This window comes from Diplotaxodon limnothrissa, linkage group LG13 (assembly GCF_057381915.1).
Source record: "Diplotaxodon limnothrissa isolate DT_005_m linkage group LG13, D_limnothrissa_male_GT1.1, whole genome shotgun sequence".
NCBI classification, from domain to species: domain Eukaryota; kingdom Metazoa; phylum Chordata; class Actinopteri; order Cichliformes; family Cichlidae; genus Diplotaxodon; species Diplotaxodon limnothrissa.
In genome coordinates, this window is record NC_140608.1 from 21,005,175 (window position 1) to 21,148,249 (window position 143,075).

Genomic DNA, 143,075 nt, shown 5'->3' on the forward strand with positions numbered 1-143,075 from the left:
TTTGGTTATAACAAGTATTTGTGTGCATGTCAGCTTGAAGCAGTCTGAACATTCGTCTCTGACATCAACAAGGCATTTTTACCCAGAGAATTGCTTCTCGCTGAAGAATTTCTCATTTTTGGATCGTTCTCTATAAATCCTAGAGATGGTTTCATGGGAAAATGCAGTAGACGAGCAGTTTTGTCAAATACTCAGCCAAGCGTGTCTGGCATATCATGTTCAAAAACTCACATGAAACATGTTTCTTCTTCATTCTGATGCCGTTTGAACTTCAGCAGGTCGTCTTGACCATGTATACATGCCTAAATCCACCGAGTTACTGCCATGTGACTGGTTGATTAGATATTCGGGTTAACGTCCAGCTGAGCAGGTGAACCCAACAAAGTGGCTGGTGAATGTATTGTATACATTTTAGAATACCACATGGTGAGAAATGGAATCCATCTAAGTATAAAAACCTATTTATAAATTGTTTCCTCTCCGGGTTTGCATTCATGTCATATTGCACTTATACGAGTAGCTTATTGTGACTGACTTCTTCTGGGAGGCCTGTGTGTTCACATTTAAGGTGAGAAGTTTTCTATTTCACCGGAATCGAATCACTCTTCTGGTGTCAACCCTTCATCATTCAGCACAGTAACCAAACATCAACTACACCATTCTTTAGGAAACACTTGTACACAGCATGGGACAATCTGTAGTTACAAATATTGTAAACAAATAAAACAAACGTCAAAATGATTTTTTTAAAATGGCATTACACACATCTTTGAATAAATAGTTTATAACAAGAAGAATTTCAGTAAGTCAAACAGTATAACTCTTAAGTATTAATGCATCCCTTGTGCAGCGCATACATTTGAAAACTTCAGTGTGGCCTCATTCAGTCAGAGAGGGATATTATTATGGATGAAGGATTGCAGTGTCACATGCCACAGAGGAGATGTGTATTTTTTGAGTGATATTTACATAAATCTACAAACAAATTGGCACTGCGAGGTATGGTTGAGTGCTGTAAGCAGAAATGAAGACCATTTTCCAACAGTCCGAGTCACTTCTGATTCTTGTTTTCTTTTACAGCATTAGATTAGTGACAAAACTAAAGAAAAACTCCATAAAGACAAAAATGAAATATAGGAAACGCCACCAGGCTATATACAGTATGTGTACCGTACATCAAATAACAGTTAAGTACTCATTTAACCAAAAGCTGTGCTCTTTTTCAAAAGTCAGTCATAATAAGTTAACAGTGTAAAAGACATTAAGAGAATGAATGAGAACATTCAAGGTGCATATCTCACACCCCCAGGAATTTCATCATAATCGGAGGTTTGGCAATTCTGGGTCTAAACCAGAGGAAGGCCAAATACAATCAGAAGGAGAGGTGAGAAACAAATGAATTAATCAAGCCTGACATGCTTATATATCAGATTTTCCTTTGAATTTAATGTGAGGTGACAGCTTACAAACACTATATGGTGCGTTTAGAGGTCATGGGGCCTCCCAGTGACGACTGGGAGAAAACTGAAACAAGAAGCTACTATACAAATTTAACATACCTGAAATCATCCATGCAGGAGTGACAGAAAAGAGCTAAAAGAAAAGAAAAAAAGGAAAAGTAGTTCAATTCTTTAAACAAGTAATAATCAAATCAAAATCAAATCAAATCACTTTTTATTGTCACATCACATGTGCAGGCACACTGGCACAGCACATGCGAGTGAAATTCTTGTGTGCGAGCCCCACAAGCAACAGAGATGTGCAAACACAACAACACAAACGAGCAAAATAGTAATGGACCTTGCAGAGAACTTCATTTTCTCTAATTCATCCAAGAAAAAGAAGCAATGAACCCACTGTGTGAAGGTACGGTATGTGTGAGAAACATTGTGATGGTAAAACTATAACAAAGGTTTGCCAAAGCACATGATAAGTATAAAAGTAAGTCATCAGCATATTGTAAAAGTTCGTAATCCTAACCCTTTCATACAATGATTCATACTATAACAAGTCTGAAACAAGGCTATCATGGCTGATAGAAGTATTTTCCTGTCGGTCATTGCTTTGTTGCCGTTATCATTGCATCATAATGAGCTTCTGCTTTTGCAGCTGCACTTCACTGCCAGATCCACTTTGTTAGCTTCAACTGAGGTTTTCTCAATATGTGTGAAACCCTTTCTTTAGGAGACACTGGTAAAGCACCAAGAGTGTCTAAAGAAGCAGAGAGAAGCAGTCAAATATAGGCTGAGGAAACTCGCGGCACGACAGTCAGAAATCACAGTGAGTTTCGTTCCGTTCACAGAACAGAGAGGTGAAATAATTACTCGTGACAGGGCTGCAATTAACTTCTAAATATTTATGCCCGACTCAGAAAAAGTCCTCAGTGATAAGGAAGAGTATCATTCGGAAATATCAAGAAATCCAAGCTGTCCTGGATGAGGACCTGAGGATTACCCTGTCCCACCTGGAGATGGAAGAGCGGGCTGCTGTCTCTGCCTTGGATGAGCTCATGGAGAGGAACTGTTCTCTGATCCAGGAGATAGAGCAGGACCTGGCTAGACTCACTCTGGCACTGGACCAAACGGACACAGAGCCTGATACAATGGTGAAAAAGTTGACAATAGCCAGATATAACTGGAAATGTTATGTGTTTCCTGTCTTAACAAAAATATAAATCTGATAAAATAAAAATAATCGAGATTATTTTTTACTTTTTTCCCCAGTCGTTCTTTTCATACCCTGAACAGGAAGACATGGAAACAGCAGACAGGTAGGGAAATTAATTATAATCTATCATAGAAATAAGCTTCATTATTGTATGTACCAACTTACTTACTTACTGTGTGCCTCCACTAGAGTGATTGATCTGCTAAACCAAACAGACCCAAGCAGTGTGAGCCTGGATGAAGCTAAAGCTGAGCAGATCATCAGCCTCACCAATAACATGCTCCTGCTTGTCTGCTCCCAGACCCCGATGATCAAGAAACTCATCAAGAGCTGTCAGTTTACATATTTTTATATTATTTATGATTACAATCAAACATTCAATTAAAACATTGTTAAATTCCAAAATGTAAAATATCTCCAGATTCCAGCGAGGTGTGCCTGGATCCGGAAACCGCCCACCCAAAGCTGATCATCTCTCCCCAAGGCGATAGTGCCACATATACGGACACCTGGCAGCAACTTCCTGACTTACCTGGACGCTTTGACACTACCCTCAATGTCATCAGTTTGCAGGGCTTCAGCTTTGGTCGCCATTACTGGGAAATCGATGTAACTGGGAAGACTTACTGGGAGCTCGGTGTCACCTACCCCAACATTCCTCGGAAGGGCACAACTGAGGACTGCTGGCTCGGCCGCGGGCCTGAGTCCTGGTGTGTGGAGTTTTTTGATGGCGAGTATACGGCCTGGCATGGAGGCGTTCCGCATCAGCTGCCTTTCACGAAGCGTTTCTGCCAGATTGGTGTTTTGTGTAGTTTTCCTGCAGGGCTGGTGATGTTTCTCGAGGCGGACAAAATGACACCACTGTTTGCCTTCTGCACGGGGACCTTCTCAGACTGCCTCTACTTAGCTGTCTGCCCTGGTCATGACCACAATGGCAACAATGCAAAACCTATTGTTATCTGTAACCCTTCATCTGCCAACAGGGATCTCCGGTTTACTTCACAGAAGAGCTGTTGAACAGTTACTTTTTAAGCTGCTACTCCACAATAAGGCAAAAATATTAAAGCTGTAACTAACGACTTTTTAAAATAAAGAGATTATGAAGTTTGAAACGACTCTGTGAGCTTGTGCAACATTCTGACAGTGTTAATGCTCAGGCTGTGTAATGCTTTCTGTGCTCACAATAATATTTCAGTGTGATGCTGTTACGGTTGTTACAGTTAAGGCTGTGGGAATCATGCATGTCCATCACTTAGACCTTGAGACTTTCAAATTAAAACCAGGGTGTTACTAAAGCAAGAGCATCATTCTTTGTGAAAGTCTAAGAAAATATATCAGGTACTAATCTGTTTAGTAACTGTTTGGGTATCGCATGAGGTTTTCATGTAGCAGGGGAAAGTCCTCAGCATTGCTAACACATTATGGATCAGCTGGATTTGCCAGCTATTTCAGCGAATTATGATTTTAGTAAAAGCACACTGGTATTTATCCTGATATGAACCTATGTGTGGATCCAAAGTCTACATTCAAACAAACAGTCAGTCCTAAGCAAACATGCTCTCTGCACCTGGGTATGCTTGGCAGATTATCTTTTATTTCACTTAACATTTTTTGATGTGAGGAATTTGTTCAGGCTGGCAGACACAGTTATTATGCTCCATTAGACTAAAAAAAAGATTTTTTGCCCTTAATAAACATTAAGACATTTTTTTAATGCAGCTGAAATGTATAAATTTTAAATGTTCATTTATTTAAACAATTAATCATTAAGAAAAATATGCTTGGTATAAACATGAATGTATACCAATCAAGTAAATTTATTTGACCACATTTCCTGAAATGTAATGTTTTACACTGTAATTATGTAACCAAAACTACATGGAAAACATTCATGTAGATATAGTAACTTGAAGTCAGCATTTGGGGGAAGATATCTTTTGATTTTAAATGTGTTTTTCACAAGCGATTGGTAAACTCAGCTGAATTTTTCCTATTATGTAGGACCATAAAGGTAACTATCTAAGAGCTCAGTTATAATCAATACAACTGACTCAGCAACGTGGATGGATGCCAGACAAAAAAAACAAAAAAAGAAAAAAAAAAGACAGAAAGAAAGGGCTAACTCAAAGGTTAGTGTACTTACCAAATGTTTGGAAAAGTGCGAGGGCTCCCCCAGTCAGCTCACTCTCATGTTACTCTCCTACATGTCTTCTGGTCAACTGCCATCATGAACCTGAAACTCCTCTTCCTTTGTCTCTTCTTAGCGGTGCTCTTCATACCTGCTGAAGTATGTATTAACTGAATTTAATAATCACATGCATTGTATGTTATTTACATTGTGGCATTTTCTGTCAAAAAACACAATAGATCATGTTTCTGTTTAAAAAGGTTAAGTCAATAGCTTTAGCCACATATATAGCTAGATAGACAGATAGACATGAATATATAGCGTGATAGAGATAGTTATTTGGATGTGTACGTGCTCTTATGTTATGCTGTCATCTGCAATTCCTTAAAAAATGTAGTTGAAACATAAACACGACAAACATCGGGACTCTTCGCATCCTGGAAGACATGGCAGACATCCAGAGTCTTCAAGTCCTGAAAGACAAGACAGACATCGGGACTCTGCACAGCCTGAAAGACATGGGAAACATGAGAAAAAGAGACCAAAAGGAAGGTTTAAAGATATAATTGAGGGTTAGTACTCCTTTATGTTGCTTTTGTAACATATATAGAAAATGGTTTGAAATGTAGTATTTAAAAAATTAAAACTGTAAATCTAAAGGAAAGTATTGTTCTAGATCTCTTCTTTAAGGTCGTGGATGAGGATGATGAGGATGATGAAAATGGTCATTCAGACTGGCTTAATAAGTTTCTGGACCTAGACGGTAAGATACTAACAAACGTCTCGTGCAAATCTGTGGCATGTTTTCTTCTAATGCTACAGAGGAAAGGTTTAATTTTGACATTACGGTGTGTTGTCATTTTTTATTTCTCAGGCCAGTGCACCCCAAATCCTTGCCTTAACAATGGTGTGTGTAAGGAGAAAGGCGGGAGAAAGTTCAAATGTGACTGTCCCAAACCTTACCAGGGAAAAAAATGCGAGAGAGGTGTGAAGAAAAAAATCCCTTCTCTCCATTCTTTTGTCAAATTGCATATATATGTATGCAAAGTGTAAAAAAACAAACTGAATTAATGTTATTAAAAATATCCTAATGGTGTTATTCTCTAAGGTCCAAGAATTTGTAAAAGAGGTCAATGCGGGTATGGCGAATGTGTACTGACTTCAACTCCTCCGCACTATGAGTGCAAATGCAAGCGACCCTTTCAGCCTCCAGACTGCAAAACTAGTATGTTGATATATTTATATATATATTTTAAAAAGCCCAAATTCCTGTTTGGTGAGGATTTTAGCAGTTACTGAACAACAGCCTAAATTTTGTTTTATTGTTCTCCAAAGTTTCAGTTTGTAATCCTAATCCATGTAAAAATGGTGGCACATGCGTCAGAGATGAAAATGACTTTGACTGCCATTGCCCCGAAGGGTTCGGAGGACATTTCTGCCATGTTGGTAAATAATTCATTCTACAGTTTTTCTTCATATATATTTATCATAATTCATTTACTCACTGAGTAATTTACATTTCTCAGGTCCAAACGACTGCTATGTGGACGATGGAGAGTCATATCGTGGCAATGTGAGCGAGACGGATGATGGTGATGAGTGCCTCTACTGGAACTCCCACTTCATCCTGGCATCGGGTGTTAATCCCTTCACCTCCTTTGAGGACAAAGACGGCCTTGGCCCTCACAACTTCTGCAGGTCAGAAGTAACTCCATTTATACAATGTGCAGAAAACACCTATAAGAGGTCTGTCTCAGTGACGTTTTCTGATTCAGGAACCCTGACGGAGAGCCAAAGCCCTGGTGCTTTTTCAGAAGAGGCCACAGGTTATTGTGGGACTACTGTGATGTGCCAAAATGTCCTGTATCGACACGTGAGTTTTAAAGTGATGGGCAACATTTTGATCTTGAGTGTTGCCAGCAAAACATCTGTGCCATCTTCTTGGATCTGTGTTTTCAGATGGGCCGCCGACTGAGGTTGCTCCTACACAGCCTAAACCACCGCAGCCAGAACCGACACAGCCTAAACCGACACAGCCTAAACCGACACAGCCTAAACCACCGCAGCCAGAACCAACACAGCCTAAACCACCGCAGCCAGAACCGACACAGCCTGAACCACCGCAGCCAGAACCAACACAGCCTAAACCACCGCAGCCAGAACCGACACAGCCTAAACCACCGCAGCCAGAACCGACACAGCCTGAACCACCGCAGCCAGAACCTACTGGTAAGCTGCCAGCAACTGCCATACCATCAACTGGGAAGCCCATCCGCCCTTCTGCGACACCTCTCCCTCCGACTACTGGACCAAAACAGTTTGCCACCTGTGGCATACCTCAGCCAAAAAAGGCTCTTACCCGAATCTTTGGGGGTCTGAAAGTCAGTCCAGGAGCTATACCCTGGCAGGTTTCTGTGCAAGTGAAGCCAACGGGCTCCGCTCAGCCATTCAGACACGTCTGTGGAGGAATTCTCATCGCAAGTTGCTGGGTGCTGACAGCTGCACACTGCATGTAAGGCTGCAAGGTTGAAGAACCAGTTTATGGTAGATTACAAGTAAGACAATGAAATATTGACTGAACCCTTTTGTTTTTTATTTGCACAGTGAACCAAACAAGGACATGCAGGTGCTGGCTGGAAGTCTCTCAGTGAGTAAGCCAGACCCCGGAACTCAGACCATACCTGTCAAAAGGACTATTAAAAATCCAAACTACAGGGAGACCAATGAAGCTGTTTACAATGATATAGGTGATACTTGTCTCAAATGTCTCTGTCATTTTGTTCAGATGTTCTTTCTTTGAGTTTGTTGTGACATTTATATCTCACATGTATTCCTAAAGGCTTGTTGAAGCTGAGTGGGACTCCTGGTTTTTGTGCCAATGAGACCCAGTTTGTGAAAACAGCCTGTCTACCAAATGCGCCACTGCCTGATGGGACGGAGTGCAAAATCTCTGGATGGGGTGCTACTGAGCAATGTATGTAAGGTTACAAAAAGGTTGCCATTTTTCATGTACATAATTTGGCTTATTTGATAAACACTTGACATTTTCTATTTTAAATGAAGCTTGAACTCTTTTCCAACATTTGATGACCTCTCCTTAATGACAAGTTTTGACACCTCAATATATCAATGCAGATGTGGTCAGACGACCATTACAACGGGTTCTGGGTTTTTCCAGTGGTATCCGAAGCTAGCTTTACAGGCAGAGATCACCTTCAGTAACTTTTGATGAACATTCACTCATTTTGTTCTGGAAGTGGGCATGAAATATGAAAAAAAGAAACAAGGGTTACCCCCTAATATATTTCTGCATTATCTTTGCAGCTAATTATGGTTCCAGCCACCTGCTGGAGGCCAATGTCCTGCTGATCAACCAGGAAAAGTGCTCTGATCGTTCTGTTTATGGGAACATTCTGGACAATTCCATGTTCTGTGCTGGCTACCTGGAGGGAGGGGTGGATTCCTGCCAGGTTAGGACATTTGATGGTTTGATGCTGTTATAACGTGTATATTACTAACGCATCTACAGAAAGTTATTACATTAGTTCCAGTAGTAGCATATAGTCAGCTGTACAATTTTGTTTCAGGGGGACTCTGGAGGACCATTGACGTGCATGCAGAACAACGCTAATGTTGTTTATGGAGTGGTGAGTTGGGGAGACCAGTGTGGGAAGAAGAACAAGCCTGGGGTCTACACACGGGTCACTCATTTCCTGGACTGGATCAAGGCAAATACTGAAGGAGCAATTCCTTGAGCAACCTTTGTTTCTCACTAATATGCCCGCCAGATCTCCAACCACTACACACTGTACGCTTTTCCTAAAATGTAATCAAATTATATGATTATTCAAACTATTCATAAATGTACTGGATATTAGCTGGATTGTCTTATCAGTTACACATAAAAGATGGAAAAATCTGAAATCCGCTGTTATAACATAAATGATGCATGCATGGAAAAAACCCAAAGGCTTGAATTACTTTTTTAATTAAGCACAGTGTGTTTGAGTGGCTGTATATGTGTGAAACAAAGAATGGAAAAAGAAAATCTCACAATATAAGTAGCTATACCATGTTTCCTCTGGAAAATGGGGCAAGTTGCATCACTGAACTGAAAATGTCCTAAAGTTGTGGCAGAATTATTACATGATGCAAATAAATGCTTCTTCTTTCTGATGTGCTGTGTTGTTCCTGTATGTCCTCACCAAGCCCTAGGGTGGCTGAACTTTCAAAACCCTGTGATGGGTGCATAATGTTACTGTTTACAAAAAAAGAGAGAGTTATATTTTCTAATTGTGTTGAATGTGAACTTTCAGACTTCTTCTTCTTCTGCAGAAAGGTATTTATTTATTTACAATGAGCAAAAGCGTGATGCACAAAGAATTGTGTAAATCAGATTGTTAAGTGTCTTAATCTTTTCTAGACATATAGCGTTACTGTTCGTGTTATTTGACCTCAGTGTATTGTCTGCTGCAGGGCAACAACTCTGTAGGGCCATTGACATGTGAGACTAAAGGCATGCATGTCCTCCATGGTCTGATGAGCAGTTTACACACGGGTCATTTACTTTATGAACTGCATCAAGGCACACATGAGAGCTGCTAAGCTGCAGAAAGAGATCGACTTTGCCACAGAGCAAATGCACTGTTTGAACCTGATACCACTTAATGAAATATTTAGCGTACATGTCAACTGCAGAAACGGCAATGCTGCAATGATTACATAACTTTAGTTTTGACATTATAAAGTCACGGATATGTCTGCAGATGTGTCTTCTCATATATTATTATATAACCTAATTTTAGCAAGACGTTAGAGGTAGGTATATTCGTTAAAAGCCGTTGTAGCTTTACCAGAGTCAAAGCCAATCACGGAAACTTGGTGGTAGTCAATATTTTTGACAACCTAGATTTGTACAGCACGCTGGACATTTTCACAATGTAATTTTATGTGAGCACAAATGGAAAATTACACTTAAAATAATTATTTGATCAGTGACTCTGCATCCCACAGAGGCAGTTAAATGGTTCCTGTGAGTTCACTTTTCTCCTCACGTGTATGCCAATCCCAGGGGTCCTTTATCCAAAACAAGGTAAGAGGCTGTGTGTTGACTCCGTTCATATCAATGCATGGGTTAAAAATGGGATAGAGAGGTTCTGTGCACTGCACACAGAAGGAGTGAAGCAGCCTCATAGCGTCGGCATCATAGAATGACAGCTCCCCCTTCTGGAGGTTTGCAAGTATGCCTAGCTTTCTGACTCTCTTTCCAACTGACAGCTGCTTTTCCTGAGTATCATGGCACGCCAGGTACTGTCCGTCTCCATGGTAGATGCACCAAGATGTGTTATTTACACCCAGACTGGAAGAACTCTGGCTTAAACTGGCTTTTTTATCGACTGACCCCGTGGTCACACCTATCATCCAGAAGGGCTTGTCTTGGACAATGACTTCCCAGTAATGCTGGCCACCTGTAAAACTCTCCTGAGCAAGGACGCTATACTGTGAGTCATATGGCTGAGGGCTCTGTCCTTCACCGAAAGGTTGGCGTCTCCAGTACACTTGTTTTCTGTCTTGGGATAACTCCAGCTTTGGATGAGCTGTTTTGAAGTCTAGAAGAGGAGAACTTAAGTCTGCAAATACAAATATTTACTTAGTACACAGTTATAATGATAATGAGAGTTGGATTTAGAATGTCAAAGGAAAAAAGCTTTACTAACATGACCACATTCGTGGAAAATGTTGGGACAAAGCGACCGAGAGTTCATCCACCAGCCTCTCTACTGTTCTCAGCTTCTCAGGGTCACAGAGGTCTCTGTTTACTTCTCGGATTGGAGCAAATTCCAAGGGATCACTGCAAATAAAAATAAAAATCATACCACAGGAAGGCTCAGTGAATAATTATATGGAGCAGCGTAAAGCATGGGCAATTTCAGGTTACAAACTGGACTCAGCAATATACTCACCAAAGATTCTGTGATGTGATTTGCTGTTTGAAAACAACAGGAAACATTTGAGCTATATTTGTGCTACACTTCTGGTCACGGTAAGTGATCATGTAAACCCTACCTGCAGAAACCGCAGATCATTGGTTTCCTGGAGAAGTGATTTGCTGGAGGCTCTGAATGCATCTATCTCTTTGATCTGAGCCTCTACAATGCTCCTCTGGGCCTCCAGCCACTCTGTCATGCATGTCTCCTCTGCGTCTATAATCTGCATCATTAGACGCTCATCGCCATTCAGCACGACGTGGATTCTGCTGTACTTGTCTGAGATTCTCTCTCTAAACTCTGCAGCAGAGGTCTATGAGATAAATGCATTGTTAGACAAACAAGAATGGCTTCCATCAATTTAAAAAGTTAAGCAATTTAAGAGTGTGATTTCTGTATTGGTTGTACCACTGTTTGTGTATACAGTGACTCCAGGTCTTTGATGGCATGTTCAGCTTCACTTCTCCTCTTTAGTAGCTGGTTCATTGTGGTCTCAAGCATACTCTAGAGACAGAAATACAACATGCCTCTGGTAAAACAACCAACCAACCAAACAAAAAACAACAGGAAGAAAATAGATAAATATTCCTCACAAGTAATGAAAAGAGATTATAATAATCACCTTAAAGTCTGCTTTGGCTTCATGCAGTTGAGAGGCTTTGTGATGTTTGTGCGTGCCAACCAGGACACACAAACAGCACACAGGTACCTTTTCCTCCATACAGAAGAGCTTAAGCTCATCGCGGTGCTCCCTGCACTTCAGAGACAGTGGATCGCTGGTCACCTCCACCACTGTGTGCTCCCTTAGAGCAGACCTCTGTTGGTGGAGCAGGGCGTGAGCCTGGCACAGCGAGGCATCGCAAGTCAGGCATGTTCTTATGGCTACTGATGGCATCTCTATGCAGTGGTCACAGCAAATAGTTGATGATGATTTAGTTTCACTAGTTGAAGCTGCTGCTTGTCGCTCTGCTGCTGACAGCGTCTTAGTGGTGAAGTCCTTTACTTTGGTCTGAAGGTCTGCATTTATCTTCAGAGTGAGGTCAGAGGGGAGAAATATCTGACACTCCGGGCAGAAGAAAGGCCCCTCATCAGACACATCGGTTTCCCAGACAGCCTGTATACAGGTGAGGCAGAAGTCATGCCCGCACTGCAGCGTCACAGGATCAATGAAGAAATCCTGGCACACAGGACACTTCAAAGTTTCCTCCATGGTCCCCATAGCTCTGTGTACAGGTGTTATGGTGGCTCAGTGTGCACTGTGCTTCTGACTGTCCTGCTCATTAATGTTTCACAGGTCTGTCCTGGCATGCACAAACGCCACTCACGTGGCTTTAGTGTCACATTACTGAAGACTGTTTGTTTTGGTTTTTTGCTTCACTAGCAGGTTCAAATGGTTGACACACAAATTAATGGCACAGTTTCAAAGAAATTGATTAAAATACAAGTCAACAGTCCAAAATGCAGGGTCATTTAATAAAAAAATGACAGGAAAAGGGAATCAATTTAGTGTGAAATTTCTTTCGTTTGAGCACAGGTGTGTGATAAAGTAATCTCAACTTGAGATCTCATAGGACGCTTGCTCTTCCGGGTGTAAAAAGAGCCAGGAAGTCACGTGAGTACTTAAGCGAAGCTTGTTTTATTTTGTAAAGATATAATTTCGAAAACTTGAAAAAAGCGATATTAGTTGTTTACAGTCACGCTTGTTGTTGTCAGAATTACATTACAAAATATTTCCCTTTAAAAAAATATGTTATTGCGATGTTATATTGCCCCTAGAAGAAACGACATTACTTTTTAAAATATGCCTATCACTTGTAATTATAAATAACAATAATAGCATAATACATATTGCAAAAGTCTGCATTCTCTGTGATATAGACGGTGCATGCTGATAAAACTGTTCTGCACTATTTGCACAACCCAATCTTCGTTTCAGCGTTAAGTGTGTAGTACTGTCACTCGACGTCTCTGTACTTGTGCAACCCGTGCTCACTCACAAAAAAATAAAATAAAATTCATGCGTACGTTAAAACTTTCTTGCGTAAGCCAACGTCTTATGTCGTCGTCCCCCCCCCCCCCCCACGATATTTTATGTGCACGTCGTTCGTGAATAGCATTACGGCACTTCCCGCACAACGTGGGCTGTGGATGTGGCAGTGAAGCGCTGCGATTCTCACTGAATACGTGTCTTCATTTCGCCGTTCACTTACAAGTGTAGCTGTGGTTGGCTTTCCAGGTCTCCATCTCGCTGGGTAAGGAGTCTTTTATAAAAAATCTCTTCCGCCTGTTCTGTCGAAAACCGAGGCAAGTTAGGCAGCTCACAACAGCTAAAGCTAGCTAACGTTAGCTAACCTAGGTATGTTTTGACAGAAGTACTCGACACGTAGCTGCTATAGTCTGATAAACTACCATGCAAACTGCAGTTCGTTCATATGTATTACAGGTTAAACAAGTGAAAAGCGCCCAGTCTATTGCCCTGCCTATTATTGCTGGTATTTTTCTAAGCTAACTTGGTGCAAAACAATCTTTAATGGGTCAGTGTGTCAAGTCCAAATATCGCATAACACTGATAAGAAGAAGACACATGATGCAGAGCTTTCAAGCGACAGCAAAACTCCACATATCTATTTAAAACGTTGGCGTCAAGCCTGTTTGTTTTACCCAGAAGCTGCTTATTTAATTTGATGCTATTCCATTGTTAAACTAACCATGCATTGCTTTCTGTGCTCATCACAGTGGTCCTGAATTTTCAGTGCCATGTTTGCCAGGTTGGCTTCCTGCTCTCCTCTGCCATTCAGAACACGGCAATCAAATGTGTGCCCAGTCTACATCAGAGCCTTTTCCCAGGCTAAATGTAAGTGATCAGCCAAGTGCTTCATCATACTAGGCTTGTACACAAATCTCAGGATCACTTCGATATGTGTTGGTTCTTCCTCGGCTGCCTATGCCTGTTAAAATGTGATTGTTTTCTTTATTCCCCGCAGTCGTTCTCCCTCGACCCCATGGGAAGTCCTTTGCACACCGCAGTGAGCTGAAGCAAGCCAAACGCATTGTAGTGAAGCTTGGGAGCGCTGTGGTGACGCGTGGAGATGAATGTGGTCTGGCACTGGGACGACTGGCTTCAATAGTAGAGCAGGTAATAATGTTGATACAAAGTGTCTTTTATAGAGGAATGACTGCTCCAAAGAAAAGAGATCTTAAATGTTATTGTTTCTGTGTTCCATCAGGTGGCCATGCTACAGAATCAAGGCAGGGAGATGATGATTGTTACGAGTGGTGCTGTGGCATTTGGGAAACAGCGACTGAGACATGAGATACTGCTGTCTCAGAGTGTCAGACAAGCTCTGCATTCTGGGCAGAACCAACTGAAAGACATGGTGAGTAAGCTTTAACAGAAGGAACTTGGACCCTCTATTTTGTAAATGTAGACTGTATAACAGTGTGCTGATTTCTTTCTTTCGAAATCTTGTTAACTTTGTTTAAATCTCACTGTCTTTCAGACAGTCCCAGTTTTGGAAGCAAGAGCCTGTGCAGCTGCTGGGCAGAGCGGTCTGATGGCGCTGTACGAAGCTATGTTCACCCAATACAGCATCTGCACTGCACAAGTATGTGCTCTACGTTTGGCATAGAATAAAATACCTACAGCATCTGACTAAAATGTCACATACTTCTTCACATTTCTTTCCACCTCCTTAGATTCTGGTCACCAATCTGGACTTTCACGATGAACAGAAGCGCCGGAACCTGAACAGCACGCTACATGAACTGCTGCGTATGAATATCGTTCCGATAATTAACACGAACGATGCTGTTGTTCCACCCCCTGTTCCCAACAGTGACCTACAGGGTGTAAATGTGGGTACACCTGTTTTTGCATGCAATGTTTCCTTTGCACCTGAGTGAGAGAGGGAAGCTTTTAAAATGTAGTAGCAACTGAACTTGTTACTGACCTGCGCGGTGTTTTTTGCTTAATGAAAAATCGGTTTGTGTTTCAGGTAATAAGCATCAAAGATAACGACAGCTTGGCTGCACGGCTGGCTGTTGAAATGAAAGTAGACCTACTTATTGCCCTGTCTGATGTCCAAGGTACAGATATGACTATTTAAATAATATTTTCTTTAATTTGCATTTAAGAATCACAGTAATGGCCAGTATGTTATTTGTGTAGATTATGTTTATGTTTGTATGTATAATAAATGTGAACCATTATTATGCATAGTATTACAGCAACTGCCATATATGTTATTGATGCTTTGCTTTTATTCATTAATGATTGCCAGGTAGTCATACATTAATAGAAGACTTTTTTGTTTTTTTTTTTCGCGTTTTTGTTAAATCAGAAGATATCTATGTATGTGTGATTTTATTTTTCTTATTTTTTCCTCAGGCTTATACGACAGTCCGCCAGGAACAGATGATGCCAAGCTCATTGATATATTCTATCCCGGAGACCAACAATCTATCACATATGGGACTAAATCCAGAGTTGGTATCGGCGGCATGGAAGCAAAGGTCAGTGTGACAGATAATAGTTCATCTCACTATATGAAGAGGCAGAGTTCTTTCAGTAATGAAAATGTTGCATTACACTAAATCATGTTGTGTGGCTCAGGTGAAAGCAGCCCTCTGGGCACTGCAGGGTGGCACCTCAGTAATCATTGCCAATGGCACAGATCCAAAAGTCACCGGTCACGTCATCACAGACATTGTGGAAGGGAAGAAAGTTGGCACCTTTTTCTCTGAAGTGAAACCTGCAGGTACTGGGTAAAACCACTCAGACAGAGCATTTGAATCTTTTTGTTGTGGTTTGAGGATTTATGCTTGATGTTGGTGTTATTGACACCACCAGGCCCAACTGTGGAGCAGCAGACAGAGATGGCACGACATGCAGGCAGAACCCTGGCCTCCCTGCTCCCTGAACAGGTAAAGGGGGAAAAAATTATCCTAATTAGTTGCACAGGGTCACAAAATTAAATAAGTTCTACGTCGTAGTGACAGCAGTGTCAATTAATTTTGAATTGTGTTGATCACATCTATGTGTTTGTTTTTTCAGAGAGGGGAGGTCATCTGCTGTCTTGCTGAGCTCCTTACAGAAAAGAAAGAAGAAATTCTTAATGCAAACAGGAAAGACATGGAGCTAGCAACAACATTAGGTACAGAGGCAGAGAGCTGGCACATGGATTAGCGTAATCCATACCTGAATGTAGATCTGTGACTCAGATACCATTGTAGTCTGTTTTGGTAGGAGTCATTGGGTGTGGCATCGCGTAGCAGAGCATTTACTCCTGCTTGGCAACACGTTTCTCTTTATTGATTGATGCGCCAGCATTTTTATTCATACTTTACTCTTACAGGTCGTCTGTCCCAGCCTCTGATCAGTCGCCTGAGTCTGTCAACAGCCAAGCTGAACAGTCTTGCCATTGGCCTGCGTCAGCTCGCCGTTTCCTCCAGGGACAGCGTCGGCCGGGTGCTGAGGAGGACTAGAGTGGCCAACAACCTAGAACTAGAACAGATCACGGTCCCCATCGGTGTCCTGCTGGTCATCTTTGAGTCTCGCCCTGATTGTCTGCCACAGGTCAGACCATGTCTACGCAGTCTGGAATACTTTTTTAAAGTCTTTGGTTTTATATGTGTTCAAGAAGAGTGACATTTTAAATGCTATACTTCAGGTGTCAGCACTAGCAATTGCAAGCGGAAATGCTTTGCTCCTGAAAGGTGGCAAAGAAGCTTCCAACACCAACAAAATTCTACATCAACTCACTCAAGAGGCCCTTTCCATTCATGGTGTAGCAGATGCCATTCAACTGGTAAGACTAAAAATCATTATAGAAATATAATTTTAGTTTCCTGGTAGTATTTTATTTGTTGCGATACACTAAAAGAATTTGTGCTGTAGGTGAGCACACGTGAGGAAGTTGAGGATCTGTGCAGACTGGACAAGATGATTGACCTAATCATTCCAAGGGGCTCATCTCAGCTGGTCCGGGAAATCCAGAGGGCAGCCAAGGGCATTCCTGTTTTGGGCCACAGTGAGGGCATCTGTCACGTCTACGTCGACAGTGATGCCAGCATTGACAAAGCTCTTGATGTTGGTAGGTTTTTAATTGCATTTAATTGCATTTGTCACTAATGCAAACTGACTGGTTTTGAATGATTGTACAAACTGTGTTTCTTTCCAGTCAAAGACTCTAAATGTGACTACCCTGCTGCCTGCAATGCCATGGAGACTCTTCTTATTCACAGAGATTTGCTGCGTACTCCTGTGTTTGACCAGATCATTGACTTGCTGAGAACAGAGCAAGTAAGAAACAGGATTATTTGGGTGTATGCTTTGAATGAGATTCAGAAATAGGAAAAACAGCAAGAGAATTTAACACTTTACCAACGTCCATAAATACAGTAAATTACATTTGTTTGTTTTTTATTCTTTAACAAACTATTGGTTATTGCTTTCTTACAGGTAAAGATTCATGCTGGTCCTCGCTTCGCATCCTATTTAACTTTTAGCCCATCTGAGGTCAAGTCTCTGAGGACAGAGTATGGGGACCTGGAATGCTGCATTGAGGTGGTTGACAGCATGCAGGAAGCTGTGGACCACATCCACAAATACGGCAGCTCCCACACTGATGTCATTGTTACTGAGAATGAAGAAACAGCCGAACAGTTTCTGCAACAGGTGGACAGCGCCTGTGTATTCTGGAACGCCAGCTCTCGCTTTGCTGATGGCTACCGCTTTGGCCTTGGTGTGTATTTACCTTCAAGTGAACCTAAACTACCACTATGTTGAAAATAAAACAAGGTATTTAATTTTACTTTGTTTATTTTGCAGGAGCTGAGGTTGGTATCAGTACAGCACGGATACATGCCAGAGGACCTGTAGGTTTGGAGGGACTTTTGACCACCAAGTGGGTCCTTCGAGGGGAGGGACACACAGTGGCTGACTTCTCTGAGCAAGGCAGCATGAAATACCTTCACGAAAACATCCCTGTGCCGCAGGGGAGTTTCAATTAGAAACCACTGAACAACATAAAGTCACGTGTTTATTTAGAGGTTTGTGTCTGCCTGTAGCATTTCAACTCACAAGCTGCTTTCACAATCCTGTTTAGGTCTATTTTGTTGTGTGGTTGGAAGAATGGAGGCAACTTTTATCAGACAACCAATATCCTGGTTTTGTGAACCTATGAATCCATGTGAAACCCAAGAAAATTGACTGGTGGCTAAATGAGAGAAAACTGTAAAAGTAAAACAGAACTTAGGACTGGACAAAGCGCTTTTCACTCCAACGCCATTTTTGTAATTGCATAAAACTAAATCATTGTTCCAGCAGTGATTTTCTAAGTTATTTTTCTACATGCAAACTCTCCCTTGGTCTTGTTTATGCAGGATCTTGTTTTGGATTTACTTTGCTGTCTTTCCTCTTTGCACAGATAATTTAATAAATATGGTGTACAGTTCTTTAATTATAACTTGTGGAATTTTATGTGTCACAAAGCTTTTGGTGAGAAATCTGCCCATTTTCCCCCCAACGAAGGTCTTTATTTTTGTAATTTTTTGTTTTAGTTTACTTAATCCATACTATGTTTAATTTAAGAGTGGGGAAGCAGCTGTTGGTATATAGCCTTATTTCGGTTATTACTCTATTTAATTGATAGAACTGAGTTTTTAAATAATCTTCTTTTGATTACTAATGTTAGGACTCACCACAACTGATCATCTGCCTCCCTCTCATCCTGTCCCGTGCATCCTTTTCTGTCACACCAACTCTCTGCATGTCTTGCTTCACTACATCCATGAACCTAGTCTGTGGGCTTCCTCATTATCTGTTACCTAGCTGCTGCATCTTCAGCATCTTTTGTCCAGTATGTCCACTACCCCTCCTCTGCACATGTTCAAACCATCTTAACCTTCTTCTCCAAACTTTATCTCTAAAGTTCTCAGCCTGAACTGTCACTGATAGACAGATTTACAATCCTGTCTATCTTTGTCAGTGAAAGTGAGCATTTTCATCTGCCACCTCCAGCTTCACCCCTTGTCTTTATGCCAGTGCCACTGTCTCCAAACCGTACATTCAGAACATGTTCAGGCCTCTGAACATGCCTTCATCCTCTCCCCTGCCTCTGTCTTCTTAAATATGAAGTTATAAAGTCATTTCTACAGAATGCGCTGCAATGCATTGTTTATTTTGATCCAAAAAACAAAAGCTGTTTCATTATTTGAGTGTTACTTGTAACACTTAAACACTTTTATCAGAACTCCCTTTGTTTTACGCACAACTGATGACGTATTTGCTGTGGGCGTGGTTACATGTCGAGCAAGGCTTGCCCGGTCACCTGTCTCAGCTGTCAGCTGTGCTAGATCTTAAAGATGGCAGGAAATAAGTCTTACACTATAGTAGAATATTTCGGGGGAGAAGATGGCTACCGCTGTGGTTACTGTAAAAGCCAAACGGGAAACTTCTCTCGTGGTAAGCTGGGGATGAAGTGTGTGTATATGTGTGTCTGTGTGGAGGATAGCCGGGGTTCTCTGAACTGGCTTGTGCTAATGACCTAGCTCCGTCTACTTTCTGGCATAATAGCCGGCTAGCTGTTTTTTTGCACTGCACCTATCCCTAATGTCAGTGTATTTGAGTATGTTACATAGACTGTACGCACACTGCGAGTGTAACTATTATTTAGCGTTAGCCCGACATCATTTAGATAGGTTTAAGGTTATTGACCTAGCTCAGGTTTTAGCCGTTAGCTTCTAGCCTAGCTTTTGCTTTCTGGGAAACGGAAGAAGGCTTGTAGAATAAATCAGTTAAGGTTATTGTTGAATGTTTTTTCTGTAGGACAACAATGTTTAACTTGGGGTGTAACAATGCAATTGTAGCATGTTAGCAGTAGATTTGCAGTAGCACCAAGCTAATAGGTAGTCTCTTAAACAGCAGGACGGAGAAGCAAGGCTGCTGCTCTTAGAAAGTGCAGCTTTCTCTTTTTTTATTTGTGATGTGACGCCGTTTAGGAAATCCAGGATATTTTATATTTTACGTGGTTTAAAAGTCGTATAATATCCAATAGGTGACAACGAGCGACGCATGTGTTATAGTACTTTCTCACACTTTGTTTTGGTGTAACAGGTAATGTAGATTGTACTTGGCATTACTTTTTCTTGCGAACTCTGTTCTCTAGCTGTGAGTGACAGAGGGATAACAGTGTACTAGTTGAACAGCCTAATTATAAATGCTGACACGTGGCTATATTTTGGAATATTTAGTAAAAATGAACCTCGATGATGCAGCGATTCATTTTACTCTTACTTTTTAAAAGATCTCACTTTCACATAAAAATGAAAACTGTGAGAAGGTAAGAGGACACACTGGTGTCATTGATTTGATCTGAGCAGGGCTGAGACAGGTTGACTATAATTAGGGAGGTCCCAGTGTAGTCAATGAGCAACTGGGCACATCGCCTGCAGACGAGATCTGATGTCTAATCTAAGATAAGAGTGTTAATCTGTTCCTGTTACATCATATGGGTACGACAGCTTGCAGTGAAGAAGGGAGACTTTACTACCTGTGTAATTCTTGTAACTATGTAACAGTGCTACAGGGTGGAAGTGGATGCAGGTCAAGCGTTATCTCATGTTATATTCTCACTGGCATCATTTTATTTTCCTGGAAAGATAAGATAAGATAAGATAGAACTTTATTAATCCCTCGGGTGGGTTCCTCTGGGAAATTCGATTTCCAAAAAAGCATCTTATGCTGTAGATGCATGGATTATGTATATTATATACATACAGTATATATGTAAGTCTACAGTAAAGACGCACTGCTACTATATACAGTATATAGTAGCAGTGCGTCTTTACTGTAGACTTTTCTGAACAGGTGCGTCATATGATGTTTTCCCTTGGTGTGATTGGTGCAGTGATATTATCAACAGTGTTGTCAGATACAAATCAAACGCAACTCCTCACAACAAGAGCACAACATCTGCTCTCATCTGTGTTATTGTGTCTGTCATGCCTGAGTGAAGGCTGAAGAAGGGATCTGGTGTGAGTGGTGAAAACACACTCCAGGTGTGCTGTGAGCCACTGTACTCTTATCCCGCCTGCACATGGAATCTATTCTTTGTATTTTAGACTCATGATTCCTGCCTAACAAATTAGCAGGGCTTTTTGATGACATGTATTATGTTCAAATAAAAGGAGTTAATTAATCAGCATAATTTAAAGCCTTTTAAGTTCATTTTATATGCTCATTATTGGTTTTAATGCACATGTATATGAGAATGGGACATTTCTGCAATTTCAGAGGGTGTGATCATTTTACAGTCATAGGCCAGAAATATCCGAGAGACTAAATGTGTAGGCCCTAAACTTTTTGTATTTAAGCATAACTTCTCTGGGGTTTTAAACAGAGTGAATTTCAGTGCTCTTTATTTTACCACTGACAGATAAGATAACTGAAGATCTATGTAACGGGGGGGGGGGAATGATTTGAATAATGCAACATAAGAAAAAACAGATTTTGACATACTGTTTACACGTTTATTTATGATGGTGATTCGGTTGTATAGACATACAGTCTAGAAAGTTTTCACAGGAACTTCATACAGACCTGTGAAAAACTAAGGTCACGTCATGATTCATTTGTAGAATCATCATATTGTAGCAGCAGTAACTTGAAGGAATCATTTTCCATAAGAAAAATGATATGATTTTGTCTCAGTCTTTTCACGTTGTTTTGGAGGAATTCTTTGCAACGTTGCTTCAGTTCACTGAAGTTTGCAGTCATTAGTTTATACCCAGGCCCCTGTAATGTCCCACCACACCGTTTGAATTTGGAGGTCTGGACTGTAACTGGGTCACTGCAGTGCCTTTGTTTTTTTTCTTTCTTTGTCAGCCATTCTGCTGCTTATCGCTTTGCATGACTCAATTGCTACCAACTTTTAGCTGGTATGTAGATGGCTTCACATTTGCCTCTTGAATACTTGAGTATACAGAGGAGTTTATAATCAGCTCAGTGACTGGAAAGTAACCAGGTACAGTGGCTGCAAAAAACCAAACACCACTGCAAAACATCCCCTCCATCACTGTGCTTGACAGCTGGTATGAGCTGTTTACGCTAATATGTTTATGCTAATATTATGCATTATGGTAGATATTTCCACTTTGGCCTCATCATTCCAAAGGACACTGGTCCAGAAGTGTTGTGGTTTGGCCAGATGCAACTTTCAGACATAAGCTGTGCTGCAACATTCTCTTGAGAGAAAAAAGACTTCCTCCTAGTAATAATAATAATAATAATGATGGATTGGATTTATATAGCGCTTTTCAAGGCACCCAAAGCGCTTTACAATACCACTATTCATGCACTCTCACATTCACACACTGGTGGAGACAAGCTACAGTTGTAGCCACAGCTGCCCTGGGGCAGACTGACAGAAGCGAGGCTGCCTAGTGATCTTTCCAGAGAAGTTGTACATGTTCAGTGGTTTTCTATCTGTACTGTATTGAACTTTAACATTTAACACATTAACTGAGGGCTGCAGACTCTGAGATGTATCTCTTGGTTGTTTGCCTTTTCTTCGACTTTGGGATGAATTTGTTGAGACTTCCACTTTTGAGACAATTAACACACACCTGAACACTCCAGACAAGCAAACTGCCCAAATCTCTGCTTTGGTAGCCTTGGTCACACTTCCTGATGATCATTTAATCAAGTGATTTGTATAGCAGCACCTGACTGCTACTTCTCACCCTAGATCAGTGGTTCTTAACCTTGTTGGAGGTACTGAACCCCACCAGTTTCATATGCGAATTCACTGAACCCCTCTTTAGTGAAAAATAAAATATGATTTTTTTCAAATTCAAGACGTAGATATGTTTTTTACTGGTGCACAAAATGAGCCGTGCATGTCACGGCGGAGGCTCTGCCCAAACCCCTGAGACTGACTAACCGAACCCCTAGGGTTCGATCAAACCCAGGTTAAGAACCACTGCTCTAGATCCTATGGAAACAATAAAGGTGCACTTAGTTTTTCACAGTACTACAGAGAGTCCTGTGAAAAGTTGTGATGTGTGTCAGACATAAAGAAAGCCTGCAGTCTTGCCGCTGTGTCTGTTGGAGACTCATCTGTCATTTTGTGGTTCACTAGTGGAGTTTGCTTGGACTCTAAGCATCATTTTTTTGAAACATAGGAAATTATACTCGACTGAGAGGTTGGTGTGTGTTGTGTGAACTTTTTAACAGTTAATTACCTCGGCTGTTTTAGATTTAAATGGATTGTTTTCTTGCAATAGAAGCTTACGTTTTGGTTTGTTTATGCAGGCTCCAAGAGTGATAGGAAAGTTGAAAGTTGAAAGGAAGAGCTCAGACCTCGGCTCTGGGAAGAGGGATCTGGTCTGGCTACAAATGATAAATTTGTATATTTCCATTGGGGCCTTAAAGTACTGTGGGAATGACCCTTTGGAGACAGTATTTTAAACTGGAACAAAAATGTGGACCTACCACAAGTCTCTCAACTTCTTGACAGACTATGCCTTGTTTGTATACATACCTCGTATCACAGCTGTTTTAGTTTTACTCACTTGTGAAGAGCCTGACTCGTTCTCCTTGTTTCCGGTTCAGTTTTATCATCAATTTAAACACAGAAGTATTATCTCATTAACAGTTTCTTCCTCGTCCCATTCGCTTTTTGTGAATAAAAGAAAAGGCGTGACCACTTTTATAACCTTAAGCCTGATTGGGCTTAAGGTGAAGAGACTTTTCATACATAACACTGCTTAGGCTTGTTGCCATATTTTCAACGATTGCCATTATGTATAAAATTGTATTTAAATCAATTATACATTTTAAGGAAACAATTTGATTAATTATTTGTTTTGTTTTGATTGTAGGGATGTGGTCCCACACCATGACAGTACAAGACTACCAAGACCTCATAGATCGAGGATGGAGAAGGTGAGTAGCTACTTAGTATCCTGGTTTCAGCCAGTGGTTTCCTACTTCCATTTGAAACCTTTTCTCCTGAATTCAGTTTTAAAAAGGGAGTTGTGACTACTTCAAATAAAAAATAATAATTTATTGCCTTTATTTTTTTTTTCTCCCACAAATCTTGTCCATGTTTTCATTTTCAGAAGTGGGAAGTATGTTTACAAACCCATAATGCAGAAGACATGCTGTCCACAGTATACCATCAGGTAATTTTATTAACTTGCTTACCAAAATTTCCTTTTATGAGTCATGCTTTAAGTAACTTAAGATCTGATAAGACCAAAAAACCTAGAATACACAAGGGTTGTTTGATCTATGTTGAAAAAATACGTTAATTAAATGTTTGCTTTAACAACCAATAACCTTTACCTTGTATCCTCTCTCAAGATGCCACGCTCTGAAATTCCAGCCTTCCAAATCCCACAAGAAAATCCTGAAGAAGATGAACAGATTTATATCCAAAGGGGAGCTGCAAAAGGGGCAGGAAGATTGTGCAGGTATGTATAATATATGAGGTATAAACACATCCATTCATAGTCTCTATTGGTGTACAGTTCGTGGAAAAAATGGCAATACTCTTTAAGCAGTTAGTGCTCTGCGACTGCATATGTGTTGTAGTTTGTAGTGTGAAGCACTACACAGGCTTGACTTGAGTTTGAAACTTAATAAATGTGTGAAAATGACTTGAGTCTGTAATGTATTCATGGACCACAGGTTTTGATATAAATGATGCCATGAACAGCAGGCAGATTGAGATTTATGGGTTTACACAGGAGTATGGCTGTTCCTCTCTATCAGCTCATAAGAGCTCCATCAGTTGCAAAGCTCACAAACTGTGCACATAACATTTCATCAGAGACCCCTTCACAGCAAGGCTTTTTAACTGCAGGATGTCACAGAGAGCAGTCCTGGTGCATGACTGCAGATCAGTAATGTCATATTCTGATGTCAATGATCAGGCGTAAGTGAGCACCCTGGTTTAAAGTGCAGTTAGCATTGGGTGCTAATTCAAAAACGAATTCAATTCAAAACAGAAGAGAAGGGTAATTTACAGTGTGCTGTCTGGTGTAAGCAATATTGATTTCCTGCATTATAGGTGAGCCAATGGACTCGGTGTGTGAAGAGGCAGGACCACAGGAACTGAGGAAAGTACATTTAAAGTACACCGCTCTCACAGGCATTCAGAAGGATGCTACAGAGTTTCCATCTACCACAGAAGTTCAGAAGGAGGCAGCAGATGCCACACCTACAGGCTCGCAAACATCACAAAATGATCCAGTGTCTGTACTGGCTGGGACCACAACATCCGCAGCTCCCAAACCAGGTAGGAGTCATCTAAACTAGTGCTGTACTTGCCGTTGCTCGGGGGGAGAAAAAAGTTAGTACTATAATTAGTTAGATCACATAGAATAGAATGAGCTATCAATCTAAACCTGGAGCGGCAGTGATCATAAAAAAATTAAACTAACTAAAGTTTTAAAACAATGACATAAATCCTTATATGAACGGCTCAAGCAGCTGTACTATGAAGCCTCAGCAATAAGTAGTGCGGGGTTTTTACCTCTCTTTGCTCTCGGCTTTGTTGTGTGTGCACCTTCTCACACATAAACGGGCTGAAGGTGATATTAATCGAGTTGACGGGGTGTTATTATTTATTACCACCAGTGCAATGAAGCTTCCCAGTAAGTGTGAAACCGAAGCGGATAATTTCACGTTGACCTTATTCTTCGTTTTAATAACCCACTAACTGGAAAGGCCGGTTTCTGGGTTATGTGCTTTCAGTCTTGGAGCTCTTCTCAGAAAGCCGCGTTGTTGTTAGGTTACAAAAATGCGTGAAACATTTTTGTGTCTTCATCTGTACCGAGTGCTCCGAGTCTCCACAGTCTACTCCAGGAAGGACCTAAGAACGGGATTAGATCAGTCTGGGATTCCAAACAGTTTGATTGTCAGTGACCGCTATGGATTGACACTTTGTCAGGGACAAAGAGGGAAGTAATGCTCTTTAACTGAAAATGCTGTCAGCACAGCAGGGGAGAAAAAGCTGTAAGCAAAGCGTTGTTTTTTTTCACTGTAGATGCTGAGCTGTCAACACTGAACTTCAGACACAGAAAGCAGATCCTGCCACCAGAAAACAATGGAAACAGACCTTAAAAATGCACTGATCATACAGAGTATTAATGTAGCATTTATGTGGTGAATTTTTATCCTGGCTTGCTATATAAGTAGTTTCCCTTTAGTGTTTTTGGAATTTCTTTGCAGCAATTAAACTTAATTTGGATGTTTTTTTTTAAACATTGCAGCTAAGACAATTTGAATACATGATTACTTATTAATTTGTTTAAATGTAGTCAACTACAACTAAGCTAATAATAAGCCACCTGTGTCTAATCGAGGAATCCTTAGCTGTTTGTACTTAATACTTAATGGCTTCTTTGGTTTTCTGCTTAAATTTATGCTGTCTCTACTGTATCCAATGTGGCCTCATGCTGTGCTCTGCACTAACTGAAGTATCAGATCTTGCCAGAAGGTGTCACTGTTCACCTTGTAAACCAGGCTTCACACTGCAGCATGTTGGTGAATGAGGGCACTGTTTGTTCACTGTTTCGTAGGAGTGTGTGTCTGGTTTGGAATTATCTGTCTATGTTCTCCTCCTTATTTTCCAGCACAGGATATCCCCTCAATAATGAATTAATAACACTTATAGGGAAGAGATAATAAACTCCCATTAGACAGAGGAAGTGGCGTTTTTAACAACCTTTAATGTTTCAGGCTTCAGCTGCTTTTTTTCCTTTCCAACTCTGATGAGAACGCCATCCAGCATCATTAATTAAAAGGCAAGAGAGGATGTTAGAGAAATATTATTGTTCAAATTTTTTGTAAATCATGCAATGATTATGAGAAAGGCACTTAACTCAAGGGGTGAACCAGTCTGGCTTTTACACAAGATCAACAACTTCGTAATGAAAACGCATAATTTGTTCCCATTTTTTGGTGAATCTATGACAAATGTCAAAGATAATATAGCTTGACAAGAATAAAATAGGATTTTTAGACCAACAAGGTGAGCATTTTACCACATTTACCAAAAACCTGAGAAAACTAGGGGGGGAAAAGAGAAAGTGGCAGGCCTAAAAAAAAAAAAAACTACAGCAGGAGAGCAGTACACACTGAACTTCCTTAAGAAATGGGGGGGGGAAATCCAACAAACACCTGACACAGGACCTGAGAGATGCATTAGGGCCTTCAGTTGTTCACTGCTGTTCACCAAAGCCTTATTAGAAATGGTCTCCGTGGAGGCGGGGGTATTGTGAAGCCATTTTTTTAAAGGAAACCTGGAGAAAAGGCTGAGGTATGCCAAATTACTCAAGAATTGGACCGAAAATCGGTGAACAAAAGTCACGTGGAGTGATGAATCCAAATTTGGGATTTTTGGTTCAAATCATCGTCAGTATGTACAGAAGTAGGTCAAGAATGAGATGGAAAAGTGAGTGTCTACAGCTATTTGTGGAGGCTGTGTCATGGTTTGGGGCTATGAACACAGAAAAGTATCACCAGATTTTGATCCAGCGTCTGATTGGAACAGCTTCATTTTCCAGCAGGAAAATGATGTCAAGCACGATACTAACGCTGTAAACACCACTCACTGGAACACTATCAGTCATGGATTGGCCTCCCCGGAGCCCAGATTTCAACATTATTGAAGCCGTGTGCGATCATGTTTTTCACCGTTAGCAGAAAACAGCTGGACCTCTCTTCCCTCTACTTTTATGACTAGTGCACTTTATAACTTTGGGGAGTTTCCAGTTACCAAAAACTTAAGCGGAACCAGTTTTAATTACAGCAGAGAGTTTAAGTTGGTAGTTTCTCAAGGGTTATACATTGCAATAAATGCCACTGCACACGCAGAACAGAGACGACAGTATCCTCCAACCACTGTAAATCAATACTGACTTGTGTGCTGCATGTTTACATATAGGAAAGCAGTATTTCACATTTCTAGACAGCTTACACTGAGTGTATCTTCTGAAAGCCATATGTGTGCTCGGGGAAGCATGGATAGAGAATGTCATAGATTTTATGAAGCGCTAACTGCTGGAGAAAGTGCATCTGTCTTCCACAGGAACTGGTCTGTCAGACTTTATCTTCACCACAGCTGCATATCCTGTCCTTGGGAGTACCTGTTTTTTTTTTTTTTTTTTGTGTTTGTGAGGCTAAGAGAGAAAGTGTGTGTCGATGCTGAGAGTGTAATTACTGGGAGAGAGAGGCGCATGGACAGAGTAATCATGGATAAGGGTTGCTGTGTTTGTGGTTGAGTCAGTGTGATGAACTCGGTCCAGGCTGTAGTTCCCGTTGTCTGCGTGACCACTCTTCCTTGACATTGGTTTGTTTATTCTGAAAGAGGTAAACTATGTGACCACGCTATCACAGCCACAACTCTGTTTATACCAGAGGTGATTTCTTGCAAGTGCAAACTTCCTTTCTCACCGCTTTTCATTTCCAATAAAACGCTAATGTGGCAATCTTGAGATTAAATATTACGCTGTTAATTTTCTTAGTCACTACATTTATGTGCTCCTATCGCCCCCGATGACTCGACAACAAATCATTTAGAAGAAGAACACAGTAAGCGATAAATAAAAAAATACAAAAATATTTTTTTTAGTTTTAGTTTATGCACTGCAAATGTCATTTCATGTTTTTAGCATATTTTATAGCATAGCTTCAGTTCTGTATTTACTGTTCACAGGGTGCAATCTGCCATACAGACACAGGACCTTGAGACAGCTAAAGCTGAATGCCGTGAGTGATTCTTGGCCAGGATCTGTTTCTCTCTCCTCTGTCAGGATCAGGCATCGGGATCTCTCGCTCACTCTCTCTTCCTTGTGACCTCACCGGAGGGGGAGTTGGTGAATGAGCTGATGGTGGCAGCTGGCAATATGACAAGCAGGAAACGGCTCTCGTTTCCTTATTGCTCCAAACAGGATGTGGGCGTGTAAACTGTTGACATGGGATGCCCGGAGAGCTGAAGGGCTTGGCAAGAGCCCAGGAGGTTGTGGTGGTAGAGGAGGAGATGAAGGAGGAGGAGGGGCAGCAGGATGAGAAGAAGGGACAGGCAGAGATTTAGTAATTTCAGGAACTGTTTCTGTCAGTCTTGCTGATAGAAGGAAAAAAATGCGTGTGTTGTTTTCTCTTTGCGATGTACGATGAGCTGGTCCACTCATTTATTTTCCCACACCAGCAGACCTGATTGTTTTTATTATTAGGTTGGTTTTTTTTGTTATCGCCAAAAAAACCCCAACTATGCTTGCTTCAGTGAAAAATCAAAGAGGACTGAGGTAATCACCATCCTTACCTCAGTAGTCTTTACATTAAATCATTGCTTTGGCAGCCATGAAACAATATTCTATGTGCTACTGGAGTCAAAGTGACGGGCAGCTATTGCATATGTTTTTTGAAAGTTACAGCGGCTCAAAGTTAAAGCCTTTGTTACTTTTGGTTTATTCTTACCGAAAAAGCAGTCTGAAGCTGAAAATGATCATTCTCCCCGAGTTCAGTTTTTAAACTGGGTCTTTTACGTCCGTGGCATATTCTCACCATGTCTTTGCATAAAATTAAAGCGATAATGCACATTCAGGAAACCTTTGACATTTCTCCTTCTGTCTTGCAGGGAATGGAGCCGATCCTAGCCGCCCGCCGTGTAGGAAGGCCAAAGAGTTGAGGAAAGAGCGGCGTCTTCAGAAAGAACAAATGAGGCAAAATGGCGACGGCGTTTCCTCCACTGTCTCTCCTACCCAACCCACTCCTAGTCAAAACAACCAATCAAAAACATTGGAAGAATTCATCAGCGAATCATTGCCTGAAAACTCTGCTCATTGCCTTGAGGTGAACAAAAATATTGTGGAGCAAACTTTTGTTCCTCTTTTTTTTTCTGTAACTTTAAATAATCATTAACCTATTTTGATGATTCTGTCATTAAGAAATAGTGTTCTTAGTCTAGCTTTCAGGCTTTGTAATGTTTGGACTTAGCTAGCTCGAACATTTGGTCTCACAGAGCTCTTCCCCAGCTCCAGTGACTTCACATGTGTTTATGTGTACGGATAGGATAGCTAGCCAAAGCGGAGTGGAAAAACCACCTCTTCCTACTTCGAATTCAACCAAATGACAGGCACACCACACAAAATGGGTTGCATTACTCTGCTGATGACATTAAAACCACAGCACCCAGCTCAGCCAGTATGAGAAGACATGGAAATGAAGTTTTGGCAGGCAGGAGAACAATGTAGAAGAGAGATCCCTGGCTAAGCCTCCATCTGAGGTTGGTAGAGTAACGTCATTCCTGGTCTTGACCAAGATTTAAGCCAGATGCAGTGATGAACCAGGCAGTGTCTGCCTTTTGTCTATGTACCCCGTGAGACTAGAGAGCTCTTTTCAGTTGGATTCATTTGTTTGCTAGGAATTATAATTGAATTCTCTTTAGAGGCCACGCACACAATGTTATCCGATGCAAATGGAGGTTAATTATATGTTTTACAAGTCATACAATTTGGAGAGGCTTCTACTTGACCCATTTAGCTCTTTATTATAGAACATAGAGCAGGGCTGCAACAGATTTCTGGCTAAGGAACATTTTGAATCATTAGCAGTTTAGCAAATCGTTCTGATGTTGTCAGTTGGACGTGTCTTGTGTTGATCCTTAAGTGTTGTCACACCAGTACCAGATGATTATTGTGTTTACACTAGAGCAATTAAGTGTAGTCAAGCTCAGTTTCTTCATAAACACATCTGTTTAAGATGTCACACTCGAGAATACACTGCAGGATACATAAAAAAAACCCTGCCGGGTCCATATAAAACGTGGAAATGGAAATTTGGTGATTAAGCATCTTCACTTTGGCTTTGCTATAAGATCACCGTCGCTTTCTGCAAAGCTTCATTGTTTATAATACTCTTTTGCTACGATTGATTCTGTGTCCTTGGACGAGCTCACTACTTTTGCAGATCAGAGAGATGAGTCATAGGGACAGGGAAGACGAGTTTAGATGACCATGCAGTGCAGCCGGGGTTCTGCATGCCGCCACTTGGGGTCAGTGTGACAACATGATACAAATCCCCTCAGGCACCTCTGGAAAGTATGGAACTGCTCTTCCCCTTAAGAGTGCCTGTGTACAGCCTCTGCAGTTTTTTCATATTTCCATAGATGTTCTTTTATCCCATTACTTAATATGCAGTGGTTTGGCAGTCAGTTTTCTCGTCTGTCCTTTTACTTATAACAGTGCAAAGAAAGGTCTTGAGGGTTCATGACAAAATATCATTAAGATACAACACTTTTCTTTAATAAATTTTAATTAGCTAAACAAAGTGCAGTTGTGTTGTTTGGCTTTATTTGAACATTCTTAAGCAATTTAAGTTGGTTTTGAATTTAAAGTCTGTTTTGAGAACTGGAAATTTCATTTCCATGCTGTCTGCTAGTGGTGCGAGTTTCCCCCAATTTTTATTTTTTTTTTGAACTTATCAAAAATATATATCTCCAGATTAAGAACAATATTAAGACGAGCAAACTTGAGACGTTCAGCATCTCTGTTTGACTAAAGGATGCTGATGCCAAATGTTCATATGAGAGACCTAAGAGTTAAGTTCCAAGCCAAACAAACCCCAAGTTCGATTCATCTGTCGTGTCCTTCCAGGGGATTTATATGGCACAGCCTCTGTGGCCAACAAAAACTTCAAAATGAGGAGACAGTTAATTAAATGGGGCTGGATGATGAGAGAAGGATCCTTTCATTTTTTTAATATTAGCAGCATTGGTCAGTTTTTCTTTCCCCGTCTTTCTATCAAAGACTTTTCCTGATCTTCTCTGTTGAAGTTTGAGCTTATCATATATGCCTTGTTGGATTCACTGCTGCATAAGTACACATGTGATGGATGCATCATAATTTTTCTATGCACCTGTAATTATTGTATGTAAAAATTAACCTATTATAACTTATTAGGCCACTTAGGTTGCCTAATTGTGTTCTTATACTAGGTTACCTGAACTTGGACTGTGGTTTTAATGTTTGTCATGCTTTTGATGACATGGCAGAGCTGAAGAAATGCTCCGCCATTTATCCCCATTTATCCCAAAAAGCACATTAGCAAATATGTTAATGATTATATTTAGAGCAACTTGTTTGTAATATTCTTGTGTCACAAGAAAGACGGACATAACACACCCACTTTCATGAAGCCACATCTTACACAAACATCTATTAAAAACTAAAGATATTTGTGTGTGTGATTAGATTAGCTAGATTATATTTTATAAAATGAGATTTTTCTCCAAAGGATTCACTACAACTTGAGCTTAAGGTCTCGTACAGCTGTCGTAGGTGAAAAGAAGCCTTTGATTAAAATGAAATGATATCTTAGGAATTGTAAGTGCTGTGATTTATTTGCAAAAGATGGTTTTAAGAGGGTGTGCTTATGTCAGTCTTTCTTCCCTTTTGTGGTCTTTTTTTGTTTTGTTAGTTAAATTTTTAGTTTAGTTTTTTTTTTCTTAATTGGGCATTTTCAATAACCACTTACACTTTTCTCATTGCTTCTTACATTTTATTGTTAACTCTTGTTTGCCCATATTCTTTTTGAAGGTGAGGCTAGTGCGCTCCAATCCCCCTAGCCCGCAGTTCAAAGCTTCTTTCGACGCCTCCTACCAGGTGTACAAACTCTACCAGATGGGCATTCACAAGGACCCTCCTGACAAACCCACCGAGAGCCAGGTCAGAGGGTGGGAGGCATAGGTCAACCTTTTCTAGGGGTACCCAGGGAGGGAGGGAGAGGGTCGACAAATGTGGGGACCTAGAAAGGAAATAAAAGGCTTTGATGTATTCCATTTTTGTACTTATTCATACAGGAATATCATTCAATTCAATCATTTAAGCATCATTGCATTTGTATAACTGGGTTCGGTCGCTGCGAAGTTTTAAAATTAGACTTGAATGGATAAATAATTTGTGTTGGAACTTTGAAACAAGAATTAAGTTAAATAGTCTTAAGCATCTGCTTGAATGAGGGGGAAAGTGAATTAACATGCTAGTATTAAAGAGAGGGTATGTGTATAAATGCGAAAGTCAAAGGGAGAGGAAATGGAAGGGAAAATGTTTCCATACGCCAGGGTTGAGAGCGGTGTTTCTCCAGGTGTCTGACTTGGCCCTTGGTCGGCCAGCCGGGTCGTTAGTGTTGAGCTGTTTTTAGTTTGGGGGTTGAGGTAGTTTGTCAGCTGACCCCTCCCGACCTTCACACATTTGCCCTGTCTGTGTCTACTGTCACCCTGCCCTCACGATAGTTTCAGTTTCTGAACCAGAGTATGATTTGAATTTGGAACTGGAGCTCGTAGTGTTTGTGTGGTTTTAATTTTCTTGCGTGCACTCAGTTCAACCTTGTTTACCTTTTTGAGGAGAGTCTGCGGTGTTGGACAAGAATCTGTACGCGTCCCGCTTAGATGATCCACTCAGACAGGCTTCTGCTGCTCTGGACCTCGCACGCACTGATGCTGGGTTCAGTCTGATATTACCAGTCCTCTTCAGCCAATCTGTGGTAATAGCTGGGCGGTGCACTAGCCTCATCCTCAGGTTTCTCATTACGTTATTGCTGTGAAAATACACCATCAGTCTCCTAGATGCAGAATGTTTGCTTGCGCTGATATTTGTGTGCCCGGCAATCTGATTTGAATAAACCAGTAACCAAGTACTGTGTTACCAGCTTTTCTCAAGGGCTAGGAGACTGATGCCAACACTATGATATAACGCACTGTTGATTCCAGCACTGTTCACGTCCTCCGCCCTCCCTTTTCTAGCTGCTCACTGTCCTCGTATGCATTGTTTATCGTTGTAAAACCTCCCTTCACCTCCCCTCCCCCAACACCCTGTGCTTGAAGGTGAGGCTAGTGCCAGTGAACTTTGAGGACCCTCAATTCATGGCGTCGTATCAGCAGTCGTCAGCGCTGTACGCCCAATACCAGATGGCCATTCATGGTGATGACCCCAGCGAATGTAGTGAGAGTGAGGTACGGCATGATTATTATTCCACACCTGGTTGGGAGCTGCTGCACACGCTCGTTCAACGTTCTTGCTGCTTTTTGACTTTTTTTTTTTTTCCTCTTTCTTTTACATACAATACAGTACAATTTTATTTATATAACACTTTAAAACCAGGGGTTGTTAGATAAAACGGGCACTTTGAAAATACTGTCTTACAATTAGTAGTAGTAGTAACAGCAATATTCATTTGACTGGACCTTGTAAAAACATAAAAAAATTTGTCTGTGTTATAATTCTTAAATTTATATATTATAAAATTACTGTGAAATATATAAAAGGGCATGAAAAGAGTTTTTCCCTAGGTTTTTTTTGCAGTGAATGAGTAGGAATCATTGTGAATATAAAACCTGACCTAAGCAGTGATAATAATTAATGAAACGCATTAAATTATATGTATACACACCAGGTTTCTCCACGTTCTATATCAATAAACGAAGAAAAAATAAAGTCTAGTCAGGATGCAGAAACTGCTGGACAACCTGAGAGAGCCTTTTGTCCCTCTGGGCTGGAAAAACAGCCTCCTCCTCCTCCCCCTCCTGCCAGCAGGCCACAGTAAATTACTGAATTCTCCAACTTGTAAAAGTAAGGTAATTAATAAATAATAAAAGCTGTCAGATTGGGCAGACTGTGGCAGATTCTTTCCTAGTGCCATAACCTTAGCTCTATCAATAGAGCGCATGTGTTTGTGCACAGTCTTAGCTCAGGGTAATAACTGTAGTGTAGTTTTAAGAATTAGACTAATAATATCTTCAAAATATAAAATGAAAATGTTGTGCTAAAAACGCTGTCTGTTGAGTTTCCAGAAATAAAGTTTTTTATTTTATTGGTTTTCCATGTTGGATAACCACATGTGTAGTGTACAAGCCCAGGGTCGCATAAGATTAGGTAATTACTTTCAAATGCAGCCTCATTAATTGTAATTTACCTTCACATCTGTAGTTTAGAGTGGTAGAGAGAGCCTACGCTTTAGATTGTAACAACACAGTTATTATATGGGCTGTAATTAGTATGAGAGTATGTGTGGAATACACTGCTTTCTGTGCTTCATGGCAAGTCTGTATGGTGGACAAGTCTTGTTCACACCACAAGATGTATGAAATGTGGCTGTGGCACTGGGACCAGAAACATGTTTGTACAAGAAGTTGGAGGGCGGGGGGGGACTTCTTGGATGGGCTGTACCTCACAGCACGCCATATTATAGGTGAGATAATTTCAATAAAAATGCTCCAAAATGCAACAGCATCACAAACATGTTCAAGGGATCTGGCTCAGTGAATCAAATTAGCTACAGTAACACCTAGTCAGCACCCAGCTGTCACTCAAATGCACCACACTCCTAATTATAAGCATGTTATAAAAAAATGCATCTAATAAAGAGAGGGGATTAGATACAGGGTCTAAAACATTAAACAAGTTAATTCCTTCTGGGAGAATGTTTGGGATTGACCAACTGACATGGCTTGAAAAATGATCCCTGTATGGAAGTGGTGTTTCGTCCATTTACTCCAGTGTTCAAGAATTGATAGCGTGACATAAATAGCTCTTTTACCCCTTTCTGAAAACTTGGGACTGAACTTAACTCATCTGATAAAAGTTTATAAAGTCTTAAAGCCAGGGGTGTCGCTGCTTTACCTGGCAATCATTTGGTCATAATGTAACCTGCAGCTGCCAGCTAGTCAACCACTTTTGGTGAGTGAAATGATCCTACTTTTTACTTGGGTAGCAGCTATCCTTGTCTGTGTGATACGTACAGTCTTTGGATCTTGCTAACCAAGCTTCCTAGTTTTTTTTCTTCATGCACCAAAAAGACATGACAATAAAAATAAACACAACATGGCAGCTGCCATTTTACAGTGAGACAAAAGAATACGTGATACTACAGACTTTATCAATTTCTTATAAACAGTCTAGTGCAGTGGTTCTCAAAGTGTGTGGAGCGCCCCACTGGTGGGACGCAAATTGCAGCTAGGCTTTTCTGCCATTATTTTGTTTAAATGGGGCGTGAAAATATTTCTTCCTGCCATGTAGGGAATGATGTAAAAAGTTTGAGAACCACTGGTCTAGAGGATTGACTCAGATTTAGAGCCTGTGTCAAGTGGTCACCGGAGGAACTGCAGTTTTTGTAAAATCCACTTTGGCTTCATTTTTCAACCCCTGAAGTTGCTGCTCGATTAGGACACGTTTTTATCTTCGGCTGAAGTAAAGCTAGTCCAGGGCATGTTTGATTGAACCTGAGCGACTGTGGTTTGACGACTTTTCTTTTCTCTAGTCGCGCTACAGTAATTTTATGTACAGAGCCAGGCCTTAATTGTTCCCACTCAAACAAATTTGCCTTCATTTTCCCCCTAGTTGGAATACTGTGACACCCACTCCCGAGCCCATAACACTACTGATTTTATTGTCTTGCCCGTCAAGCTCCTGGTAAACTCCTCTTATTCCCAGAATCTTAGACCACCCCCCATCTCCCTCCACCTATTGTCCTGAATAAGGGAAATTCGTTGTTGATGGCACATTTTGGTGAAATGCCATTTGCCTGCTGCTGCTGCTACTTAGGAAGTTGATCCATTTAGCATTTGTTTAGGTATTTATTAATCCATTAAAGTATTCCCTCGGGATAGGATCTAGATTGTTGTCAGCCTATGTTTGAACAAAGTGATGGGAGACCTTCTGTGTGCGTGCAAGCTGAACTACCTTGCCAAGATTGTTCAATCATTAGACAGTAAGATGTCCTAGAGGGTAATTGCTTTGTTTATTTTAGGATGTATGCATTTCCTGTCATGCCACAAGTGAAAGGCAGCCAGACGTTTTTCTTTCCACGTCCAGTCATTGTTTCCTGACAGAGTTGAAGCCCGCACTGGCAATTATTTAGATGCATGCACATACAAACACTCTCGCTGGCACTTATTGGTCTTAACTGTTGTGCTGAGCCATGACTCTCAGTTCCTGCACATGTGGCTTTCATTTTCAAGAAAACAAACCCTGTTAAATCTGTATTTACTCTGCTTGATGGCCAGTACTTTTACCAAGACACTTGGAGAAAAATATACGGAAAAAGTTGAGACATGGCAGTAACAGTCATCCGTAAAATGGAAGAAATGATTGAAATTTTGGCACAGACTATGTCAAAGCTATTTGCAACATGGTTATGCATAGCAGCGATATTCAATAACACCATCTAAACCACATTGCCGTTGTCCACCCAGTTCCTCGTATTATCTGGAACTGCTTTGAACGCCTTTGAAATGAACAGGGACACATGTTTGTGAAGGGAAAAAAAGAGTGTTAGACATTTAAAGGGTGAAACTTTGTTGCTCAAATAAGTACAGTACAATTTTAGAGAGTACAGAGCACAATGACGAGAGGTCTAAGTAGCAATTAGGCTTAAGCAGATGCGTGTGTGTGTGTGTGTGTGTGTGTGTGTGTGTTTGAGACGGCTTCTTGCACTCCTAATCGTACACAGATGAGTGTTTGCTGTAAGAAAGGGAGAGTTTGAGAGGAAGTGATGAACTCCATGTGTTCAGTCATTGCTCTGAATAGAGCGTAGTTGATGTGCTGTTGTATTAAGAGATGGAAGCACAGGAGTAGCTGTAGCTGTTTTCATATATATTCATGCCTCAAGTGAGTGCACTCCCACTCGAGTTTGTGTACTTGTGTCAGCCTCACAGAGCTGTTGTTTGTCAAAGAACAAACAGGGGGTCAACCCTGCTGTGCTCCAGGAGAGTGATTTCAGGCAAACACAGCTACACTGCACTGTTGGTTAAAAGAAGAATTAGAAAGAGGGACAGGAGGTATTCAGAAAACACACATATGCAAATTTGCATACATGAGTAAAAGCTCACACGTATATTTTCTATATTTTCCTAATCAAATCAGAATTTCACCACAAGGTCAGTGTGAGATTCTCTCTCACACACACTCAGCTGCACACGTTGTAGCTTGGCCTCTACAGATGATGTCATCTAATAACTGCAGCTGTTGTTTACTTGCTAAACCGTTTAGTTGAGTTTTTTTTGGTGAGTTTTTAACAAAAGTTTCATTTGTGCCCTTCAGCAGTACTGCACAGTGGGAGTCTTTGCTGTTGGTAATTTGTCGACTGGCAGAGCAGTAGTCACCGCAGAGGTAGGAGTGGAAAATTAGATTCTACTGGCATGGCTACACAGGCGAGGGGATTTGACAGGCGGGTTTTTTGCATGGGCGAAGATCATTGTCGACTCAACAGATCTTGTCATTGCACTTCTGTTGGAACATGTTTAAAAGAAACTGTGCAACATACTTTTCTGTTTAGTAGAAGAATTGGGGGAAAATGTGTAGAAATGCATAGTGTTGTCCAAAGATCAACCTAAGCTTATGGGGTTGTGTAGTGGCTTTGAAGAGGAGACTGTAAAGTTCCACTAATATTTGGGAAGTTGCAGGGTGAGAATCATCAGTCCATAGATTTCTGTTCATCCCCACTTCATCTTGGTGTGAGGTTGGGTCCAGGGGAAAGGCATCTTGTTGTAGTATTCAGCACCACAGGGGACAAGGTTTGTGAGAATTTTATAGCCCACATCAACACCCCTCTGCAAGAGCTGTGTGCACCGTTGCAATGCATGAATAGTTTTGTTGTTTTGAGTGCTTTATGCTTAAGTCTTTTCTTTTGTTGCAATCCTTCATTTTAAAGTTTTTGCTTATTTTTACAACTTAAATTTCTTATGGATGTCGTCATTTTTCTGATGAGAGTCCAGTTTAAGTGATGGAGTTTAAAAGATGGTAAATATGGTTGTTGGTGTCAGTCAAAGGTATGGTGGAAATGACGGATGACAGTTCATCATCCTTTCGCTGCGCTCTGCCAAAAACATCTCCCATGCTGGTGACACTGCGGCAGATGCAGGAGGAAACGCACACTCTGTTGGATGAGCTCAGGCTGCTGGCTCGGTTTGCGAGGTGCACTAAAGCCAGCACTGCCCCACCTAGTGAACCATGCCTTGAGCAGTCATTACGATTACTAGCTTTACTGCTGTGCACATACTCAGTCACTTACTCACAAGCAGAGCATGTTGGTGCGCTTCTGGGAAATTCTGGCAACTCCTAGAGAACCTACGTGTTAATAATAAGCAAAGACAGATAATCTGTCTCTAAATGTCCAACACAGCCTTCAGTCAGTCTAGATGCTATAAAAACAAAATAAGTAGTCTCATTTCATTGTCAGCAACTTTGATGGAAATAAAATTGCAAGTGCTAATTTTTATTGGCTTTTGTTTACACTGTTATTCTTCAGGACATAATATAAAGAATTAGATTACTTTGATATATGAGTTAGTCATAATGACAAAATACAATATTTTCAGCACAAATCAGATGGACTGAAAATTAGTATCACCGTTTAACAAGCGTTCAAGCCCTAGCTGGTTGGATAGAATCAGAAGCAACACAAAATAATTATGAATGGAAATGCATTTGCTGGCGGATAAGGGTCATCGTGCAATACAGTGTGTATCGTTGTTTATGGAATCACATCTGGACCCTCACTGTCAGTGTTTACAATACTTTGGTGCTGATATAGATCTATGTTCTGCTCCTCAAACAGTGGACCCCAAGGTAAACATATCTGCAAACGAATGACACAGCTGGATTGTAGCATGTCTTTGTAAAATATGAGCAAGGGTCTGTGTTATGTGCTCATTGAGTAAACTTAAATCTGTCAGTCACCACTTTGGCGTTCTGGTTGTCATTACAAAACGGTTTTGGACCTAAACATGGACACCGCTCTCAACCCCACTGCTAAAAATGAACTCCAGGAAACGGTAGAGAGAATGGAAGAAAAATGACATATTTTCCACCCCCACCCCAGTAATCAATATCTGGTGTGGTGTTTTAAATGAGAGAGAAACTATTTTGACATTGGGAGCACTGCTTATTTTTGCTGTCACGGTGTCCTCCCTGTAGTGCGAGCTGCAGTTGATAGGGTAAATGTTTTCATTTGTATAAATACAGTTTTCCTTTTAATTCCCCGTAGTGAATGGAGGGCTTCATTTGAAATGTGACACCTGAGTAGAAAGAAAACAGGGAGGGATAAGTTATATAGAACAGCAAAGGAGACGTGTATGGTTTTCATTTATGCCTTTTTCAAAAGAGCTGCTGACCCAGAGAGCTAACTGTTTTTCTCTCTGTCCCCCCCCTCTGCTTTCCTCCACAGTTCAAGAGATTTCTCTGTGATTCACCGTTAGAGGTATGTATTTCCTTTGGCCTGTTGACAGTTTAATAACCCCCTGCTTTTAAATGTCTCTGTTCATCCAAATGTGTTACCTGGAATGATTTGCCCCAACCAGTAGAGGGTCTTCCTGAAATTACTGTCATGGAGATTATGATAATGACTTGAAAAACGCCTGGGGTTTCGGTTTTTAGTTCCTCATCACATTCACTCAAAAGAAAGAAAATCTAAACTAGTTGCCCTTTTTCAGCACATACCAACCCTCTACCTTTGGTCTGCCTCTTAGAGAGCCCTCCAGCTGGATTGAGTGGAGCTGAGGGATTTGGAAAGGGGGTTTTGTTTCATATCGGAGGGGTTTTAATTTAGCCCTGTGTTAGTGAAAGGGGGTGCCGAAGGAGGAAAATGGTAAATGTGGTGTCCAGATTGCAACTGTGTTGAACATAAGGTCTTCAGAGCAGTCCTTCCTTCTGGCTTTGACGGGATAGAACATACCACATTTATACCACTGCCCATTACTTTGCGTGGCGTGGTACAAATTACAGGTTGATGAGGAGATTGTGTGGGCCCACTTAACAAGAAGCAATTATTCAGGCACCATTAGAAATTTAATGGCAGCTTCTGGTGCATTAATTAGTGAAATCTTGCTCGTAATCTGTTTACTGTGTAAATTTTTAGATGCTTTAATCTGTATACAGAAGGATCTGGAAGAGCATTGGTGGTTAATCTGGTGGTGTTTGCTGTGAGGTGCAAGTTTGCAGTAAGGCATCACTGAGCACTTGTCAGGCCTGTTGAGCTGCAGGCTTCAGAAATACCACTGGACCTCTTGGGTCAGGACAATTACACCAACAATTAGACCCAGGATGGGTACTTATAACAGCCACTTTAATGGGATTGAGGTCCAGAGCACACGCAGACTGACTGACACAAACGCAGTCACTCTCTTTTGCCCCGTGGGCCCCCTCAGGTCTCCGCTAATGAACATCATTAGTGTTTATAGGAAACAAGCTTTTATCACCTCGTCAAGGCTGGAGGCCAGGCAGCTGAATTACACAGTTCTGCACACATGTGCACACCAAAACTGTGCCACACTACCTCGCATATTTTCCTGCCTTCAGTGTCCCCTCCTCTATGCCAGTTGAGGAGGCCATCTCTTTTCATTCGGCGTCCTCTTGTGCAACTTGTTTTTCTTTCCTTCTTTCATCCTCTCATCTCAGTCTCCCCTGTCTCTCTCCAAACGCTCTCCATTTCAGAATTATTATACATGGATTTCTGCTGTTGCTCTGCGTGTTGGCCTCCATCTGTGTCCAATCAGAGTGCTATTAAAATACACAGACACTCACCACATGGACCAGCAAACTCTGTGGTTCATCAGCTCACATATAAGCCTGCATTTTTAAAAATGTATGAGAAATGCATACTTCCAAATTGTAATTGGGACACAGGTAGTCTAATTGTTTGATTTCACCAAAACTGCAGAGGATTCATGCCGAAACTAAGTGGCAGTTAACAGAATATGCCATAGAGTTTTTCAGATGCTTTTACATACAAATGCAGAAATGTAAACACACTGGTTCTGCCTGTCTCCAAACATGATGAGCACTTCAGTGCAGGAGAAACACAGGGTGTTATGGGTTTTGTGGGATTTGTCTCCTCATTCAGTTTTCCTTTTATGAATAAACAACCTACACAGTAACAGGGGTGCAGGACTGTGGCTTTCAGTCTTTTCTTCTGTAGTTTGGTCATCTCTGTCTTTCCCTTCTTAGCATTTTGTCAGAGAATTATTTTACTATGTAAAGAAATGCAGACTTTTCCAAAAGACTTTGATCACTATGTGGAATATACCAAAAAAAGGATGTGGAAAAATAATTTTAACCTTATTCTTTTTGGTCGTAAATTTTTACAAAGAGGCATTGTCAAATGTTGGAACACAGAAATTGATTGAATTATGAAAAAAAAAAACATGTGATCATAGTGAGTTTTGATGCCAGGAACTCATTTCCAGAAAGGTGGGACTGCTGTGTAATGGTCAAACCAAATCAAAAACAGACAAAAAAAATATGTAAACAAAAGCACAGAGTTTAACTTAACATGACTCAGTAAAAACAGGTTCCAGAGAACTGCTTTAAAATAAGTAAGGTCTTTCTTGAAAAAGATGGCTGGATTGCAGCATCCACTGTATGGACAAAAGTACTGGACCACCTTCACCTAACACCTACAGGAGCTGCTTGGCCTTGGAAAACCACACCATGAAGCTCCCGACAGTTTTTGCGTTGATGTTGCTGTCAGAAGAGGTTTGGAACTCAAGACTTGACTTTTGTGCACTGTTCATCTCAGCACTCGGTGACCCCCACTCTGTAACTTTACATGGTCTGACTCTTGAGTTGCTTCCCAAATGCTTCCACTTACAGTTGATTACAGTTCATTGTGAAATATCTAGAAAGGGAGAGATTTCACAAACAGACCCGTTGGAACAGCGGCCTCCTACTGCAGCACCCTGCTCGAATTTAGCGAACTCTTTGAAACTACAAAGGCAGACTGCCGGACTGAGAAATGCAACAAAAACATCTGAACTGAAAGACTAAGAGGTTCCCTTTTAGAGTGTATTGCCCCATAATCATTACATTATCACTTAGCATTAATGGTGCTTTCACAGGTGTGCAAGTTACCTGTGCTTTGTGCGCCATCACGGATGCTGTCGTATATGTTGCTTTCAAGCGAGGTGGTCCCTAACTGCATGCAGCATCCATGAATTTAGTTCAGTGGGGGTCGTATTTCTGGATCTCGTTGATGTGTTTTGTTTTTTTTTTCTTTGCAAAAATAGAATATTGTGCATTTAGCAACAAACTGTTTCAGTTGTCATTGGAAGTGCTGCTGAGCCAGTGTTGGGATTTCCTCTGCAGTATTGTCTGTTTTTTAATGCACTTTTATCAGTGGATCTTTTCTCTGACCAATTTCTTGGTCGCATCTCAGAATAGTCTGCAAAACGTCTCATTGTAGGTGGTGTTATCATCCAAATTTCTGGAATTTTGCATTGTAAAACACTATTTTTAAATTCCTGAGCTACTTGCCCACGCAGCCTTTTACAGAGTGGTGAAACTCTCCACATCTATACTTCTGAGTGCCTCAGCCTCTCTAGGATACTTTTTTTTGAACACCAAATTTACTTATTAAACTTTTTAGTTGTGATATGTCCCTGTTCTACCACTTGGTTTTACAGTCATAAAACTTTTTCTCTATTTCTTTTAACCTGAACTAACCTTTTAAACGTGTTGCTTATGCTAAATTAAAACATTGCATATATTTATGTTTATCTTTGCACAATTTACAGTGAAATATAAGACAATCATTGTCATATTCATTTCTGTTCACATCATCCGTCTTTATTTTAGGCTTCTTCCTTAAAGCTAACTTAACCATTCAAGTCTGAGATAAAGTGTCTATAAAGGGAATATAAGCTCATTTTTGTCCTTGAAGGGTTCACAAAATCCAATTATTCTAATTCAGCAGAAGTTTAACTAAATGTCTCCCTGAGCAGGTTGAAATAAACACACGGTATACCACCTCATGGCTTTATCAAGCGTGCTACACACATAGCCCTGTATTTAGGCCATATGTGAGTGATTTGGGGCTGCTGGGAAGCTCTGGGGTGGTTAGAAGTGTTCCAGGGAATGTTTAGATTGTTGTCACAGTTGCAAGGACACAACCATTAAGCTGTCGTTTGAGGTGATGCACAGGTCAGTCTGACAAGATCAGGCTTGAGCGCGGTACAAGCTTATAAACAAACACACTCTCATACACACACTCAGGCAGCCATTGCAACTCTTGCATGAGCACTCACATTCATAATAACGCTCAAGTGTGTATGCTGAACGTGCGTTACGAAAAATCATCTTGTGCTCTTTCCTTTTGACAAAGCCTCTGGTGTTTTAGTGATAAATGGCGCTAAAACATCAGACCAACAGTTTCCCCCAGCTATGGATACACACACACTTTTAAATCCGCATCAGGCAGTGCTTTATCGAGTTGTGGTCATTGTTGTCCTCCACCATCGCCAGCTGACCGTTTGCCAAAAATGTTCATTTTTATTCTTAAATCATCTGTCGGTCGCAGCTAAATCTCAATAAAACCTCATAATCTACATCTAACGTCATGTGGCCTCTTTTATGGAGCTGTTAGGAAAGGATAATTAAATTACCTATCCCCACACACACACACACACACACACACACACACACACACACACAAAAATGGCCTCTGGTATTGATTGTGTCAGGCAGTTAATTACACCTGGGTACCCAAAGGCCTGACCTAAAGGGATATAACTTTTATTACCAGTTCTTCTTAAGAAAACTGTCAGTCTGCTGGGGTCACAGAGCTGCAGGGAGGTGTGGGAGTGGGTGAGAGATTCTATTTGGTCAGGTTTAACTTGGTCAGAGCGCAGGCCCAGTGGCGCACTGGATTAGTGATCTAGCTCTCTCAGTGTTGTGATAACTAGCAGCGTCTGTGCTTCTTAACTGCGTCCAGATGAAGGCTGGAGAAGGAGACGGATCCTGTTACTAGTACGCTGAAGAAAGACACATACACAAACATAAACCAATACCCTTGCTTAATATGACTTTTAACCCCAAACCCCAAGCCTCTAGATTTAAGCCTCTGGGATAAAAGAAGTCAGCTGACTTGATTGAAAAACCCAGCATGCAGTAACCCTGTGAGAAACGCAACGTGTTACAAAAACTTAACAGTTTCATTAATGGAGGGAGGCCCGGGCGCATGGGTGCTCACTTACACCCGCATTCTTTCGTGCCGCAGGGGGAGTGCAGACGCAGACATGTATAGGAGGAAAGCTTGGCAACACTCCACTACCGCCTGGTGAAATGGATTTTGCTCGTGCAGGGTCTTTTTATTAAAATCCTCTCCTGGAGTGTTTCTGTGGCCAGTGCCCCCCCCCAACAGCCCAACTCTGCTCCTGCTTTCACTCCACATTTGGGAGCCATTAGCAGGCCGAACGTGAGGCTACTGTACACCCCCACACATAATGCGTGAGGCCTGGCAGGGAGAAGCACGGTCTGTAATACAACATCATACAGGTGTGAGTGTGCAGAAAAGAAAGTGGATCAGTGCAAGAAAGTAAACGAGCGCTATTAAATACCACATTCTCGTTCCTCTGTGATTTATATATTTTTACATGCAAACTATACTGTGCACTAGAGTACTGCTATTGTTCTGACCAGTGACTATTTTCTCTTAAACTTTTCACTCTGTTTGCTTTCCCCCAGGCAGAATATGCTCCAGATGGGCCTGAGGTGGGCTACGGCTCCTTCCACCAGCAGTACTGGCTGGATGGACGTATTGTGGCAGTGGGGGTGATTGATATCCTGCCTACCTGTGTGTCCTCCGTCTACTTGTACTACCATCCCGACTTTAACTCACTGTCTCTGGGCTCCTTCTCTGCTCTCAGGTTTGTTGTCAGCACTCAAACACAATGTGCTTGCTGTTTACGTGAAAAACTGCTGTGAAGATAGAAGTAAGCCACTGGGACATGATGCCAGTGGTGTTTTTAAAGGGCTTGGCGTAATAAAACCTCACCGGTGCGCACATTACTCACGGCAGCACCATAGAGTGCGTTACAGTTGGTCTTAAACGACCACAGCAATGATTACGAAATGCAACATGCAGCTCCTTTTAAGAAAGAAGTTGCTTTGTCTCTTATTCCTTTCATTCTTTCTTCCCTAATGTCTTTGTTCTGTCTTTGATGCTTTCTCACTTTCCTGCCTCTCATGTTTGCCCTCCTCTTAACCTCTCTCTCTCTCCCCCTGACTCTTGGTCTATTTGGTTCCTCCCACATTTTATCTTTAGAACTGTATACTATAAGTGCCACAGTACTCTAGGTCAGGGAAAAATACCTCTTTCTTCACACTTGATTGGTTGAGGCAGTGCTCTGTTTTGCGGTTCAGCTGATGACAGTTCTCTCTCTCCCAGGTTGAAATAAGAGAACTCACGCATACTCTATAGGTGCACATATCTGGCGTTTCCTGTTAAAATGTAACCCAGTAATGCGAGAAAGGCTTTTAAAAATTTCTCTGCACATATGCGAGGGACCGGGTGATCTTCGCTTTAAAGTTGGTGTGCACAGGTGTTAAAATGGGAGTTGTGAGCGTTTATGTGCAGTCGCGCACAGGATCTTTTCTCATATAGAGGGAACACCTCGGTCATCCTAAGCACACAGCCCACCCCTCCATCACTTATTATTGTAAGAGTCTGACTCAAAGAGTAACACAGAGTGCTCGACGTGTGGAGGAGGCCTTGGAGAAGGAAGCCAGCGGGACTGAAATCCTCCCACGTGTTTACAGACACCAGAGAACGGTCTTTGATCAGGTCTTGGACACTCCCTAGTCTGCTTGGACTGGCTGACTCTGTTCAAAACTTGCTGTACAGAATGCATGTGACCCTCTCACCCCCTCTCTGGTATATGCATATATTCATTACATTAGATGGCGTTCCTACAGCAGGCCCAGTTGGATTGGAAACTTAACTTTTCAGCCGCAATCAAGTTCATTCTAGTGTTTAAAAAAAAAAAAAAAAATGTTGGTAATTTTCCTTTCTTTTTCTATTTTTTTTAGTAACAAGAGTTCATGGAAAGTTCTGGAATTTTACACCAATACCTCTTTGGGAGTCCTGATTTGTGTATTTACTCACTTATCATTTTACAAATCACGTGTAGCGTTTAGATAATGTCAGAGCTGAAATAATATACGCCTGGATGTCAGGCAATACAACAATACTAAAACAAGTAAAGCACTGTGCGCGCTATTTAGCTGTGTCAGTATGCTTGTATGTGCGATTCAGCAGGAGAAACAGGAGAGGGAGATGTTGAGAAATTTCTCATAAGAGTGCTGCTCCTTCTTCCACAGGCCCCCGAGGACAGAAGGAAGAGGGGAAGAAAAGAGGCGCATAATGAGGTGCCTGAAGCACTGTGTACAGGGAACACAGCTGGTGTTAAACCTGGATCTCTCTTACGAAGATGTCCTGATTATGTTGTCGTCAATGATCTCAAACCAAAATATACTGTATTTCTTAATCAGGCTTAATCTGATTGAGTGTTTATATTTTTCTGTAAACAGTCTTGTAGTTGAATGCGCACATAGCCTATGAAAAGTAAAAATAAAAAAAAAATAATTCTAGATAAAAATATCCACTTTTAAAATACTTAAACATATGTTTGCAGTATTTTGGAACAAAATTGCAAAAATTGCCATTTGAGTCCAATCAACATGGACTCGAATGGCAAAAATTCCTGCAGTGGCCCCAGTTTTAACCACATATATATTATATAGATTACTCATAAATGCTGACACAATAAAATAAGTATCTGTGTGTTTCCCATCACTAGAAGCTCAACACAGTTCTTGTAAGATTAGGTAACAAAATGTTTCCACGTGCATGCAAAGCTGCAAAAAGCATCTCATAGCATGCATTATTATGAACCGTGTGCTTGCGTATGCACATCAGTATGAGGGAAGCTGTGCAGGAGCAGAGGGCTTGATAATTGGCTTGTGCTGGAGTGTCAGATGGCTGAAGAGGGGATAATGGCGGACTCAAGCTGCTGCCATGGGGGTGGAGGTGGGGGGTGTGAAGGCCTCAAGTGAAGGGGGCCTATGGCTTTTTGTGAATGGGCCCCTCGCCTCTCTTGACCCCCCCTTCTTCCCTGATTCAGGCCTGCCGGGCCCTTTTGTGGTGAGGGGATGGGAACCCAGGAACCTGGCAGCAAGCGGGTGACCTTCTAGCACCTCTCTCTTGCTGCCTCTCTTCTCCGTCCCTTTCTCTTTCTTGACCCTCCTCTTTTATATTCTCCTCCTGTTCCCTCTCTCTCCCCCCACCTCCCTTGCTTGGCTTGCTTTGTCCCATGTCTTATTTTTCAGTGCATCTATTTTATTTTAAGGCCTCTTTCTCTGTCTGTTAAGTCTTGTAAGAATGGGAATTCTCCCACTTCATTTAAGCGGGTGAAACACAGAAGTGGAAGGAAGAGTGAAACAAAAAGGATAGGGGGGGGGGGGAAAGAGGAGCTGGAATTTAGTTATGGAATAGCGAAGGAAACGGCCGAGAGAAAGGAGAAAATAGGCTTTCAGTAAAAGGATGCAATTAAGGAAGAAGCTATTGGGGAAAAATAAAGCAGGCGAGACATTTACTGTATTTGGAGGTGGTGTATAAATCCTCCAAGTTCTAAATCTTTATTTTACACACTCTCTTCCTCCTTTTTCAGCACCGTCTTCTCTGCTTCAGGGCTCAGGGCTGATAGAGAGAAGGCAATTGTTTTTGTGTAATGACATGAAACCAAAAAGAAGGTGAAAAAAAAAAACCTGCCTTTTTGAGTGTGGGTGTTTACTTCCTCAGCTTAGGCACTGCTCTAGACATAGCAGCAAGTGCCATTTATATGCTGCTGATGGACTAACTTGTAAGTGAAAACACATTTTAAGTTAGTTGGTGTATTTTTTGATGTATCAATTTGAATGTTTTATTAATTCCTTTATTGTTGCTTTGTTATTAAAAATTGATACTTTTCTGATGCAGCATCCCTGCATATGCAGTTAAAACTGTGCGAAACTCCGAATCAGCTCATCATCAGGGTTCATATTTTTCAGAAGAGTAAACACTGCAGTAAATAATCTAATTAACCTGACAATAAAATAACTGTGTAAATCGCAACCATGATTTTTCTACATGGGAAATTGAAATTGGTGCCCTGTGGTGCACAAACTCCAGCTATGAGGAAAGTGATGTCGGATCGAGCCATCCTTTTAAGACGCAGTGACACTGTATGCTGCTTGAATACAGTATGTGATGTTTCAAAAAGCATGAAGCCTTTTCCTTACACTTAGCTCTCTGACAAGGTGCATTTGTGTGTTTCCTGCCACAGGGAGATCGCTTTTACCAAGCAGCTGCAGAAACAGTCTCCCAAGCTGTCCTACTACTACCTGGGCTTTTACATTCACTCCTGCCCCAAGATGCGGTATAAGGTACGCATTATCTCACACGTACAGCACATTTATCATGGTTATCACACTTTATATTGACAATATATTTGAATTTCAGCACTGGGGTCCTACGTTGTTGAGGTTTTGTAAACTGGAATTCACATATCAATGACTTTAAGTGTTTTATACTCTGATATAAATGCTTTTATATTTTAACATTTTGGTACAACAGTAAGAGGCCTGTTACGACACTGATATGCTGGAGATTTGCCATCTTGTAATTCAAATGTACCTCTTTGCTCTCCTTTCTTGGGCCTTTTAGATCTCAGATCAGATCTCTGTTCTATACTCTTTCAGTTTTGTCTCTCTTGCCCATCATGTCTCAGGCCAGTGACCAACATGCTGTAATGTCTTTTGTTTGTAAAATACCAATATTAAGTACTAATATAGTTTTTCTTTTGCTGCATAATATTTATAGCTTTATAATATAATCACAAAGGGCCCTGTAGATCTCTTTATATAAAATCCCAGCACCTGCCTTAATTAACATTACAGTCTAAATTACAATTTGGAATTCATTCACCATAAGTTTATCTGGATTAGCAACATTTATCAGTGATGGTTTGAGTATAACACAAGCATGAGTATATACTCAAATGCTCCTGTTAAAATTTATTCATACACAGTCAGTATATTTAATGGAGTGAATAGAGCATGTGAGGGAAACAAAGTGATGGTGAGGACATCCAGGGAAGTAAGAGAGGATGAGGCTGCTGAAGACATTAAAGGTTTAGCGAGAGGTTACACTGGTGACAGCAGCCATAACTCAGCAGTGAGAAGAGTTCAGGACGCTTCCACAGAAATCTGCATATACACTGCAGTTTACCTGCTGTAGAAACTGACACAAATAATAAATGTGGATACACAGAGGAGCCAGGACTCACAAACATAACCTCGGTTCACACCAGAAACCACTGAAATATCTATAGCTTAGGAGGATGATGAAAGAAAGGAGTCTTTCCAAGTGCTTTAGTTTAGCTAAGTTTTTCCCATTCTTTCTCTCTTTTTCTCATTCATCTGCTAATTCCTCTATTTCACTGTCATTTCATTCAGATGTTCCCAGAGCTTGTTCTTGCCCATGGGAGACTGATGTCTTGTTGGGGATTATGGCAACGTGCCACATCTTTTTATCCATTTACATCTTGCTTTGGATAGTGCTTTGTCCAAATTCTCAGTTTGGGACTCTGTATATGGAACACATATGCTGTGTGTGTGTGTGTGTGTGTGTGTGTCTGTGTGTGTGTCTGTGTGTTGAATCTTGATCACAGTGTTTGTCTGTGAACTCTGTTACCACAGCACCTAACTCCTCCTGGCTCTGGTATTTACTACCCCCAGCCCCCCATATCTGCTCTTGTGTGTTTGCCTCTGCAGCGTGTTGTTCACAAACTCCCCACTCGGCCCTATTTTACCCTTGGGGAGGAACACAGAACGAGGGTGAGAAGGTTGCCCGGTTCCCACCTTTGGGCTTTCCCGATCCCACAGGAACACAGACACATTCAAATGTACTCTGAGCACATGCACGCTGTCTTGTGTTGTCTGATTTGCATATGAGCCTCAGTAATTCAATAATGCACAGAGATGCTGTGGAATTGTCACTTAGATGGGGCAGTGCCTACGCTGTTTTTGTGTTGAAGGTAGGGCTGCTCGATTATGGCAAAAATGATAATCGCGATTATTTTCACTGAAACTGAGATCTCGATTATTTGACGATATTTATTTAACAATAACAATGTATTGAATAATGACTTTAAAGATTGTCAAAAATTAATATAAAATAGTGTGCAAATACTGATAACAGTGCAAATGTTTGCAATATAAAAAATAAATGAAAAATGTAAACATCTATGTTTAGTGAACTTTGCAGTGTTGCTCTGTGGTGCAGCTACGACACTGTAGCAAAGTTTACACACTGTGTCTACTTGATCCACGTCTGACTCCGCGAACCCATAATGTTTCCACACCACTGAAGTTTTCTTTACCTCTCTTTTCAACCAACGGCAGTCACTCTCCTCTCCAAATAACTTCTGCTTAGCTTTCCGAGCTTCCCTCGGGTCCTCTTAATTGTTGTGACGCGTGTTCGAAATGCAGAGAGGTGCGCTCGATTTGCCACACGGAGCAGCGCGAGAGTAAAGCACGAGGGAGGGGCTAATAATCGGCTCAGTCATTTTTAATGATCGTTGAAAGCCCAGATCGTAATCGTGATTAAAATTCGATTAATTGAGCAGCCCTAGTTGAAGGTTTACTGGTTTCTGGATCTCAGCGCTGCCTCTCGGCTGCTTTAAAGAAAAACACACCAGCTCCTGAACTGTGCTGGACACCACTCACACCCCATGAACACAACTTCCTCTCTCTATTTTGCACACCTTTCCCTCCCTTCTTTTCATCCTTGCCACTTTTTCTAGAAAGCCTCTGTTCCCATTACTTACTGTGACTTTTCCTTTAGTTTTTCTGCCCCTCCATTTGGGCCTTTGTCATGTTTTATGCTGAGTTGTTGTTTTTCACACTCAGAATCTGAGCTTTTTGAGGTGATATATGATTCATGATCTTAATGTTTGTTTGTTTGTTTGTTTTTACTATGTACCGAATAATCTAAGAGATCTAAGCATCTCCCATTCCCACCTTGAGTACTGTCTGCATGTGGTAATGATGACATAATCAGAGTGTTAGTGCAAGCATAAAAGGCTCTACTAAGGCAGGTCACTGAGACGAGTGTTAAAATATTGTAAAACCAATTTCTTCTGTATTAAATTTCACACTTGTTGACGCCATACTCCCATTTTCCTGAGGAGTAGGACTGTATTGTTTATATTGCACTGTGAGAATTTTATTTATTTATTTTTGCTGTATACTTTTACACAAGGGGCTGGAAACCTCGAATATCAAAAGAGACATTTTTTAAGCAAAAACATCTGTATGGATACTCAAAACATATTTGAGGCTCATATTAGCCCATTGACATTATTAATAGTTGTAAGTAGTTTAAATCTTTTAACACATGTGACTATTTTGCAGGAAGCTATTTATTTAATTGATTCTTTGGTATTGCTATGAAAGTATTGGACTAAAATTAGTTTAAAAATGTTATTTTTACCAAAAAGCTGGAAAAGTTCCACCATTTTTCCTGCTTCAGAATGGGTCTTTGGAGGGTGATTACCCACCTAAGCATGAGTGGGCCACATATAGTTAAGGCAAAGATTTAGTAACAGTAACTCAGTCATCAAGGGTGTTTTTAAGCCACAGGGAGCCACTGAAGGCGGGCAGAAGAGCCCCATGTGGGTCTTTTTTGTGATCTGTTAGCGATACCTGTCTTTTACCCTCATTCTTCATCACTCTAATGGACTTGGCTGTCAGGCTACAAACTTTACTGTTCTGCAGGTTTCAATTTTGCAGGAGAGTTTTTTAACCAGGTCACATCTCTGCAAAGGAAACGCTACATGCGAAATGGTTTGAAAACTCTTAACAGTGCCAGAGACTGGGCATGGTCCTGCAGAGTAGCCTTAAAGGGTCCTTGAAGACTTGGAGTCCAGCCAGGAACAGAGGGTTGCCTGGCCAGTGTCAGACCCTCTCCTTTGTTCTCAAAGCTGGGACTGAGTGTCCCACAGAGTCTTGCTGGTTTGGCTGGTGGGTTCAGGGTTTGACGTGACATCCTGCCCCTGGCTCCTGTCCCTGGTTCTTTGGCCCTGCATGGCCCTGTGATGTCAAGCTGTAGAGAGCAGAAGGTGAAGCTGTTGGAGGCTAAATGAGACCAAAGGTCTTGGCCCTTCTGCCACTGTTCTTCTTTCACAATGCTTCTCGTGTGTTAACGCTAACATTCATTTGAATTATCTTGCTTTCACGGATTCCATCCAGTGTTGTCAGTGTGTCTGATGACAGGAGAGCAAAGTCACATTTGCTAACAAAAAAAACAAAAGACAAACTTGTCACTGGATGCATGCATTTTGCAGATTCTCACAGACAATATACAGCTTTTCCTAAGCACTTGAGTTTGACTGTGACCGTCCAATTATCTGCTAAAACCATAAATAAAATCCTTAATGTGCAAACCAGCTCAGGTTCTTCTTGCAGCGTTTTATTCCTTTCTCTTCAATCCAGCTTCAGCTGCTTGCAAGATTTCATTAACTTTCATTTGATATCTTTTCACTTTTTATTTTCGAGCTTCACCTGAACAAAGAGTCGATCCATTCTGCACTGTAGTGTTTTTTTTCCATTTTTCTTTTCCAGAAGTGCGTATATGCCCGAGCACTTGTCTGTGCAAGTTACTTTTGAGTACTGAATAAGCAGACTTTGATGATAACAAATGAAGCGCTCACCCACTTGGCTTAACCAATCTAGTACCTGGTCTTAACATTTCAAATGCTTTTCAAGTGTGGTGTACATGCTTATATACAGACACACACTCAGCCTTACAGAATACACACCCAGTTATACCCGCTTGGCGAGGGAACGAGAGAGTTGTATGAAGTGCCTCTTATTCTTGTTATTATTGTTCACAGTGAAAGAATGTCTCGCTCTGAGCCCAGGAAGCCATTAAATTTTCCACAGAGAACGAGAAAGAGTGTGAGTGAGTGAAAATAAGTGAAAAGAGGGAGGAAGAGGACAGATGGAGAGAAAGAAAGGAGTGACATAATGTGTGCCAAATGAGAAAAGGAGGCGAGATGAAAAGCGTTATTCGTTTTCACGGCGGTACTTCACCGACTTTTAAAGAGCCCTTTCGCAGCAGCTGCACCTCTGTTTTCCTTTTCAAAGCCAGCTCCTCCTCAAACAAACAACAAACACTGTCAGAGAGACGGTCACTCCTACAGCAGCAGCCAGAAGTTTTTGGGTTTGTTTTTTTTTTGGGAGGGGGGGTTTCACATGACCAAAGCTTTTGAATTCAGTGGACCTGAAATAAATCCATCCAGGTGTCAGCCACTGTGCGCAAGAGTATGTCGGGATACGTGCAATGAACAAATTTGATGTTGGTTTCTGGGTGCAGCGTTTGCCTTAATCAGTGCGTGCCTGCAGGCTTTTCTGTCACCTGCTGCATCAGCTTAGCTTTCAGGACATCAATTAGACATGACAAAGTGACTCCCAGCTCTGGTATCAACACAGGAGCTCACTTTCACCTGCATACGAAAGGTTTGAAAAGCAGTATGCAGTCATCTGTTGTTTGGTTTTCATAGAAATCAAATCATAGAAATAGCTGTCCCCAACAAGTAAAAATGGAATAATCTGTATTAAGTCATTACAGAAGTGTATATTAATGTAAATCTCTCAAACACTCTCATCCCCTCTTCAGGTACGCAGTGGCAGGTTATGACATGCTAAAAGCCTCCAAGCGAGCCGCAGCTATCAGGACTCTGCATGTGTGTTATTTTCACTCAAGGGGCCCAATCAGACACTATGCTATGCGTACGTGTGTGACCTGACATTTTGTGTGTCACTTGTTGAGCGTCTTGGTAGACTAAGAGTGACGGTGAGTGAACTTGAGGCATCTCAGGGTGGGTGTTTCCCTACAGTAGCCCTCATCCCACCCCCCCCACCCCTCCGGTGCGCGCGTGCTACAGTCCACGGCTTCGTTTTAAGGCAGCGTCAGATTTGTTGATGAGGGCTTCGCTTTCTTACGTATTCCTGTTTATTATTGTTGAGCTCCTGGCATAAACATTATCCCGCTTTGGTAGGTTTTGATGAGTAGCATTGAAACGGTTTACAGTGAACAACAGTGTTTATGTTGAACTGTCGTCTAATGCTGTAGGCCCAGAACAGCGCCACGCCCACCCTTTTTCCTCTTTCTTTCATTCTTTTTGTTTCTGTCCTCCTTTCAACATTTCTTAACAAAAAAAGGAGGGGAAACAGCCGCCATGCTGGTCGGGATGAAAGATTGATAGAGAGTAAAGAGATCAGATTGAAGAAACTTTCAGCTGATTCCATTCGGATGAAAACATGGCAACACGTTTTTGCTCTTTTAGTCTAATGTTATTACAGGCAGAAGTGATATCTACTCTCGCAGTGGTGAGGTTCTCATTTCTCAAATTGTCATCTGTGTGCGAATGTGCAGTAAGTCATGATGAGGTGGTATAAACTTACTGTTCGGCGCGGTGCGGCGTGGATTGGTCTTTCTCACGCATTTACTGTAATAGTTTTATGTGTTTAGCTCTCTCTTTCATGTCTGCCTGTGTTCTTTTTCTCAGAAGAAGCAATATTCTCTTGGTTCGTAAAAGCTGTTATTCTACTAAACCAGCAGCATTACCTTCCAGCAATCCTCAAGTTAAAAAACCCTGTGCCCATCAAAATAAGATCAAATCCAACGGGGTCCATTTTCACCCTGTCTGTGAAGTTTATAAGCCAAAGCTTAGCCGTTTTGCTGCCTTCCACTTCTCCCCCTTTTCCCCCGAATTTTTTTTTTCTTTTTTAAATTGGAGCCTTTCTGACAGAAACATTGTTGTTTGATTTAGCTTGACAGGAGACCACCAACAGCGCACCTCTCAGCAGAAACATTCGTTTAAAGTTTTGATAATTTCTCTTCTCTTTTATGCTTCATCCTCTCTCTTCTGTCCTGCCACACTTTGTGTTTTTAACAAATCGTTAACAGGTTAGAGCACGGGCTTGGTCCAGCCACTGCTTGGCACCCTAAGAAACGGTTTACAGTGAAAAACAGTGTTTATGTTGAACCGTCGCTGACAGTCTCTCACCCTGTCAGCGCTGACAGGGTGAGAGACTGAGGGAGCAGAGTTCAGGGAGGTTAGGTTAGAAGATTCAGTGTTACTGCTGGTGGAAGGACAGAGTTGGGAGAGGGCGGGTTGCAGAGAGAGTCTAAGCAAAGGGGAGGTCTGAAGGTCATAAGGGCAAAAATGAGAGTTTGGAGATGGTGTCATGCTGAGCACATCCAGAGCCCTCTAAGCTGCCAACCTGAGGTGTTTGCCTTACCATTAACTTCACCTCACCTCTATTTATTTTCAAAACCTGGTGCAGCTGCGCCGCTTTGTCTGAAAGTCTGTTTTTTGTTTGTTTTTTTTTCTTGGCAAGAGACCACATTCAGATCTTTGATAAGCCCTACTCGACAGAATGGGCTGCTTTCATAAATGCATTTAGAAACACAGACTTATAGTGTGGGCGGAGGCCTTGCAGTTAGAAATCTGAGGTGGGGTTTTAAGACGGAGATTAAGGGCTGCGGATCTGACTGCAAGTCGGTAACCTGTGGTCTGTGTCAGACATTCATAAGAGTTCGCCTGCCCGTAAAGACCCGAGAAGATGAAGAGATAAAAGTGCCCAGTCTGAGAGCTGATGCCCATAAAAGCGCTGCCATTGGTTCTCAGGGTTTGGTCGAAATGTGATCCTGTAAAAATATTTTTTCCTCATTAACCTGTCATCCGTGGAGCCGTGACGCACAAGCCAGGCAAAGGGAGCGCTGGGCCAGAATTGACTTGGGTGGAAGGGATTGGTGGGGGTTGTCCAGGGGCCCACAGGGGAGACTTACCAGCCTGGATGCTTTATTTGAAGGCCGTCCTGTGGTAATGTGTTGAGTAGGGTGAAGAGGCCTCGGCGGGCCCCTGAGTGTTTAAACAGCAGCAGTTGGCGTAAACCTCCCGTAATGCAGCCTCATTTCTCTGGGCCCTCACACACACACACACACACACACACCTCAACAGGCACAAATGCATATGTAGGTCATGTGAAAGTATGATCGCATGGGCCACTATTCTAAAGCACGGCTTGTTTGGACATGTCTTTCAGTGGTGCTGTTCATTCAGCCTGCTTAGTTTTGTATGCTATTTTTCTAGCTGCGTGTGTGTTTCTGTGGGCCGTGCTGTTTATGTGTGTCCGTCAGCAGGTAGAGCTCCCCAGCCATGCTGCCTCCTCCTCTGGGCACAATATATGCATGTCAACAGTCGGAGGACCACAGAGAGGGGTGTATTGTGAGGGCCGCATTTTGAGGGAGAGTAGAGTCGTTGTGGGTTTCAGGACCTCTGTTTATTGGTTTTTGAGTAAAATTGGTTGAGAGTGACCCTGGGTCAGAGTGCTGGCCTCTGCCAGGCTAGGTTAGGTTTGCCTGGCTTTGGGTCACACTGCTTCTTTGTACGTACTCCAAGTTCAGGCTTGTCCTGGGTGACGGCCAGCTGCAAAGAAATGTGACTTCTTGACCATATTTGTCTGCTTGGGTTTAATGCCCATTTCTTTCTGAGAGTGCTTGACCACTATGTAATCCCAGCATAATATCCCATTCACTATTGTGTTCATGCTTGACCTAATATATTATATAAAACAGGGTGCTTTTTGTATTGCATGTTATCTTTGGATAATATATCTCTTGCCAGTGCCAGACAGACTAAAGTCTAACATTAGTGACCTCATCTATTCTATGACCACTCTTACATCACACTTTTGGAGCCGCTCTGTCTCATACTGAGGTAGGTGTTCAGTTAACCAACTGATTACTTTATAACTTGATGTTCTTTCCTGGGTTGGCTGTATCAGTTGTTTTAACAAGAAAAGTCTCTTTGAAACCGCATGCAGACACTGTGCACAGTGTCTGACTCGTGCAAACGCAAACATACAGTGATACCTCAGCAGGGGTAGGGGTGTGTAAAAATTCAGCTGTAGATATGAGCAGGAAATTAGCTGCAGATGTGGGTGTAAAGTAATGCAGATGGAGACAGGGAAACCCTCTTACCATGACACTAAGTCCACCTCCTGTCTTTTGGTCTGGCAAGCCTGAAAGGGGATCGCTTTGAACCATGACACTGCTGTGTGGCTACAAATCACCAAATGATCTCATCCTCAAAACTCTCTTTCTGATGCAACATGTGATCGTATCTTTACGTTTTTGATTCCTCACAAACACATTTCCCTTTTTCTAGCTGCATAAAACTGCCAGAGCCCTATAAAATGTATTTGTAGACACTGAGCTGGTCTCCAATGTTAAAAGGTTAATGAGCTACAATCAGTGCTTCAAATTTGTGTTTAATTGATTAAAGCTGCTTTTACAATTTGTGACACCCTGGCGGGAGAGAAAAGAAGGTGAAGAAAGAAACTCCTGTTTGACGGTCTTTTGTTTGATGAAGGTTGTCTCAGCTCAGCACATACCAAACTCATTTGTCTGATTTCCTAGTCAGACTGGGAGGAGGAAAAGAAGCAGGAGGCAAAAGAGGTGTAGATTTTCATGAGGATTCCTTGGCTGCGGCGAAGCACTCCATTTATGGCTCTGATTAATTGCTTTTCATATAAATCATTGGTACAGGCCTGGGGCATTGCTCTCTACTTCGAGGTGTGTGAGACAGGAGTGTGCACAATTAAGGGAAAGAACAAGGTTAGTGAACTTTATTATGGACTCAGTGACTCTGACAGAAACACACAAATCTGTGTGCATGCAGTTGTGTGGCCTCAAAAGAGTGAGTGATGCTGTATCATTGATGGGCTGGGGATGATAATAGTTCTGCAGAGTATTGTGTAATTGTATGTCAGGCCCTGTGGAGATATGTGTTTATTTAGTTTAGATGATTGAAGCTGCATAATAGTTTACACTGGGGCAGCTTGTTATTCAAATGAGGTTGAGTAATTGTCCTCTCCTGCTTGTTAAAGTTTGGGTTCACTGGGAATGCTGTGCTGTAGTAGATTGCTTTCGTATAAACAGTGACCTCTGCACATTCATTAACAAACACAGTGCAAAACAACAGATTAAAATGACTCAGAGCCTTTTCTCACTTGTACAGTTTACATTTTGTTGAGGTTCTCCCTCGTCGTCGTCACATTATTACTGGACGCACCTCTTAGTTTGTCCACTCATCTCCTTGTTTAGTTTTTGTTTTTCATCTTGATCTACCCATTTATATTTCTTTCCCTGACTTTCTGCTTCTCTCTGGCTTCAGACATTCTCTCTCAGAGCTGGGCCCCTCCATGCTGGCACCCAGACTGCTCCCCCCACCAGCTCCGCTGCAGTCAACGTCTCAAAACATTAAATACCATCCTTTTGCTTCATCTGCACCTAATTTTCTTTCGCCCCTCCCTTTCTCCCTCCTAACGCCTCTCATTTTTCACACCTCAGATTGCAGCCAAGTCTGTCTGCTGAAGTTTCTATGCGTCCCCCCCCCCTTCCTCACTATTTTATTTTCTTTTTTCTCCCTGATCCCTCATCTCTCTGTTTCCAAATGAGCCTTTCAGAGATTGTCAGTCATCTGCATCACCTCCTTTCTGCCTGGACATGCAAGCACGGAAAGGAGTGAAGGATGGAGGGATGGTGACAGATTGGTTTGTGTGGGAAGTTTTAAGCAGCTACAATGGAGGGAGCAGGCTCTGAAAAGAGGGTGACTTAACCTGAAAAGATTTATTTTCGGCTGAAACGTCTTATTCAGGCCTACCTGGCAATATGCCGAGCAAAAGTATATACATATATATATACAGACAAACCTTATCGCATGACTTTCTTGCCATTTACACTATCACTTCCTGTGGCCTCTTTAGGCCACTTAGTGAGCTAAGAGCCACTCAGGAGCATGGATTTGTTGTAGGCCATTTCACTTCCTGTTATTAGATTGGTGGTAACGCTCTCAAGAATCTACATAGCAGGGAGCCATTACTGGATTCTAGTATCTGCTTATAGATAAAGATATGGATAATGTGAGCAAGCTGATGCAAAAGACAGAAAACGAAGGACGAGCCAAGGAAGCTGCAAGGGTATCTATGCATTACATGGCCTTCTAGTCAACCTGGGAAGAGAGAAAATATGAGGGAGGATAATGAAAGTCAGTGGTGAACTCAGTATTCACATTCAGTTCAATTTATTAAAAAAAAGAAGAAAAGAAGCTGACAGATAGAAAAGCAAAGCCCAGTTTGCCATCACCTCGCTTCTTTATTATTTCTCTCCACCGTCCAGACCACTAATAGCTGTGTCCTTTCGTACTCTTCATCGTTTCTCCTTTTCAGGGGAAGAACTGAGGAATTGTCTTTGTGCCATGACCAGGCTCTGCGTCTCATTTTGCTCAGACAGTTCTCTCTTTTTTAAGGTCTACAGCAAAGGCTGGATTTATCATTTACAATTATAAACACAAAAAGTAGACCTGTGTAAATCAAGTTCACTTTATTTCTATTGCAAAGACACACACTGACACACAAAAACAGTTGTTTCTGTTCCTTAAATATGAGCTTCTGGTTTCTGGGTGCAGAAGGCTTAAGTGGGGAAATATGTGCATATCGTTGTGTTTCCGCTGTTAGCCAGGTGTGTGTTCTGCACGTAGAGGTGTGTGTCAATGCGGTGTTGAAGGAGTCTATAGAGGTGTGGCAGAGTGTGAGAGTGTCAAGCTAGCTGTGCTGACAGTTGCAGGAGGCTGTAGGTTGTTGGGATGTGGCCGACGATTGCGTGCATCCACTGCAGCTCCGGATGCAGAGCATTCCACCTTCATCTGTCTGTTAGCAGGAGCACTTGGAGCAGGCTGAAGGCTTTTGCTTCATTGTGAATTCCTTTATTTTTTCCCCTCCTTACAACTTGGTTGACTTTTGGAGTGATTGTATGATTTTTAGAGATACATTTTTGCTATGGGATGGCCATAGACGAGGACCCCGCTTTAGTTGGAAAATACAACTGTCTTTGTATTCCACAGATTCTTCTGTTTTTCATTTTCAAAGCCATAAAACAAACTAGTTCTTTCACATAGCGTCCTATCTTGCATGTGAAAGCAGCCAGTGTATTTTTCATACATGTGCAATGCCAGATGGTTCGTGGTCAGTTTGTATAACAGTATGCTCCAGCGATGCTATTTCCTTTGTCTTACTTATTCCGATGTTTTGATGACAACAGTGTTTTTTAAATCATTTAGAACATTTTGACCTTCTTGTGTTTAAAAATTGCATTCCTGAAATCCTGGACTCTTTGTCCTACGGTTTAATGTCACATAAACTGTAAATATTGGTGTGGGTGTTGAGGCAATGCACCGGGCCTTTTGCAGGCCTTGTTTACAGATCTTTCTCTGCAGTTTGTATTTGTTTGGAGCCATGTGATGGAACACAGTTCCCTGATAATGGCGTCTCTTTCTGTTCATTCAACCCCTCGCTCATTTTTTCCCCCCTCTTTGCTTTGCAGCTGTTTTTGTTAAGCTTAGTTTTCTTTCCATCCAAAATGTTTGGTCAGATACAGACTCGTACCCATTTCACAAGCACACATTACAGTGCTGACGTGTTTACATTTCCTGCTAAACGTGCAGACAGTGTAACACTCATGACATGGAGACACACAGCTCAAACAAAGACCCTTAACAGAGAGGGGTTTGATCCAGGTCTCAACCCTCATCTTGACCCTGGGGTCAGTTTACAACTTGTCAAACCTTTTGATTCTAAAGGGTCACTAACACTAGAGTAGAAAGGCTTTTACCAGGCTTGCAGCATATTTGTAAGTATTTAGTTGATAAATGTTAGAAAATGGTTTTAAACAACAAAGAACCAAACTGATGTCCTCAAGTTAATCATTTACTACATAATGAATATATGGCAATTTAAACAGCAGTTTTAATGTTTTTTCTTTTCTCTTTCTTTTACCAGGGGCAGTACCGGCCTTCTGACCTCCTGTGCCCAGAAACCTATGTCTGGGTATCGATAGAGCGATGCATCCCCCTTCTTGACAACTCCCGCTACGCTCGTTTAAACCAGGATCCTGATTTAGGTACTACTGCACAAAACTACTGCTCGACTGATGGCATCACATGGATTTAATGTATGAAACTACATCATTTTTTTTAAAACATGCAATTCCATAAACACAGCACTGTAGAAAAGTCTTACGCCACCCAACATGACTTTATATCTTGCTTCCAAGTAGTCTTGAGCAATAGTTTTCTTTGGAAAATGGTTACTTTTTTACTCATTTTCAGTCCAGTCCTTGTACTTGACCATTTTATTTATTTATTTATTTTGAACACTGACCTGTGAATCATTTAAGCATAAAACAGGCTCCAGACTCCTCAAACACAATCCTGGTCTTGTGTAGACAAATTGGCAAAGAAGACATTTTAAATTGTCCATTCAGAAACTTTCTCACTAACAGCCTGCTGTAATTTGTTCCCATTTCTTTAATAATAATCTGTAAAAAATTCCTAACATATCATTGTTTGACAGGCTTAAAATAGTATTTTTGCACCAACACTGTGATGACCTGTGTGTCCTTGAAAAATTTGAGGAAACTGGACAAGTTGACACTTTTTTTTTTGGTCTCTAACCTAAGAATGATATAAAGCAGAATCTGACAGTCATGTTCTTATAAAATATGGAAAAAAAATCCAGCAAAGACCTGACGCAGGAGAAACACAGCAGTGTTGGAGATTTTTCTCAAAACTGATGGAATTATGGGCACAAAAAAGTACCAAAAGCCATCTGATTGGTAAGAGATTCAATTTTTTCCAGCATTACAATGATCCTAAACACACTGCCACTGCAGTAAAAGCATACCTGGAAATTAAAACAGAAAATTGAACACAATCATGAATTGGCCTCCCCAGGATTATTGAAAATTACTGAAACAGTAAAAACTGAATTCAATTTAATAGAATTTGTACAAATTAAAGAGGCGTTTGCAGATCCTACGGTTTTCTCATTCCTCATCATCATTTGGTATGGCCAGAGCAGACTTGTATGCAGTGCATATATAAACCTATGTATACGTACCACTGATACACTCACTACATGATTGACTGTTTTGTTTTTCCCCCTCTTCGGTTTAATTTTAAAATGTTGGCATACTTAAAGCAGTTCCAAGAACATGACTGGTTGAAGGTACAGAGAGCCAGCCATGTCCTGTTTACTGTGGCCCATTAATCTGCATCACCAAACAGGCACCAGACAGAAAAGAGCCACCGATCAACAGTAATAGGAGATGTGAGCGGACATGAATTTGATTGTCAGATAGATGGAGACTGATACATGGAGGGGAAAGAGAGTGAGTAATAGAAGAATAGATGGAGGGAGAGATGGGGGACATGTGATAAAAATATTTTTACAACGAAGGCAATTGAAATGATGGTGGCTGTATGCTCGCACCCAGAGAGAGAAAAGTGTAATAAAATGGAAGATGGATTGATAGAGAGTTGGAATGAGAAGGAGCGGTATATGAATGTTAAACAACAGACGTGGGGGTTTGTTGTAGTGACCTCATACTTGGAGAAGAAAACCAACACAATTGATGAAGGAATCTCAGTCCGGATCAGATTGTGTGATGAGGAAAAGTTTCCAAGCAGATAGTTCACACTCTGTAAAGAAAGTTAATCGAAACACATTTCTTAAGGAAATGAGGATTTACTTGCTAGCGTTGGTCGTTCAGTTATATAGTGAAAACAACACGCTCGGGATAAATAAGAGTATTTAAATGTCAATTAAAATGTTAAATGACAATGTCTAGACAGGTCATTTATAACACTGCAATTAACATCTTAGCCAGCGGTTGATCTGACCTTTCGTTTTGTTCCCAGTAGTCCTCGGCCTTGCACAAATTACTGAGGACAAAATCAAGGTCTTGGCATTACCATTATTCACAGTGAGCAGTTTATGTTTGTGTGTCTGTGGTTCTTGTGGTGCCTGGATTCCTGCGTGGACTGTTGATCTTGGACAGGACTGGGCATTATTTCAGGCCTAGCTGTCCAAACACAGTGTCATTACATTTCAGTGCTAGCTGTCTTGCTGGTTCACTCTCAGGTCTGGTGCCAAGCTTTGTGACTGAACTGTAAAAAGCCAGACTAACAGTAGTGTGGAGGGTGCTGTCCGCTTTAGAAATACATCCAAGTGGCGAATAAGTCAGCAGGTCAACCTATTTTGTCATTGTCACTTCAGCAGTATGTCACACAGTTGAGGTTTGTGGCCCAGTTCTTTGGCTAGTTCTTGTTGTGTGATTAGATTTTTGGACACAAATAAAGACATGCTGCAAATAGTTTCTAAGTGTTGGGAAAGTCTTCACTGTTCATTTAGGAATCTGCTGTGGCAATTTATGGCAGCTGCTGGGCCACAAAACTAAAATATTTGTGCGTATGTCAGTGATTGTGACATGTACTCTGCTCTGATTGATTCATCTGCTTTCACACAAAGCAAGACTGATTACCAAACTATGTTTGTCTAGTGTGATGGTTGAGCAGTCAACTGTCAATAACAGGGTTCAGTGCACAGCCTCTTATTTATATACTGGGAATTAGGGCTGGGCCATATTATACCGTTCACGGTAATACCGGTATAATGTTAGGCAACGATAGGAAAATGAAATATCGCGATAGAATGGGAGTAAAACGCGCATGCGCAGTGCCTTTGTTTTCATACGCACATGGCCGATTGTTGAGTGAAACAGATGAACCAGAATTGGTTTGTAAAAATGGTGCAACTTCCGTGATGTGGAACTGGTTTGGTGTTTGTCCGTCAGATACACGACAAAGCACATTTTTTTTGCAGAACATGCAAGCAGCCGTTGTTATTGTCGTATTTGTCGGACTAAGATGCTCTTAAATCTGGGAGTAATCTGGGTCCTAAACTCCGTATGCTTCAGGTCAAACAACACTGCAGCGTCACTTAGAGTTAAAAACTGTCTAAATTCTTTCATCTTTAATAAAACGATCAGCATTGCTGCTTTACCAGGTGTAACTATAAAGTTTAACTTCCAGGCATCCATGAAAACAAAAGTTATTACATTTAACGGAGTTAGAAGTTAGCAGGAAGCTAGCGGAAGTTAGCTCGCTAGTTTCGCTAGTTACCTAAGCATGATATTGCATGTTCTGACTGAGAGATTTCTGAAAAAAATCAAACGTACAGCTCTGCTATCACTTCCAACATAAATGAAGACAGGAAACTAAACAGCAGTGACGTTTGTAGGGTTACTGAAGTTGGGCTAGCTAGTATATAATGATGTGCTACGTGATCGCTAGCGACACAGCTATATTAGCATAACATAAACAGTGAAGCTGGAGGACGAACACTAACACTTTTCCACTTATAAAAGTTAACGTGAAGGTTCTTCATGGTTAGAGACAAATGCAATCGCATGGCAGGATGCTGTAAACGGACCAAACTTCAGTCAGGAGAACAACTGAGATAATCCATCCACAATACGAGGTTAGTCATTAATATACTGCAACAACATGGGAATAGAGCAGCTGCCAGAGAATTCAACATTAATGAAACAATGGCACAGAAGTGGAGGAAGCAAGAAGAATGAGTTTAATAAAGTTTGATTTATCTGACTGCTTTGTTTCGCTTAATGTGCCTTATAATCCCGTGCACCTTATGGTCCGAAAAATGCATACTGCACACTGCAGTTTAATGTTGCAAAGCACCTATTTTTACTTCAGTGGATATTATACATGGTTGTGCTCAGGATATGTCAGCCCATTTCTACTGGAAATGCCTTTTGGTTAAACTTTCAGCAAGGAATTTGCATTTGCACTGTTACATTTTTATAAAGCTTTAATGTACATAAAAACCAGCTTCTTGTTTAAGTGAAAATAAATGGAAGGTTGTCTTTTTGCGCTAGTAATGTTGTGGAGTTGTATTTTGTCTCGCATCAATTATATCGTCGGTTATATCATTATCGCAAATTTTCAAATATATATCGTGATAAATATTTTTGGCCATATCGCCCTGCTCTACTGGGAATACTGAATTTGTCTCCATCAACACTGGTGTCACATTCTGCCAAAAATAAACATGTATAGTAATATAATTACTCTGATCAATTCAAAGAAATTTGACTTTAGCCTATTCACATGGAGATCTGTTTGCCATTACAACTCTCCTTCACTTTATTTACTGTTAGTGTGGTTTAACAATGAGGTCAGTTCCTCTCGATGATGGCAAACTAACACCAACTAAGCACTAACTTGATGTTATTGCCCCAGCCATCTTTATTAAGGATCTGTTATGCTTTTTTTCCAATACCATTATATTATACTCGTTCACTACTATACAGTAATCTTGTCTTTAAAGCAAACCCGCCTATAAGCCGCCTCTCCTGTGGTTGGTTGCTGCTTGGAGACAGAATGTTTGAACTGACATCACACGGAGACTTGAGTAGAAAAAACTAAAACAGAGTACGTGGAGCAATCAGCTCTTTCACCATAGGGACTGTTTGCATCACACATGCTGACCTCATTATTTTAAGCTTAACAGTATAAAGACAGAAATAAGGAAAATCGTAGTAAGTCCACTTTAAGAATGCGGTCAAAACATCCTGTCTGTAAATGGGAAGGTTAGGATAATCATGTATTACATTTACTATTAAACCAATAATAATAGTATTATAATAATAGTATACTATTATTATACTTATGAAGTGCTTTTTTTCTCTAACTGGGCGACCCGCTCTACCTCCTGAGCAACAGCCAACCAATACACAGACGTCCCAGGCATTTACTTTTTTAATTATTTTGATCTTTTTACTTATTTTATTATTACTATCATTATTATTAATACATTTGCTGTCCTATCACCACCACCATACTGCTACCCATAACCATTAGACAAACGACCGAATCCTGAATTATATAAACTGTTAATCAGGTATAGCTCTTTAAATCTTACTGATGAAGTTAAAGAAAGATTTAATTTTCTTTTTTAAATAATTTTTAAACATAGATGAATTAAAATGGAATATTTGTGAAACAAGCATGGCAAATATTAAGATTATTTTCAGAAAAAAAAGTTAGAACAACAGATAGTAAAAATAATGTGTTGCTCGCTTGTTGAGAAGAATGTGCTGGTAGTTGGTTAAAATCATGTTGCTTGATTTATTTCCATACCTTTAAAGAGTCGGTGGAGAAGTCTAAAAATCAAGTCTCACCAAAATAATAATCATACTCAGTGTAACCTCTCTATATAGCTTGAAAGCCAGAACCTTAACCTCCGGCCCCCAGACAAAGGTCACTGTTAGTGTGCTGGATATGTGTTTAGACTGTAAAATGTGACCAGGTTACAGTGCTGTACTAATGAGGTGTGTAAAGACAGCTAATCTAAAGTTTACACAGCTCTCTTCACATCAGACTCACACTGATGCCTGTTGCTGACATCTTGAGGGCCCTGGGACCTGGGGCAGGTTGGCTCTTAAAATGTATGTACACACACACATACACAGAAGCTCACTGTGTGCAGCACATATCTGTGTCTCACACACTCATAATCCGTGTTTGCCTAACAGCGGGAGTAGTAGGGGCATTGGCCGCTAAGCAGTATAAATATTTGCCAAAATACGTGACCCAAGTAGTCACCCCTTGAACTGTAAGTGCGCCTGGCAGCCACTAACCCACATGCACAAAGTTACACATTGCATACACAAACCCAACGTTGTGATAAGTAAAGTGCCAGCTGGTATTTCACAATGTACTGTTCTCTCTCTCTCTCTTTTTGTTTTTTTTTTACCTTTCGTTACATCTCTGACGCACACATTCACAGCTTTGCATCAAACTGATAGTCTCTGTGCTTTCAGTGCAACGAAGTGAAGCTAAAACATTAGCTAGAGGCGTGCATTCTAGCCTGATGGTAGCCAGCCATTACCCCCAAGTCTCTTGTGATTTACATGATATTTCTAGCTTATGCCACACGTTCATATCTTGTCTCACTGTCATGGCCACTTTGCTCTGTTCTTAGGCAGGCTTTCTGCTCCTTAGCCTGACTAATGCACGTTTCCATTCAGGTTAAAGCCTTTTTTTTTCCAGCAATACAGGAATTTCTCTTCCCGGAAGCCCTTCTTTTGGTGCTTTAAAAGAATATTTAAGTCTTTTCATTAGTAATAATAATAATGGTAATATCCTTTATAATGGAAAGATATCCTATTGTCGCTTCGGTTCCTGCGATGGACAAAAATTCATGGTCACCGGCAGGGATGCAGGGTCAGCTGCTAACACAGGGGCTTGAACCCAGGTCTTACAGTCAAAGAGCAGTCTTCTCAGCACACTACAACACCCTTCTGGCCCTTTCCTTTTCAACCTTTAGATCTTCAACATTGGGTCAGAAGACGTGGTCATAACCTGATGGCCTGCCTTTGACCAGCATCCGGTGTTAAGCAAGTGTTTCGAAAGTTTGAGATGGATGGGAAGAGAGAGAAGCGTGGCGGGGTGTCAAGGCCCGTAGCCTCAGCCTTGACCCTCGCACTCCCTTATCCGACCCTCATCACTCCTCTTCCCCCTGACATTTGAACTCCAGCCCGAAGGAGCTGTGACCTCAGAGTGGCGTGTCACTGAACGTCCGGTTGGCCTGACAGGAACAGGGTCTGGAGCCACTCAGAGAGAAGAGACACTGATGCAGCCAGAAGTGAGTGAAGAAGAAAAGGAAAGTTGTTTATGTGAGGAGCGGATGTTTGGATTGCCTTGAGTAAGAGAGAAAGATCTCTGCTCAGTATTACTGTTTCACTTAATAGGCCATCTTCAAGCTTCATGCTTCTCTCCATGTTTTCCTGTTTAATGTAAACTCGTCAGTATCTTCACGAGGCGACACTGTTGGACAAGTGTAACTTTGTAATAACTGCAGTGTAAGTGGACTGTCACCGTGATGAAGAACATGAGGAGGCGGCGTGTCGTGAATGGCCCGAAGGAAGCCGAAGAAGCATCAGATGTTTAAATCTTTTCACTTTGATTCCATTGGGACACAATAATCCTTCACGGCCCAAAATGTTGTTCGTGAGGAAGTTGCATAACATGTTTACATCTTTTTAAAATCAATTTTGCCACCCGCTGTGTTAAAACCTAGAGCTGGTATCCTTTATTTATAAGTTAGTGTCAGCCTTCCTTCAATTATGTGACTCAGCAGTTTCTCGAGAAGGGTGGAAAAGACAGTAGTTGGGGCATTACTGAGCAGGGAAACGAGGCTAATAAATAAAACATGAATCAACTGTGTGGAAAATTCTAGCTGAAGTATGAGAATATCTAAATGGTGAAAAAGCCTCGGGGCTTTATGCTTCTAACAGCTCTCTTCTTTCCCTTGGCTTGTTTTTCAGGTAGTTTGTGTGCAAGTTAGATGCCAAAGTTGTAGATAGATTGACATTTGGATCTCTGTACGCCACCACAATGGACTGAAGTTAGGCAGTTGAACTGAGAGGCACTTCAGTCAAGAAATGGTCCAAAATTCCTCCACATTGTTTTGGACGCTACTCGAGCAACTACAGGAAACATCTGATGGACGTAGTTGCTGTTAAGAGGTTCTACAAAATACAGAAACAATCTGGTAACTTAACATATTCATTTTACATTAATTATAAATAACAGGATTATATTTAATACTTGGATGCAATTCATTTGGTTCAGGTCTAGAAGATGGTCAAATGGACATCACTAAGTAGGCCTTTACTGCAGGTGCCTTCAGTTGATGCTTGTTCGCGCGTCTTACGGCAGGTTTTCTTTCCCCCGATGCCCTGTCCATGCAGCTTTGCATGGACATACCCAGAAACTATTTTAAAGATCGTCAAACATTTTATTCTTATATAATGACGTGTCAAAATTCATTAAGGGTGCTAGGGAGGTCATCAGATGTCATCTTTATGGGTGAAAGAGTTCAGATTCAAAATTCTACAAATGTTCCATTTCTTTGCCTCGCTTTCGATTGATTGATTGAATGTGAGCATATGGTCTTCATGTTTTGTTTTATTTTATTTTTTCCTTAAACATTTTGGTTTTGCTTCTCTGACCAGTAGATTCCTTCCTTTTTTATCTGGAATCCACCAAATGGGTCTGTAGGCCCGTTTTGTTTTTCAGCCCTAATGAAGGCCTCCCTCACTCTACAAGTCATTAGACCACATGTTGAACATTAGCCAGAACAGCCACAGAATGCAAATACAGCACTTAGAAACAACTCTAGACATATTATTACCTTGATTTGACCCGAAAGAAATAACAACAGTCCACACCTGGCCTTGAAACCGCTTATCAATGAATTGTTCGATTACTTACGAGCCTGTATAAACAGACGGAGAATTTAATCAAATGATTTTAATTCCTAAACAGTTAATGTGGTATTTTTTGCTACGTATTTGTGATTTTCACTTATTGTTTATCCATCTGAAGTTATGCGAATATTTAAAATGTCCCACTGGTGAGTCTTTTTGCTTGAATCTTAGACTTTTCCTTTGAATCTGCTCTGCCGATTAAGCCATCATCTGTCTTGGCAGCGGTTTAGGCCTGAAACATTGTAACAGATTACTGCAGCTGAGGTTGACTCGTATTGCTCTCAACAAGTCTATCATGTCTAAACACATCCGAGGTCCAGTTACAGTGCTTTTTGAGTTTCCTTTTTTGTAAATGTAAGATTTCTTTTATAGAAAAGACTCACTTTGCATTTTTTTTCTCCCTGTTGTTTTTCCAGTTGTTGATGTGATCAGGTTGTATTTGGCTGTATTGCAAATATTTTAGAAATTAGTCAGAGATATGTGTGCTCGCATCTTCTTCACCAGCTGCTCAGCTGTGAGCCACATGGATGATGTCAGTGGAGTGATTAATTGTGAAGCCCTTAGTTCTCTTAATACGACATCTACTTAGGCCTTTTTGACTGATGTGCCTGACAGGAGAGTGCGCTTCACTCTGCTACCTGCTCCAGAGTTGTTTTTTCTTTTTCCTTTTTTCTCTAGGTTTCCAGGTCAGGATTGCTTCAAGCAGGACACTTTTAATGGATCAGTTGTTATATGCAGAGTATTTAGGGGAGATATGCATTTCAGAAGACAAAATAAGCATTTTGCAATTGTTTAACTAGTAGACTACATGGTGTGATAATGGACTAAGAAGATAAATAAAAGCATTTAAGAGTCCTACTTGTATGACTGCAACATTTATTGGGTAGTTTCTGACACAAGAGACTTGTAGATGTTCCAGTGCATTTAAAAAAAAAAAAAAAAAGTCATTTTCTGACTGAAATGGGAAGTTTATGAGTGAGGCTGAGGTAGAGTCATACCTCTGTACAGTATATTTGGCTTTGCTTTGCTCAGTATGTACTCCCTGCTGTGCTTGGCTCAGTGTCTCACTCCTGGAGGCGGCAGGTTTAGTGTCAGTGAGGGTCAGTGTATTTCAACCCTTTTTTTCCCACATCTGACTCTCCAGAGAATCATTCTTAGCTTCTGCACACATACACTTTAGAGATTAGTAGTGTTTTACTGGTCCATCAGAGCTGTAAAAACACTGCTGGCAGTGTATGACACAGGACCTAATGAGATGCTGAGTTTGGCAAGCCAGCAGGGAGCAAGGCCCTGTAAACAAGGCCTGCTAACTAGCCTGCTCACGCACCACTTTGACCCCAGGTTTAGGGCACAGAGGAATTAAAACTGAAGGAGGGGGGGGGGGATGTTTTCTGCTCCTCCAACACTTTCTCGGAATAATGGTGAATTTCTGCCAAGACACTCAGAGGTTAACTCAAACGAGCGAGGGAAAATAAGGACATTGTTTATAGTGCTTGATGTGTCTACACTGGTCCTCATTATGTTCTCATATGTGCCTGTTTTCGTCTAGGAGATGCTCGGGTCGTGAGGGATTTGGGCAGAGCTCTGGTGCTATACAGACGGACTGTCATGCCCTATGCAGCCTACTCCCGCAAACGCAAGGGCTCCAGCGACGAGATGGAGGTGCAGCAGTACGCCAGCTTGGTTGGCCAGGACTGTGCTGAAAGGATTTTGCTTTATCGCTCGTAAACACAACACATCATATTACCTTTGAATAAACGTAAATACATACTCCCTCGGCTGTTTCTGTATGTCGCTGTTTATGAAAGTGCTTTCTGACGCCTATCCACGTAGTCTCACCGTGCTTACCCTCCTGTATATGCTGACCATGCAGCAGCCGATGGCAATCTACTGCATGTATGGCCTCATTCACTTATTCATTTATGAGTTCTATTTTTTTTAATCTGTCAACACCACTGTTCTGGGTTCATTCTTTTTTGTGTGCACCATTTTGATTTACTACATGGACAAGTTCATTAAATGGATTTTTTTTGTAGGAAACTATTTGGAATATATTCAGTGTATTTGCAGTACAGCAGAGAACAGAAAAGAATGTGTTTTTCTTTTATTTTCAAAAAACGTTTCCAAAATTTCAACAAAAAAATTCAAAAGTTCCTAATTTGCTGTAACTTTTTTAACAGTTTAATGGTGCATATGGTCAATGAGAAGAAACTCAATTAGAAAATAGCAGGCAGCAGAGTAACTGCAGCTACACTGCTGCCTTTCTCTCTTATGTCACCGTGGGATGCAACCATCTCGATTGATAAAACAAACTCAGTTTAAGCTCAACTTGTAATAAATTTGCTTTACATCTGCTATAGCTGAGGTACAGCAACTGGTGCAATACAAACACACACAAAAAAACAGGTCTAGACATAAACAGATGAGCCAAAGAAAAATTTATAGTGAACAGATTGACTAATGCAATCATATTCATGTACCCTTACGCCCCTATCGCATATCCTCCCTTTGACTTTTTTTCTTTCTTTTTGGCACCTCTCTTAATTGTGTATGCTTCAGTGCTGATCTGAAAGAGTGTTTGACTGCACCCGGGTTCGTATCAACATCGCCACTGACACTCACCAAGCATGCTTTTTTGTTTTTGTTTTTGTTTTTTTGAATGCCTGGTGATTAAAAATTTTTCTTTTATTATTATTGGTATTATTATTTGCATAAACTGCGTCCCAAAAAAATTCACCTCAGCATTGTAAAGATTTTATCACTTGAGTTCATGCTTGAGGTCAAGCAAACAAGACATTGTTTTCAATACTTTTGATTTTAAGTGTTGCTTTTCTTTTCCTTTGAATATTGACTGTTATTTTTGATGAAGTTGAATAAAGGAGTTACAGCCTCCCTGATTGGACTTGATGGCTTTTCTTTGCATGCAAATTATGCAACACAATGCCGATTCCACTGGCTGAGAGATTTTTGGAAACATGTCAGTAACGTGTTGAGTCGTTCAAGTCTCTTTCTAAACTGTGTTAATTTTCACACATACAGTAGTTCATGTGTGAAAGCTTATATCTCCTGAAAAGCACATGCATACCCAGAGATAAGCGCTTCAGTTGGACTTCAATTAGGCAAAGCAACAGGTGTTGGATACATGAGCTGGCAGAACGCAGATGTACATGGCTTCTTACCGCAAAAGGTTTTCGCAGCAGTTTGACTCGTGGCCTGACCTGATAGCAGCCAGGGATCTCGTCTCACAGCAAAGCACGTGTTGTCGTCTGTGCTGTAAACACAGGAATCTTAACTTGATGCCATGGCACGACAGGTTTATGAATCTCACTTAGTTGGCAAGATCTGCTGAATGTAAGGCAGGAAAGTTGTGCAGTAAGAGAATCTGCAGATCTTCCTACAATCTTAATACAAGGCTTTAATGTGAGGATAACCAAGTAGTGTGTGTGCTACCCCCATAATCCAGATAGGTAACTATCCTCCTTGTTCTAGATACTCTCCTAGAGTCACATAATCACTCAAATGAGTGAAACTTGTAACCTTAGCCCGTAAGTGTCAGCTTGACCCTGCCGTGGAGCTGTGTGCACGATGCAGCTCTGCTCTCTGGTGTGGCCCGACACGGCCCACATTCAGCCAGCCCACTTGTCTGCACCCAATCTTGAGAAAACGATGTAGAGAGTCAGTCTCTCCAGTTTAAACTCAGCCTGGGTTTAAGAGCAGCCTGTGTCCTAAGGAATTAAACCAGATTGACAGGCTAATTCTCCAAGAAGGGAACACTGACGCTGGCTAGTTGCCACTTTGGATTCAATGTTTCTCTCCCACATTAGGCATGCTCCCCCCCACCCCCTGACCTTAATGTGTGTGCACACAGGCAGACACACACACACACTCTCTCTTGGCACTGTCATAAGTACTTAGTCTTGGTGGACGCCACACATAAGGACATGTGCCAGTGCTGTGGTGTACCTCTTTCTGTCAAAACAAGTGGCCTAGACCAGTTGGCTGTTTTATAATGAGCCCATAATACACAGTATGGCAGGGTTTGGAGTTTGTGCTAATATATAATTGTGTCACTGTTCATAATTCTTATTAAGCACGAGGTTTGTACTGACCACACTCTGCTGCTGAGAAACTGTTCAGCCAAAGGTCAGCATTCAAAGAATAAGGTCTGGAGAAAACGCTTTACCTTCTTACCAGACCTGAGTCACAGTGATGGGTTAAAAACTCTATGGTTTATTTAAGACGCTGATGGTGCCAAATGGTTTTGGGTTTGTCATGCCGGAAAATACAGAGAGTTCCAAAAAAGTCCCAGAACGGAGAAAATGACCCTGAATTAAAGATAACATTTAAACTGGAAAAGGCCACAAGCCTGAAGAAAATGGAAGTGGATGTAGACTTCAAACATGAAACTGAGCAGAAATGTTGTAAACGGCAATTTCTGATTAATGAACCTACACATCATAAATCGTTTAAGACTTTTAAAGGAATAAAGTTTATTATCATACAGCAGTCTTTCAGCACCCATCACTCCCGTGTTCCAGCAGCAAATTATGACACCCTAATGGAAATTTTTCACATTAGAAGCTTGGCTGATTATGTTAGAACAGCACGACCATGGTCCAGATGACAACAACACAACTGTTGATGGTTGCACCACAGTGGGTTTGAAATTTAAGGCTTTCAGCTTTAATCTAAAGCGTTCAATCAAAGTAAGTTGTTATTGTTTTTATTCATAGTCTCCCATTTTCTCAAATTGAATTGTTCAAGTAACTGACAGGCTGTTTCCCCATTCATTCATGACAGATTAACCAGATTAAAAATAACTGGAGTTGATTCCGAGTGTTGAACTTGTATTTGGTAGCTGTTTACTGAAACTCTCAATATTATGTCCAAAGACATGTCTGTGTAAGTGAGACACATCTTTAACCCGAAGAACCAAATAAACTTAAAAAGAAGGAATGAACTGGTCAGCTCAGCAACCTCAAAAGGTGCGAAAGACCACAGAGGATGACTAAAGTGAACGATCACAGTTTCCATGGTTAACAAAAGCGCTTCATAACATCTTACCAAGTCAAGGAGGTCTCGAGGCGATAGGTGCATCATCGTCACTGGTTACACTCGAAAGACACCTTCATCAGTGAAAGTACAACAAGCTGTACATTCAAGAACAAGAAGACTAGAGCAGACTTCCAGTAAACATCTAAAAGAGCCAGTACAGATGTGAAAAAGGGAGAAAGAATTATCTCGTGCCAGAATGATGGAAAAAGTGTGGAGGAGAAAACTAGATTATAAGCCGAAGCACACCACATCATCTGTCAAACATGGTGCAGGAATTGATACAGCATGTATGGCTGCCAGTGGAACAAAGCTAATAGAGTTTACTAATGATTTGACTGATGATAGACGTAGCATAAGTACCATACTGCAAACCCAATACCTGCAATCAACCCCAAAGAGTAATGACATACAAAGCTGAAAACAGAAAACCCAGCAAACAAGCAGCACTGAAGGTGGCTGCAGTGAAGGCCTAGCAGAGCGTCTCATGGGAGGAAACGGCACTTTGAGATCTCTTTTGGGTGCTAGACTTCACGAGGTCATTGACTGCAAAGAGTTTTCATCCAAGTGCTAGAAACAAACCTTACATGTAAAATTATGTTAGTTTCTCCAGTTATTTTGATCCTTGGAAAATAGGGGTGTACAATTCCTGAACAGTTAATGTTAAATATTTGTTAACGAATTAAAGAGGAAAGAGCACTTCAGTCATATCTTGACTGTTTGATCTGAAATCCAATGAGGCGGTGTGAAGAGGCAAAACTGAAAAAATGGAAAGATTGTGCTGGTTTGTGGATGGAGCGGTCGTCACGGCTGTATGAAACATAGTTTTTCCTGCATTGAAATCTTCTTTTAAAAGGTAGTTAGCACTGTTGCCTCTCTTTTTTTGAGACTTTAGACATTCAAATAGCGAAATGAATCCCTTTGCTATTCATTTGTTTGTTTTTATCTTTTTTTTTTAATGATCGATTGGCCTTTTTAATGTAGAGTATACCAGCTACATGCCAACGTTGATAGTCCATGAACCTTTTAACTTGTGGATCCCTTCATTAATCGTTAATGCCATTTACATGTCTTTCAAAAACGAGTACATTTCAAAGTGACCGCAAACCTTCGAGCAGAAATGCCAAAGATGGAAACAACTGTAGCTGAAGTTGTGGGACCAGAATTAGTTGAAAGCTGTGCACCGTCCTTGCGTTATGAAAGCAGTGGCCATACTTTGTAAGTTTAAGCTCAAGTAAATCAGTATTAATTAGATGTTTTTTTTGGCGTCTTTTCCACAGGAAAACCATCCTACTTTTTTCCACTTGCCGCTATTGGCTGATGGTCCCTGGAGGTATTGTGGTCAGATGAAAGAGGATGTGTCAGCGTGAAATGGTATGGGAAGGAAAAGCAAGTCTGAAAGTGTGGAGAAAAAAAAAAGAGAGAGCCAAAGCCTAACCTTTTCCCTTTTTTCCGAATGTCTATTCCAAAATTGCTTGAGGAATCATGTCAGAGAAAATGGAATAATATCCTTCAGCTGTTTACGTAAATGCCTCTCAGTGTTATTTGCTTTTGAGGTAAATAAGAGGGAAAACGTGTTAAGGAAAAGAACAGATTTGATCTTTTTTAAGTGGCAGTCATAGAAATTGCGCCAGGGGATGGAGCAGGGGTGGATCTAAAAGGTAGGCATGGACTGACCCCCTTGAAATCTGAATTGATGTAAAGTAATTTGATGAGACACGTCCTCAGAATTCTTTACAGTCTAGCAAGTTGTTGTTATTTGGTTTTATTTTGTTGTTAAAAAAAAACAAAGCACTATAAACAATTTGAAGTTGCTATGGTAACTTGCCAGTTACTTGTCAAAATTACATTTCAGCACTTTATACTGACATTACTTTCTGTGGATACATGATCAGCCTTTATTACAGGATGCCAGCTTTTTTGTCTATCTGTATGTTTCATCCAGAGGTTGATCATCTTCTGCCTTTGCAGTGCACTTAATTAAACTGCATCATGCGATTGTAGATCTTTAGGTTATGCATATCTACTCTTTACCTTAATATAATGTTTCTTGTTACACCTTTTTGTATGTACTTTGACATCTAACTGTAACAAGTTGCCTAATGTCCTGACTAAGGCATCATGGAAGTTATCCACCCCCCCGAAAACCCCATTAAAAAAATTGCAGAAACGTTCCAGGGACGGAGATGAAGCATATCCCTCTTCCACCAGCATCTCCTGCATGTATGAGTAAACCAGGACTGTGTGTAGTATCTGAAACAGTTATTACATGACTCTGTCTTCCTGTTTGTAAATTTGAGACTATCTGTAGGCAGCTAGCCGTTTGATCTCTCGCTTTTTTGGTCCCTCGCTCATCTAATCTTTCTGCATTGCATGCAAGCTTTGTTTCGTTGTACCCGGGACAGAATGTAAACACCGCCTCTGCCCACAGTATGTAGCATGTGTGTGTGTGTGTGTGCTGTGTTTACTCCTGATGGTCCTTGTGTGTGTGGGCTGCTTGTTTAGATTGGCTCCCCCATTAGGACAGTGTGAATTTACATGTTACATGTTTTCATAGTCCAATCTGTCCATCATTTCATATGCTGTCTCTGTGTGTCTTTGCCTCTTGTGTTGTTCCACTGTAATGCAATCATGTATTATGAGAGCGTGTTTGTACTGGCACCCACGCTAGGCTCACCAGACCAGCGGAAGCTCCCAGCCCAGAGGAAGTCCAGGGCTTCTTTGTGAATGAGGCCCCCTCCCGGATTAAGCGTATCGCACCCTAAATGCAGGTCTTTTCTCCTGGGGATTATCTAAAGGCCTGGGGGGGCACCCACTCCCACTGGGGCCCTGTCACCCAAATTCAACACACTGTCACCGGACCTCTCCCTAGTCTCTTTGGTAGGATACAGGACATGAGGGGAGACATTGTGCCCCAGGAGACAAAACTAAAGTGATTAGAGTGTGTTATTAAGGGACCATAGAAAATGCATTTTGACATGGTTTGATCCAGGTTGTTGTTGGACATGGCAAAAATATTCACACACATCAGGTTGTTGTGTACATACAGCATGTTTAGGAATTTTGGTGCTGAGAGTAAACTGTTTAAGCTCAGGTGTTTTATTTGCAAACTAGATGAAATTCACTGCATGTGTGAGGCACTCTTGTCGAGGCAATGTGCGCTCTATAATGTTATAAAGGAAAAACATAGACACGTTACAAAAATAGTTGATTGCTGGCCAAAATGGGACCATTTGGTTGGACAAGAACACTAAGCACTAAACCAGATGTTCTCTGTAACTTTAAATGCAAATGCCGTTCTTTTTGGCGGGAATCTACTGTAAGAACATTTTTCAGGTTCAGTGGGGGAAATAATTATTTGATCCCCTGCTGAATTCGTAAGTTTGCTCATTTCCAAAGAAATGAACAGTCTCTAATTTTTATGGTAGTTTTATTTTAATGGTGAGAGAAAAAAACACATTACATAAAAGTTACAAATTGATTTGCCTGTCGTTGCCTAAAAAACATATTTGATCCCCTACAACCCAGCCAGAATTCTGGCTCACACAGATTGGCTGTGTAGCACACAGATTATAATCAATTCATCAATATATTACGTATAGATACTCCTGATCTCTGTTCGCTATGTGTATAAAGCACACATGTCCACAGAATCAATTTCTTCCATTCAGTCTTCTCCATCCACATGGACAAGACCAAAAAACTGCGAAAGGACATCAGTGATAGTTTGTAGATCTGCACGGGGCTGGAGTGGACTACAAGACCATCAGTAAGAAGCTTGCTGAGACAGCTGTTGGTGTGATTTTTCAGAATCACCATCAGTCTCAGGAGCTCCATGCAGGATCTTGCATCATGGATTGAGGATGATCATGAGACTGTCATGTGAGGCTGTGTGCAGGCAGGAATGGTGGACTCAATGTGCCGAACTCAAAACAGCTTTAATGCTGAACTCGAATATAACAAAACTGAAAATACAAAATAAACTTTCACAGGATGTCAGACAGAACACACAACATAGGATGAGGGGAGATCGCAACACAGACAAAGGAAAACACAGGGATACACAGAGGAAGCAATCAGGGAATGGGAGACAGGAGGGAAACAGCTGAGGAAAATCAGGGCTGACGAGACAAAGGAAGCAAAACCAGATATATTAACATGAGACACGGACTTTCAAAGTAAAACAGGAAACATAATACAGAGATGTGGACTTGACAAGGGGATACAGCAGTAAACAGAAGGCAGAACTCTGACAAAGAAACCAAAAGACTAGAAATGATAAATAAAGGCAAAATCAAAGTACAATAATAAGGAAAATTCAAAACTCTGGGTCGACCACCCAGGTCTCCTAACAGAGACAGGTGTTGGATCAGCCCAAAACAACGCAAGAGAAGCTCGCCAATGATCTGAAGGTACCACAGTCACTGGGAACACCACTGGCAACACAATACACCGACTAAAATCTTGCAGCACCCACAAGGTCTCCTTGTACAGGCCCGTCTTAAATTTGCCAGTGTACAGCAAAATGATTCAGAGAACTGATGATCAGTCAAACCTTGAGCTCACACACTAAATTAACAGTTTGAACAGCCACAGTCATGACATGACCTGCTCTCCTTCTCTACATATTTTACACTTTGCAAAGACATCCAAGTTTGCAGGACGTGACCATTTTCAGCCACAGGGGCCTTTTCCTGCAGAATGAGGCTTTTATTTTTTATTTTTTTAAGTACATTTTGCTGTTAATATTTTGAGCACATGCAAATTTGTTTGATAGAACAAAAGATTCATCAAATCATTGTCTAATAACAGTTGATCAGTGTGCACTGGCCTGAGAGAGAGAGACGAGAGAGGCCCTCTGTTCTTAAAGTGCTGCTGTGCAGTCGTGGAGACACAGATAATGACTGCAGGGAAATAAACTGTCATCATATAAAACCCCCCTGATATGTTAGTGTTTTTACTCGACCCCCTGTTTACCCCCCCCCCTCGCTCCCCATCATTGTCTTTTTTTCTTCTTTCTCTGGCACAGCTATGCATCTCTTTCTCTCCGAGAAGCAGTCATACATATTCCCACTGGCATTTGAATACTAATGCGTCATTGTGAATAGAGGAAAACTGTCGGGTGGTGCTAGGATTCGACCCACCTCTCAATATGTGCGCTGTCTCCTGTGGGGAATCTAAATCTTCTTTCCCTTGCTCTCTGCCTGCCGACTCAATCTCATTTAAGTCCACTTGCAGAAACTTCCCTCTCTGTGTCAGCCGCGCTTTATTATTTCTAGAAGTTCAGAGCAGACGGAGCTGAAAGTCCCAACTAACACAACGCCTCTTTTAAACTTTGTTCCCCTACCTTTTCTTGGCTCATGAAAAGCTAGCACAGCCAATATTTGCAGAGCTCTAAATCTTCACCCCTTGAATGCTGCTGTTGTTGTGGAGGGCAGCTCTTGGCATAGTCACGGCAACATGCCGAGTCTGGTGGGTTTCGGGATGGGGGCTATAGAGGAGATCAGAAAATAGAAATGCACATATGTACTTATAGAAGTCTTAGCAGCCCAATTGAATCCTGTAACACGGTTTCTCCTGTTATTGTTATTCCCGATGGAGGTGTGGCAGTAAACTATACATTTCACACTCCACCACTTCCATGCAAGTGGTGCAGAAATTCCATGTTAATATCTGTAATTATTTCAACTCACAAACCAGGTAAGTATTTAAACTGTCAACTTACTTTGCCTGCACAACAAACACCTCATTCCTGGACTTTCCTTACCTATTTAACTTACACCTCATTTCATGCTCTAAATGCAGTTGGCACTCAAATCCAACCAATAAAGAGTACAGCCTTTCCATCGGCCTATAATAAGCCTATAATATCTTTATAAACCATTTTCCACTATTAACAATTGTTTTTATGAGTACGTTTTGACTAACTATGCAAGTACTTAATGTCAAAATGACAAAAATGGGTTTTGTTACAGTACAAGTATAAAAAACAATACACACTTGGATACTTGTGCTCGACCATACCCTTATGTTAATCGTAAAATTCTGCAACAAACACCAACATTTAAATAATGAAATACATTACCAGCATATTATTTGTAGGAACCAAAGTGTTATACACTTATATAACTGCAGGGATCACCTCCCCCTTTCTTTCTCCTCATCTCCTCCAAGTTAAAGAATCCACACATGAGCAGCCATTCCTGATTAGCTACACATTCAAGAAATGTCAGAAATGTTTCATGGGCCTTGTCTAAGCCCAACTGGTGCAGTCAAACATCAGTAAAGAGCTGTTAAAGCTGTATCACGTGCACTGCCAAAGTTTGGTTTGGAGGATGAGCCATCTGCTATCTTCTACTATATATTTTATGCATCCAGGAACCATGTGTAGATGGAGCAAATTGAGTGTTTTACTGAGAAATCACATAACGGAGCTGAAATCAGTCCATCATTAATAGTCCGACCAGCTGAACTCCAGTTGACCGACAGCCCGTGGAAATTTCTGCAAATGTTGACATTTGCAGAAATACTTAACTGAACAAATATTTTTATTTCTGGGTACAGGCTCGCTGTTAAACTTCAGGGCTCAGGGTAATGGTGGCAAAGGGTGCGGTGCCCAGCGGACAGGGAGGAGACACAGGCGCACACAGTGCTGTTCTCAGACTGAGTCTGGAAAAGAATTCAAGCTCAAAGTCAGACTGTAAATCAAAGATGGGTGAAGAAACCATGCTGTCACCCATCTGCGGACTTTTGTTAGAAGCTTCAACGTGAATGTTTCGGCTGGTGCCATCTTACTTCATCTATTTATTTATTTTGAGCCATAAGTTATTTGCAATATTTGGATGAGAGCTGGAATTCTAAGTTATCATCGAAGGGTGGCAGGTGTGGTTAGCGAGCAGCACAAGCAGAGATACCTGCTAATTACATTTAAGAAACATACTAAAAGCAAACAAACAAGCTGAGAGGCTCAGTTCACTGACTTTAATTGATTTGATTCAGTTCAGTTTTATTTATGTAGCACCGAAGCACAACAGCAGTTGACTCAAAGTGCTTTATGTTGTAAGGCAGAGACTCTACAATAGCCCAGAGAAAACCCCAACAATAAGACAACCCCATTTAAAGCAAGCACTTAGTGACGGGGGAAGGAAAATGTCTGTAAGTTACTTTCATTGCTGATATTTGGACATTTTAACATAGGAGTTTAACCTCCTAGGACCTGGCGTCCACATATGTGGACATTACATTTTGGGTTATTTAGACCAAAATACTGAATTTTGCTCTACAAGGGCCTGATATCCACTTACGAGGACATTATACTGATACTGTTCTACACAGCAAAATCTCCAGTGTTAAATTAACACTGTCTATATGGGTCCACACCTCTGAGTGTTAAATACAACACTGTTGAGTGTTAAATTAACACTTTTGACAGTGTTATATGTTTAAAAGTAACCTAGTCAGTTTTGAAGATTAACAATGGCTAACACTGAGCAGTGCTGGTTTTCTAACTGTCACGGTCGCAGTGGCAGACCGTGTGGAGAGTGTGTTGAGGACCCAGGTGCGAACACAAGTGAGGATACGGGAGTGCACTTAAACAAAAGCGAGCCTTTTATTGTGGCTGATGATCACGAAAGAAACAAACAAGAATGAGGGCAGCACAAGAGCAGTAACTAAACAAACCTAAACTGGGAACAAACTATGCTATGGCTGGGGATACAAAAGACTGGGCATGGAAACACGGAGGGTGGGAACACAGACGACGCGACACAGACTACATGAAACACAGAGACTAAATACACAAGAGGGATGATCAGGGGAAGTGGCCACACATGGGAGCACAGCTGACACAGATAAACATAACAAGACATGGCAGGAGTAAACAACACTGACGGGAGACTGTCAAAGTAAAACAGGAAGTACACAGAGGTGCAGACAGGAGGAGAGAGAGCACGGGGAGAACACAGACATAACGGGCTGGGGAAAACATGGATTAAAACACAAGGAGAGACGAGGGCTCACAGATACACAGGGGCACACAGGGGGTAACCAAATAAGGAACATCTTAACTAAATAACCTAGGAACCAAGGCATAAATAGGGAACAAAATACAAAACACAAAAACTAAGAATACTGGGCCAACATGGCCCAGGACCATGACACTAACAATGGAAAATAACTCAAAATGTTAGGAATATTCCAGTGTTAGAAAACCAGCACTGCTCAGTGTTAGCCATTGTTAATCTTCAAAACTGACTAGGTTACTTTTAAACATATAACACTGTCAAAAGTGTTAATTTAACACTCAACAGTGTTGTATTTAACACTCAGAGGTGTGGACCCATATAGACACTCTCCAGTGTTAATTTAACACTGGAGATTTTGCTGTGTATCAAAATTTTAAACGAATATCCTCATATGTGGCTCTTATTTTTCTTAAAAACAAAAATAAGGTAAAAAAAAATAAATCTGGTAATTCTTTGTTTTTACATTCATCAGGCCTCAATGTGACCAAATATCAAAGAGAAATTAAAAATGCATGCCGTGGAAGGATTTGGGTCTTAGGAGGTTAAGGGGACTGACTCGCTTTTTGGAACTAGCTTCAAGTGACCGCTGGAGGCACTAAAGTTTTTAGCACGGCTGTGTTTGCTTCCCTTTCAGCCCTGGAGGTTGCCCCCTGATTGGAGATCAGTATCCGCATGTAAAGATTTTCTAGAGACAATATTGGGAGTAAAGAGTCATTTGGAAAATCTGCTTTGAAAAGACTTTAAAAACTCTTCAAAAAAAAGCGCTGGAGACTGATTTGAAACAATAAACATTTATTTAAAATGTCCACTGCTGGGAGCTCAGGTAACAGCCAGCGCATCACTATAAACCACCATTGTATTAAATGCTTTGGTTGATGTGGTTTGCTTGGACAGCGTGTGCGGAGAGAAAATTTTTGTCTGGGTTTTGATTTTGTGGTCGTTACACGGCGCCCGTATCTTGAACCAAATATGGACCCAGTGGCCAGAGATCGCGCTCACTCTAAAAGTCAGAGGCTCTCAGCCATACTTAGATAGAAGGAGAGATTCACTGATCCCAGAAATCCCCCGTGGCATGCAGCCTGGCCCGGTCTCATCCAGCCACTGTGGCCGCTGGATCGGGGCCCATCAGTGGCTCGCAGAACTGATCAGCACAAACTGTTCCACACTGCTGGAGTTGTTGAGTGTGCGTGAGGGTGCCGGCTTAAAGCGCTTTCTGCAGGTTTATTGCTTACTTTGCTGATGCATGATGGGAGAATCGCAGACTATTCCTTCATGCCAGAACTCATCCAAGTCAAAATGCGGCATTAAACAAAAATATTTCTCCACTACTGACTTAAGCCCCTATGTTCCACTGTGCTAAACAAAGACAGCATGGGCCAAAGTCTCGTTCAGCAATGTTTCCAAAGACCCGTGCTCAGGTCAGCACATGAAGCCACAGAGAAGAGAGCTGTTGGCAGAGGGGATTTCTCAGAAAATATCCCCTCCGCTGGTTTGCAAGCCACAAATCCAGGCTTTGGCACGAGAGGTTTTTGCTGAGCGTGCTAAAAAAGATGGTAGCGGATGAAAAAAAGGGGAGGAAAACAGTACAGTGGGCTACAATTCAAATGAAATGCAGATTCTGTATGTATGATTTGTGTGTGTGTGTGTTACAATTGAAGAAAAAAAAAGGAAAAGATGAAAAATGGAGAGAAATAAACATCACTGGGCTGGCCGGCCTCTTGTTTCATTTGGCGAACTGAGACTCAGCACCATTACAGCCCAGTCATTATCCAGGAATCCAGAGTTAGGAAAAAGAAAACCAGGCCTTTCCTTCCCCCTTTTTCTCCAAGTCCTCATCACTTTCACTCAACCTCTCTTACCTTCGTCATTGTGTACTTCATTTTGCTCTTTTCTGTTTCTTGTGGTTCTTCTCTGTTTAGTCACCTCTCCCTGATTTGTCATGTGCATTATCTATTCTCTCGACAGTGCTTGAACTCACTTAGAAGCCCTTAAAGCAGCACAGCATTGCTGCATAAATGTCTTTTTTTGTCAGCCTGTTTGGGGTTTAAATAAAATCTACTGGTGGTGCAAGCTTGGATAAATGTAAAAGTTCACCACTTATTGTTCACAAGGCCCTCTGGAGCCAAAACCGTAATATGAAGAATAGTATAAGAAAAACCTGATCCACAGTTCTGCGGGAAAGGAAGTGTTTTGGGCTTTGGTCGTGTTATTAGTATTATTCTTCGAGAAGTTAGTTCCTTTCTCGTGGAAACGCAGAGCCTCAGAGTGAGCCCACATTGGTCTGTGGCCTCTGGGTTTTACCATTCAGTAAACAGAGAAGGGAAGAAGATGGTCTACGCCACACATGTAGAAAACCCTGAAAACTTCAGCGCTTGAATCAAAAACGTCTGTGTGGAAAAGCTACCGAATCCCTGTGCCAGCTTCACCACACAGGATACAGCGACTTAGTGTGAGAGTGGAGGAGAGGAGAGTTGGGGAGGATGCACTGATGGGGTAAAAAGCTGAGATATGGACGATGTGTCCTTTTAACCTGTAATAAATTAAAACCTTCAGATTTATTTTCATTATAAACAATAACTATAATAATAGTCATTGGTATCAGTTGACACATGTGGATGGAGGCAAAAATCACAGATAAAGACAGAGGCCGTCACCCACGACCTGCATTATCCCTGGTCACCACACTGGAACCAGGCTGTCACTGCTCAGGAAATTACCCTCACAAACTGAAACTTACTCACAGAGGAAGACATATACATTATACCTTTAAGATAACACCTCATGTGGCTCTTTCAAAACACTTTTTTGCCATAGTTTTTCCACATTAACCAGTGTGTGTGAGAGTACTCGCTGCTCCTGAGATTATCTCATCTCCTGACAGAACGCTGCCTCACTCCCTCCCATAAAGACTCCTCTTAATTTCCCCCCGGTTCTTTAAGGCAGCTGGTTTTAGACAGGGTGAGATGAATTCCTGGCCCGCTAGGGTGACTTTCCATCACACCGATGCGTGTACCTCCAGACAGAACTGGCCTCCAGTGGCTGGGATGCTCACCCCCACAGTCTTCAATCTAGGAGTAATTTACGAGGCTTCGGTCGAGTGCCTCAGATCATAACAAGCCCAGACAGATTGAAAGAATTAGAATATTACTTGTGGCTAATCTGTTTGCGAATAGGTTACAATGGGAATTTTGGCAATTGCATGGTTTTAATAAGACAGCGGACCATAAACTAACCATAGGAAAACAGAAAATCTTTACTATTTCACAATTAAACTAATAAATGTGTCTTGGAACTTTTACTAGTACTGAAAAGATTTCCAATCATAACTCAACATATCGCTGATAATATGCTGCAGTTTTTAAGAATATTTATACTTATACGGGAAGTGAATTTAAGAAAAATGAAGTAAACCAGTAGTACAAATGCCTTGAATCAGAATTACACAAATTTAAGTTCCCTGTTTTTGTAATTTACACATGTGTAGTGTTTGTGAGCCAAAGGGGCAATCTTACACTTTTGGATCTGAAGAACTCCACTTACACTTATACCTTAAACTTAACAAGTTATCAGTAGCATCTACTCATTAGCTCCTTCTTTTCTGGTAAGTTCATAAATATATATGTAACCCTGGTTTTCTATTATATTTGTAGCCTCCAAGGTAAAACCCAGTGACAACACTTGAATGATTCGCTATGACCACCAAAGTATTACCACACTGTGTGCAAACACATAGCACCAATGCTTGTAATGTGATGTAACTGTAGTTCAGCTGCAGATCAGAGATCGTTTAAGGATCACACACACACACACACACACACACACACACACACACACACACACACACACACACACACACACACACACACACACACACACACACACACGGTGCTTACAACAGATGCAAGCTTCATAAGAAATCCTTGTGCACTGCATAGTCGTTTTTTTTTTCACTGCTCAGTTTGACCAGCGTCCTTTGCAGTTGTTGTGTTTCCAGTTAGCTGTGCACCAATGTGCAGAGAGCAGCTTTATGCAGAGTTTAATGTGGATACAAGAGGGAAAGACAAATGAGAACAATCAGCAAAACTTTTCCAGGAGAATCTGTCAATGTTACAATCTATGGCTGCGGTTCTGAAAGTGGGGTCTGGTGACCCTTAGAGTAATGTCCAATTAATCATTTGTTATTCTGTATAATAAAAAAGTTCAAATATGCAGATAATGCTTTGTTTACGTCAATAAAGCTTATAAACTGAGTGTAATACTCCAAACAACATTATCTATGAGCCAGACAGAGAGATGTTATATCAAGCACAGGAATGAGGCCTTTGAAGGGTACCTGGTAACTGGTTCTAAAAAGCCTAGAAATAATTGGTCGTGCTGAAAATTAGAACAATTTTTCATCCAACTTGAGTATTGTGCTGAAATGTATAAAAAACACATCACAGTCTAATAGCCGTTCGCCAAATTACGACTAAATATCCTTTGATGTTGCAGGACACAGGCTCCTAACATCCTGCCAGGAGTGTTGCTGTCATTGTAGAGAGGGAGGGTGGCATCGGTGTCAGCCTTTTCACACCACCCACTTTGCAGTGTGGGTAGATTTAGCACGGTGCATTCTTGCTTTTCAAAGCTTCTGAAGGGCCAGAGGAAAAGACAGAAAGAGGCCCTGTTCACGACTGTACGAGGTGGAGACGCTGGGCACCATGCCCACACTCTCTCCTCCCCTCGCCCAGTACTGACGAGGGCGAGAGCTCGAGGCTGAAGGTTTTGTCACTCATATTAATGAGTGCCAGACCAGACCAACTGATGTTTCGTGTGTTAGGATTTTTGGGGGGGAGGTGGGAGGAGGCGGATGTAGTTGGAGTGGGCGTGACCATCGGGGGGGGGGGGGGGGGGGGTGACAGGGGCCTGTCAGTCAGATGTGCTGACAGACAAGCGGGCTGTGGGAACGGGTGTCAGAGGCCATCCAGGGCCTTCATGGGCTAACATGGGGGCCTTTTATTGGTTTATCAAATTGTTGACCCCCCCTGGCCCCCAAAATCACTCCATGCAAAGGAAACGCTCTAGCAGATGAATGGAGAGATCATGTCATTCAGAAGGATGGGGCTTGGGACAAGGGACAGGGTGAAGATGAGTCATGTGGAGGGGGGGAGATGAGCAAAGGGGAGTTTTGGCTGAACTTGGGGGGGTGCATTCAAATAGAAGGATAAAGCTCATCTCATAATATAACAACATAAGAAATATATAAATATATATATGTTTAACTTTCTGTTTGAGAGGTAGAACAGTATGAAACTACAGTGAAGAAGACGACTGAAGAGTTTTAACAAAAAAGTACAATATATAATGGATTTCCTTTGGGTTGTTTTAGGAGCGACACACTGCAAAAACGAGAGAAAATCAAATGAAGTTGAAAAGAAAAAATGTTGTGCAATGTTCAAATCTTCCTTTTTTCCAAAGCCATCAAATCCCCCTTTTGTGCTGCAGTCAGATACTGAGCTTCAGGTTAACTGTGCAAGTTAAATCCAATTCCTTTCAAACAGCCTCTTAGTCATTTCTCTCCCTCTCCCCAGCAGCTAAAGCCAGTATTGGTAAACAGATCATGTAGCAATGCAGCAGTGAGGTGAGCAGACAGATCAGCTTTTAGATAAAGGAGGTGGCAAACGTTAGAGAGAGGAGAGGAGGAGTTTTGACCAGACAAAAGGAGAGAATGAGAGTTTTGTTTTTTAAGTTTTTAAAAAAAGAAAGAAGGAAAGATTTATTTATTGAAGAAGAAGAAATTGCATTGCGGTGAGGTCTATCTTAATCTGTACCTGCCTTTATGGTTCATCCCTTCAAAGATCTGTCCACTGTAAATCCACTATGAACATAAACCTCTCCTTTTTATCTGCATGCAGGCGATACCCAAAACATATCTCACCCTGAGACATAAATGTGAAAGAATAACGCAAAACGTCCCTGTGAAGAAGAGCATCAATCTCTTCTTCAAAGCTTATGCAGCTGAACACACTTACACAAAGCTGACCTGTGGCCTGTAAGCAGACCTTAGGGGCAGTGAGGGTGAACCGTGTGTGTGTCTGTGGTTGGTTTACTCCATGCTGGGCCGTCTGGATTTAAAGCCAGGGCCCTTACTCTGCGTCTGGTTGTCTGGGCTCGGCTTATTTATGACCCGAGCCGAGCGTGGTCCAACAGCCACAGACAGAGACGAGAGGAGGGATCGAGCTCTGCACAACCCCGTGAATTCCTACGCACACAAGACCTGACTGACACACATTTGTGTGGCGTTAAAACACCACAAACACACTGCAGATAAGGGGATGGAAATCTCTCCCATGACCTCACATCAGAAACTGTGAGTGCAGGGCTCCTTTCCCGTGGCATGTTCTCTCACTCATTTTTACAGCCTAATGGAAAAGAGGGAGTGTTGTGGTGAGGACGCAGGGCCACGTAATTTATACAATTAGCTGTAACCGAGTTTTTGTTACTTCAGAGGAGGTAAAAAATTCAGCTGCACCGAGGATCGACTCTGTACTCTCTGGTTGGGGTGAAGCTTCATCAACAGATTGAACAGCATGATGCTCCAGACTGCTGCCCATTTTAGTGAACTTTGTGAAATGTTCTGATTGCATTGCATTATGAGTACAGACTTTCTCAGTTGGTTTAAAGCCAAAGTCAAAGTCCAAGAAGAGAAAAAAATCTAATATTAGCGCAAAAACCTTTTCTGCTCTTCGGTATTCTTTATTTCTTTCCTTCCTGATGTCTTGCCCCTTGTATTTAAAGGCCAAACACTGAATTGTATCACTTCTTAGTCATCTGAGTGTCAGTGACCAAGGAGGTTGTGTATGGTCAGACACATTCAGGCATACAAAACCATCTGAGCAGCAAAACTGAGCTTCTGCTGCTAACTATCAGTAGTGGGCACTGTAAAAGAGAGGAGATGAGTTAGAGAGTGCTTTATTGCACCTCTCTTTTTCAATTTCGCTCTTCCTTTTCTGTGGTTAAATGCTGTGGAAAATTGGACGGCCTAGCAAAGCAGAGGTGGATGTTTTCTCCGAAGCAGAGTGCGGATGGAGCACATTCCAGGGGAAAGCTGTGTAAATCCCTCCATTGATTTGGTGCGAAACCCTCCTGACCTCTGGAATACATTAGCAGATTAGGCACGGAGGCCGTGTGCACACGGCTCTCTTAGCCCAGCCGCCAGCCTATTCAGACTGCACCCTAGCAGCAGTCTGCCCATGGGCCCCCCAAAAACCCACAGTCCGGATACCACGGGCAAATGGGCCCCATGCCCGCACTCATTCTTTCAAAGCCCAATTACAACAATGTGTGTACTGACTTATTAGATTCACTTGATTTTATGAACATGCGATTCGCTTCATGTATTGCTCAGTCGTCCAGAATGGAGGCGTTCTGTAGGAGCTTTAAGTACACTGTAATCTTCGTGCAGTCTGACAAAGACAAAAACAGAAACAGAGAAAGTTGTTGAAAGCCAGGTCACCACAACCTCAAGCGTCTGTAACTGCTTTCATTTACAAACTGACTGCTGCTGCTTCTTTACATCGTGCTGTCTGGAAGCCGGGTCAGTACAGCCTCAGCTGTCTAGCTTGATCAAAATTACCTGTGTAAGATAGAGATGACAGTGACTTACACTGTGAATCTGGTTAAAAAAAAATAGTCCTGCTTTCTGGCATTTGAGATATTCGTCTTATCTTCAAGTTTGATAACACCAGTGAATACAAGCTTCCTTATCTGAAGTTTAGTCCTGCATACAAATAGGTCGGACACATTATTTTTAAGTGTATATTTTGTAGTCTTGATGTAAATTAATATAGGGCATCCTGATGAACAGAAGGCCAATTGCTCATTGTGTTTTGTTTGCTTTGTGCTTGTTTACTGGATGAAGAGAATATTGGCATCACTAAGTGATACCAGACCCTCAGTGTGGATCTGGACGCCAGCTTTTCCATTGTATCTCAACCTTTGAACATGTGCTTTTCATAACATTGTAGGCTCCTATAAAAGCTAACAGAGTGTTAATGGATTGAGCAAGTGGTCATTGACCTGGTATTGTGCGTATGTGTGTTTGGATGCGTGCGTCTTGTTTGGGAGGGTGGGGTTGCTCTGGGTCAGGGGAGCAGGCATCATGGTCACAGGCTACAAATCCCACCAGGACCCCTGCGCCCCCCCTCAGAGGGGACACATGGCCAGTCGCCTCCCATCTCCCCCGCATTGCAGGCAGGGTTTTACTCGCCAGCAGAGCAGCCTGACACCCAGATGGCAGGCAGCTCGGCTCACTGTCCATCTTCTCGCATGAGGCAGGAGAAATTAAATCACCTCATTTGTCATCAGCGAGCTCGCTGTTTGTCTTCAGCGATAACTGAAGCGATGACTCTAGCCACATGAGAGCAGTGGGAAAAAAAACACAAAAAAACCCGATGGTGTATAAGAAAATTAAAAGTATATATCTGATGTTCCACATAACAATAACAGTAACCACAAAGCCAAACATCCCCTCTGCTCTGTCTCATTGCGGCCAGCTAATTGTCACTACTAACCACACTGAAAATGTTACAGATGGGAGAGTTTGCTTGCATCCATCTTGGTAGTGCTGCAATCGAGTAAACAAGTTCCCGTCGCAGACTCTGATAGTCGAGTACACAAGGCTTCCAATGAAACGCACATGCCGCCACCACAACTGGAAGGAAGTTAGTTTGCCGCAAAACATCCTTCCAGCAACGATGTTATAATTTACAGAGGATACAACGGAGACACTGTTTCAGCTGAGGGAAAATCACGTAGCTTGATTTGGGTCAGCTAAAATGCCGAACAATTGGACTCAGAAATTTTATGGCAGAAAAGTGTGAGTGAAAGAAATCGTCTTTGAGTGTTCAAATTTCTTCAGACATAGCTGGCATTCATCACAGCTTATTGACTGGATGAGCATGAGAAACTGGAGGAGAGGCAAATGACAGTAACAGAGGTGGGGGAAAAAGTTGTGCCTGCCTGGGGGCTTCTGTGAAACAGCTGAGAAAAAATCCAGGTGAAAAAACAAAAGTTTTTTTTTCTTAAACCAGTTTTTAATCCATTAAGACAAAAGTAAAAACAACAGACCTCACCTACTTTTTTCCCTCCTCACTGTCTCCCTCCCTTACTTCTCTGGGCCTCTCTGTACCTGGTAAATATTTAGTCAGTTCCTCATATTCTGTGGGAACTTCTCGTTAAAGCGATCTAAAGGTTAAGGACGCCTTTCTCCACTAACTGTTTGCACTCCAGGGGCATTCGGTTTGGAAGTCACCCTGTTTGTCATTCCGTGTGTCGGTGCATTTTCTCATTTTCCCTGAAACACTTTTCCCGCCCTCTGCCTCTCCGTACCCTGGTTAATGTTTATACCATGACTGATTTGGCTCCTATTGCTAATGCTAGATAAGCAACAACTGATCAGTGCCATTAGCACATCAATCCTCACAAGTGACTCCTCTTTGCAAAAGAACAATATGGCTCCTCAGTTTGATTTATGCCCAGACTTTAGCTGAACCTGGGTCATGTTCCCTTTTTGCTTTTCTCAGTTTTTTCTCCCCACCTTCTCCTCCTCCCTCCTATTTTCAGTTCACCCCTATTTCTCTGTTTATTGGTATTCTTCCTGTTCCTCCACCTCTGCCTCACAGGAGAGGAAAACGCTCCACAAACTTGTACAAAACCTCAAACTGAGTGTTGTTATTGACACGGGGTGTGAAACTGAAAACTACCCACCTTTGTCTTTTTTATTCCTTCTTTTCCTTGGAGTCAGAGGTTACCAGCTTACTATTCCTCAAACTATGAATCCCCTCTGACAGGACGGTATTGACTATCAGCGTCATTGTTGTCTTTCAGGACCAAGACAGCCATACAGGAAAAATATTAATTATGGGTTTTTACGCTGCAGGGCATCACAGCAGGACTTTGTAATGTGTAAGAAAATATTGAAAAAGGCTTGTGAACAGATATGGCAGATAGTGTGTTTGTACACATCTCTGTGCTATGGCCCACCCACCCCACCTCTCTTCTGTTAGGGATCATGGGTGATGTGTAGCATGGCCAGTTGTTTGTTGTCACTGTGAATTATGGTGACATGCTGAAGGAGTGAAAACTCACGCTGGGCAGCACTTGCAAGGAACAGTGAGGGTGTGTTTGTGTGTGTGTAGGGGGATGGGTTGAGGGGGCTTTTATCCTGCCATTTATACCCAAGGTTAACTGCACAGGAAGGGACAGAGGGGCGGAGCTTTTGGTGAGAACATCGGCGTTCTCAGGGATCAGTTTACAAGGTGTGTCTGGTTGACTTTCACTGTTACAGTTATAAGATTTTCCCGCGGTGACTTTAATTACTACAAACACTCCATTGGATGATGAATTGTGTCCAGGCTGACGAGTCATATTGTCTGAGCACAAGAATTTATTTTATAGTTTATCTATCCTTTAACAGCACGCTACACACAGTGGGCAAAATTAGCGAGACAGTGACATTTTGTTTTTAGTCAACTCAAATGGAAACCCGAAGAATTATTAGCATGTGAGAAACCAACAGCTGTTTATTAATGACTTACGCAGATTTATAATTGCAGAACTAATGGCTGCAAAGCATAGCGGCCTCCAAAACAAACAGTCTGCAGTTGTAAACTGTACCTTCTAACTGAATGCATGGTTAATTCAACTAATTTACTGCTTCAGTTAAATGTTTCACATATAGGTTAAAGTATCGCTGTTTTGTTTTTTTAAATGTAGTTATTTTAAAGTTAGTCATTTATAAGCTAAAGTGAAGCAAACTCTTCAGTAAAAACGTGGCATTGCATCTCAGCTCCCAGATGGATTTCGGTGCTTCTTTTTCTAACCACGCTCTACTTTTCACCACTAACACATTTACAGTTCCATCAGTCTTTGCTAAAATGCTTCCCTGCTGGAACAGTTCTCCGTGCTGGCCCGGTCCCATTTTTCCACAGTGATTTGATCATGATTGATGGGTTACATGCTAACAGGGCACCCAAACTGCGAAGCTCTAAAAAGGAATGAGAATGAATGAAGTGCACGACGGGAGCCCGCGTGTTAAAGCATGCGTCTGTTTACACGAAGAAATTATTCTAAAGACTTTTCCTGGCCCGTCCCAAAGGTTTGGTGCCAGAATGATCTTTTTATATAAATGAAGCAGTCAAAAGCTCTATTGTCTCGAGGAGTGTTCACTTGTGCAGAGACGAGTCTATCCGGGTGCCTTTATAATTGCACGGTTATTCTATAAACCTTGTAGGAGTTTTTAATCTGCTTTGCTTTGCCCAGCCCAAGGTTTCTATTGCATTGCTGTGGGCAAGAAGGCTGAAAAATAAAACATGTACATGCTGAGAGATTCTTTTTTTCATTGCTCAACAGCACAATTAGAACTTGCAAGTGCAGAACAACATGGTAGACGACAATATAAATCTGTCAGTCTGTGCTCCAGAGGTGGGCATGCTGCAACTTGAACTCTTAAGTCTCGCTCGCAGTCTTTCCTCTGTTACTAAGTACAGGAAACCGTATAAACAGAAGAGAAAAATGTATTCAGGAATGAGCACAGAAAAAAAAGGTTATTTAATGCAAGCATTGTACTGTCATGTATGCACAGGAGTTATTTTCCAGGATGCAGGCTGAAGAGATGCTTAAGCAGACATATATCTCTGTCACTCTCTCTAGTTCCCTGTTTCTGTTTCTCTCAAGCGCAGAAGAAACTTGGGGGCGGGGTAAAGGTCAGGGCCCCGGTGAGGAGGTCGCGCCTCAGGAGCACACTCAGCTCAAATTAGGTCTCAGATTGGCATTCACGGTCAAAATAGTTAACCTCAGCTCACCTCACCGTCCCTTAAGAAAACATATGCTTTACCTCAGCGCCTTAGGTTCATTTTAACAAACTCTTTCACCCACACAAAGGTAAACGTGCTTCGCTGTGAAGCACCACTGACACATGTCTAAACACCTCCTCGGTAAACCGTCGCTTTCAGACGCCCATATTAGCACATGGGTTGGACCCAGGCTGTGTTTTCACAATCATCTGCTGCCCTACTACGAGTAGGACCAGATGAAATATGTTGGACGGAAGTAATTTACTGCTCCCCTAACTTACAATATCTTGTGCCCCTGCCACTGGACAGAGTGGTAAGAAGAGACGCGGAGAAACAATAAACGTGGTTAAATGTGGGAGTGGGGAGTGGAAAACGGCACAGAGCCAAGGTCAAGTCTATAACTGCTGCTGCAAGAATGATTTAGGTGCTATGGCCAGGGGGCTAGACCAATAGCGGCTCGGCAGAGTGAATCAGGGAGGGATGGCAGAGGTGTTGAGAGCCTTGGTGGTAATGACTTGCTGATGACATCAGGACATAGCACAGAGTCTTTTCTCTGCAGAGGGGTTAAAGTTCAGACAGCCCATTCAGTGACCCTGTGATTTATTCCCGGGGCCTCCTTTAATATATAAACACAATGAAAGCTGGGTCTTTGCTGGGAATGCACGACTGTCTGTGAGGCATAGTCCAGAGAGCTGCTAAACACTTTTTGTTTGTTTCTTCAGCCCTCTTTAGTGCTTACTTTATCACCATCTGTGACAATGAAAGTTTCCCAAAAAGAAAAAAGTCAACAACCAGACAGACTGGGCTCATCTCTGAATGTTGTAAAGACTCACACCTGCTTTCAAAATGCAGCGAAAGTCTTTCAAAAGCCCCACTGCCTCAAAGGAGCGTCCCCGAGGACAACCTCGAAGATAGCATCAGTTCAGTTCATAGCAGCGGATAATGCTGCTGGTAAGAGCAGCCGATTATAAGCACTACAAAGCACACATCCTGTGAGTTGTCACTCAAAGCAGCTGTTAGTTCAGGGGAACAGTTTGGCCCTGATGCACAGTCTAATATTTAACCTGACTTCCTGCTGCACCACAGAAGAACTGCAGGAATCACTGCAGTCAGCAAAAATACCTTACTCCCTGCCAGAACTACGAAGCAGCAGTAAGGCTCAAAATGATATCAATTATACGCATTTAAATAAATCACGCTGAGCATTTAAACAGTCCTTCATTCCACAGATAAGATTTTAAAAATGCATTTCTTTAAAAAACCCCAACAACTTTTAATTACTTTAAAACGGTTTGTGTTCACTTTCTGATGGAGAGTTATGGGAAAGAGTGATAGCTCTCAAATGCCTGCGTGTTCGCTAAAGGACCTGCAGCCATCAGCCAGCTTGGAATGAAGACTGCAAAGAGTAAACACCTACCCCACGCCTGTTCAGGGGTGACAAAATCTTCCCCACCAGTCCTGCAAAAGCTCATTAACTAAAATCTACAATTTGGTGTAAAAATATTTTCTTTTTCCTTTTTTTTTTTTTTTTTGCCAGGAGCCACGTGTCAGAATAAAAAGCGCTCAGAGCCAAGAAGCAGTCCAGCATACAACTCTCGATAAAATGGCAAATTAGCATTTTTTCCACAACATTTTTAGTTAATGAGCTTTAGAGAGGCTGGAAGCAGATTTCAGGCACAGCCAGGCAAGCTGTTTACCCCTGTTTCCAGTCTTTATGCTAAGCTAAGTTAATCAGCCACAGGGTTTATGGTTTCATATAAACATAGAGTGGCATCAATCTATAAATTTCTCTACCAAGTGAAAAGCAAGCATCTCTAAAAATGACAAACATTAGCTTTTATACAAATTTGTTGCCACTACATTTGTCACAGATTTAAGTAGCTTGAAATAACTTTGTTTAAGCACTTAAATATTGTCTGATTATCGCTCGAGGCTAGCATATTTATTGTCCAGCAAAGATTACATAGATGAATTTTAATGTTTCATGCTCACTGTAATGTCACCTCAACATAAGAACTTAAATTCCAAACATCACACAAGAATGTGATAATTTTTGACTTGATGTAAAGGAAAAAAAAGTAATTTTCAATGCTCAACACAGTTACTTAGTGACTCCGTAATTTAATCCATCTTTGGCTGCAGCATGCGTAGGTGAGGAGCAGCAGCAGTTAGCTCAGGATTGTCAGCTCGGGGTGAGAAACAAACCTGATTTCAACGCTGTCAGCACAGACCGAAGTCCTGACTTGCAAAGTGTGAGTCATGCAGGATGGCTGGAGTGACCTGCTCTCTGTGTTTGTAGTTATGTGTGTGAGTGTAATGTGTTTTGTGAGCAAAGGACGTTGAAATAAAAAGAGCAACAAAGCCAGGGAGGTAAAAACAACATCAACAACAACAAAAAGAGTGGGAGAGAAAGCCTCATCACTTATAAAGACAGGAGAAAGATCTGTTCATTCTTCATTTTATGTACGAGATATAAAGTTGTCAGTTCCACTCAGCTTTTCTCTGTGTTTCTCCCTGGAAAAAGTCATGTGTTATTTTTATTAGGTATAATGGTGCCAGTCAGGTGGGAGGGGAAGCAGACGTTTTGATCAGAGGTAAAGCTGCATTAGCACAAGCGGGCACATGTTTCTGCTCAGTGTGCTCCTGTTTGCCGTTTCCCGTCGTTGCTCGAGGGATTCGAAACTATCAAACGCCCTGCTCGAGCTGGAAACGCCAGCTTTCTCCGTCTGCTCGTGTCCCCCTTTATAGCTTAGCTCTGCAGCCAGCTCAATCTGCAGGCATCCCAGCTATTCCAAACACTCTGGAGCACTAAGGTGGAAACATGTGAGGAATCTGGATGACTGACCCTCCATCCACTCCCCTCGATCGCTGCATTCTGTTACCTGCTGAGGAGGCGGAGAGGGCGGTGGAGGCCTGGGTGTCCAGATGAGGTTATTATAGCGTATCAGTGATGCCTCCTGAGGTAAAAGCAGAGTCTGTGACAGCGTGAGATGGCTCAAGTCAGGCAGTATGAGAGTCCAGCGCTAAGATCTGACCTCCTGGGTGGAGAAAAGGCATATATGATATGATGACATTTTCAGGCGCACATCTAAAACTGATTTCTGCTTGTCTGTTTCGAATGCCCCCTAAACTTTCCCTTCACACCTTCTGTCAGGGTCCTCTTACATCGGCACACGGCTGCAGAGGAGCTACATGGTTCAAATTAGACCCTGAGGTGTGCTTTTACTTCTTCCTTCTCTCTCTCTCCAATCCCCCCCAACACTTATAGCTCCGCGCATTTGTTTCATATTTTGCTCAGGATATGACTCACTCACCCGGCTGATGTTTGATGTTTTAATTATGCAGTGTCAGTGATACACTGGGAGAAAAATGAGGGGTCTTTCTGGCTAAGATTTGGAACAGGGAAGTTGCAATAACATATCGCTGCCATTCATGATTAACTGCAGGACCCTCAAGGAGGAAGAAAGCACGGTGTTCAAAAGGAGAACAAGTCTGTTTTGTGTTCTCAATGGCAAATATCTCTGTTACGCTTCTATAGCATTCAGAGGGACACAGGGAGGAGTTTGGTGCTCTGGCTCTGTTCAGTGTGAGGGAGTGGATTGTCTATGTGCCACTGCAGTAAAAAAACAACACAAAAAAACACTGTATAATGGATGATTGACTCCAGCAGAGGCGTGCATGGCAATCATTGCTGCGATCACTAATACAGCACTGTGAGGATTTGTTGTGCAGACTGTGGCTGCCTAAAATAGACTTTTATGAGACATGATATTTCATGAATTGTTAAAAAGGAAAACGATAGAAACACATTCCCGAGACGCAACTGTATAAAAAAAGCAAGACGGCCCACAGCGATGCTAGCCTCTCTGTGAGGCTGCTTAAAGCCTTGCAAAAAAGGAAGTTTTCACAAGACTCTGTGTGAAAAGCTAAGCACACCCCATATGTCAGTAGTTTCTAGAACCAGCAATAACTTGAAGTGATTATTTTTAGTGTGTCTCACATCTTTGTGGAGGAATTGTCATTCTTCTTTACAGCGTTGCTTCATAAACTAAAGTGCAGAACAAATTAGATGTGCGTTCAAATGCAGTGGATCTCAAATTCATCCTCTGGGGAGCATGAATGTTTTTTCTAGCAGCCCATCAAGGAGTTGTAGAGATTTTCATCTGGAGTAAGTGGTCAGCCAATAACACACAGTGGTCCATATTACCGCTGCTGCCAAGGTGAGGTCAGGGGAGGTCTTCTTGAGCAATGATTTGAGTCTACTGCCTCATCTATTGGAAAACCACGAATCAATAAATGTGCGAGAAAAACAAATTCAGATATTTTAGAGCAGAATGTGTGATGTTTTATGCTAAAGAGTAGATAAAGGTTGTTATACTTCTACATGCTATTTGAATAACTGGGCTCTTAAAGCCCTTATGCAAACATATTTTATGCATTTATTTTGTTGTTTTTTAATTGGCTAATACTGTGATTTATTCTCAAAAGCTGCCAGGTTCATATTTTTCACATGCACCATCCATTTTCTGAGCTGCTTATCCAACTAGGATCAGGCTGTTCCCTGTCCCAGCTGACCTGAGGGAGAGCGACGTTCATCACGCTCAGCTCACCCATACATCACATGGTTAACACAGAGACAAAAACAGCACTTCACTCTCCTGTCCACACCTACAGCTAAGTTACAATCAGCAGTTAACCTAACAGGAAGAGTATGCAAACTCTGTGGAGGGAGATCCCAGCCAAGCACCCGGTTTGAACCCAGAATATTTTTGCTGTAAGGTGACAATGCTAACATCTGCACCAGCATGCAGACGTACACAGTTCATCTCATCAGACTTTCATACTAATACTTTCATGAAAAGATGGGACATCTGGGTGTGATCCAGGAATCGCTGTTATTCATCCCTCACATCATCTCAGATTTGCATATCAGGATGAGGTAAACATAATGACCTGTGATTGGCTCAGAGCAAAACCATCAGTTGCAGCTTCAGTTCTCACAGCAATAAGAGACGTTCTGGCATTAACATATCACTGGGCAGCCATTCCAATAAGCTCACCTCCTTACGAGTTCTATCAACAATGACGAGAAATCAATATATTCATCTAACATGCTGATTACAAGCTACTAGCTTGTTATTTCCTTCCCTGCATCCAAACACTGTGGTTGCTGGCACAGGAGGGAGAAAAAGCAAAACAAAAAAAGAAAAGATTGGAAATGAAGAGGGACAATGACAGGTTGACGGATACCACAACACCAGGGCACTGAGTCCATCCCGTCCTCCGTCAAAGCCCCATGAGAATCTGCTTGATGAGGTTTCTTTCAAATGTGGGATGCCCGAGCAGTGGAAAATAAAGTGGGTGATTGTAAATAGACTTCTGTAGTGGGAGGAAAGAGTCACAGAGAGGGAGAAACGGTGGGGGGTATTTTGTGCCACTTGAAAAATGAGTCAAACTTTCCTTCCTCACCTCTTGCTCCCTCTGTATTTCTAGCCAACCTGTCAGCTCCACTGTTATCTGAAGGTTTTACTGGTTTTCAGGCAGAGGTGGGAGAGGAGAGAGAAACAGACGAGAAACTCTGCATTCACAGGACAAACCTTTTGCTGAAAGAAAAAAAAGCCTTATTAGTGCAAATTGAATGAAAGCGTTTTCCCTCCCTTGTTTAAAAAAAAGGGGCTCCTGCAGTGAAAGCGAGACAAAAATAAAAAGTCTGCAGAGATTAGAGTCTTCCACCCTCGCCTGTGTCTCTTTCAGAGCACTTGAACGCCTGAACCAATGCAGGAGACAGCTTGAATCAGTGGGGGACAACTTTTGTTGGGCCGACCTTCAGTTTCTCTCCGGGTAGCTGCAGACAGAGCTGTTCATTTATAGGAAAGTTATAAACAGAAGTTTTTTTCTAAACTCCGCAGCCTTGCAGAATATCATAAACCTCCCCCTCTCTTAAACTGTGATTCACTTCTTATTGCTTTCATTTATTGTTCTGTTATCACGAGCTATGAAAAAGATCTCTTATTTAAAAATGTGCACAATAGTATGAAACAGTAAAGGTTCAGACGCAGAGAGAATGTTTTCAGTGATATATCAGTATTACTTGGACTGCTATATTAGTGATGTTTTCTTATCCCAACTCTAAAAAAGTTGGGACGCTGCGTAAAATGTGAATAAATACAGAATGTAATGATTTATGACCGACACAAACTGTGTGGAACTGAGAAAATGTGACATTTTAAGGCCATTTAGAATTTGTTGGCAGCAACACCACTGTGTAGCATCCCCTCTACTGTCTGTAAACATCTGGGAACCAAAGAAATGAGTTGCTGGACATTTTGAAGGATTTTAAATGGTGCTGATTCTGGATCATTTTCACATATCTTTCACTTCTTTGCATCATAGGGCTTTGCACTGCATGGTGAGCTGTGGTCACAGACAATTTCTGGCAGTGTTCCTCAGGTCATACAGTGATTTCTATGCCTGTTTTTAATGCCGTGCTGTCTGAGGTACCAGAAACCACAGGCATCAAATACTGTCTTTTGCGCATGCTCTGAATCCTATTATGCCCTGCAGATGATGAGATATTCAAAGTCTTTGCAATTTTATATTGAGGAACATTGTTCTAAAATTGTTCCACAATTTGTAGACATGGTTTTTGTAGTTTGGTGAACCTCTGCCGATCTTTCATTCTGACTTCAGTTTTCTTGCTCTAAATCACTGTACACTATTTCTACTTTGAGAAACTGATCTGAATATTCTAATACTGAGTCTGCAGGGATGCTTCACTACAGTCTACGTTGTGTCACGTCTTGGCCACTGAGCGGCGTTGCGGTCTGACAGCTCGGCAGAGGAACAGTGGCTCTCGCATTCCCACTCTGTGTGAACGAGTCGAGCGCGGGGCAGGCAGTCAGGCAGCTCTGCAGTTTGATGGGCGGAGGAAGGCAGGGCCCGAAAGCAGTGCAGGCACAGGCTCGAATTACACTCGGGGTGCTCGGGACAGGAGGAGGGAGGGGGGGTGATGACACGCACTGGAGGGAAGGAGGAGGGCGGTGTGTGTGGAGACGTAAGGAGGAGAAAAAATCTAGTAAACCTGACAAAGCGTCTGAGTAACAGAGTGAAGACTGTCGGCGGAAGAAGTAGACGCGAGAGACGCTCGTTTCACCGAGAGGACGCACATTCACGGATTTTACGAGGTGTTTTTTTTCTCCTTGCAGTGGACAACTATTCTCTTCTGCCCTTTAGAACTCGTCCCACGTACGTGGTAGCTGCAAACTTTCTGTTGAGTTGACAAGTGCGCTGTTCGGGGAACACTGGGCAGTGTTTTGCGCTTTGGAAGAAACTTGGTGACGAGAGGTGGAAAGTTTCGAGGGGGGGACAGCGATATGGTTTTACGAAGTGTTTTGGAAGGATAACGCGTGTAAACCCGGATTTCTGTGCATGGCATTGGTCTACGCTGTCAGTCGGGTTTGGAATATATCTTCAGATCCGAGCTGATGCCGGCTGATTGTGGAATAGTAAGCTGAAGAAAAAAAAAAGCCAGCGCCTCGATTTTTTTCCCTTTTTTGCCGCTGCATTGTATTATTGGAGACATTCCTCCCTCTGGATTCAGCTCATGCTCTCTCCTCCCTTATCTGTGCATGCCAAAACAGAGATCTCCACGATTTTAGTCCTCCCTGGTAAGTGTTCTCTGCATGGGATAAAAAAAAAAAATCTAATGCGTCTTCAGAGCCTCATCTGTCAGGGTTCCTGCTGCCATACGCGATAGTGGAAATGCGCTTCCACGGTTTGTGCAGTTATTTATTTATTTTTTTTACAGCTGCACGAAAAAACCCCTGAAAATTGTTTTTGTAGTTTTCTAACCAAAAGAGTTTCCAGAAGACGACGAAGTGCGTAAAGTTCTTAAATCTTAAAGTTTTTAAATTTTAGTTTCATATTTTCCTGGCATGCATTAAAAAAACCCAATTTGTTTTTTTTTTCTTTTTTTGCACGTAAAAACTTATTGCTGTGAACTTCATCTTTGTTTATTTAAGACGCGAGAGGAGCCACACAACACCTTGCATCATCACTTTAGGGCCCATTAACAAGTGTCCGGGTTATTTATTACTTTGGTAAATTTTCTACATTGCATTTATGGTGCCAATTACCCCGTGACCGCTGTTGTTTTTTCACTGCTTGGTGCCGGAGCCCTAAATCACCGAGGAGCTCCAAATGAGCCCCCCTCATTGTGGAAAAAGCCAACTGATTTGAATTTCAATCGGGGATTCAATCAGTGCCAAGAAATTTCATTGAAAGCTCGAGTTTTTAAATGAAGGCTTGGTTATGTATGAGGCCGAGCTCTCAGTGGGTCCCGTTTTAGAGTGGATTATTTCACGTATCACTATATACCGTTTACTTCTGAGTTTTGCGCATTAATTTTCTCTTTTTCCAAATCGTTTCTGTTGTAGGTTATTTATTTGACGGCTGTAGAAAAATGTAGTATTTGTATTGCTCTCTTTAAGCAGCGTAGCACAAAAACACCCCCACATGGAGGCTTTTTTGGTGGGGGCGTGTTATCTGGGCTCTTTTCGTCCTGCAGAAGTTTTTAGACAGCGGTGATGCCAGTAGTACTTGATTGGTGCACTGATTCGTTTACTTTTCATCAATAATTCATGAGTCTGGGCTGTCACTATGCGGAACTGGGTACTCTAATTGCAAAATTCACACCGGCGCATTTCTCTAATAAAGTTAAGACGTCGGATGAACTCAAGCATGCACGCCGACATCAGGTGCGCGGTCACCGTCCGTGTCCCGCAGTCCCCCGCCCCCGAGCGGTTGAATGAAAGATAACTCGGCATGTGCACGTCTTCTTTTTCGCCCTCTAAAAGTCAAATTACATTTGTCTTTGCGGGTGAAACCAATCGATACTTCCAGCTGGAAGAGAAGGAGCTCAGGGAAGCGTGACTTAACCAAACCTCCAGAGACACTTCGCCGCGGTTGAACCGCAGATGTCTGGCTAAACGGAACGATGTGTGTGTTTGTCCCCATGTTGCAATATCGCTTTTTTCAATTAAAACCGTACGGCTCTCATAATCAAGTCCTGGGCATGCAATAAAAGCTCTTACGAATGCGATTAACACAAACACAACAGCGCGGGCAACAGGTTTGGTGCATCTGTTGCGCATAAGCGGCGTCCAGCGGAGAAACTGGTGCCACACTGGCTGCTGCTGCTTTGCCTTTTCTGCACCAGCGACTTTTGAAAACATATAATGACTGATCTGTTACAAAAGAAAACGTAATATTAGTAATTTAGCGGGGAAAATGAGCAGCGTGGAACAGGTGATGCTCTTTTTTTCATTAGATTCATGTGAGATTAAATAAATGCTAGAAGTCTGGGGGACGTGAGTGAAACGGCTCCTTTGACACTAAAATTTAGAAGAGGGATGTTTGAGTTCGTGTTCTGAAATATATGTCAGTGCGTACAGATCAAAACTAAAGGTAGATGCGGGGCGGCTCTGTGTGGGCTGCCTCACCTTTCAGGTATGTCTGTGGTGTGGCTTGTTTGACAGCATTTTGAAGCACTTGGTGACTCTGTTGTTTCAGCTGTCTCTCACTTTTTACGTGGCTCAAAGAGCATCTATGAATTAAGATGAACCATTTTGACTAAATCTGTCTTCTTGTTCTCTCCCCTTGCTGCCTTTCACACTTCTGCCTCTTCAACCTGTCTCCCAACTTCTTCCCCTTACCTCCCAGCCCAGGTGATTGGGTGAATTCCGGTGAGTGACAGGCCAACCCTGCAGCAGTTGATGGTTGGGCGGACCCCCTCAGATGGGATCAGTGTCCAGGGGGAGGTGGAGAAGGGGGGTATGGGGAGCGCTGTCCCCCAATAGCGGGATGGCCTCGTGGGCCTGGCTCCTGGCCGCTGTCCTGCTGTCCCTTTTGACTGTCAGCGTGGCCCGGCCGCCCCTTACTGCCACCAAGGGGGAGGCCACTCTGGAACCTGAAGGTAAGCAGTGAGGGGCTGTAACACGGGGTAGGAGAGGGGTGGGGGGGGGACCCACATTTGTTTGCCTTGTTTTTCAAGAGCAGGCACCAGTTTGTCAATAACTAAATAAATCCACCCTTCATCCTATTGATCGTTTTTGTTTACTTTTGCATCCTTCCCTTCAAATTCTTGTCATTTACTCACATTGAGGTGGATAAGAATCCAGAACTGGCCCGTGACACAGTTTCTATATTTTATACTCTTATTTATTTATTTATTTTGTAACTTTCGGAGTTTCATGCAGAAGCACAAGTTGTTGTTTTTTTTCATTTAACTTCCAGTAAAAGTTAAAATATTGGAAAAGAGACAACATTTTAGAGGGAGAAATATAAATAAACTAAAGAGAAACAACTAACCTTGGCATGGCCGACCTCTTGTTTTCCTCACTGAGTTCTAATTCGCACTCTTTTTGTTTTATTGTTCTTCTCTGTGCGTAGCTTACTGAGCTATACTTGAGCTGTAAAGCCTGGTTTGTGTCTCTGTTTGGAGGGAAAGTTGTGAAGAAGGGTGGCACAATGTTTAACCCGGCATCTCTCTCATGACCTTCTCGCCTGGAAAGAGATTGAGATGGAGATTTAGAGTTCTGGTCTTTGCTTTCTTCCAGTCACGACTGCTGTTATTTCCTGTTCCTGCAAAGTTTGAATAATTGTTTTAAGCTATATAGTTTTGAGAAACATCTTAGTGAAAGGCTTTTTTTTTTTTTTTAGTCTTTCTTTTAGGCTTCTCTATTTCTGTGTCTCTGGTCTCGGAGTCTGGTTAGAGACGAGTTAATTAGTTGTTTTGATGGATGGTAAGTCGCATTCCAAAGTCCTTTGTTCCCTGGCTTTAATCAGCATGCTAATTGTGAGTTAGGCCAAACAACAGAGCATCACTTTTAAGCCACCTCCCCCACCGTCCTTCTGTCTTTACACAAACACACACTGTACCTTTTCTCGGCCTTTGCCCTTGAGGTCAGGTATCAAACTTACCTACTTGGATGAGAGGCTGCCCGAGCTCTCCTCTCCTGTTGTTTTTGTTGTTCTGTCTCAGACTGTTTGGCTCCAAGTCGGTGAGTTCAGAGCCCCACATGGCCCGGACGCTACGCTACATGGCCACAGAGAGGACAGGGGGAGTTTTCCAGAGTTACAAAATCCCCCAGAAGAGCTCTAAGAGGATTTGTGCATATTTGACTTCTCCTTTAGATGGAGAGATTACAGAGTGCTGCTGAGCAGCGATGAAGTCATGTGACTGGAGATTAAGTGGCCTGGGTGAGGTCACCTGAAGAAGAACAGAGAGGGCACAAAGAACCTGGTCTGCTTATCTGATTGTGAACCAATTTATCTGTTGCATGTTGCAAACAAATATTTATTTATTTAAATTATCATCAACAGCACCTTTGTGTGATTTTACTCAATGTGTTGTCCTCTTCAGTCTGTTGCTTTCTTCCATTCACTAATACTGACAGGACACTATGGAGTCACCTGTGGGATGCAGATGTTAGAGAGAGATGGACTGACTTGTCCTACCTACCGTAACTGTCTTGAATACCCCCCCGCCTCCGTCCCCACACCCCACCCAGAAAGGTTAAGAATTCTCAAAATTTGAATTCTCGCTCCCCTCCCCTCTGCCCTGCAGACGTGCTTGTGTCTGTGGGAGCAGTAATTACTTTAGATTCATCAGATTGCATATCAATGTTGTCTCTATACAGCCTGCCCCTGCACCCCTGGTGGTGGCCCTGGTAGTTTGCCTACCTGTGGCTGTTACAATGGAAGAAGCGGACTGAACGTGCTGTTTAATGTCTTCACACAACAGGCTTATTGTTGCCACTGTAGCCACTTCAATATGGGAACGTTTACCTTGTCCAGGCACGCTCTGTTTGCACATTGATTAAAATACTCTGAATGACAATGGCAGAAAATACACAGGCATTTTTCTGCTCTTTCAAGCCACTCTTCTTGCACATAATGCGGAATAAATGTGGCACCAGGCGCACTGGAACGCAGGCTGACAAAAGTCAGCTCATGGTTTGGCTTGACTTTCATGTCGTCCCCGCCTGACTGTGTTCTTCAAAAATGCTCTGATCAGCATGGAGGCAGCGCTTCAAAATAGTCGAGTGGTTAAATAAATATAGGCTCCATTATGCATCAAGGAAGATTCTTTGATGCCTAGACAGGCACACGAATGGGATGGATGCTTGTTAACAACACACTAGTTGCTTTTCCACAGTAGGAATGTAATTGGTCTCTTGGCTTTCTTGCTGCATCGTTCCTGCTTTCACATGTACGCTGCGCCCTTTTAAACCAGTCACACAGTCGGCACATGTTAAACAAAATGGGATTACAGTTTTCTGTCTCAGCGTGTGCATTCGTGTGCGAGGTGTTGCTCATAACCGATCTGTAGCACTGTGCTATCTGCACAGTAGGAGTGCAGCTGTAAAAGTGTAAAACTGTCAGCTGGCCAGTTAATGACATGGATTGTGGGTTTAGATGTGTGGCGATGGCAATGGAACTGAACTCTAAACAAACACAGTGTGTCAGTCGGTGTGTGTGTGTTTGGGGGGGGGGGCATTGGGGTCTAATACACAGCTTTCACACAATGGCTTTTACTAGCCTGCCGTTAGCTGGTGTTAATCTTGTAGGTTGGAGTGCGTTATTTGCTTTGGCTTATGTGGCAGAAAATACCATGTCACTCCACCGCTCACTCTCACAGCTGTCTGATAAGAGGCTGGGAAGAGCCGCTACCTGTGCCAGCCTGTTTCGTCAGACCTCCATGCGCTGTCTGGTGTACTTCAGGTGGTAGACGGCAAAAAACCCCACCTTTCCTATTAAGTGTGTGTGTGTATATATATATATATATATATATATATATAAGATCGATCCGTGGCCTCATAAAAGTGTAAAAGGTCTAGATCACATTGTTATTTGTTTTTCTCCTTTCTCTCACAAGCTGAGGTCACATTTGTTGTTATCTGCGCATTATGAAGATTTTTGAAAAGGTTACTTAACCACTTAATTGGTAACCATAACGATATTATTGAGTTAAGGAACAATGCTGCGTTACAGGCAAATTTAATGTGATTAGGGTGATGCAATACATTTATATTGTACTCTTTCTGCCATTAGCCCCACCCCTCCTCAGTAGCCCCCCCGCCCCCCAGAATTACCACCTCAATTTAAAAAAAAAATAAAAAAAAATTAAAATCAACAATACAAAGGGATCAAAATTAAAAAGAAAACTAAAACAACTCAAACTTGTCCATGCCACTGCAGCAGCACATTGATTTGTTGTACAGCTTTAAGAATTAAGCACTCAATATGTTTTTCTTAACATAAAATAACTTGCATAAGACAAGTGTTTTTATAGTCTACTGATCTGACAGATTATCATTAGATTGTCGTTACTGTTGGCTTCAGCGTGTCCTTCATCTGACTTGTTATAATCTCAAGATTAATGCAATGTTTCTGAGGGTCACTACTGCTACATTCAGCCTAAGAAGATTGTTGTACATAGTGTCCAAAGGGCTAAAGGGGTCGTGTGGGGTTCAGGGAAGGCCTTGATGAGGGGGTGAAGGGGTGAGCGAACTCGAGGGGCTGTTGCCATGGATGCTTGCAGGAGCCAGTTCACGGAGCTGCTCCTTTGTCATAAAAAAAAAAAGCAGAGGAGGGATTTGAATCTGAAAGGACACAGACATTAGAAAAGGGGTAGAGACAAAAAAGGGGGAGAAAAGTCCTGGGATTTAAGTACGTGAGGGGGTTACAGAGGAAGAAGAGAGGGGTAAAAAGAAAAGAGGAAGGATAAGAAGGGCAGTGGAGATGATGTGATTTGAGCACGTGTATGTGAGTGTCTGTGTTGGACTCCATGCATGCTTAGTGTGCGCCTTTGAGATGGCAGTCATTACATTTAGTCTTCGATCTCATTTTGCAGAATGAGGCAGGGAGGAGATGGGAAGATAGGCCTGGAGGCAAATGTGCCTCTCTGAAGAAGTCAATTCCTAAGATCAGAGAAAGGAAAAAACGTTGCTCTTGCCTTTTACCAACATTTCTGTGGGGCTCATGCCAACTTGATAGATGGACAGATGGGCAAGCAGACATTAAAGGGACTTTGGTGAGAATCGCTTGCTGCATTTAGCCACACACACACACACACACACACACACACACACACACATGCACATATATTCGGATTGTGAGACTTAATTATTGCCAGCAAAAGATGGTGCGACTGAGGATGAGAAGAGGGAGCGGGGATAAGAGGGGCTGAATCTGTTCCACCTGATGGACACTTGTAATGGCTGTGCATGAGAGGGAGAGAGATGGAGTTTGAAATGTGCTCCAGGAGAAGAGAGGAAAGTGATAGGACTGTGAGAGGGTGGGAAGAGGAGAAAGCTGCTTTAGAAAGAAATTGAGAAAAACGTGTGTGTGTGTGTCTATGTGTGAGAGAGAGAGGCTCCCGCCTCCTCCTGTTGTGCAGAAGGGGGATGAAACTTTGCAGAGATGAGAAAATCTGCAGTGAAGTGTTTCAGCTCTTACACACAAGAGGCTACAAGAGTCCATGTACACATGCTGAGAGTAAGTGTTTCACCGGAGCTGTGCATTTAGATAACATGTTTAAGATTCAGTTCTGTATCTTTATTTTCTTAGTTTGTCTACAAGTTAGTTTCTGCATTCTGTGTGTGTGTGTGTTTACATGGGGTTAGATGACACAGGTTCCCATGAAAAATCAGGTATGCTGGAGGTGTCAACAGGTTTGGGAAGGGTCGAGGTTAGGTCAGCAGGGTCGTGGTGGGTGTGGATGTGTGTAATCAGAGGAAGAAGAGGGCAAAGCGGAAGGAGAGGTGAAAGAGCAGCAGGAGGAGGAGGAGCTGATGGAGGGGCACAGATGGACACAGCAGAGAAAAGAAAATGATGAAGACAAATTCAATCACTCACACACCAAATGGATAAATTCCTGCCCTTCCCTTTTCCTGTTTTTCCTTCCAAACTTGCGTACCCTTCTTCCATCGCTCCTTCATTTCCAGAACTATCCCTGTGATATAGAAAAAACCCCTCCAAGCAGTAATAACATCACACTGAATGCCTCCAGTGTGGAAAACCACATTGTAAAAGGTAGCGGAGACAGCTCCCATCAATCAGCACAGGAGCTCCACCTCTTATCAGACCACACACTCGGCCCTGGGTGCCAAAGGGGGGTTTAATCACTTCCGGTTTGAAGGAGTTAAGAGGGAAAAACAAGACAATGCAGGAACCGTACCTGTGTGCGTACGTGCCTAGGGGCAAGAGGTTTGCGCACATACCTCAACTCCAGGCTTGTGGCGGAATGACTTTCCCTTCCTGTTGTACGTGTGTGTGCAGGTTTACGTTACATTTGACACAAACATAGGAAGCGCAGAGGTGTATAATGAGGGTGGGGTGTCGGTGAAAAGGTGCATTGAGGTACAGGAAAGGCAGGGAGTGCCGCTGCCTCTGTAATTACACATATCGGACTTCAGCTAAACGCTCTGCATATACCACCATCGCTGGCTTTTTTTTTGTACGCTTTTCCATTGTTGCGACTTTCCTCCCTCGAATCTTTTTAATCCCTCTCATTTTTCACCTTGTTCCCACTGAAGACGTAAACTTGTGAACATCTGCATTATAGAGAACAACACTGACTAAGATCAGTCTGCAATCGAGCTGAGTGAACACATACACGTGTGCATGAATGTGTGTGTGAAGTTTGCAACGTGCCCGGGGTGACTGGAATCGACTTGAGCATATACGGCAGAACCCAGCTTAGGTTTTTTCCTAGTTTGCTCAGCGTTCCCAAACTGTCTCAATGTGTGTGGATATGTAATCCATGATGATCCTGATGTAGAAGTGCAGTCTCAGCTATGGAAATTCAGAATTCTCTCTTTTTTTTTATTTTTTATTTTTTTAAAACATGTCGGGTGTTCATCTTGCTCCGTCAGTGCAGATGTACGAGTCTGAGAACAGTGTGTGCACACGCACTCGCAGGCAGGCTTGATTTTTCTCCCAGAAATGAAGAGTTCTATGCACTTTGGAGTAGAGCGCTGAGTTTCTTGCTCTCTGCCTTGGCTGGCAGGAGCTGAGGCTGTAGATCTGGCCGAGCTGTAGATCCTCCATGGCCATGTTGTGAAAGAGAACGACGACAAGAGAGATGGAAAACAGAAGAGTCAGGCTGCCGCCAGCTCAAGGTTTTTCGTAGCTTAGGTGCACAGTCAGTACCAGAGAAATGCCAAGACAGGAAAAAAAAAAAAAAAACCCCCGTCCGATCCCATCCCCGCCTCCCCCCTCCCACTTCCCCTGCCTGTCAACTACTTCCGTCTTAGACTTTTCTGGATGCTTTCCTTTCTGATGGGCAGACATTCTGGAGTTGTATTACCTTCCCTTTTTCTTTTTTTTTTTTTTAAACGCTGCAGAAATGTTTCTGCATTGCTCCTACTCACCTACACACTGCTTGGCATCTGCACTGAAACAGATGGATGGCTGGGGAGGGGTGTTTCACCACAAAGATGTCCATTTCACAACTGTTCGCAAAGCTTGGATTGTTTTCTTTGGTTTTGTTTTTATTCCTTTCTCCTTTACACACAGCTATGGCCATAACTGCATGCACTGAATCTATAACAGCCAATCGTCTGCACACTTCAACAGATCTAGGTTTCCAAGGGTCTCATTTTAAATGACTGGGAGTTTGTAAAGATGTGTTGGTGTGGCGGTTTGAAACGTGGGCCTCCTCTTTTCTGTATTGCTCCTCCTGCATAAGTTGATTTAAATGCATCCGTTGGGTTTTTTTGGTGTTTTTTATTTCTTTCTTAAATTGCTTGTTTCTTCCTCTCCCACCTCTCTTTCCTCCTCCTCCTTGTGCACCCTCTTCCTTCCTCATCCTTTACCCCCACCCACCTTCCCCGATCCCCTTCGACCTTACCCCACTCCTCCCCACATTTGCTCTGCAGAGGCGTCGAACAAATACCAAATTTCTAAGCCCACGGTGTGCTCAGTGCACCCGGGGGAAGTGCTAAAGCTCAGCTGCCCTCTGCCAGGGACGGGGACCATCACCTGGACCAAAGATGGCAGCTCTCTGGGCAACAACAACCGCACGCTGATAGAGCAGGAGGTGCTGCAGATCCGTGACACCACGCCCAAGGATTCGGGCCTGTACGCCTGCACCAGCGTGGGCAAAGACACAGTCTGCTTCATAGTCAATGTCACAGGTGAGTCAGGGATCAGGCAAGGTTAGGACAGGTCAGGATGTGAACTTTAGAGAGAGGATTGGTCTGTGCTTGGTGTGGATCCAGGAAATGGCCATGGAGTAGATGTGGTCAAGGATGAGCAGCCTGAAGCTCAATATATAGTGTGTGCGCTTGTATAACAACAGTAACTTACAATCATATTTTAATATTAAAAAAAAAAAATGCCCTCACGCTATTGATTCCTTTAAAACTGTGTTGCAGTGTTGTAACATGGAAATTGCTACATGTGTGTCTGTGTGTGGGGTGCAAAAAAGGATGGCAGTAACCGTGGTTACTCTGTGCAGATGCCATCTCGTCGGGGGATGATGAGGACGATACAGAGCGATCGGAGGACACTGGGGCGGATGGAGAGCAGTTAAGTGAGTATGGGAGGAAACCAAAGGGGGTATGAATGAGTTCGAGATGCTCTCCCTTTCCTCACCAGGTCGCGTAGATTAGGCACCCCTGAGCAAGATGCCTTAAAGAGACAGTAGTAACCCGTTTCTTCACCGATCTGACATCTTCCAACTTCTCCGTTCAATAATTTTCTCTGTTTCCTGACATTTGTTCCATCGTTAACTCAAGCTTCATTCTCCTACCAGTTACAGCTATGTCTCCATGACACTTTAAATGCACATTTTGGATGCAGAGAAGGCTAAAGCAATTAACTAATAGCATATTTGCCCATATCAAATAACAAAAAGTTCAGTTTAAGGGCTTTAAAATTAGCACATACCATGGTTTGAGTGCTCTAGTCTGTTAAATACCGAAGAGTCCCTAAGAGCATGTCAGAACTTAAGTGTGGGATGCTGATTGTGATAGCCAAATACTTAGAAAGGCTTAATCCCCAAGCGAAATAATCTACTTGGCTTTGTCAGAGTTTGTTAGCAGAAGTGAGATTCTGTGATTATGATTAAAGCAGCACAGACAGTGGATGGTCTTTATTTGTTCTGGGAGTGACACCAAACTCTTGTCAAATTGGACTTTTAGCCATATTGCTGCTATTCTATACATTAGTGTTCCTGAGATTTGCGTGCACGTGTGTGTGTGTGTGTGTGTGTGTGTATTTCAGGCTGGACGCTCCAGGGGAGTGCAGGGATTCCTTACATTCTTCTAGCTTGTGTCTCACAGGTAGTCAGGCCTCATGGAGCCATCCTGTCAGCCATTTAGTCAGCTGGGCTCATCCATTATGAAAGATGCCCATCTGGACTCAGTTACCCACCTGATGGGTTTGTGTGTGTGTGTGCATGTGTGTGAGAAAGAGAAAGTTCTTTACCCAACTTTGTGGCGAGTATCTGGGATGTTTCTGCACGCGCGCATGTGCACGCTTGCGATCGCATACGCTCTCACGAAAAGGAGGCTGAAACAAAGTTGAGGGCTTCCACATCTTGTTAAACTTCTCCACAGGCGCTGCGTCTCATCGTGAGTTCTCCTTCTCCACTTTTGGGCTGACTGTAATTGCCTGAAATCCATTAAATATGTGGTGGTGATGGTTGGGGGGGGGGAAGCAGAACTCGAGCAAGAGTAAAAGAAAAAAATGGTGGAGGGGAAAAGATCCAGCCACTCTGATGGTAATAAGCTGTTTGAAAACAAAGGCGAAGCTGTTCTGGCAGTACAGTTGCATTTTCTCGCCGTGTGTGTTTCTGAAAATTCAAAACCAAGATTATTATTAAAAGAAAGGGGGGGGGGGAGAGGGAGAAAAAGAGGCAGGGGAGTGGGGGTGTGTTGGATCAGTACCAACTCTTTTCTGAGCATGGCGTGGAGCCTTGGCCTCGGGCCGAGAAGGAGGAGGGTGGGCGTGGGAGGGAAGGAGAGTGGAGAGTGAGGGGTGTAGCTTTATATTCGTGGCTTTATTTTCTGGATCGGGCAACACAGAGCATTTTGTTTAAACTTTGTACAGAAGACTGACGAACATATGCTAGTGAAGAAAAGATGGAAATTTGTTTGTTTATCAGCGGGGGGTGGTGTAATTGGAGAAGATGCAGAGGAGCCTCTACAGGGATCTGTGAGGGGAGCCATGCTTAGGGTGGTGGATGGAGGGAAGGGGGGCAGGGGGGACTGATGTCATGATTAAGTTGAAAAGCCACGAGGAGCTTCGCTCTAAGCTCGGGTCTAAATCATCAGACCTGTATCCTGTTTACAGTTGTGTTGTTTAGATGATTGCTCACTTTTATTGCGTGTTCCCTTTGGTAAAAGTTGTGCATCTTTCGAATTTTTATAAGGGAACTCCTCCCCGTCTCAGTTTTTACTTTGCTTATGACATCATCTTCCTTGTTGGGTGGGACTCAGCTGAAGAAAAGTTGATGTCATAAATCTAAGCGAACCAACCAGGATTAAACAATGTCTGAATCAAAACTTGATGACGATTGATCTGCCACTATCTTTCAGATCGAATTAAACCTTCCTCACATGTGTTAAACATATGTAATAACTCTTTGAAGCTTCCTTCGTTTGTTGCATATTTCTTTTTTGGATTTAGGAAATCCTGCCATCATGAAAGGTTGTCAAAATAAATAACAGCGTTTCGGCTTGATCAAGAAAAACATTACAAATTGAATGCTTTTATATCAAATTTGTCTTGGTGAAGAACCCATATGAACATGGTAAAAGTTGACATTTTAGAGGTACTTTGATTTGACAGATTTTTCCAGCACTGGTACTAATTTACCATCAAGAAAAATCACTTGTTCAGCTTGCACAGATGAACGGTAAACAGGAGGATATTGCAGCTTAACAAGAAATCATTTCAACAATGAAATACTTCTCTGGGACACTTGCAGATTTAGCTCTCTAGAGGAGCTTAGAGAGAAAAAAAAATCTTGACTCTCAGTGCCTGAGTTAGATAACCTCAGCTCACCCCAGGCCAGCTAAGGATAAACAGCCGTGAGCGGGGAGCCGGATGTGCAGGGCTTTGGGGGCGGCAGGGATTCCTGGAGGCCAAAGCGTTTGGGCCAGCGAGAGTTTGGCTTCATCTGAGGGCTTGTTGGGTTTGAAGTGCTATCCCTCCGGACAGAGAGCATGGGAAACTGCACTGCTCACCTTTTATGGCTCAACCTCATCTTCTGACCGGCTGCCAGTTTGAGGTCAGAGGTCGGTTTTGAGAGACGGGCTCACGATGGGTTAGTCTCCACCTAATCTGTCTCTGTCTGAATGGATGGAGTGATAACAGGGCGAGTGTGCGGAAGTGAAGCTGGAGGAAAAAGAAGAGCAGTGATAGTGAGAGTGAGGAGGAAGATGAAAGGGGTAGTGACTAATTATAGTGCGAGCACTTACTGTATGCATCCATTCAGGAAGGAAGAGCGATGTTTACTGACTGTACTTTCCAAATATGCTCGACTTGTCCGGTTGTTTAAGCCAGAGAAATGATTGGTGGCTTCTGCTGATAGTATGGGCGGGAAGGAAAGAGAGTGCAGGGAATAGTCTCCTTCAATTTAAGCTTGTGTTTGAACCAGTAGCAGTCTTATCTTTGGGTATTCCCTCTGTTACTTGCCATATGAGGGGGAAGTGATGGTGTGGAAGACCGTTTGGATTGTTGTTTGACTTGGAGTTTCTCTTCCCCTCCGAGTCCCATCTGCTTAGGCAATCACCCTCCCAGGTGCAGAGAAAAAAAAGAGGGGCGGGGGAATCCAGCTGACTGAGTGACTGAAATTGTGAGAAAAAGAGGAGCTGACAAATGGACGAAACACAAGCACGGTGACAGATTTCAGTAGGAGAAATAACGGTTGTCAGTTTGGTGTTGATATGAATCTGGACAAAAGTATGCAGCGAAAACTCTGATATCCTTCGTTAAATGTGACATTCATTTTCTCCCCTGATGGCACATAATGATTTTCAAAAGGTGATAAGCGTCCTGGGCCCTGCTGTCCATATCTAGCCAAGTGACAGGCAGATAAACAGGGCAGCTATGGTAATTGGAGGAAGTGGAGGGAGGAAAAAAGCTGCTAAGTGGAATGAGATGAAATTGAATGTGATGGTCTAGTTACCCTCCTGGCAACGCCCAGGCACATTCTCCCCTTAGAGCTGATGTTTTTCCTCCCCTGCTACACCCCGTCGAGCCTGCAGGAAAAGTGTGTTTTTGTTGAGCTCTGTGAATGTTGAGCTCTGGTTTTTGTTCTGTTGGAGGGGGGGTTTGGGGTTCCCAAAGCCCTGGGAGTTTTACAAATGCTTCAGGTTTGTCTCTTCTTGCAGTAATTCTTCAAATGTACATGCCTTAGCCAGTCTGCAGTCCCACTGCCAAAATGTTAATGCCGAGGACATTATTAGGAAATCTCAGCCTCACTCAACACCAACTGTTCTCTGGTTGCAGGCGCGCCGTATTGGACCTCATCAGCAAAGATGGAGAAGAAGCTGCATGCGGTGCCAGCTGCCAACACAGTCAAGTTCCGCTGTGCTGCAGGAGGCAACCCCAAGCCCAAGCTGCGCTGGCTTAAAAACAGCAAGCCTTTCCGCCAAGAGGACCGCATGGGAGGGTATAAGGTAGGATAAACACTAATAGATCAGAATTTTTATTACTAACGTCAACTCACTTCCCTCTCTGGGTTTTGGCTGCTTTTCTGGGCTGCGGTTCTCATGGCCATTTTGTGAATTTTATTTGCAAGGAGAGCCTTCTCCTTTCAATACTTCCCTGAATGTCCTTTCACCCCTTTTCCACCCTTCGCTGGAGAGACGGGAGGAGGAAAGACAGAGGAAACGAGGGCAGGGTTTCTGGTGTGAAATTGGAATTGCTCATCCGTGCGCCTCTTCTCACCGGGATACTTTGCAGAGCCTCTCACTGTAACTTGACATGGTTCTATACCCCCAACAATTAGAAATGTAAGCCCAGGACATAAGGGTTAAATGCTCCTAAACAGTAATGCATAGAGAAAGTCGGTAGCGTCAGGTTTGAAATGAGTTCACAATGTTGAGGTAACTCGATCAGGGAGAACCTGTCCCACTGGCTTTAGGTTGGAGACTTATAGTGATTCCAGCTTGTTATTCTTTTGACCTGAAATATGATTTACAAATGCTATAGCTGAGCTTGTTTATATTTAAAATTCATGTGCTGTGCATGTTTACACCTTTGATTCCAGGTGTAGATTAAACTGGTGCTAGTCTGATACGCAATTTGGTTACAGTTTGTTTTCTCTCCTTTAAATTCATCTTTGTCCCCTTACTGTATATGATGGAGTCGTACTGATGAAGTGCATTAATAATGCAAATGGACAGTTATGAAATTCATTTATGAAAAGACCCAGTGATGCTGAATGAGTCTGGGGCTCCTGGTTAATGACTTGTGGTTTATGAGGAAACACATTTCACTGCCAGGAAAGTTTAGGTGCAGATTAATGTTGATGTAGCCGCTAATGTTGCTTCCTGTTGGCTTTCAGCACACTCATTACAGCACGGACAAAAAACAGCCACGACGTGGCGGAAATGACACAGTCAAGCTGTCAAATCTACCGTGGACAGTTCATTTCTCTCTTTTTGTCAACAAAGGCAGGACAAAAGCTGTACCTGAGCCCAGCCCTGTAGTATAATATCTCCATTGTGTGAAATGTAGGCCTGTACAAGCAGTGGCTACAGTGTCTCTTCAGTGTGCTGATGGAAACTCTATTGTCAACTCACACCTGCTGATGCCACACAGAGGTGAAGCTATTTTTGCAAATAAGTATGAATAACTGTATGTTTTTAAAATGGCTTTGACTACAGGATGGGGGAGACTAAATGAAATAGCAGTGGTTGACAGAAGAGGTAGACGGCTAACGTGGAAACACGCAGGGCAATGTTAGGCGTACTTGCAGTGTAAGTACTTCTTAGAGCACTCGGAACTTAGACGGTGATATAAACTGGGAAGCTTTCGCCATCAGGGTATGTAATCTGCATGAATAAAGAAAAGATTGTGACGTTGGAGAGTCATTTTGTTCAAATCTGACCTGAATATTGTTTGCACACCGGATCGTCTCGTTTCTTTAATGCTTCTTTTCAGATCCCCTCTGTCGTGTGCTCCTTTTTTTTTCTCTTTCCTCCTAGTCTTCACATTTAGCACCGGCTCTCGGTGTCTAATCTCTGCTCAGTGGCTCAGTATTTAATGACATGCACGTGATAATAAGTTGTGTGAGTTTCTGTCTGCGCATAACAAGAGACTGCTCCTTTACCCAGGTGCGTAGCCAACACTGGACCCTCATCATGGAGAGCGTGGTGCCGTCCGACAAAGGCAACTACACCTGTTTGGTGGAGAACGAGTTTGGATCCATCAACCATACCTACACCCTGGATGTAGTGGGTCAGTACTACACACACTTAGGCTCAAAGTACACCTGAGAGGCTAACAAAGGAGGGATGGAGGAGGGGGAGGGCAGTGGGTGTTTCTCACAGTGGGAATAGAGCGTCTTCTGTGGAATTGCCCAGGTGCGCTCTGGATGCAGGTGGAGGTCAATGAGGAATGTGGAAGCTAAAGATGAATATGTCAACAGTTTTAATATGGCTATCAATAATTTATATAACAATATTTAATTTGTGTTAAGTTAAACATTTGATGATTTTGAAACTACTCGAAGAATTGAGTGGTGTCTCACTAATGTAGAAGATCTTCATTTGGCCTGAAAAACATTTTATTGCTCTATTTTTTTTGCCCTCTGTACAGCTGGTTGTCTCACTATTCAGCAGTGATTGAAGAAAACAATCAGACTTCAGCACTGTAGCCAGACTGACAGTCGGAGCTCTGTTCCTTTTACGTTAACTAGTAGTTACTTCATGAATTTCTTTACAAATAATTTAAAAAAAATACTCATAACCCTCTCACAGACATATCATTGCATACAGCTGCTTTGATAATTCTTTCTTGATTCTGAAGAATCTTGAAAGAGCAGTTGTGAAACAGCTAATTGATTTTCTGCAGAGGAAAGGCTTATTTGAAGTGTTTCAGTCAGGTTTCAGAGCCCATCACAGCACAGAAACAGCTTTAGTGAAGGTTACAAATGATCTTCTTATGGCCTCTGACAGTGGACTCATCTCTGTGCTTGTCTTGCTATACCTCAGTGCAGAGTTTGATACTGTTCACCACAGTATTTTGTACTGCGCTGCAGTGGTTTAAATCATGTCTAATAAAATCCAGTTTGTTCATGTAACTGGAGAGCCCTCTTCAAACACTAAGGTTAATTATGGAGTTCCACAGGGTTCTGTACTAGGACCAGTTCTGTTTACATTATACATGCTTCCCTAAGGCAGCATCGTTTGATAGCATAGCATACATTTTCATTTCTGTGCAGACGATACCCATCTTTGTGTCTAGGTGAAGCGAGATGACACACACCACTTAGTTAAACTGCAGGAATATCTTAAAAATATGAAGTCTAATTTCCTGGTTATAAATTCAGATAAAGTTCAGGTTGTACTTGTGTTGTAATTGGGGTTTCCCCTGTATTGTAGGGAATTTAGTGTCTTGCCACAACTGCTGTTGTGATTTGATGCTGTCCAGATAAAATAAAATAGGTTGTTTTTGTAATTTGTCTTGATATGTCAGTCCCAACGAGCTAAAACAAATGTTTAGTGTCTATTTAAAGGATAGTTTAATGCAAATTGCAAGAAAAAAATGTTGAACCTACTCATGTTTCTTACAAATTGGCCCCTGATGATGTCATGAAATGTCAAATTCTTGTCATTTAGTACAACTTACAAGTCAGTAAAAAGATTTGTGAATGATTTTATCATCTAGACTCTGAGACAACAGAATGCTGGCTGAGCAGTATCACAGGGTTCAGATCCACCTCAGTCAACCCCCTTTTCTGACCTTTGGAGTAAGACAGCAAAGACTGTTTTTCTGCTCAGTTTGCAAAATCGATTGTGCGGACAACAAGGGGAGTGGGATAAAGATAGTAGATAATGTAAGCCTGTGTGCTTGTGCAAGCGCACACACCAACTTTGATCTTAAATTGGATTTGAACCAGTTCTCCTTTGGCCTTTGCTGCGCATCATAACTTATCTGACATAGTAATTCTTCTACAGCCTAGTCAGTAAACCACAAATAATCAGAATAGACATGAAGCTGCAGCTGCTTGTTTCACTGAAGAAAATTTAGGGTGCTACACTCATGCATTTGTAGTTTATGGTTCTAGCTCTGTCACTAATCTTTAGCAGTCATGCTGTAATTGCACGCTCTTTTTATTAGTGCCTCCATGGTAATGATGAGTATTATTTTCACTGTATCAGATTTAGATCAAATACCTGAGGGTTTTAGCACAAAAGTGAACATACAGGCACACAAACATGTGGAGGTCGACACACGGGCGCAAATGCTCCCCAACTAAGGCCCCCTGCTCTGCTTCGCTCTGCACTTAGCTCAAGCTCTCCTTCAGACTGCATATTTCTGTTTTTGTTCTGTTTTATTGCAGAGCAGTAAACCCCCTCCATGTCTGGCTCCACAGCCACTGCCCCCTGCAACCTCTTGCTTCATTTTACTCCATTATAGCTGGTTGGACAGAATGGAGAGAGGGGGAGAAAGAGAGAAAAGGAAGGGAAGCAGGGACAGAAAATGCTGCTCTTATCTGTCTTTTTTTTTTTAATTTTTTTTTTGTCCAAATGACCTGCATGATCAGCTATTAAAACCAAAAGCAGCCAGTTTGCTCTGGTTCAAGCTGGGCTTTGGAGAAAGGGTTGCAAAGTGACAGCCATGGCAAGTGGAGAAATGAGGAGTTAAAAGAGATCGGGGTGGCTATGTGACATTTTGTGGGTAGCCCTGTGTCCTCCTGTGCTGTGCTGTGTTTTTCCTAAGCCCCTCCCTGACCTTCAGGTCACTGTGTGCCAAGCCACCCAGCACCCAAAGTTCATCAGACTTGAACGATGGAATGCCATCTCCTTGTTGTGACCCTGGTAACAACAACACATAAAAAATTAATGCGGGGTTTGCTTCTTCGTTTGTTTTGATACAGAGAAACCTTAACTTTGGCCTATTTTTCTGTTGCTTACTGGAATTTTTTCCAAATATGTCTTCTGCTTCCTTCCTTTAAGTTCTTGTACAAGTTCAATGGGGAAACTTCTAGACCCATAACCACGCGTTACACACTTTCCCATCCCTTGTGTTCATTTACTGGAGACTTGACCATAACTACTACCTCGTTAACTCTCACCCTAACCTTATTCTAAACTTAAACTGACCTTTCATGCTAAATCTTTATGATTTATGCTATGGGAACTTCCCAAAGCCAAATCTCCTCCATGTGACAGCATGAACAGACTTGTGTCCTCACAACATCAGATCTAAGAGTTTACACACACACACACACACACACACACACACACACACACACACACACACACACACACACACACACACACACGTGATATTCCTTTTTCTAATTTAAGAAAGAAAAGCTCCACAGCCTTTTATTGTTTGCGGGTTTCTCCCAAATCATTACGTGGCCTATTTTTCTCACACCACCACATATTCTGTCATTTAGTCTAAGTAGTCAGCTATGCAGCTCTAAATGCTCCAGCCAGAATTGGCACAGCTATAATAAAGTTTCAAGTTCATTTAAAGAAAAAAAGAAAAAGGAAAAAGTCCTTTGACTTGCCAACATGTTCCTCTGCGTGTGATTGTTTCACATTTTGAAATGGTTTTAAAGTTCTTTAAAAAGAAAATTGCCTCATAAAATGCTGTTCGGTATGTTTTACAAAGAGCACGAAATTCAAGTCGATCACCTCTCCCTGTTTTGTAAAGATCGAGAGGGTGCGGAGGCTCGTGAAGTATGGGAGAGGAGAGAAAATGGGGGCAAATAAAGAGAGACAATAAACAAGACGTGCTCTAGGAATGTGCAGAGGGGAGGAGGGAGGAATAAGGGGTGGGATTGATCTGATCTGACAGATGTCAAAAAGGTGGAGCGTGGAGACAAATGCAGACACATGGAAGAAGTCTCTACCTCTTAGGTTCTGCACTATCCATCTGTCGATCCCTCGTCTTTCCTTCCTTTCACCCTGCTAATTATTCCCCCCCCTTTTTCCCCCTCTTTCTCTCTAATTCCCAGCCTCCACGCTCTGACCATCCCCCGTGACGAACCCCGACACGTATACATACACGGGCACAAACGTATTCACTACAGTTACCTTCAGGCTTTGTTTTGGAAAGGCGCTGCGGCGCCCCCGGCTCGGTGATGTCACTTTGTGCGTGTGTGAGAGTTTAGTGGCAGCGGGTGGTTGCTGTCAGTGTGGGGGTTGGTGGGCTCTTCATAGCGGTGGTGTTTGAAAGGGGGCATTGTTCCACAGGTCTCACTCTGGGCAAATGTTTGCTTGTAAAAGAATGCAGATAAGTCGAGATGTGAGGGCGCTATGAAGATATTCCGCTTTCCGAGACGGGCACATAGTTTAGGTTAACCCCCAATGTGCGCCTCGATTTATAAAAGTCCTCCTCTACCTGATTTCTGTTTACTAGAGCTAGATACTCCTCTTTGTTTTGTTTGTAGCTTTCAAGAGCTTCTTAGATTTACACATCGGGATCACCATGATTATACCTGCCTGGGCTGCTCGGAAAAACCATTCACACTCACAGTGCATAAAGCACAAATCAACGTTCACATTCTTAAACATCAGATTTAACTACGAGACTCTTAAAGGGAAGTGGCAGGCATTTAGACATGTTCTAATTTTCTTCTCTCTCAACAGAGCGGTCTCCTCATCGGCCTATTCTTCAGGCCGGCCTCCCGGCCAACACCACTGTCCACGTAGGAGAGGATGCCCGTTTCGTTTGCAAGGTCTACAGTGATGCGCAACCTCACATCCAGTGGCTAAAACATATCACTCAAAACGGCAGCCGCTACGGCATAGATGGACACCCCTATGTCAGAGTGTTAAAGGTAGGTCGCCTCACGTCCCCTTTTAGATTTTATTTCTGCGTAAACAAAAATCCTTCCCTCCGTTGTGGCGTTCTGCCAGTGACTCCAGGTGAATGTCAGCAGTCATATAAGGAACTAACTCTGTTTTTCCCCTGATGAAGTGCCAGGTTTTATCCGTGGGGATTCCTGCTTTCTCCTCTCTCCTGCAGATCCATATGCAGTAGCTGTAGTCGTGATGTTTGACTAATTCTGCTCATTCATTTGATGTGCGTGTCTAAGAATGTGTGTGTATGTGGATTGCAGCGTTCAGGCATTAACAGCTCAGACGTGGAAGTGCTCACACTCACCAACGTGACAGAAGAAGATGCTGGAGAATATATCTGTAAAGCCTCCAATTATATAGGCGAGGTCAGCCAGTCGGGCTGGCTGACTGTCATCACAGGTAACCTATGAGACCTGACTCACCTACACTCCCTCCCTACCTTCCGGTGTGGTTTCATAGGCTTCGATCCTGACTTGCTGTGCTGTGGTGGTCCTGCTGGTGGTCCCTTGGTTGTCCTGGTATCACAGTCCGTTTTCCCCCTTTATGTTGCGCCCTTGTGTAATAGCTGTTCCCCCACCCCCCGTCATTACCTGGGAATGGTGAGACCATGGAAGCACTGGACGAGCCCGCACACCTAGACATCAAAATTGACACAGCTAGCATCTTTTTTCTGTGCGAGCTGTGTCAAGGTGATGCATGGTGTTGCAGTGTTCTCCATGCTCGCTCTGTGTTGTGCATGTGTCTAATGTGTGGTTTAGACTTGCCTTTTCTTAGCAGGTTCTGTGGGTGATGGGAACCTTTTGGGTATTTGTTTCTGGTGCACTTGTTCTGTTTTCCTCATGTATTTGGTGGCATATTGGGTTCCATCTGTGTCCCCTTGTCCTCTCCAGCCCCGAGTGTTCCCAACATCCTTTCCTCTAGATGGAACTGCAACGATGGATACTATCCAGCTCCTCTGATTTCTCTTTTGGTGCTGTGGGGTCTCATTTTTTTCTCTTTCTCTCTCCGTCCTTATTTCTCTCTTTGACTCTTCTACTTTCACCTTCCCTCTTTTCCTCCTCCTCTTCCAGACTGCAGGTGTTAACACCACAGATAAGGAGATAGAAGTTCTCTACTTGCCCAATGTAACATTTGAAGATGCTGGGGAGTATACGTGCTTGGCGGGTAATTCTATTGGGATCTCCTATCACACTGCTTGGTTGACGGTGCTTCCAGGTATATACACCCATGTACTGTCTTCTGTTTCTCTTTTCCCGCTCTCATTCTTCTCCAAAAATGATTGGATTGTGTCATTTCAATTATCTCTCTGGAAGGCAAATCCTCCCTCTGGAGTCTAATTCACACAACTCAAATAGCAGATTATGGCTAGGAGCCAGCGCGGCCATCATCCAAGGCAATGCACTGCAAAAAGCAGGGAGAGCTTGTATTCTATAATATGATATGGCCTGGTGAGCTGCTGAATGCTCACAGCAGATGACAGGGTGGTTTGGTGTGCTCCAGCAACAGTTCAAGTACCTGTAGACTCCAAAACGTGGGGAAGGTTTGCCTTTCTTCTGTCGCTCTTGTTTGTCTCCTGCTTCTCGGGGAAAGTCTTTGAGTGCCACAAAAATAGCATTTTTTTCCCCCTTATGCCTCAAGCTGTACTTTACCCCCTTCTGGCTCTGATAATTGGAATCTTTTAAAAACTCTTATTTCTCCCTGAAATAAAGGTTGAAAGTTAAAGCTCAACACTCGCTTCACGTTGGCTTGACTTTCTCAATTATCAGAGCCAAAGCTTTCAACTTCTGCACAGTGAATGTCTTATGCTTGTGTGCGTCGTCATTTATCAACATCCTTTTTTTTTAATCCTCTATTTTTGTCCATTGCTGAATGTCCGGGCTGTAATTACACATGCCAAAGGATGAGAAACGTAAAACTCATCGACGAGTTAGTTCCAGGCTAAACGGGTGATTATTGATGCTCAAGTTCCTTTCAAAAAGTACAGTGGGCATTAAATGTGACTGAGAGTAGCTGGCTGTCGGCAGCCCTCAACAGACAGCCAGTATTAAACCATCATTAAGGCTGTAACAAGATAATAGTTTGGGTTTTGTCTGTAAACAATACCGCATAATGATCACAAGCAGGCTATTTCCTCTGGGAGTAATATGCAATATTTATTACACTCAATGAGCTCTATCTGCACGGCTGGCGCCTTTAAGGCTGTAACTCCTCTGTGTGTGAGTGTGTGTGTGTGTGTGTGTGTGTGCGCTGTGGTTTTTGGACCAGCAGATACAAAGTAGGCTGAAGAAAGGTTCCTACATGTACAGTAGCTTCACCTCCAGCTGGCTGAAAGGCAGTTTGGTTGGCTGTACTGTACAAAAGCCTTGTTTGTGGTCTGGAGGCTATGCATTATGGAACAGTCTGTTTCTATAGTGTACACACACACACTCAAATATAAACTAAGACCATTTCTGACAGGAAGTTCAGGCGATAGTTCGTTGATGGTGATTACATTTATACATGAGTCACCTCCAGAGCATCTGTCTCTGTGTTTGTCTGTCTGATACCCGTGTTTGTCTGTGCAAATGGAGAGCACGTATGTGAGCAATCCTAGAGAGTGTTCCTTTAACCTTCTTCGCCTGACCTCACCCTCGCTGCCATTTCTCTGTTTTCCTCAGCCCTTGAGAAAACTCCTGAGTCCATTTCCCCAGACTACGTGGAGATCGCAATATACTGCGCGGGCGTCTTCCTCATTGCCTGCATGGTGGGCATTGTGGTGGTGTGCCGCATGAGGAACACTGCAAAGAAGCCCGACTTTGGTGGCCAGCCAGCGGTTCACAAACTGACCAAGCAGATCCCCCTGCGCCGCCAGGTAACAGAAAGTAGATAAAGAGTTCTAAAGGCATCTTACACCTCTAGAGGAGAATAACACACATTGCATACATGCTGAAAACACAAAACATAATAACAGACAGTCTAGATGATATAGTTGTTTTAACTGGGGGTATCAAACTTATCTTACAGGCCAGTTTAATCTCCAGTGGGTTGGATATGCACAGCCAGTGCATAATAATCTATTAAATAAACTTTTAATTACTGGTTCTTTTACAAATCGAACTATAATAATGCACTTTTTTTCCCACATTCAGTCACTTTACTGCATTACAAAGAAACACTCATGCTGCAAGTCAAGCAAATGTGTCAGCATGGCTCATTGCGTTGATCACCTTTCTTTGGTGTGGTCCAGCAGGCCAGGGGTTATTTCTTTGTTAGTAAGAACGTCATAAAACTAATGAGGACTCCAACCTCTGGCTTGCATAAACTTAACCTTGCAACACACAATGCTTCTCCACTAAAATAAATAAATAAGCAGTAAAAAGTCTCCAAATTTGGGACCCTTTCTTTGCAGTTTTCACGCTTCTAGTCCAAGGGGCCAAATGGGATCGTTTTTGTCAGCTGTACCTTTGACAACCCCTGATATAGAGTAATGCTGAAAAAATAAAAGCTGCATAGCAAATAATGAGAGGTGAGGGGAAAAAACATTGTGGCACAATCTGAGCTACATAGTTTTCTCTCCTAATGAAGGTGTTGCCACAATTTAAACAAACAAACAAAAAAACATGCTATTTTTTTGTTTTTTTTATGATAACCATTTCTTTTAAAAGACCAAAGTAAGGCCATGTCGTATAAAGAGCAACAGAGCTCGCAAAGACTTGAGATAAAAAAATGCAGTAATCAGTTTTGTTTCTTTCTCACATGCCTCTCAGGGCTTTCATACATGGTTGATACACTTGTAAATAACACAAAGATTACAACTGATGTGGTATCTTAAAGAATCTACTTCCAGATCTCATTTAGGTGGCGTGCATTTTTGTACAAGTTAGCACTGCTGCCTGAAACTGCAGCCACAGTTTTTCTTTTTTTCACCCTGTGTATGAGCCACAGTTTTCCCTCAAAGGAAAACCAAAAGGTACAAAAAGTGTTGGATTACATTCTGCAGAGAGACTGATTCCTGTGTCAAGGTAAGGTTAGGCTGGAGGGAGGAGAGATGAGCCCTGGAGACGGTGGCGAAGCTGAGCATTTAACACATATTTATCAAAATTACTGTTGCTGCTCAATTAATCATCATTGAAATGTAATCTCCGGCTCTGGGAACGACTTTATCGTAATACCAAAGCCTTAAATGTGGAATTCCCAAATATACTACTTGTGCTGACGCGCCAGAGTTCCCAGCAATGTTGTTATTTTGTAAATAAAGTAGTCAGTCGTACATGCCTCAATTACTCCTCTAGTGATGCCTCGGAGCTCTAACTGATCTGTGAATCCAGACCGCGGTGATCAGCCAATCCCCTTTCATCCTGCAGGTCTCAGCAGACTCGAGTTCTTCCATGAACTCTAGCACGCCTCTGGTGCGCATCACGACACGGCGGAGCTCTGCACACGATGAGCCAATCCCAGAGTACGACCTTCCTGAGGATCCGCGGTGGGAGTTTTCTAGAGACAGGTGAGAAATATTCTTCCTTTTCCTGTCACAGACATTATCCTTCCTACTTACTGGTGTTTTTGTACCCTGAAGAAAGGAAAACCATAACTGATTATTTTTTCCCTCAGAAAAGAATTTGAGATTAGGCTCGTGTCACGCAAATAAGAACTCCCTGTTCTTATTTGCATGTCTCACCACTTTACAAAATGCCAAATAGACAATTATGTAAATCAAATTCAGCTCCTGCATAAACCAAAAAACACCTGAAAATGCTGATCTGCTACCCAGTCCTGCTTTCTTTTGAAAGGGGGTATTCAGAAAAACACTAAGGATTCAGAGCCTGTGTGCAGTAATTGTTTGATGGTATGCATAATACTTTTTTGGGGCCGTCTTTGAGCCTCTATCTGATTTGATCTCACCTGCTAAATGATCAGATTAATCATTTTTATAGGTGAAGAGTGCAGACTTTAATGACTAACTGTTAAAGCACAGTTGTGGTAACTGAGATAAAGGGCTGCTGGCTCATCTGTTGGTGCTTTAGTAAAATGACCTGAACTTGGCACGCTGCACACCGCCTCATCATTACAACGACTGCTACGTCACACTCTCGCTCACCCGTAGTGACACACACACATGCTTCTGTTGGGAAGGAGCGAAGCTGTGCTAATTAGTGGTTAGCATTCACAGCTTTCATCTGCATGTTTGGGCTAGGAGTGTTTGCTCGGTTTCATACCAGAGGAATTAGCACCGCTGAGGTTTTGGTTAGTCACAGTAACTACAGCCAGTGATAAGCTTTAGGGTGGATTTAAAAGGACAGCAAAGGTTAGAGCAGTTTAAAGCTGTCTTGAGGCCTTGCGTTTTGAAATGAAAAATGAAAATCCAAAGCTGTTAGTCTGAAAGGAGGCCTGTCTTTTGTTAAAATGAGTTGTTAAAAAAACAGAACTTGGATCATAAATAAAATTTTTTAGCACCAGTCATCAGTGGGGGAAAAACATTTCTGATATCATATTAGACTTTGTGAGTGTGTGCTGCTGAATGGCATTCTGCTGAGGTTTGCTTTTTTTTAACACTTAGACCCCCTTTAGATGAAGCAACCATAGTTGTTTTGTCTGGGTTGAATAAATGCATGCCTCTGTTTGAGTCTTTATTCCTTGCTTGCCATCCTACCGCCCGAGGGATCACGTTGGGCTTGCAGAAGGCTTAGGAATGCTAACGTTTGTAGTTTGTGTGCAGGAAAAATAACATTGATTATGTGTGGCTGGAAAGACAGACTGGTTGTCATTGAGTGTGGACAGACAGAGGATTGTGTTACTACATAAGGGCCACAGGCTTTTTTCATGTCCCAGTTTGAATATTTACATAGCCTGTACACTGAGCCTTAAGGTAAGGGCCTCTACTGTCAATCAAATAACAGACAGGAGGCTACACTACCAGCTCAGTGGTCTGATTGGTGCTGCAGCTCTGATGCAAAGTTATGAAAGAGCCTGTGTAAGAATTTCTCCCCCTGATTGATAAATCAGTGTAATAGAGTTTGGACGTTAAATTTAACACCAGATTTTGAAACATGCACCTGTAAGGCAAACTAAAGGAAGAATTCCATCCTTCTGAGGCCAATGTTTTAAGGCTAAAGTAGGCTCTGTGTAATGACTTGAGAAGAGTGTATATTGAAACATGCCAAGAGAGGGTAAACAGTTTAGAAATTAGTCCTCTCCCTGACTTTATCAGACGATTATCGTAGCCACGTCTGCCTTCCTACCTACTGCCCTGGCAGAGGCTGCGGTCGCTGTGCCAATAAAACACTCACACAGACACAATCTGATTTAAACGTAGCAGTCTAGAGAAAAAAACCCCAAAACCGATAGGGTGAGGTTGACAAGCTGGTTCTGTGCCAGGTTTCATTAACCCTCTCTCCCACACTCTAACCTGTTTACTGCAGCACTGTGGGTGAGTCAGTGCACACAAATCAGCCTCATGCATTTGTCTCCCTTTCTGCAGCTAATCAGCTTCCTGTCTATTTTTCCTTCTTGCTTCTCCTTCTGTGGCTGCAGGTTGACCCTGGGCAAACCCCTTGGTGAGGGTTGTTTTGGCCAAGTCGTAATGGCAGAGGCCCTGGGCATCGATAAGGACAAACCCAAGGAGGCTGTAACTGTTGCAGTCAAGATGCTGAAAGGTAAGTGAGTCTCAGTAGCGTTGTGTGTCAGACCGCGGGGATAAGATGTACACTTACTTCATTGTGTCTTCTGAGCAAGGTGAGAACATTTTACAGGTGATTTATGTTCCAGTGAGGGTTCACTAAAGGTGCGTGGTGGAGCCTGGGGCTGTCGTTATTATTCCTTATTGGTGGTTGCTGAGTGACAGCTAGAGGGATGCAGGTTGGGAAGGTAAGGGTTAGGGTGCGGTTACATACCTGACCCCAGAGCAGCAGCTGGCTGGAGCTCAGTCAGCACCCACACAAAGAAGTAAGTCACACTAGCAGCACTGCTGAGATTAATGAAAACAGGAGGAGGGGGCACTGGGTTGGTTTGAGGTTGCGGGGTACGGTGAGATCAGACATGGCAGCAGGCTATTGGGCCGACCTCGACAGTATACGTCTGCTTTTTTAAAACGACTCCAGATACGGTAATGGTGCAGTGGAATGCAGGCAATGCCAGTCTGGCTATTGGGATATCTCCACTTGCTCAATCAGTTCCATGACAAAAGGAGCCTGTGCAGCAGATAATGAATCCAGATTGAACGTCTTTAATTCCTTCTCCTCCCTTGCCCTGGTGCTGAAAGGATGCCTCTGTAGTCATTGTGGGGAGCTTCCCTCGCTGCTGTAACTCGAGCCGACATTGTCTGTCATCCACACTTAATCAGACGCACCTAAAAAACAGGGTGCTGTCTAAAGGGACAGCTCCTTAGTCCTGAGCCAAAGGGTTAAAGGGGCGTTTGGAATATGGGGTGTGTGTTTTTCAGACCTTCTCTTGGCAACCTTTAATATGTGACTTCTTCTGCTGTTAGATGACGCCACCGAGAAAGACCTGTCTGACCTGGTGTCAGAGATGGAGATGATGAAGATGATCGGCAAACATAAGAACATCATTAACCTTTTGGGGGCCTGTACACAAGATGGTGAGTGCATTGATTGTGAGAATCAGTGTGCATGCATATGCAGATGAGTTTGCTGATTTTCTGTACAATGCCATAAAGGTTTGCCACAGGACCCTTTAGTGTCCTTAAGCACACTTGTTGAGTCCCCATGAAAACAATACTAAAAACCCACTGGCTTACTCTGCTTAGTTAGTCTCAGGGGACAATGTTAAAGTCTTTGAGGTTTCCAGTATAGCTGTCACTAAAAAAGATGATAAAAAGCTACATTGTCATCACATGATAGTCAGTGGTTTGCTCTTCAGTGAGCGTAGTCTCTTTCTGTGCACACGGGCTGTTCAGCTGCATGCAAAGCAACAGGAATCGTCTATTCATATGCAGATTTGTGTTTGGAGCAATTACTGTGAAAAGGAAAAGAAGAAAAAGAATTGGCTATTCTGAGTTTTGGAAATGCACATAACTGTTGAAATGCAGCTCTGCACAGACTGGCTGCTTTAATGCCGTTTCTCACACAGCCCTTCTCAACTGTTTTTGAGCAGAAATTTCCATGAAGCAAGCGCTGGTTTTATGATCTGAATGTTCTGTTTTTCATTAAAATTCACTCTGAATTTTGTCACTTTGTTTCAAAGGGAATAATTCAAGTTCAAACACTTGTTTGGCTCCGTCTCTTGTGCAGGCCCCCTCTATGTCATAGTCGAGTACGCCTCCAAAGGTAACCTCAGGGAGTACCTCCGAGCCCGCCGGCCACCCGGCATGGAATACTCCTACGACATCGCCCGTGTCTCAGACGAACAGCTCACGTTCAAAGATCTGGTCTCCTGCACTTATCAGGTGGCGCGGGGCATGGAGTACCTAGCATCGCAGAAGGTAAGGAGAGGACACGCACAGACACAGACAATGCCCTGTTCTCATATCGATCGCACGCTTGCTGGTTGCCAAAACAGATCTCGGTGCCAGCACACAGAGGGTTTGATGTGCTGTATCCACAAAGGTTTTACGTAGAAGCTTGTATGTGCTTCACTGTGGGAATACTGTCTCCTAAAAACACAACTCTTACCCCGCCTCTCTGCCCAAATCCCTACATTGTCTCTCATTCCACTACAAAAGCCCCTCTGTGTAGAAGAATTGTTAAGTTTTCACAATAGGGGTGCAGCCATGTTGGCCGAAAGCAGCATTACGCTCCCTCTAACTGTTGGAATGTGACAGAGCACGCTGCCTCACACGCACGCACACGCTAAAGTGCATATGTACAACCATACATGTGTCAAGGTATGCGAGGAATCTTTACTGATCCAGGCTTGTTGAAGACTGTGTAGTCGATGTGGCGTCGTGTTATTCAGTCCAGCACTCCCTTTGTGCAGGAGATTTCTGGATGATTTCATGCACCACAGACACTTTAACACCATCCCAAATAAAGCATGCACCTGTTTCCAAGTTGATTTATTTACAGAATGAGGTAATTGTCTTATTCTCATCTTCTCCCTCCCCCCTCTTTTCTCAATCCACATCTCAGTGTATACACAGAGACCTGGCAGCGAGGAACGTCCTGGTCACAGAGAGCAACATCATGAAGATCGCCGACTTCGGCCTGGCCAGGGATGTCCACAACATCGACTACTATAAAAAGACGACCAATGTAAGTACTCTGCGTGTCAGCGGATGCTTTTTGGAGAGCTTCAGCGGGGGATGAGTTCACCCTCCTCTCCTTTTGCTCCAGTTCCTTCCCTTCCCTCATCTTTCTGTTTCACTCCGTTTCCTCCGCTGGTGTCTTGGCAAAAGCTGCAGGTTCCCAGGCGGCCTGTGAATCTAGTGCTTCTGGAGACTCTGCCTGATTACCCCTCAGTCTCTTGTTCTTTTGGTTTCATCGACACTTATACAATTAGCCCAGAAAAGAGACCGAGCGAGAGGGGAGGGAGCAGCAGCTTAGCCGTAATTGACATCTCCATAGCGGCCCAGTGGTGTCTTTCTTTCCCACCGCAGAACGTTGTTGCCTGCGCATCCTCATTTCATATGCATGATTGCCTTTTCATCGCATGCACAATCACGCTGAGAACTAGCTGACAACAACAACAATATTCGATGATGCTGACGGTGACGAAGATTAGGGCAAGCAAATGCGACAATGATTGAAACGGGACCAATAAAGACAGAGGCATCATTGTAGTGCTGCATTTTTTTAATATTTCTGTTAATCTTCATTGGTCTGACAGGAATGGGACACTTTACATCAGCCTTTTATTGAATTGCTTCATAATTCTTTATGGAATGAATGAAAACTACAGCAAATTCAGATTTTGTGTATTTAACTTGCTGCCCACCACAGCATCTGTAACTAAAGAATACCTATTTAGTGTCTGAATGATAATATATACTCACCAAGGTCGCCTTGTCAGCTACGCTTAGCTTCCCGGCAAGTGTTTCAATGCTACAGTGATAAACTCTTCTTTATCCGTGACCCTGTTTATCAGCTCTATTGCCCTAACAATGTAAACGTTCCTCAGGGAAATCCATTCTCCCCTAGACAGTCGCTCCTCTAGTGCCTTATTCCCTTGACTACTTCCACATATCAGCTTTTCCAGGAGTAATGAGATCTCCTGGTCATGAGGGATTTGAATTTCTTGCTGATGAAGCAAGAAATTTAGAGCTCGGCAGTCTTTTAAGGGGTACATTTTATTTGACCTCTCACCTGAGTGTGTGTGTGTGTGTATGTGTGTCCGTCCTCAGGGTCGTCTCCCGGTGAAGTGGATGGCTCCAGAGGCACTCTTCGACCGGGTCTACACACACCAGAGTGATGTGTAAGTATATAACAAAGTGTTTCTGTGTCCCACCACTGTAAATAATCCAAAATCCATTTACTCACATCAGTAGTACATTAAGCTTTATCATAAAGTAAAAGATGCTGTCACAGCTATTTTCTATAGCCTGCAGTCAGAGTGATTGTTTTTCATGGGGTACAGGAACAGAGGGTAGGTGATGGTTTGGGGTTTTTTTGGGGGTTTTTTTTGGTGCAGTGTTGGTGAGTGTTAGGTTGAGGGGGATGACTGGCTGTAGGGGGCCAGTAGTGGCCAGTCTGTGGCAAAAGTGAGGATTTCACGCTAGACTTGGAGCCAATGCCGTGTTACTAATCTGGCCGGCTTCAAAGGGCCTAGAAGGAACCCGGAGCACACCAGCACCTCCTCTTTTCCCCCTCTGATTCACCCCTGCTCCTCTGGCCCTGCTCGGAAGTTTCCCATCTTGTTTGGGCCCCCCATGCACCTCTAAACGCAACAATGCTGCAGCCTCCCTGTGCAGGCCTCATCCTCCCTGCATCCAGCCTCTTTTAACTCCCTGCCATCCCCTCTTCACTCTCCTCTCCTTATTCAGCAACACTTTGAACATGTGGATCATCATTTTGGAGCAGTTCCACGATCAAAATACCCCCCCCCCCCCCCTTTTTCCCCTACTCTTCTTATTTTCATTCATCTGGTATGTGAATTGCTGACCCGTCTCTGTCTCTCTTTCTTTTTAAGATCAAGAGTACTCATTCTAAAAACAGAACAAAGGGAGCACGTCCCTCTCTTTTTGCTGTTTGAGTCTTATGTGTTCTGACAGCATTGTTTGAAGCTTCTGCTCCAGACACTGGCGGCAGAAAGTGTATGTGGCAATTAGATAAATGCCTTGCATGCTGACCCCTGGGAAGGGAGGCTTTATGTGTGTGTGTGTGTGTGTGTGTGTGTGTGTGTGTGTGTGTTTCAGTCATACAGCAGTAGCACACTAAATATAGCACTTATCCGTCTAAGCCCTTTGATAGAGAATTTCTTTCCTGTCCGTGCCTCTGTGTATTGTTTGTGCACATAAGGATGTGTAAGTACACATGATGCCCTTCGTGTTCCACAGCAGCAATCAATAACCCTAGGAAGTACAAGGGGGAGGAGCTGAATGGGGGGTGGGGTGCAGTCATGAAGTGGCCACTGTAGTTCTGCTTATTAGCTCACCGCTAATTACGATTCATCACTCACTTTTAGTAATTGGCTTTTTCTCAGAGGTGCAGTTGGAGCGGCGCTTACGCTGGTCGCCAGAATGACAAGCGATCCATACGTGACATCAGATTAAATGAATACATGAATTCCAATTGAACTCGTGTGCTGTTGTTTTGACAAATGGGGACTTTACAGTCCAGCTGTCAGGGCCTCGAGTATTCATATTTGCATACGAATCGCATATTCATTTATTCTCTGGTTTTTGTGCTGCATTCTGTCATCAGAAATTTCAACAATAGAGAACAAAAAAACCCAACTGAATGTTTATTGACTGGTTGTTTTTTAAGTATAGATTCTGCATCTAGTTGGCTGGAGTACATACAGATCCACCTGGCCGCATTCCAGGTCAGGTAAATTGACCCCAAGCGTGTTGCTTTGTTTGGTACGTCATGGCTGACTGCAAGTAGACACAAACTTGTTCTCCCCAACAAGCGCTGAGCGATGGTTACAATCTCAGAAAGGAGAAATGAGTGTGTCAACAAGTGCAGTGATAGAGCAGAGAAGAAACCTGGCTGGCTGGTTGTGTAAACAGATGGAAGATCCTGATAAATGCCCAACCTGCCTCTCTGTGCATACTTGCCTAGTTAGACCACTAACACAGATTGTGGTTGCCTGAATGCATGTGCACACACTGCGTTTTGTCAAATGTGTCTGCACGTTACAATAGCTGCAGCCATTGGGTGAACATGAATCAAGCGTGCTGTCATTGCTCGAATGATTCATTTGAAACGCTCGGTACGCGATGATGACATCAGCAGCATGAAAGCCGATGATGTTAAACAACCGGATGCTGCAATGAGGAAGTAGTTAAAAATTAATAGTCACCAGCCACCTCTGGAGTTCTTTTGTCTTTTCTGGCTCTTTTGTCAATAGTGGGTGGTCCAGCGTTTGTTTTGGTGTGGTGCGATCAGACAATGCGAGTCTGTGCAACTGGCCAGCCGGGAACAAAAGCCATCATTGAGATCGGGGCCAGAGTAGCACTGGCAGTGCGTTTGAACCACGAGTCATTGGACAACAGAAAGAGGGCATTGACACCACTGCTGTCACACTGTTGTAATTTTCTAACCCATAGCCAAGTAAATGTTATGTATGTAAATGATTAGAAGCTTAAGGACATTTGTACTGGTTTGCAAATTCTAGAGCACTATTTACACAGATATATATTTCCTGCTCTAGTCATTCTTAAACACCCTGGTTAACATGTTAATGTGTATATATGTTCATTCTTGTGTTGCCAGCTGGTCATTTGGGGTGCTGATGTGGGAGATCTTCACCCTAGGGGGCTCACCCTACCCTGGCATCCCCGTTGAGGAGCTCTTCAAGTTGCTTAAAGAGGGCCATCGCATGGACAAGCCCGGAAACTGCACCAACGAGCTGTAAGTTTAGCTTTTTTTTTTTTTCTGCGAAAAGCACATATTCTCTAACTGAGCTGCTACCAAAATACACATCACGTCGTGCATCGAGACTGAATGCCAGCCCAGTCTCCCATCAGATCCATGACTACGCGGCTCTGTGTCCACTCAGTCGGGCTTCTGCACAGCTGTGCCTGTCTGCTATCAGTGTCCTCATTCACAATGAGACCTCTGCAGTCAGCAGACAATGGCACAGTTTCTGCGGCGGTGCCACAGCGAGAGGGCTGATGGGGGAATAGCAGAGGCGGATAAACAGAGAGTACACATTATAATATTAAAATAAATCCAAAACACTGAGAGACATGTTTCTAATCAACAGCAGGGCTTCACAATGTGGGGGGAAAAAAATGTCAGAGTCTGCAGTTTTTGTTTTTTTTTCTTTGATAATGGAGAAATCTGAGTGAGCAGCTTACTGTATACTTCCCTAAACAATTTGCGGTCCTTCCCTTCATCCCCAGAGTTTTTCTTTTAATAAATTGACCATAATTATCTCTTTTTCAGGTACATGATGATGAAAGATTGCTGGCATGCCATCTCATCCCAGAGACCCACCTTCAAGCAGCTAGTAGAGGATCTGGATCGCATCCTAACCCTGAGCACCAATGAGGTGAGCGCAGGCTTGTCTTCTTGATTTCTGGGTGGTCAGAATTCACACTACATAAACCTTGCTGGCAAATGGGAGTTGAGCATTCCATAGCAATAAAATAATAATGATACAAAAGCTTCTCCATCCAAACCAAATTACGCTCTTGCCAATGCATGCATGTGTCAGAAAAATGTTGCATAAGGATTTTTGTGCATTAGCCGTGACATTATTGAAATAAGGCCTAAATAGTGACTGAAAAAAAGGGGCCAGATGATTTGATCCAGGCCTAACATAGTTGCTACGGCCAAGTAAAGTTGCCCAATCATCAAATCCATACTTTGCTCCTTATGACGGCCCACTATTTTTTCCATTCCCCTTCCTGTCTCGTGTGATATCCGAGTGCCGACCTGAAAAGAGGCCGTCGATGGAAAGCTGTCAGGACTCGTCTTCTCTGGAGCTCGAGCTTCAGGAATTTATGCCAGCAAAGCCCCACTTTGAGTTTGAACTTTTGAAATGTAATAAAGCGTCTTTTTCTTGCTTTTTTTCCCCCCCTCTCCATCCTTTCCCTTTTACCCCAAACCGCTGGCAGATGTGGAGATCTTTAGTAATATGAGCCTTTTCGTGTTGAGCTGGGAAAATGGAAGCCAGTGCTCATTTTCTACAAAACCCCAAGAACTCTTCCTCCTCACAACTTGTCCCAATAACAGCCATGAAAGACTGGGAGGAAAAAAAAGGGGGGGGGAAGAAGGCTGCCTCGGCCGACAGAAAAGACCAAAACAACTTCCCAATGCTGGCTAAAGTCAAAAATTAATAACAGCTTTCCATCTTATTTCGTTTTCATTTAGCTGTGCTCTGCCAGTTTCTTTATTTTTTTTCCCAACAATCTTGTAGTACTTATGTCTGGCGCTTCAGTGTCAGATATCAGATCTGTTTGGAGTGAAGTGAGATTGAGGTTTATGCCACATCCCTACCCAAGTTTCCTTCTCTAAATGTATCCTCTTGTCCCCAAATCCTATCCATCTCAAACCACTCTGTGGTGGACGAAAAATGCGTCCAGGTCGGCCCTGCTAGCTTCAAGCTCAGTCAGCAGTCCAACGTTCACTTTATTACCTATTATTCCTGCAAATATTTTCATACAGTATCCAGTTTAAGATTGCATTTTTTTCTGTTTCATTTCATAAGTCCTCCCAGGGTTTGGATAAATACCATAATAAAGGTGATACTCTTCTACTCCACTGCTCTCCCAATGCTCTGGAAAGTCCCTAATCCCGTCGACTGGATTTCAGCACGAAATTTGCGTTCTTGTGTTTGTTCTAGATCTTCTTCCTCTTACGTCTTCGAAACCTTCCTTCCCTTTGTTCTGCGTGTAAGCGATCTCACCCAACCCTCCCTTTCCTCTCTCTGTGTCTGCAGGAGTATCTGGACCTGTGCGCCCCAACAGAGCAGTATTCCCCCAGCTTCCCCGACACTCGGAGCTCCTGCTCCTCCGGCGACGACTCCGTGTTTTCCCACGACCCATTACCGGACGAGCCCTGCCTCCCCAAGTACCAGCACATCAACGGGAATGTCAAAACATGAGCCCTCATCCACCCTCGTCCACCTAGTTTGACCTACCCTAATCCTACCTGTCGGAGTCTTAAAACACGCTCCAAATTTCCTCCACCCGCCCTCCCCATCACCTCCTGTGGCTCCCGGTGGACTAATGGGCCCAGACAGGACTGGGTGGTGGCAGCGCTGCTGTCACACTCTCATACTGCCATACGCTCACACTTTATATATAAATATAGGACATGCTCACATGAGGTCTTAAAGGAGAGGATAGGGACCTTAAAGAAGCCTTTTTGTACTGACTGAATGAAGTGATGTTCCCAAGGGACTCTTCTCCTCTTCCTCTCTTGATATAAACAGAGATTTTTCATTTTGGTTCTCATGTTTATACCCAGAGTGTTTTTTTTTCTCCTTTTTTGCAATCAACAATGTTTGGTGGTCCAATTCCAGTGGCTGGCATCCCAAGACTGTTGTGTACTCCTGGAAGAATGTATGGGTTCATGTGAACTTGTGGAAAAAACAAGGGACCAGAAGAGGACGGCAAATAGGAAATGGACTAAGAGACAGAGCTGCGACTAACAAAACAGAAGAATAGGTGGAGAGCAAATATTAAAAAAAAGCAAAACTTCTGTTTATTTTGTAATATTAATGCATTTCTTTTTCAGTTTTATTGATAAACCTTCCCAACTATCCTGGAGGAAAAAATACACAGTATAATGTATAGTGCTGGGTATATTTGTAAATATATTCAAATATGTATAAAAATATATTATATATTTACAATGAATTATTTTTTGTATGGACTTGGATATAACCCCCACCCTCACCCCGACCGCCCCCTATATGAGTTGAAAGCAGGTGTGCTAACAGGTTATGTGTTCTATGTTTCTCGCCACACACACGCACACACGAATACACACTTTAATACACACAAACACCTGTCTCACACTCACCCAGTAACACAGTCGAGTATTGGCTTTCAGGGACCGAGGTAGCATGTTAATTTATTGACTTTTTTTTTTTTTTTTAATGAATCAAAAAATATAAAAAATAATATGGAAGAAATTATGACATTAATGATGCTGATAATACATAAATAATCCATTAAAAATGTATGGTAATTTAAAATGATCTTTCAACAGTAACAGGAAAACTATTTTTAGTGGGTTTGAAAGATCCAGGTTTTGTAAGTTTTATATATGAATGTGAATATTAAGTTAAATTTTTCGAAAAACTGTACATTTTATAGTCAGCTAATCCCTTTCTTATGTAGATCTTAATGGCATTTTTATCCAGTCGTTCTTAGCAATGCTTTAGGAAATAAGAAGACTGGATATTTATATATGATTAAAATACATAAGAATTTGGAAACGCATACCAGCAGTCTGCTCCCTCAGTTTGACTAGATATAGGTTTTAAATTTCCGTGACAGAATTGAAAGCTGAAAAACAAAGTGTTAAATCATAAAAGTGGTTTATTTTATTTTATTTTTGTTGTCGTTTTTTTTTTTTTTTTTACTGGACCAACTTTAAGATGTTGTTTTGCAAGTGTTTATGCCACATTTGCGAAATAAATGATGGAAAAAAAGATATCACGACCCAATGTTTGGCTTTTTGAAATGTTTTCAGTGTGAAGTTGATTAGTTTTGCAGCAAGTGGCACTTTGTTTGGTTTTCCTAACACTGCACATTGTGTTGTACAGCTGCACTCTCCTCTGACCTAAATATCTTTTCGCTTTGTATCTGATAAGGGTAGAGTTGATTTAGCTGTTACTACTGGTATGCTTGGATTCTTTGCTTACTATGTAAAGAGAGGAATTTGTTACTCTGTCAGCCATTAAATCACACAAACTGCACAAATGTACAGGGGCTCTATGAACAGGCAGATGACGTTTTTCTGTTTCATTTCTGATAGAAGCTGTCCAGATGCAAAACCTCTGAGCTCATCACAAACTCGGAGTAAACCTGATCAAATTAGATATTGGATTTGTGCCAGTGGTTATACCGGCAGTTTTGTTAATGAATAGGGGACTCCTCATTCTCTTGATAGCTTTCCTCTGCGTCTCTATCCGTCTGACTCTGATCAGCCGAAGAGTCTGTTAGCCTTCTAATGTTCTGATTAGCTAATTGATTTCCATTTTATTCTTATCAGTATAGATTTAAATCAACGGATTCAGTTGTCTGACCTTATTTGATGTAAGATAATCAAAGCTGATCTATTAGCAAGTGTGATTGTTAGTGGCAGATGTGGATTTGGTTGCATTTGGCTAATAGTGGTTAGCTTGCATGCACACACACAGCCGATGGGTTATAGAAAAACCCAGTGAGGCAACAACAGTCAACTATGCTAACAGCTGTTGTTGTGCTAGCTAAAAAGAATATTGTTAGCATGCTGTGTTAACTTTTTCTTATTAACAATAACCATAAAGTAGCTTACGATAATGATTCAGAGAATTATTTAATGAAAAATTAACTGCTAAATATGAACTTGTTAGCTATATGAAACATTACTGACCAAAGTTACTTGCAGGACTGTGTACCTAACTTTTACTTTTTAGTCTACTGACTGAATTATGTCGGTTCTACTAAACACCTATTTAAACCTACTAAGTTTTTGGGTACAGAGTAGACCTGGGTCAGAGGAAGAAAAAGAGGAAGCCCATGTAATAGCACGCATGCTGAAACTGAATTTAGTTCAATTGAGTTTTATTCTCAACACCAGTCACCTTACAGCTTTGAAAGGTAAAGACAATGTTTGCAAGAAACCAGACAAACTCAAAGAGCAATGGTGGCATCCTGAAAGTCTAAGTGTGGTTTAACTTTTTACAATTCAACACATTTATCTTACACAACGCAAAGCCGACCATGGCAACACATTCAATCTGAAGAAATACTGGTCAAATACAAAATATACAATGTGAAGAGTCTACCATGTTGGATACAGACCTACAGCTAATGTTAGCACATGTGTGTCATCGTAGAGGAAGCTTAACCCATGGTTAATGATGATAAAGATGAAACTGTAAGTGCGGCCACCCTATCCACATCTGGCCGTTAGGTACCAGTAGTTGGATAAGTTGTTGTCTGAGAAATAGGTTGATGTCTTTTGACTAGCGGCACAGAAATTTCTTATAACAATGCTATTTATCGTAAACAGGCAGTATATTAGCAAACTTTCAAAGGCAAAGACTCTAACATTTCTATTTAATATTGCAGTATGCGAACAGGGACTGATGTCAACATTAGACACACTGTCAAACAGTGACCAAGGCAGCTGGTGTTATGTGTAAAATGTATTATTTTAGAGAATATGAATGTACTAAATTGTAGGTACTGGTAACAGTTCAAATGTGAAAGATACCCAACTCTAGTTGCTACAGTTCATTTTGTGGATGGATGAACATTTAAAAAAAAAGAAGAAGAAGAAGAAGATTGACTAAAACCTCCATCATACACACTAAAGCATTTTTTTTTTTACATAAACCAGGAATCCACCCCCTCTGTTACCAAGCTTCAACTTGTTGTGAATAAAAATACAAACTTTAGTTCCAAGCCTTCCTCTAACAAACGTGTCCCCTCATGTCTCCGGAACCTGAAAAGGGCTTGGAGGAAAAAGTCAGATAGTCAGTCAGAAAACATTCCTCTTTTTCCATAGAATAACGGGGATGAAAGCAGCTACAGAGGACTGGAGGGGGTTTGGAAAGAAAGAGTGGCAGGATAAACCTTAGCAACATACACTCTCATTAAAGGGGTAGAGAGAAGAGAAAGGCAGCCGGATATCCACACTGGCTTTTGCAGACTTTTATCAGAATGACTGCCTATTGTGCTGCAGAGGCAGGGAGGCGGGGGGGACTCCATGGAGACCAAATAGAGGATTAGATTGTTCCAACTTGACAAAATGCCCTCTGAGATGTCACAGCATTAATGTGAAACAAATACACGTCATCTGATTTTCTATAGGGCATGTTCTATCAAGAAATACATTATCAGGTCTGCTTATGCATTGTCAGTGACGTAGGTAGAAATAAGTATTTTGGTTACCAATAACTCGGTGATGCGAGAGCCTGGGAACCAAATGAATCTTGGAGCTCGTGTTTAATTTGCACTTATCAAATATCAGGTATGTTTAAAAAAAATTCTTTGCCCTGATTGATTTTGAATTTATTTAGCTGTATTCAGAGGCATTTTGAGTAATCAGAAATGAACTAAGCATTTGTCTGGCAATCCTAGATTAATTATATGACAACCAACAAGATTATCTGTATTTAGAGTCGTACTGATATTTCATTGTCTATGGATGTTTATGGTTTATAAACTCCACACTGCCCTCATCCAGTGAAAACGTACCAAGGACTCAACTAGCATTGGTGTTTTCTTGCCCTCCATCAATAAAAACAAGCCATCACCCCTGGCCAAAGCCCTGAAGGAGTTTGGGTGCCTAATGTCTTGAACCTTAACCCACTGACCCTCAAATATTAGCTTTGACCAATTTTAGGGAGATGGGGCCACTGCCAGTGGACACAAGCTGACCCCTTTATGTTCAAAAGTGAAAGTGGGTGTTTTTTTGCAGGACAGGACACTTCATTTGCTACAAGGTTGAAATTGAGGCCATCTGGCAGTGTGACAGGCGGATGATTTACTAGTGTTGCCTAACATTTTGGTGGTAAAAGTGGTTTTCACTTTGATTCTGCCTTTCCACCTTGTACTTCATTCTCTGCGTCCTTCATCTTGCTCTGCTCTCCCTGGCCTAGCCATCTGGCGAGGCCCGTTGTGTTTGCACAAGGCTCGGTCCTCTGGAATGTCAACATAAGGCTTTGTGTGAAGCCAGAGGAGCCCACATCCACAAGAGATAAGACCCCAACGACCCGGATTGAGGAGAAAGGGTCAGCTACCAGGATGGCGGTGGCTGACTTAAAGTTTAACAAAGTGGGCGGGTGACCTCCATATCCGCGGCTTAATCCTGAGAGACACTCTCACCACTCATCAGAATCCAGCTTTGCCTCATCAGTGGCAAAATCCTATTTTTGAGTAGAAGGCATCCATCCGCTCTCCACCGCCAACTTAATC

General features: G+C 42.3%; 6 protein-coding genes across 12 annotated transcripts; 5 read left to right on the forward strand and 1 right to left on the reverse strand.

Annotated features, from left to right (window-relative positions):
- The first annotated feature begins 2,166 nt into the window (after window positions 1-2,166).
- LOC146620231 (zinc-binding protein A33-like) lies at window positions 2,167-3,684 on the forward strand. The gene is made up of 5 exons (XM_085368835.1): window positions 2,167-2,280; window positions 2,372-2,605; window positions 2,724-2,770; window positions 2,857-2,999; window positions 3,089-3,684. Exons 2-5 carry the CDS (start codon window positions 2,471-2,473, stop codon window positions 3,682-3,684), a joined length of 921 nt encoding a protein of 306 aa, XP_085224961.1. The 5' UTR covers window positions 2,167-2,280; window positions 2,372-2,470.
- Window positions 3,685-4,795: 1,111 nt separating this feature from the next.
- On the forward strand, window positions 4,796-8,971 carry LOC146620232 (factor VII-activating protease-like). The gene is made up of 13 exons (XM_085368863.1): window positions 4,796-4,954; window positions 5,193-5,367; window positions 5,472-5,558; window positions 5,670-5,780; window positions 5,904-6,020; window positions 6,131-6,241; window positions 6,322-6,493; window positions 6,571-6,668; window positions 6,755-7,307; window positions 7,400-7,542; window positions 7,635-7,769; window positions 8,120-8,265; window positions 8,383-8,971. Exons 1-13 carry the CDS (start codon window positions 4,814-4,816, stop codon window positions 8,548-8,550), a joined length of 2,157 nt encoding a protein of 718 aa, XP_085224989.1. The 5' UTR covers window positions 4,796-4,813; the 3' UTR covers window positions 8,551-8,971.
- Window positions 8,972-9,814: 843 nt separating this feature from the next.
- Window positions 9,815-12,001, reverse strand: LOC146620233 (E3 ubiquitin/ISG15 ligase TRIM25). Its single transcript, XM_085368992.1, has 6 exons — window positions 11,405-12,001; window positions 11,191-11,286; window positions 10,862-11,095; window positions 10,759-10,781; window positions 10,513-10,646; window positions 9,815-10,425 (listed from the first exon to the last, which is right to left on the reverse strand). The coding sequence occupies exons 1-6, from the start codon at window positions 11,999-12,001 to the stop codon at window positions 9,815-9,817; spliced, it is 1,695 nt and encodes a 564-aa protein (XP_085225118.1).
- A 918-nt stretch (window positions 12,002-12,919) lies between these two features.
- Window positions 12,920-18,223, forward strand: LOC146620234 (delta-1-pyrroline-5-carboxylate synthase-like). The gene is made up of 17 exons (XM_085369479.1): window positions 12,920-13,034; window positions 13,519-13,636; window positions 13,767-13,918; window positions 14,010-14,159; window positions 14,283-14,387; window positions 14,479-14,637; window positions 14,778-14,868; window positions 15,170-15,294; window positions 15,395-15,539; window positions 15,632-15,705; window positions 15,836-15,935; window positions 16,137-16,357; window positions 16,452-16,589; window positions 16,679-16,874; window positions 16,962-17,083; window positions 17,243-17,525; window positions 17,612-18,223. The coding sequence occupies exons 2-17, from the start codon at window positions 13,540-13,542 to the stop codon at window positions 17,791-17,793; spliced, it is 2,340 nt and encodes a 779-aa protein (XP_085225605.1). The 5' UTR covers window positions 12,920-13,034; window positions 13,519-13,539; the 3' UTR covers window positions 17,794-18,223.
- Window positions 18,224-19,103: 880 nt separating this feature from the next.
- On the forward strand, window positions 19,104-71,932 carry ate1 (arginyltransferase 1). 4 transcript variants are annotated; one of them, XM_085369486.1, is made up of 13 exons: window positions 19,104-19,246; window positions 23,665-23,728; window positions 23,905-23,967; window positions 24,149-24,258; window positions 24,858-25,085; window positions 29,430-29,644; window positions 32,389-32,517; window positions 33,675-33,803; window positions 40,013-40,045; window positions 45,304-45,485; window positions 48,942-49,041; window positions 61,567-61,687; window positions 71,472-71,932. In XM_085369486.1, exons 1-13 carry the CDS (start codon window positions 19,147-19,149, stop codon window positions 71,648-71,650), a joined length of 1,653 nt encoding a protein of 550 aa, XP_085225612.1. In that variant the 5' UTR covers window positions 19,104-19,146; the 3' UTR covers window positions 71,651-71,932. The 4 variants fall into 4 exon arrangements, with proteins under 4 accessions (XP_085225612.1, XP_085225609.1, XP_085225610.1 ...); XM_085369483.1 differs by lacking the exon at window positions 33,675-33,803; XM_085369484.1 differs by lacking the exon at window positions 32,389-32,517.
- Window positions 71,933-101,879: 29,947 nt separating this feature from the next.
- Window positions 101,880-139,527, forward strand: fgfr2 (fibroblast growth factor receptor 2). Of its 4 annotated transcripts, none has more exons than XM_085368865.1 (18): window positions 101,880-102,499; window positions 104,553-104,805; window positions 111,776-112,033; window positions 112,357-112,431; window positions 116,358-116,527; window positions 118,190-118,313; window positions 122,684-122,874; window positions 123,967-124,111; window positions 125,554-125,753; window positions 127,240-127,379; window positions 129,407-129,528; window positions 130,359-130,469; window positions 131,122-131,312; window positions 131,959-132,081; window positions 133,170-133,240; window positions 135,703-135,840; window positions 136,378-136,483; window positions 137,876-139,527. In XM_085368865.1, exons 2-18 carry the CDS (start codon window positions 104,628-104,630, stop codon window positions 138,038-138,040), a joined length of 2,508 nt encoding a protein of 835 aa, XP_085224991.1. In that variant the 5' UTR covers window positions 101,880-102,499; window positions 104,553-104,627; the 3' UTR covers window positions 138,041-139,527. The 4 variants fall into 4 exon arrangements, with proteins under 4 accessions (XP_085224991.1, XP_085224993.1, XP_085224992.1 ...); XM_085368867.1 differs by having other exon boundaries at window positions 125,554-125,747; XM_085368866.1 differs by having other exon boundaries at window positions 104,558-104,805.
- Window positions 139,528-143,075: the final 3,548 nt, after the last annotated feature.

Coding starts and splice junctions, on each gene's coding strand:
- LOC146620231 (XM_085368835.1), top strand. CDS start 2,471: ATGGAAGAGCGGGCTGCTGTCTCTGCCTTGGATGAGCTCATGGAGAGG. Junction 2,771..2,856: donor GACATGGAAACAGCAGACAG/GTAGGGAAATTA, acceptor TGCCTCCACTAG/AGTGATTGATCTGCTAAACC. Junction 3,000..3,088: donor CAAGAAACTCATCAAGAGCT/GTCAGTTTACAT, acceptor AAATATCTCCAG/ATTCCAGCGAGGTGTGCCTG.
- LOC146620232 (XM_085368863.1), top strand. CDS start 4,814: ATGTTTGGAAAAGTGCGAGGGCTCCCCCAGTCAGCTCACTCTCATGTT. Junction 5,368..5,471: donor GTTTAAAGATATAATTGAGG/GTTAGTACTCCT, acceptor GTATTGTTCTAG/ATCTCTTCTTTAAGGTCGTG. Junction 7,308..7,399: donor CTGACAGCTGCACACTGCAT/GTAAGGCTGCAA, acceptor TTATTTGCACAG/TGAACCAAACAAGGACATGC.
- LOC146620233 (XM_085368992.1), bottom strand. CDS start 12,001: ATGGGGACCATGGAGGAAACTTTGAAGTGTCCTGTGTGCCAGGATTTC. Junction 11,287..11,404: donor AAGCCAAAGCAGACTTTAAG/GTGATTATTATA, acceptor TTCTGTCTCTAG/AGTATGCTTGAGACCACAAT. Junction 10,426..10,512: donor TTTTCCACGAATGTGGTCAT/GTTAGTAAAGCT, acceptor TTGTATTTGCAG/ACTTAAGTTCTCCTCTTCTA.
- LOC146620234 (XM_085369479.1), top strand. CDS start 13,540: ATGTTTGCCAGGTTGGCTTCCTGCTCTCCTCTGCCATTCAGAACACGG. Junction 13,637..13,766: donor AGCCTTTTCCCAGGCTAAAT/GTAAGTGATCAG, acceptor TATTCCCCGCAG/TCGTTCTCCCTCGACCCCAT. Junction 16,875..16,961: donor TGACAAAGCTCTTGATGTTG/GTAGGTTTTTAA, acceptor GTTTCTTTCCAG/TCAAAGACTCTAAATGTGAC.
- ate1 (XM_085369486.1), top strand. CDS start 19,147: ATGGCAGGAAATAAGTCTTACACTATAGTAGAATATTTCGGGGGAGAA. Junction 19,247..23,664: donor AACGGGAAACTTCTCTCGTG/GTAAGCTGGGGA, acceptor TTTTGATTGTAG/GGATGTGGTCCCACACCATG. Junction 49,042..61,566: donor GCCCCAAGATGCGGTATAAG/GTACGCATTATC, acceptor TTCTTTTACCAG/GGGCAGTACCGGCCTTCTGA.
- fgfr2 (XM_085368865.1), top strand. CDS start 104,628: ATGGGATCAGTGTCCAGGGGGAGGTGGAGAAGGGGGGTATGGGGAGCG. Junction 132,082..133,169: donor ACTATAAAAAGACGACCAAT/GTAAGTACTCTG, acceptor GTCCGTCCTCAG/GGTCGTCTCCCGGTGAAGTG. Junction 135,841..136,377: donor GGAAACTGCACCAACGAGCT/GTAAGTTTAGCT, acceptor TCTCTTTTTCAG/GTACATGATGATGAAAGATT.